Consider the following 138,636-nt stretch of genomic DNA (forward strand, 5'->3'; position numbering starts at 1 on the left):
AGAATGTTAGTCTTTGCTCCAGTCGCCGGTACTTTGCTAATTCCGAAAATGAGCGTTCTGCAGTATTTGAGTATGCCGTGTTAAAATATAGGTCTTTAAGGTTATTAGTAGTTTATAAAAGCCCAACATATTCTCTGCAAAAGTTTAAAACAGAGTTTGAGGATTTATATTATTATCATTTTTAGATAATTTATTAGGAGGAGATTTTAATATTTGCCTACGGTCTCTGTCAGGGTGCAGTAGGAGCATATTTGATTTTTTAGGTAGTCATAGTTTTCGATTTTTGTTAGATTTGAACACGTCTACGACCAATAGTGATACACATATTGATTGGGCGTGTTCAAATATTTCAGTTCGCAGTTTATAGCCATCATAGTGGAATTTTAGTTAGTTTACAGGAGAATTAGGATTTTGTATAATTTCATTATTTATTACTTATTTATTTATTTATATTTATTTATTTTTATTAATTTTTTAATTTATTAAGTATTTATTAATAACATACTTTTATTTTTAGTTTTGGGGAACATAGGAGTTGTATTTGCACAACGCAAGTCGACTCGTAGGTCTGCAAAAAATTAGTTTTTGCTAAAGGACCCCATTGCGTAGGTAATGGCCTCCCCGTGGTGTTCCCTGGGTACCGATTAAATTCATTAATCGGGAGCCAATTCGAGCGGCGACACTAACATAAACATATATTTATACAAATTAATATAATGTACTAGCCTATGAAAAATTATGCCTCTGTTAACAATATTTATACACATATGTACAGAGTATTTCAAAGTCGGGGCGTCCGACTTTAGCTTTTCTACTTGTTGTAAAAATACCCGTGCGATGCAGGGACAGGACGCTAGTAATAATATATATTTATTAGGATTGTTTGATTAGTTTTATACTTAATCTATTTTGCCTACTCAACTAAGTGTGTGTTTAATATTATAAGTTTTGGTAACGTTAATTTAGTTAATGTTTTGCAAGTGTGCTTGAATCTTTATTCTAAAGTGCGTTTCGCTGCTGATTGTTTTCAGGTTATGCGGTAGCTCATTCCACAGACGAACAGCGGAGATAAAGAAGTGCTTTTCCGAGCTTGTTAATTTATATCCTGTGCAAACTATGTTATTCGTTCTTCTTGATGTGGTGAAAGCAATTTTGTCGTGTAAATAATTCATTTCCTTACGTGTAATAATTTTATGCAAGAAGATTAGGGTTCTAAGTTTAATCCATGATCCGAGGGTCAGATTGTATATTTTGTTGACGTACGTCGTTATTGAATCTCTTCTTTGAATGTTGAAAATACACCGTGCTATGCTATTAAAGGCTACTATTATTTTGTTTTGGCTTACAGAATCGCAGTTTCCGAAAATTTCAATTCCATAAAATAGCAAGGGTGTCAGGCATGTCTTGGAAATAAGCAGCTTTAGTTTTACAGCGAGAAAGTTCGGAATTAAAAATAGACGTCTTAGTGCGCTATATAGACATGGTCACACACAGATAATGATTGATTGATAGTTATTCCCAGGTTTATTGCCTGCTCTACGTACTCAATGGGTTCGTTGTTAAGGCGTACTTGCTCAAGATTGAGTATGTTAATTTTTTTTATATATTACTAAGCATTTTGATTTTTTAGGGTTAACCTCCAATCCGTTAATACTTGCCCATTTGATGATTTTGAAGAGATCATCATTGCAGACACGAATACATTCATCTGTTCTACATAACGGACGACTAACGTACATCTGAACATCATCGGCATACATGTGTAGGTCGGAATTATAAATAAACACGTTTTATAAATAAACAAGTAAAAAAGCTGAAGTCCTGGTGTCCCGACTTTGAAATACTCTGTACATATGTTTAGAATAATTATAGAAATTCAAAAAATTAAGAAAACTTAAAACAAATTTTTATCGATTTCACTATATACAAAGCAATTGCGCCTATTGGTGTCTGTGTGAGCATGTTTGCAGACAACCAAAGCACCAACATCTGCGGGCACTTGGGCAGCAAATATATTTATGACTATAACTTCCTGTTAAATTGGCATATCATAATAAAACTTGGCATATGGACTCATAATCACCAACTGGAAGTACTTGCCAAAATTCCAAGAATTACGGGAGTTATGGAAAATCACTAATTGCGTATTCACATAAGGCATCTTGGACTAAAATTTGGTGTCCCTAGGTCTTACAGTCTCTGAGATATAGGCGATTATAGAAATCGGGAAAACACCCATAGGGGGAAAGTGGGGGGAAAATCAAAATAAATAAAACAAACTTGCACAGCGTAAGGCACAATTTTGTGTCTCTAGCTCTTATAGTCTCTGAGATCCAGGTGTTCATACGGACAGACAGACAGACATAGATCGACTCGTCTTGTCATGCTGATCAAGAATATATATATTTTGTGGGGTCTGCCACGCCTCCTTCTGCCATTTACATTTTTCAGCTCGCGCAAACCTAATATACTCTTGTACATTTCATGTACAGAAGTACATGTGTGCATCTGCATTTATTTGCGACAATTTGCTAACAGAATGAATTTCCGGCCGACTCAGGCTGCCAAATACATAAGGGAGCCAATTAGTGACTGAAATCTTTTAATATTCGCCTGGACACAATTGTCATTTTCGCATCGCGCTTGGAACCCTGGGTCTAGCGGCATGCTAACTGGACAGCTCCTTCTCATGCCATACGTCTCCAGTAGGCCTTGAATGAACGTTTTCTGGCACATCTTAATAGATCCTCTCTCACCGAATTTAATCTTGACGACTTCAAATGTTGGGAGCTCATCGCGAGTTTTGATCGCGACTACAAAATTTGTCCATGTATCAGGCAAACTGCACAACAACATTATGACCTTCAACTCATCGTTGATCTTAATGTTTACTTCTGCCAACTTTTCAATTGTCTCCACAAATGAGTTTACATAGGTACCTACATTGCCATCATGCTGCATATTGAAACGTAATAGTTTCTGGTACAGTTGGACTTTCTTTATAGGCCCCACAGGCATGTGCAGTTCCTTTAACTTTTTCTCTGCTGCTGTGGACGTTGTGCACGACCTCATGTGCATCAACTGGGATGGCTTTACGTTTAAAACCATGTACGCCAGTGCCTTTTGGTCCGTTGTATCCCATTTTTCAGCTTCCGATTCATTCTCTGAATCTTTCACATATTTTCAACACACTACTTTCCACAAATCTGCAGTTACTAACAGACTTTTCACGGCCATGTGCCATACCTCGTAGTTGTCGTCACTAAGTTTTTCGATTTGTTGCGACATGTTCATTTTTGCTAATTTGCCCTTGTAATTTAATTTAATTAGCCGACACATACTCCTGGGCTCATAACCTTTTGGGAAGGCATATCAGAATAATATACGAGTGCGTAGTGTTTCGGTCGAACGTTTATTAGGAACTGAATACGAATGAGTAATTATAAAATAAGGAAGAAGCATCGCCTGATGCTTGATTTAATGCTGCCAGATTATATGGATTCTTATTTCTAATGTTAACAACTGTTACATTTCCAATAGGGCGAATGTACTATCGGAAAAAATAAACGAATAATAAGAAAGAAATGCTAGAGTCGAACGGGCGCAACTCTTAAATACTCTGTACTAGAGATGGGCATGGGCTGGCTACACGGCTCGACACGAATGTAAAAACGAAAAATATATCCATATTAACCCATATAAATCCAACACTTTATAACCGAAAATCACCGAGTGTTTTGTTTTATTGAAAATTAGCGTTTCCAGCTTGCATTACTGCGCCACTGAATTATAGTGCTTTTTAATCTTTCTGACGTCACATCTTTCCTTCGCTTTTTATGGCTTCGATTGAGTACCCACTGTCGTCCACCTTTTGTCATCTGTACAAAGGATGTCCACCGCCCCCGTTGGTGTTTCTTGGATCAGATGTGATGCCCTTTCCCGCATTTGCCATAGCCGCAACTTCCATTCTTGTTTCGTTCCTATGGCCCTCGACGTAGATGCCCTTTCGCAAAGATCTTGCAAACGTTATTTGCATTCATCGGCATTTTGAGCTGCATTTTATACCCTGTACCTAAAGGATTAAAGGGTATACCAGTTTTGTGCAAATGTATGTAACAGGATCGCAAGTCAGGATGACAAGTCGAGTCGATATAGCCATGTCCGTCCCTCTGTCTGTATGAACGCAAGGATTTTAGAAAGTATAAGAGCAGGAGGGGGGGAGGGGGCCGTTGCCCCCCCCTAGAAAAAATTTTTCAATATAAAGTCGACCACACGTTCATTATTATGACGCACTATTTCGCCTTAAGATAGATCTGCGTTGGATTTGTTAAAGTTTTTTCATCGATCATCATTTTTTAAATGCATCGGGCATTAATTAATCAACATTTTAATTTTTTGCCCCCCCCCCCCCCCCCCCCCCCCCCCCTTTGGTAAAAGCTGGCTACGCCTTTGTATAAGAGAATAACCAAACTTGGTATTCAGATTCTCCAAAGTCCGAGAAAATACGAGTTTGAGTTTTTTTCGATGCACCCCATAACTGCAGTAATTTTTGGAATTTTGAACTCATATATGGTTATTACATCCAGTTAGTAATTAAATGTCCGTATGTTAAGTTTCATCATGATTGGTCAATTCTGAAGAAAGCCATAAATAAAATCGCTGCCCATGCTCTGCCCGCAGCGCTGCCCGCAGCTGTTGTTGTTGCTGCTTTGGTTCAACTTTGTGCTGCATACAGAGACACGATTCTGATGTTAATTTATTCTATTGAAATTGTACATAAACACTTATGTATATACTTGTATGCATGTGTTGAATATTTTATATTAAATTAAATTAATTAAATTTTTTTAAATAATATTTTTGAATTCGATTTTACAATTTTATTTATTTACTAGCGCCCTGCCCCTGCTTCGCACGGGTATTTTAACAAAAATTTTAAAAATTATACCATTTATAACACACACACACTGAACACACATACACCCTTCTTTTTGCTATGAGTTAGTAATAAGTGAACTTTATTTTGGATATTATTTTAATGATTTTTTGTTCGTTTTTAGATTTTTTTTGTTATTCCTTATTAGGTCAGATGTTCTCTGTACAAGATATTTGATGTTTTACTTTGTGGTAGCAAAATAAATGGATTTTCAGGAGCTCCGACCCGTGATAGGTCAACATACAGTAAAACATTGCTTTCGAATGTCGATCCCTACTAATTCGAAGGCTTGAGCTTGGGGCTACCGGAAATTGAAACCATATAAATGATCAAATGGGATCATCGGTATCCTCGTTATATGGGCTAGTTGACCAGTTGCTGGGCCGTTGATAATAGTTGCTACACTTAAATTGTCCTGCAATTCCTTTATAAGCAGCCTCGTCCCATTGCACATGCTTGGAAGGCTTTAATTTCTGAAAAGCATGATTGCAATTCCGAATTTTACCGTCGGCAGTCCAGATGGGTTTAGTGAATTTGAATGTCTTCAATATTAATCACGGTGTCGATCGATTTGTAATATTTTATTTGGCTGGGGGCTTTTGAATAAGATTGCCTTAATATTTAAAGTGGCAATGCTTCGACGATGATTATGAACTGACAGCATGCTATTCAGGAGATTTTTAAGGTAATTTTTTACACCTTTGGTTACATTATTGGCGTTTTAATAAGGATTACATTCTTTTTTTCAAATATAATATAGCCCATGTTCACCGTCCATAGTGTAGATTATTAGATAGTGGAGATTAATACTCCGACATCAGAAGTGGGATCTGGATCTCTACCTACAACATCAGATGGCCCATGGCGTATTATTATGGAACAACAAAATACAATTTTGATCGAGCTGTTGCGCGCTTTTCAATCACGGGCATCTGAAACAGGACATAGCAAATTAGTGACCGACACTAATTCCAAATTCACAAATTCGCAGATCTAGCTGGCGCCGACGCGTCGGCGTGGTGCTCTACGGTAGACATAATTCTTGACGAAAATACAATTAAAGGCAGGCTTTAAGTACAGCAATGGAACGAAGTGCGAAGTGCAGTGTTTATCACAAATCTGTTACCTTAACATAACTTGGGCCTAATTTAAGGAACTTTTCGCTCAACGTTATGCCAGTGCAGAAACACCAGCAATGCTAGCAAATCGTCCGACCGTCGCGACGGTGAATGTCTTTCCAATTATGCAAGTCACATGGTGACGACTCTTATCATTAAATGGCGTGAGATGGACGTGGAGTAAATTGCAGATTCTGTGACCCTTGTTCACTTGGCTCATGGTGATAGCCGATTGCAGCTGACCTTAACTTATAATGCTTTTTTTATACTCTGTACATGAAATGTACAAGAGTATATTACGTTTGCGCGAGCTGAAAAATTTAACAGGCAGAAGGAGGCGTGGCATACCCCACAAAGTATATATATTCTTGATCAGCATGACAAGACGAGTCGATTTAGCCCTATCTGTCTGTCTGTCCGTCCGTCCGTCTGTCCGTCCGTATGATCACCTAGATCTCAGAGACTATAAGAGATAGAGACACCAAATTTTGCACAAAGATGCCTTTTGTGTGTATTCTATACGAGTTTGTTTTTTTTTTATTTCCCCCCCCCCCCACTTCCCCCTATGGGGATTTCCCGATTTTCCATTCGTATAATCGCCTATATCTCGGAGACTATAAGATCTAGGAACACCAAATTTTAGTCCCAGATGCCTTGTGTGAATACGCAGAAAATGTGTATTTTGGAATTTCCCTCCCTCCCCCCTCTCCCATGAAAATTGCGATTTTTTCTAACTCCCGTAATTCTTGGAATTTCGAACTAAAATTTTGCAAATACCCCCAGTTAGTTATTATGTGGCCGTATGCCAAGTTTCACTATGATAGACCGATTTAACAAGAAGTTATAGCCATAAATATATTTGCTGCTGCAGCGCTGCTCAAGCGCTGCCCGCGACTGTTGTTGATGCTGGTGCTTTGGTTGACTGCACACATGTTTACACAGACACGAATAGATGCGCATAGGCATACATACACTCACACAGACGCAATTGCTATGTAAATGTGCAATTATACACCCTTTACGTGAGTTCGAATACCGAGAAAGGTAAAATCGATCAAAATTTTTTTTTTAATTTTCTTAATTTTTTTTTATTTTTTATAATTATTGTAAACATATGTACAGAGTATTTCAAAGTCAGGACACCCGACTTGGGCTTTTTTACTTGTTTTTTTTTTAAGTTTTATTTATTTATCGAATCTTCTCTCTCGGAGACTTACCATAAGTAGTCAAATCTTAATCTAATTTAGTTATTTAATTAATTTAATGCAATTAAATATTTGAATTACGGCCCTTACTGTTATTGCTGGGTTGAGGAGGAGCCGGAGTCGTGTATGGCTAGCCTGCCAAGTTAAATTCTGCGCAAGTCTATGTGGATGGTTCCGAAGCTTAAGCTGGTACTTTGCTTTCACCTTGGCGATTGAGCTCTCTCGATTAACTCTAAATTACTAATGAAAGAATTTCCCCATAGTTCAGTGCCATATGTCCAAATTGGTTTGAGTACTGCATTGTACAAGAGTACTTTCTACTCCAGTTTTAGTGGTGAACGGACGTTTATAAGTCAATGTAGATTAATAGTTTTTAGTTTTTAGTTTATTTTTTAATTTTTTCATTTATTTATTTATAACCCTTATCCTAATCCAAGTATTGGATTACTTTTAAATTATTACGCTAGTCATTACAAATTTAATTATATTGAGCTTATTATTATTAGGTTATTTTCTTAATATTAGTTTTATTTTTAACATTCAAAATTTTTATTAATCTTTATAATTATTATATATATTTTTTGGTTTGTATTACCAGTTATATACTTAATCTATTTTGCCTACTAAACTAAGTGTGTTGTTAGTATTAAGTTTAATGTAACGTTAATGTAGATAATGTTTTCTAAGTGTGCTTGAATCTTAACCCTAAAGTGCGTTTCGCTGCTAATTGTTTTTAGTTGGTGCGGTAACTCATTCCACAGACGAACAGCGAAAATAAAGAAATGCTTTTCTGAACTTGCTAATTTGAATCTTGTGCAAACTATGTTTTTGGTTCTTCTTGATGCCGTGAAAGTAATTTTTTCGTGCAAATAACTTGGTCCCTTACTTGTAATAATTTTATGCAAGAAGATTAGGGTTCTTAGTTTAATCCAGGAATCAAGAGTCAGATTGTATATTTTATTGGCATACGTCGTTATGGAATCTCTTCTTTTAATATTGAAAATATACCGTGCTATACTATTAAATGGTACTTTTATCTTGATTTGGCTTACTGAATCACAGTTTCCGAAGATTTCTATTCCATAAAAAAGAACGGGTAACAGGCACGTCTTGGCAATGAGGAGCTTTAGTTTCAATGGAAGAAAATTCTGGGTCAAATACAGTCGCCTTAGTGCACTATAGAGCTTTCCAACTGCCTTATTGACATGATCGTACCAAGATAACGTTTGATTTATAGTTATGCCTAGGTTTATTGCCTGCTCTACATACTCAACGGACTCGTTGTTAAGGCGCACTTGCTCAAGATTGAGTGTGTTTAATTTTTTTTGTATATTACCAGGCATTTTGATTTTTTAGGGTTAACCTCCAATCCATTAATACTAGCCCATTTACTGATTTTGTAGAGATCATCATTGCAGACACGAATACATTCATCTATTCTACATAACGGACGACTAACATACATCTGAACATCATCGGAATACATGTGTAGCTCGGAATTAGACACACAACATGGAAGATCATTGACATAAATTGAGAACAATAGTGGCCCGTAGACAGGCCCCTGAGGGACTCCACGCTTTATTAATAAAAGAGACGAAATATTATGCGATGTGACAACTGCTTGGTGACGACAGGACAGATATGACTGGACAAGATTAACAGCTGAGTCAGAGAAATTATAAAGTTTTTTCAATTTCGTACAAAGAATGGAATGGTTTACGGAGTCAAAAGCTTTTGAATAGTCAAGGAGCGTTAAGAAAGTTACCATACTGTTGTCCATTTCTTTTCGAATATCGTCAGTGATTTTAATTAATGATGTAGCACAACTTCTTTTATTTCTAAAGCCCGAGTGTTTGTCGCTCAAGAGTGAATTTTCTAACATGTAATTACTAATTTGTTTCGGCATCAGGTGTTCAAGTGCTTTTGAAAGAAATGGTAGAATTGATATTGGCCTAAAGTCATTGCTTCCTTTCGGAATAGGAATAATTTTTCCTGATTTCCACTTGTACGGGAAGCACGAAGTTGTAAGCACTGAATTGAAAATGTGAGTAATATATTTTAGGACTTTAGGGAGCAGTAATTTTAAGAATTCGGGATGAATCTCATCTAGGCCAATTGCGTTGGGCTTTACTTTGAGGACTCAATCTAAGACATCACATTGACGTACACACATAAAACTAAAACTAGTATCACAGTTTAATAACGATGTTGAATTCAGGTACTCATTTACAGGGACTTCAAGTACTCCTAGTTGTACAAATGTATTGTTTAGTTCGTTAACATCTACGTCAAGATTTAAAGGAGGTCTGCTTTTCCCAATCCCTAACTTTTTAACCTCAGCCCAAACTTGTCTAGATGAAGTGACTGAAGTGAATTTCGAGGAGAAGTGGGCACGCTTCGCGTTCATAATTTTCAGCCCCACTATGCGCCTCAGTTTTTTATATTGCAACAAGTGAGCCGTCGTCTTGTACCATTTCCATTTTTTATATGCGTCGTCCCTGCTTTTTATTGCACACCCGATATCTCTATTGAACCATTCATGATTTATAGACCTGATTACTTTGTGTCGCAACGGCACAAACGTAAAAATCGTCGAAGATCATGTTATCGCAAAAATCAAACAGGAGCCTATGGTCAATGTGCCTAAAGTCCCTATAACTATATGACAGGTCAGTATGATCCAAGAATATGTCGTAAGTTATGAAAATCAAGTCATGTTTTGAAAAAGCTGGTACTGATAGCTGGTCGAATAAAATATTTTTTTCGGTGTGATTTACAAAAAATACGTCAAGAAGGGTATTAGAGGTGTTAGAGAAATGTGTAGGTACTTTAGAGTTCACTAGCTTCATGTCAAGAGACACCATATCGTCCTTTAAATGTCGTTCAATTAGCATATTGCTATTGAAATCTCCAGCCAGGACAATATTATTGTGTTTCAGGGACACCGAGGAGAAAATGCTCAAAAAATCAGTGTAGTATTTGTTAGGTCGATAAACACATCCAACTAGTAGGTTTTCCATATTTGTACTAGTCGATAATTGTATAAACAGATACTCAATATTGCTGTCTACTGGTTGTTTGGAAATCACATTAGCTTTCAAACTATTTTTGACATACAGTCTGTCAACTAATTGTTTGCAAAATGAAATTTGTCACCAAATTTCAACTTTAACATTAAATTTATAAATAATGGCATTATTTGGGAATATTTTGCTTATCAATTATTATTAAGATATGTATTAGCTATGGGTATGCCAAAGAGACGAATTTCCATGTAAAACGTAAAAGAAACGAAGAAAACAAAACAACGACATTTACGACACAATTAATTGTTTGCAAAATGCAAACACTGGTTGAAAGAAGACCATAGAAAAAAGTAATTCCTTGTAAAATTTGCTTCAGTTTGGTAACGTATCTGTCACTTTGACCATTTTTGCAAACGCACTGATAATTTGATACAGCTAGTGTTTTTCCATTATAGCAACTTTGGATGAAATACAGCCCCAAACCATAACTACAGTTTGCCGAATTTTACTGTAGGCACTATGTTTACAACATGATCTTGGTCTTGTCACAAAAAATGACGTCATTCCAATACTTCTGAGATTGGTTCGCATTAAATATTGCCAAATTCAAACGCTTTTCGCAGCAGACAGGAATTGCTTCTTCCTTGCTACATGTGATGAGTACTTGTGGCGATTGAGTACTTTTCTGATGGTTTTATGGCACAAACTGATTATAATCGGGCCAAAAGTGGTACAAACCAGTGCCTCCTCTAAACAGCCTCTTTAAAGATGAAAAAGTTCTCCCTTGTTAACTGTTCATTAATATAAATGGGAGCCGGAGAGTCAAACCCAAGCATTTGCAAGCTTAGTGGTTTTTTTCCCTCCCGATGGTAAGCTGCAACTGCCCTCAGCAACGTGCTTTTTTCGTGAATGTTTGCGCCAAGTAAGCCGTCTATTCAAATGGACACCAAGGTATGTTACTTTGGTTTTTTGTGGAATATTGATGTTGTTTAGCGACAATGGAGGACAGGTTTGTTTGTTTAGGGTAAAGGTTTGCACTTTTGCTCGTTTACATGTATGCGCCAGTTTGTTAGCCATTCTTCTATAGCCACGAGGTGAGATGATGAGAGTTCTGTAGCTCTTGTTGGGAACTTGGAGCGACTTAGGGTGGCAGTGTCATCAGCAAATGTCGAAATTGTTGTATGAATGTTTGTCGGTATATCTACTGTGTATATGATATACAGTGTCGGTCCGGCGCTTTTTATAGCCTGTATTTTTTTATTCTGATACACCCCCCGACTCCCCCGCAATTCGTGTTTTTTCCATAACTCCCGTTTTTCTTGGAATCTCGAAATTTGGTAACTACATCCCGTTAGTAATTATGTGTATGTATGCCAAGTTTCATCATGATTGTTAAATTCTGAAGAAAGTTATAGCCATAAATAAAATCGTTGCCCATGCTCTGCTTGCAGCGCTGCCCGCAGCTGTTGTTGTTGTTGCTGCTTTGGTTCAACTTTGAGCTACATACATACACGTATATAAACACGCATAGACACGTGATGTAAATGTAAAACTGTACATAAACATATCTTCTATGTATGTATTAAATAAATTTCCTTAATTAATTTAATAAATTAATTAATTTTTTTAAATATTTTTAATTTTTTTTTAAAATATATATTTTTAATTTTTCTTTTTTGTGGAGAGTACAGGCTATTTTACTTTCGGGCTTGCTCGACTGTAGCGTTCTATCTTGTTTTTAAATTTTTTCTTTTTTGTGGAGAGTACAGGCTATTTTACTGTCGGGCTTGCTCGACTGTAGCGTTCTCTCTTGTTTTAATAAATCAATTTAAAAAAAAAATTATTTTTTAATTTTTCTTTTTTGTGGAGAGTACAGGCTTGCTTACTGTCGGACTTGCTCTACTGTAGCGTTCTCTCTTGGTTTTGCTTTAAAACTTGGCCCTTTATGACACTTGTAACTTCTCCTGAATACGGAATACGATAGGTGTGCTAGCTTCAAGAAGATTGGTTAGTGGGAGCACAAAGCTATTTGTTGCAGGATGTGGTTTGAAGACTTTTTCTAAATGGGCGGCAAATAGATTTGCCTTCTCTTCGTTGCTGCGAGCCCACATACCTCTTTGTGTACGTAATGGTGATTCACTCTCGATTGGTGGACATACACCTGATTTAGCTTTCCACAATGGGAATCGGTTATTGTTTGGGGAGAGTTGCTCCATATAGTCAATTTGAGCCCGGTGTTTCGCATCTTTTAGGGCTTTGCGTAGTAGATGATTGGCTATTTTTAACCGCTCCTTTGAGTCAGGTGATCTGTGCGCTTGCCACTCTCACCGAAGTCTTCTCTTATTTCGTAGCAGCTCTACAAAAAATGTCTGGGAACACGACTGCTTTTGTGAGTTTTATAAGCTGTGATTTCTGGAGTGGAATGTTTTGCCGCCAGTGACATTACAGACACTAATGCTTCAACTGAGGTATCTATGTCATCTTGCAGTTAATGTTTGGGCAGCCTTCAATATGGTAACTTACGTACTTCCTGTATTTAATCCAGTCAGTTTTTCTAGAAGTTAAAAAGTGTGGGCGCTCCGAGTACTGTGGGTGGTCATAAAGGTGAAGATGGATTGGCGAGTGATCCGATGATATATCTGTTAAGTGCTCCACACAAATCTGAGCCTGTGGCACTCTTCTTGTAACAGAAAAATCAATCAAGTCTGGTTGCTTCTTTGAATCTGTGGGCCAGTATGTAGGCCAGCCCGGAGAAATAAAGTCAAGCTTGTTTCGTGGTGTTATTATAGCGTTATATAGTTGTCTTCCTTTTGGGTTGATGAGTCGGGTTCCCCAATGTGTGTGTCTGGCATTGTAGTCACAAATGCTATGAAGTGGTCACCTAGTAGGTCGTAGAAATGTACAAATTCTGCATCAGAAACGGAGAAGCGCGGTAGGCAGTATACTCCGGTTAGGCTTTGGGTTTCGATATGAATTGCTGTGGCCTGTAGATAAGTTATAGCAAATAATGGTACCGCATAGTGGCTGCTGCGACGCTTTATCAGGATGCCAGTACCTCCATGAGCCTTACCATCGGGATGATTGGTCGCATAGAAGTTGTAGCCATTGAGGTGAAAATAATTTTTGTTTCTTAGGTGAGACTCTGATATAAGCATGGCGTCAATGTCATGATGATTGAGGAACTGCAAGAGCTCGCATTTGTGCTGTGAAATTCCATTAGCATTCCAGAAACATATTTTTAGTGAAGCCATTTAAGTAGATTTCTGTTTGATTAGTAATTCCAGGAGGAGATTTTGATTGCGCATAATTTCCTGCATCGTTTGTTGTATTGCTACCATTGTATTTGTTAGAGTTGCCAGAATTGATTCAATCCCACTAGGCAATTGGGATGGATTTGCAGTGGTTTGTTTAGAGATTGAGACGTACGACTCGTTGGTGTAACTTGACGTCTTACGGCAAGTTTTGTCGGATGACTGGATTTCGAGCTGCGGATTTTTGTTGGCTTAGGCGACTTTTTAACTCTTTGTATACAGGGCAACCTCTATAGTTGGCAGTGTGGTTTCCCCCACAGTTGCTACATTTTTTAGCAGAGGGGTCCTCCTTATTTACAGGGCAGGCGTTATTGAGATGTACATCCCCGCAGGCAACACAGACTGCGCGTAGGGTACAATAGGTTTTTGTGTGTCCATATTCCTGGCAGTTTGTGCATTAGACAGGTCCATTTCGTTTGTGCGGTTCCAGCTTGTAAATTGGGTGAACTTCGTTTTTATTTATAGGCATAGAGTCAGGTGTCAGTTCTAGCTTAAACATTGGTTGGGGAATTTAATTTCTGTTTATAATATTCATGGCCATTTTTACTTCGAAGCCCTTATCTTTAAGTGCATCTATTACCTTGATGGTTCCTGTGGTGGCTATATTCTTTTGATAACCACTTGTAGTCCCTTGCTACTTTTAAGTTGGTAGGTATAATAACTCATTTTTTCAGCGTCGAGGTATTTGGTAACTGATCGATAGTTATTTTCGCCATTGACTTGTATTTTAGTTTCATTTATGTTACCCCTTTTTATAGACGTGACATAGAATTTGTTTTCCCCAATTTTAGTAGTGACTTTTTAACTATTCATGTACAATTTGCCTGACGCACATAAATAGGTGGTGGCTTTGGTTGCTTGGTCTATCTATTTTTTTTCAGCGCCTCAGTTGGCAAAGTGTTTTTGATGTTTTTATTATTTTGGATTCGTTGTTTCTCTTAGTCGCTTGTGGGCTTAGTTTTCGTTTAATTTGCACATCGCGATCGAGCCCGGTCTGTATTAGCGCTCTGCTTACGCTCTGCGTACTTTTCTTACTGAGTTGACAATACCGGGCGCTGAGAAACTGCCGTTGTTGTTGTTGTAGTTGTCGTTATTGAAGTCGAAAACACAGTTGTAAGCGAAGGCAATGTGCTGGTCGTTGTTGTTATCAGTAGCTTGTAGGCTGGAGGGGTTTGGGGACTGGCACTGGGTACTCCATGACTCCTTGCAATGTGCTGACTGAGCATATTCCTTATTCCATCGTCACAGCATGACTCCTTGGATTGCCTTCTTGAACTCTCTTTAGTTCAAATTAATCCAATATACAATCACCTTCATAGATATCTCAATTTGGTGTTTATTAATGATATCACTAATGTTGTTGTTTCTAGATCTTCCCCTTTAACACTGCGTGAAGATATTTATCATCCTACTCTAGAAATTTGTCTTCCCTTTTCTAGATCTAGTGCATGGTCTTCTGAGTGTAACATGCCTTGCAAATGCTTTCGCAAATGTGATTTTGTTATGCTCAACCGTTTGATATCCAATGCTAATTGGTCTTTCTTGTATAGCTCCGTTGATATAAATGTTGCTTCACAATTTTTTTATGACACTATGTATTCTGCCTTCGATGTCTGTGTTCCCAATAGCGTTGCATCATTTTCTTCTCTTAAGCCTCCATGGTTTACGCGTAGACTTTCTAATCTAAAAAACATAAAATCCAGATCTTTTAAAAAGTTCAAGCAGTCGGGCTTAGGTGTTGACTTCTCTAAATATTGTATTGCAAAATTTAATTTTCTTTTTTTAAACTCCTTTTGTAACACAAATTATCTTGAGCGTTGCAAACATGACCCTAAAAAGTTCTAAAACTTCGTAAATTCTAATCGAAAATCTTCGACTTTGCCATCGTCATTTTTCCTTGCCAATAAAAATTATTGTAATAATTCTGTGCTGAAATTTTTGCAAATTTTTTCCAGTCGACGTACTCCTCTGAGTCTTTTAACGGTAATTCTTTACCCTTCCGCATTATGCCCTCAAATTCTATGTTTGCTCCAATAATTACAGATTCTTGTATTTTATCTAATATACAATCTGTAAAAGCTTCATTCTCTCCTGCGCCTCTTCCCTCTGCAAACCGTTGCTTAAGCTTTTTAATCTGTCCCTTGAGAGCGGAATCTTTCCTGCTTCTTGGAAAGAATCGTTAATTATACCACTCCACATTTCCAACTATAGAGGAAGTGCTAAACTTTATGCCATTCCTAAATTATTTGAAAAAACAAATAAAAAAGCTAAAGTCGGGTGTCCCGACTTTGAAATACTCTGTAGAATAATTTTAGAAATTAAAAAAAGTAAGAGATTTACAAAAAAAAAATTTGGATCGATTTTACCTTTCTCGGTATTCGAACTCACGGAAAGGGTGCATAATTGCACATATACAAAGCAATTGCGTCTATGTGAGAGTATGTATGTATATGCTCGTATATTCGTGTCTGTGTAAACATGTTAGCAGCCAACCAAACAGCAACATCAACAACAGCCGCGGGCAGCGCTTGAGCAGCGCTGCAGCAGCAAATATATTTATGGCTAAAACTTCTTGTTAAATCGGTCTATCATAGTGAAACTTGGCATACGGACACAATAACTAACTGAAGGCATTTGCAAAATTTGCGTTCGTAATTCCAAGAATTACGGGAGTTAGAGAATATCGCAATTTGCGGAGGAGAGGGGGGAGGGAGGGAAATTCCGTATTGCGTATTCACATAAGGCATCTGGGACTAAAATTTGGTGTCCGTAGGTCTTATAGTTTTCGAGATATAGGCGATTATACGAATGGAAAATCGGGAAAATTCCCATAGGGTGGTGAGTGGGGGGGGGGGAATCAAAAAAATAAAACAAACTTGCACAGCGTACACATATAACGCATCTTTGTGCAAAGTTTGGTGTCTCTACCTCTTATAGTCTCTGAGATCCAGGTGTTCATACGGACAGACAGGGCTAGATCGACTCGTCTCGTCATGCTGATCAAGAAAATCCTTCTGCCTGTTACATTTTCAGCTCCCGCAAACCTAATATACTCTTGTACATTTTATGTACAGAGTATAATAATTATGTCCTCTTTACAGCATCATTGTAAGCCTGTAATCTCCTCTGCTCAGCATGGATTTTTTACAAATCGGTCAACAACGACTAATCTGCTTGAATTTACATCTTTGATAAATGATGCATTCCTAGCAAAGATGCAAGCTGACTTCAGCAAAGCATTTGATTCTGTGAATCACGACCTCCTCCTCTTCAAGCTAACTTGTATGGGATTTCCCTCAAACTTTTTGAAATGGATTTCCTCGTACCTAAAAAATAAGACACAGACGGTACTACTCAGGTCGAATACTTCTAACCCTGTTCTCGTAACTTCTGGTGTACCTCAAGGTAGTCATCTTGGCCCCCTATTATTCACTCTATTTATTAATGACCTTCCGTCTATCCTGCTGCACTCCCGTATACTAATGTATGCCGATGTTGTGAAGCTAATCTAAGCTGTTTTCAACGGTGGTGCTTGGTCAACCACCTGCACCTTAACTGTTCTAAATGCAAGTTTATGACTTTTCACCGGTCCAGACCATATCTAGGTACTTATGCGATTGACAATATACCATTGCAACGTATATATTTACAGTTGAATATCTTAGAGTTCTTTTTGATCCCAAATTGAATTTCAATCTTCACATCTCCACTATCGTTAACAAACCTAAGGGTGTTCTTGGTTTTATTAAACGTTGGTCCAGAGTATTTAACGACCCCTACACCACCAAGTTACTGTACAGTTCTCTAGTACGGCCAGTGCTAGAATACTGCTCATGTGTTTGGTGTCCTCAGTATAAATTGTATCAGGATCGCATTGAGTCGGTTCAGAAACAATTTCTTCATTTTGCTCTTCGTGGTCTAAACTGGGATCCTAATCTACGATTACCTTCCTACTCCAGTGGACTTCTCCTTATTAACCTCCCTTCTTTAGCTCACCGTAGAATAGTTCTTGGTGTTCTGTTCCTCCACAAATTGATTGTTGGAGATGTTGATTCCTCTATGCTCGTATCAATTTTTCGGTTCCTTCTAGGCCAACAAGGAACTTTCTGCCTATTCAACTTAACAGATGCACTAGTGATTACGCCATGCACAATCCTTTTCGAGTATTATGCGCTAATTATAATACTTTTCACTTTTTAATCTCAAGTGAGCTCTCTCTCCCCTCACTAAAATCTTTTATTTTCAGCTACCTCCGACAGAATCACTGATCACCACTGCTGTGAGTAGGGGCATAGCTTGCCGGACTGGCTAATAAATATCCCCCCAACGGGATTCTTCACCTTTAATTTTTAATTATATTTTATTATTGTAGCAGGCCGTTACTCTAATCATCGTAGAAAGTAAGGATGTATACACTTTTATACTTTGTTTAATAAGCATTAGTGTACACACTGAGAGCATTCCCGCTCTCAGAGGTACACAAGACATAAGTAATAAAAGAGAACATCACTTTTTGATCGTTCCTTGTGCAAGACAGTTGTGTGAAGTGCTTTGTGTAAATAAATACTTACATATATATATATATATTTAAAGACCTGACTTTACTACTAAAATCTCAGAACTGGAATAGTAACGCGCTATGAACGATACAATTGATGTAAACACAACCCAGATCTTAAAAAATTGGCTTAACGCCTTGGGTAAATCAACAATGGGCTCAAAAGCAGAGCTGGTCGCCCGACTCAGCAATATTGAAAAGCGTGACGTATACCCAAATGAGCCCCAAGCCCAAAATGTGGATGACAATTTTTCACCCAGAAATTCCGAACTTTATGAACAACAATGTGAAATTGCCAACGACGAATTGCGTCCCGACGCCAATAGTTCGCAACAATGTGGGCAGAGCAACAACAATTCCCACGAAAATAATGACAGGACCAACATTCTGACGCAAAACGAACAACAGCGAGCCCTCAGCAACTGCGATGGCGCCTATTACGATGCAACCAACAGAAGCGAAGCGACGTCCCATGCCGCTCCGCTGGTTTGAAGTGCATCTTGCCGGCTGTCAGTTGTTGCTGCGCTTTGTAATGTTGGCACAGCCAGCATTGGCGCACATACCTTGCGACATCACGATACAGCCCAGGCCAGTGGTAACGGTCTGTGACACGCGCTAATGTTCGACGCACTCCCATATGGCCCGCTGTGGCGTCGTCGTGGCACTCTCTCAACACCTCCTGTCGCAAGGGCGTGGCGACGCATAGCCTCCATGGTGACACCTCATCTTCTCCCAGCACGTGGGCGATGCGTCTGTATAGCCTTTCATTCTGCATGGCGTAATCGGGATATTTGCTGGGGTTCTCCAACACCGCTGTCGACAGCCGCTGTAACTATTTGCAGGTTGGCGTCGCCTCTGGCTCCACGCGTGCGTGACCTGCCACCTCGCGCGGCTGCCGGGACAGCGCGTCGGCCACCACGTTCAAGGATCCTTTTCGGTACTGGACATCGAAGGTGTACTGCTGTAGCTCCAAGGCCCAGCGTGCGATGCGGCCGGTGGGGCTCTCGATCGAGTTGAGCCAACGCAAAGTGGTCGGTCACGACGGTAAAACGATGCACCCTGGACCCGGCTGTATGCTTCCCGTCGGCGCTCTTCTATATGGGGGCCTGCTGGATACTCTTTTAGTAGATCTTGGCGGAACTCGACCCACCGTTGTGCCAAATTGCGCCTCGACCACTCCCACTCCTTTGCCTCGCCGACCAGGACTTCCGGTAATACTGTCACCAAATCGTCTAGTCGCACGTTGCTCATATCTGCCTTATCTTCCAGGTCCCGAAGGAACGTTCTTGGGTCCCCGCTGCCGTCAAATCGGACGTCCCACTGTGATACCTGTGTCTGCAACGCGGCTCGTCTGTCTGGTTCGGATGGTGTTGGCGCATGCTGCTCTGCCACCACCAGCGCATTCGTGAGTGGTGGCGCTGGAGCCGGTGCTGTTGGGTTGTCATCGTCAGGTGCACCACCAGTAGGAGCAGCAGGTGTGGTGGGAGCGTGGATCTGGCTCGACAGTTTCTGAAAACCATCCTCCATGGTCTGGGCCAATCGGTACTGCGCCAGCGCTGCCAACAAATCGGTACCGGTTTGGGTCAGGTCTGCCGTGGAGGGCCCTGGAGTCGCTGTGGGTGCCGCTGCGGTTGCCGTGGGCCTGGCTACGGTCGCTGCGGATGAGGCTGCGACCGCTACCGATATGGTCGGCACTGGCGACTGGCGACTGGAGTCGACGGCGTGGCTCGCACCGGGGCCACGGCTGGTGTCGTATTTGCCTCTATCGCGACTTGTAGACCTTCCCGTACGTCCTCTTATTTCGGGACTCACAGCTGTCCGCCAGGCACCGGGCTCAACTGGCCTGTTGCTGCGGTACGCGATGACATGTTTTCATGATACGCCGCCAGCTCTTCCAGGCGGGTTCGGTACTCTTCCTTGGCCGACTTCACGAACGTGGATAGCCGCGACCGCAACGCCTCCACGTTGCCGGTCTCTTCAATTTCGAACTCACGCAACACCGCGCTGAGCTCTTCCTTCCGCAGCGCACGTATCCAGCTCGTTCGTAGCATCGTAATCCACGCGGTTCTCTCTATACTTGGTCGGATATAACCTCAATCTTCTTTGGGGTCCCTGCTCGGGCGCCACTTGTAAGGTTGTTACTCTGCCGCGGGTATACTTGCCGGCCAGAGTTTATGCTGAAATAAATTAGGCACCCCAAAGTGCCAAGGTGTCCACCAAATAAAAGAGGGCAGTACGCCAAGTGAATATGTTCGTGGTTTTTAATTTCCTAATACAAAACAGGAGGGTGCGCTTCAGTGCGCGTTTGTCTACTTCCAAACCAGAACTAAAAACTCTTCTCTCCAATTCCAATTTGAAACTACTTATTTCTTCTAATACTTAAACTACTTCTTAAAACTACTCGCCTACTCAGGCATCGTGACGACGCACATCTGGTTGCTGCGCAACGCGTCGTTACAATGTTTGAAAACGTTTATCTTAATGCAAAACGACCGTTTGCTCCGTTATTAAAGCGTGAATTAAAAATAAGTCTTAACAATTCGAAGCCGTTTAGCTGCTCACCAAGACGCTTATCATATATGGAAAACAATTAAAAAAGCTAAAGTCGGGTGTCCCAACTTTGAAATACTCTATAAATATGTTTACAATAATTATAGAAAATATAAAAATTACGAAAATAAAAAAAAATTCAATGATCGATTTTACCTCTCTTGGTATTCGAACTCACGTAAAGGGTTTATAATTGCACATTTACATAGCAATTCCGTCTGTGTGAGTGTATGTATGCCTATGCGCATCTATTCGTGTCTGTGTAAGCATTTTCGCAGTCAACCAAACAGCAACATCAACAACAGCCGCGGGCAGCGCTTGAGCAGCGCTGCAGCAGCAAATATATTTACGGCTATAACTTCTCGTTAAATCGGTCTATCATAGTGAAACTTGGCATACGGACACATAATAACCAACTGGGGGTATTTAGTTCGAAATTCCAAGAATTACGGGAGTTAGAGAAATTTGCGATTTGCGGGGGAGAGGGGGGAGGGAGGGAAATTCCAAAATATACATTTTCTGCGTATTCATATAAGGCATCTGGGACTAAAATTTGGTGTTCCTAGGTCTTATAGTCTCCGAGATATAGGCGATTATACGAATGGAAAATCAGGAAAATCCCCATACATTTCATGTACAGAGTATAAATATAAATTACAACAGTTACTAAATGAATACTTGGAAAATGGATTTATTAGACCAAGTGATTCCGAATATGCTTCACCCATTGTATTAGTAAAAAAGAAAACAGGTGAATTGCGAATGTGTGTAGATTTTAGAAAACTAAATAAAATTACACTGAAAGATAATTATCCCTTACCACTGATAGATGACCTGTTAGACAAATTGGTAGATAAAACGGTGTTCACAAAACTTGACCTCAAAAATTGGGTTCTTCCATGTGTTTGTCAACGAAGAAACAGTCAAATACACTTCCACTTCCTTTGTCACACCATTAGGCCAGTACGAATGGTTAAGAATGGCATTTGGCCTTAAAAATGCGCCTTCTGTATTTCAACGATTTGTTAGCAAAATTTTCTACGACATGATTAAAGGAAACAAGGTCGTCGTATATATGGACGATATTTTGATAGCAAACAAAAATATTACCGGACATTTAGATACCCTCAAAGAAGTTTTTAAACGGTTAGTTGAAAACAAACTTGAGCTTCGAATAGACAAATGCGAGTTCTTGCAACCAAGTGTCAAATACTTAGGCTTCCTAATAACAAAAGACGGAGTAAAAGCCAATGATAAAGGAGTCAAGGCCATTCAAAATTTTCCAACGCCAACAAACGTTAACGCGGTACAAAGCTTTTTGGACCTTTGTTCATATTTCAGAAGGTTTATAAAAGATTTTTCTACCGTTGCTAAGCCTTCAAAAGATATTCTAAAGAAAGATAGACTTTTCCGATTTGGCCTCGATGAAATCAATTGTTTTAAATTCTTGAAAGAGAAATTGACATAAGCACCAGTTCTATCAATATACAATTACAAACACGAAACAGAACTACATTGCGATGCCAGTTCTCTTGGATTTGGCGCCGTACTAATGCAAAATAAAGAAGACAAAAAATTTCACCCAATTTTCTATTTTTCCAAAAGAACAACAGATGTCGAATCAAAATACCACAGCTTTGAGTTAGAAACGTTAGCATTTGTTTATGCTTTACGAACATTCCGAGTTTATCTACAGGGCAAAGATTTTAAAATTTTTACAGATTGACTTACACTTAATAATATTGAACTTAATCCTAGAATTGCCAGATGGGCCCTTGAGTTTCAAGATTATACTTATGAACTAGTCCATAGACCTGGTACACGTATGCAGCACGTTGATGCTCTAAGCAGGTGTACAAACAATGACAATTCAAACACATAGCTTTGAGGACAATCTAGTTATATGTCAGGCAAAAGATAGTAAACTGAAAGAAATTAGACAATTCTTAGAGAAAACAGAACTTAAATTGTATGAGATGCGCAACGGAATAATATATAAAAAGTCAAATGATAATAGATTGCTATTTTATGTTCCAACTGAAATGGAAGATCATGTTATGTTCAAGTACCATAATGAACTTGGACATGTAGGTAGAGACAAGATGATTGAAGCTATAAAGAAAAGCTATTGGCTTCCTAACCTTAAAGAAAAATGTTCTAGACATATCGAAAACTGTTTAAAATGCGTCTCATTTTCACCAAATGAACCATTTGATGAACCATTTGATGTTATACATATTGACCATTACGGTCAAGTAGATGCAGGAAGAGCTAATAAATATATATTAGTAATAAAAGATACTTTCACTAAATTCGTTAGATTATATGCAACAAAGACAACCAATACAAAAGAGGTAATTCGATCGTTACAAGACTATTTTAGAGCATACAGTCGTCCGAAATGCATTATTTCAGACAGAGGTTCTGCTTTTACTTCCGAGAATTTCAAAAACTTCCTTGAGGAATGCAATATAAAACACATTAAAATAGCTACAGGATCACCTCAAGCAAACGGGCAGGTAGAAAGAGTTAGTAGAAGCCTTGGTCCAATGATAGCAAAGTTGATAGAACCAGAATATGGTTTGCATTGGGATCTAGTTTTAGAAAAAGTCGAACATACATTAAATAGCACCCAGCATCGAAGCATAAAACAGTTACCCAGCAAAATGCTATTTGGAGTAGAACAGACAGGGAAGGTCGTAGACGAGCTAAGACAGAAGCTAGAGGAATTAGATAAAACTTATTCGAAAAGAGACTTAAAAAATATACGAGAAAAGGCTGAAAAAAACCAGAAAAGAGCACAAATGTATAACAAAACATATGTAGATAGGAAAAGAAAAAAACCTACTGAATACAATGAAGGATACTATGAATGGTTTGATTCTACCGTAGGTGTATCAAGAAAATTAATTCCAAAACATAAAGGCTAATATGTTATTGCAAAAGTTCTAAAAAATGACAGATTTCTTCTGAAAGGTGTCGAAGGATTTCAAGTCTCTCGCAATCCATATCAAGATGTCGGGGGTATACACAATATAAAATATTGGATAAAAAGAAAAACCACAAATGTACAAAAGATAAATAAATATACCATAAATAAAAATTGTATCTCAAAACAAAAAAAACATTGTTAAAGAGAAAGTACAATAGAACAAACCACCTTTGTTAATTTAAGCAAGCCTACAAAAGAAAATGTCGTAGTGTGAAATTATGTTTAAGTAATACAATTGTTAAGTTAAGAAAATCTCTACTTCATGTTAGACATAAAAGAAAAAATAATGTTCTCAATAATACCTGTACTATCAGGAGATCTAGACGTAAGGATGGCCGAGTTGTAGCAGGCCGTTACTCTAATCATCGTAGAAAGTAAGGATGTATACACTTTTATACTTAGTTTAATAAGCATTAGTGTACACACTGAGAGCATTCCCGCTCTCAGAGGTACACAAGACATAAGTAATAAAAGAGAACATCACTTTTTGATCGTTCCTTGTGCAAGACAGTTGTGTGAAGTGCTTTGTGTAAATAAATACTTACATACATATATATTTAAAGACCTGACTTTACTACTAAATTATTTAAGTATTTTAATTTGTTTTCTTCTATCTTTTATTGCTATATTTCATCTCCACATCTTCTTTGATAGGTCTAACAACGTATTTGACTACTCTCTGCTGTGAATCGGGGCATAGCTGGCCGTTTGGCAAATAAAATTCCCCCACCGTGTCGGATTCGTTATTAGATATTTTTGTCATTTTTATAGGCTTTTTTATTTCTTTAGTTTTACTTAGTTTAAGTTCTCTATTATATTGTATTGATTTTTTTTTAATGTACATCGACTGCAATGTTTGTCCATGGAAATAAATAAAATAAATAAATAAATTATTGCTGGCGAGAGAGAGAGCGTTCTCTCTCCGAGTCAGCACCCAGTGATGCAGTTGTTTCTGGTACCGTTGCCTCGGGTGAGCGTATAGTGAAGTACGCGTTGTTGTTATGAACTGCCGAAAGTTGGTCGAGCTTGTGCTCTTACCATTTGGCATTGTTTTTTTTTTTTAACAAGATTCAGCTTTTTTACAAATAAATTTATAGGGGTAACACGAGCACAGGTGCTCATGCATACCCTAAGCGTCTATTCGTGAATTAAATTGGCGTTAATTGCACTTTAATTTTGTTACACGGCGGAGCGATAAAAGAATACGTCCGACATCTACGAACGTTAACGATAACTATCTACTTCTAATGTGCGCACCAGAAGTGAGTTGCAAACCGAGCTAAAAGCATTTTCATTCAACAAAAGAAAGAATGCTCTACATGAACAAACAGTTATATAGGACATAAAGCGTCAGAAACTTTCAATAATAAAATGTAATTTTTGTGGAAAATAAGGCCACAAGATGGTCGAATGCAGAGCTAAACAGCAACAAAATGTTTCCTCGTATGCTATTGAACGTAACGGAATGATGTTTAATCAAAGCATTGAAGCCGTGCATTCAGATTAGCACCTTAACAATACATTTTTACAAATATAAAATAGCCCAACCTCGAGCACTTCCGCGCGAGGAATAATAAGTTAGTGGTGGCTTATGCTTATCTAAATATTTTGAAAAATCGTTTCAGTCTTCGCAAAGGTCTAGCAGGAAGGAGTCCTCTGGCAAGCAAACTGCGGTGACTCAGAAGCCTGTCACTGTATCTACTTGTATACCTTCCAATCTGTTCCTCCACGGTGAACAGGTTTAGGTCTCGGTGAAGGGTCGAGCCGCGCACGTACCAGGGGCAGTTGGTAGTTTGCCGCAATTCACGGTTTTGCAGGACCTGGATGCGCTTATAATTCGATTTTGCGGCGCATATGTAGCAATTAAAGCCTTCGAGGGGTCCTCCATATGTTCTACATTGGGTCTAGGTAAATCAGCAGTATATAGCGAGTAGAGCAGTGGGCCAAGCACGCTGCCTTGTGGAACACCAGCCCTCATCTGGCAGGGGGCTGAGTAGGTGCCCCTGACACAGACCTTAAACTGCCTTCCATCCAAGTATGATCTTAGGAGACCATAATAGGGCGCGGGTAGACGTTTTTAAATCTTGCACAGAAGACCGTCATGCCAGACCCTATCAAACGCTTGCTGCATATCAATAAATACTGCATTGCAGTACTCAAGCTTGTCAAAGGCCTGCAGGATGTGCAGCGCCAATCTGTGAACCTGTTCCACGATTCCATGTCCCACTCGGAAGCCAAACTGATGGTCCGGTAAGATTTCGCAGTTTCTTAGGATTTCACCAATTCGGTTGGCAACAAGCCTCTCCCATACCTTAGATAAGGAAGGCAGGAGACTTATTGGACGATAAGACTCTGGATCAGTTTCTGGTTTGCCTGGCTTATGGATCATAAGAATTGCTGCCATCTTCCACTGCTTCGGGAAGGCTTGGACTCTGAGCATAGCGTTAAAAATTAACGCTACGTAAAGAAGCGCCCTAGTTGGCAGCGCCTTTAGTGTGGCATGACAAACCTTGTCGATACCAGGCGCTTTATTTTTTGGTAAGTTCTTGATTACCTCGGATATCTCTTCAATGCGGATTGGCTTAATGGGAAGGGACATCTGCAGGGCTGTCTGTAGGCTGTCATGGGTCTCACTGACCTGCTCCATCGTAGCAAAGTCATAAGGTGTGAAGCGGGTCTCCAAATGGTGTGCGAATGCATTAGCCTGCTCTACCTCATTCGTAGCAAGGGCACCTCCAGGACAGCGAACAGGAACCTGCCTAAAGGGTTGTCTTTTGAGCGACTTAGTACATTTCCACAGGGAGTAGTTGGCTTCAATGGTGTAGTCCATGGAAGCCAGTTTTTGCTCGAAGAAATCGCTTCTGAGTTCCTTTAGCCGGTTTCGCAGCTGTTTTGCTGCCCGGTTCCACAGAATTCGGTCCCAGGGGTCTTGAGATCGAATTGCTCTTCTTCGGAGACGCCTTTTTGTTGCAAGAAGTTCTCTGGCCTCCCTTGTGAGCACGATGCCATAGTTCATGAGACATGGCCGAGGATTTGGAGGCGTTGAAGCAGCAGCAGCCCTATGTATATTATCTGTTAATATATCTACTGCCATATCAATATCTTCACTAGAGTTCAGGACTGTGTTTAAATGAACAGATCTCTCTAGATGTTGCTTAAACGCAATTAAGTCAGTGCGCTTGGTGATGAGTCGAGGACTTGGACTGGTGTTCACCCCATCTGGCCAGATGGTCGGAGTCTAGATCCCAACTCTGATTTATACTGGTTTGAAAATCCGGTATTCCATGATAAACTGCGAAGTCAATACATGTAGGCGTATGATTAAGCACATATGGATATCGTGTTGGGGATCCTGTGGCAAGAATTTTAGCCCCGCTGGCAGAAATGGCTTCTGCTAGTTCTCGTCCTCTGGGTGAGTTATATGTATCTCCCCACAGCCAGTGTCGCGCATTCCAGTCACCACCAACTATGTACCTTTGGCCGCAGGCACGGAGTACGTCAATAAAGTGTCTTTCTTCAATTATGTTTCTTGAGGTGCAGTAGATGGCGCTGCATACCAGGTCTCCTATATCTGTACCAACCTTAATTGTTGACATTTGGATAGTGCGCGTCTCAATGACTTTTTGAAGGAAATGGCGAAGAGAGCTCCTCACCAATACAGCTGCTCCCCCGCCGCTGTGATTATTGCGCGATGGCTTGTTCGCAGGATAGAAGACATATCCGTATATTTTGATTGTTTGCCCACGGTTGAGCCTGATCTCTGTTAGAAGGAGAATGTCAATGTTGTTGTTGTGCACAAAGAGTTCAACTTCTTTGGCTTTTCCTGAAATGCCGTTGACATTCCAGACTAGAATCCTTAATGAATTCATTATAGCCTGTACCCAAAGGGTGAAAGGCTATACTAGTTTTGTGCGCATGTATGTAACACACAGAAGGAGGCGTGGCAGACCCCACAAAGTATATATATTCTTGATCAGGATGAGAAGCCGAGTCGATATAGCCTTGTCCGTCCGTCCGTCTGTCTGTCCGTCTGTCTGTCCGTCTGTCCGTCTGTCCGTATGAACGCAAGGATCTCAGAAAGTATAAGAGCTAGAATAACCAAACTTGGTTTCCATATTCTCCTAAGACCGAGAAAGTACGAGTTTGAGTTTTTTTTCGATGCACCCCCCCACTCCCCCGCAATTCGTGTTTTTTCTTATAACTTCCGTAATTCTCGGAATTTTGAAATCAATTTTGGTAGGTACATCCAGTTAGTACTAATGTGTCCGTGTGCCAAATTTCATCATGATAGGTCAATTCTGAAGAAAGTTATAGCCATAAGTAAAATCGCTGCTCATGCGCTGCCTCTGTCGGCAGCGCTGCCCGCAGCTGTTGTTGTTGTTGCTGCTTTGGTTCAACTTTGTGCTGCATACATACACGCATATAAATACACATAGACACGTGATGTAAATGTATGCTGTTAAAACTAAACATAAACATATATTCTAATTTAATTTAATTAATTAATTCATTAATTTTTTTAAATAATTTAATTTTTTTTTAAATTTTTTTTTTTAATTTTTCTTTTTTGTGGAGAGTACAGGCTATTTTACTGTCGGGCTTGCTCGACTGTAGCGTTCTATCTTGTTTTGATGATGAAGCGTTGTTCTGGGCTCGGAGAATAGAACTATCCCCAGTCCATTGCTTAATTTTGCTGGCCATTTCAAATAGCATATATTCAAGTCTTTCTAAGCGTTGGCTGACTTGCTTGTGTTGCTGTTGTTTTGCTGTTGTTCCTGTTGTAGCCACAGGAGGAATTGCTGTTGCTGCTGCTGTTGAAGCTGTTGTTGCCATTGCTGAAATTGATGTTGCTGCTGCTGTAGCAAAGCATTAACATCAAGTGAGCTCTGTTGCTGCTTATTCATATTCTGTTGCTTTACTAAATATTGCGTTTGAAGATTATGAAGATTGCGCTGGGCAGGTCCACCGTGGCCTCTTGCTACATCAGCATATGTAACACCTATATTAGTTCTAGCAGTGCATGGGTTTATTTGTTGTTTCGCTGTTTGATTATTAGGCCTCCTACTATCGGCAGGCAACAAAGAAGTTGGCTGTTGCGGCCCGCTTGCGAATGTAGCTCTAAATGGATTTAAATGGCTCATCTTGTTTCTGTTTTTCACCGCCTTCGCAGGCCCAAATGATCGGCGAAGAAACTCCTGGTACCATTGGCAGCCTTTGTAGCTGGCCATGTGGCTTCCAGCACAGTGGATACAGGTAGGCGGTGCCTCTTGAGGACGTATGCTTTGTGAGGTGCTGTGATTTTGACATCTGGCGCAGTTTGGACGACGCCGACAGTATTTGGCTGTGTGGCCGTAATCCTGGCAGTGGAAACATTGAGCGATTTCGGTAGATTTTCGCATCCTTTCTATCCTTACTTTTTGGCGTCAAAGGGTATTAATTTGGTATATTTCATTAATTTTGGCGCAGGGCTCTATATTAATGAAAAATATATTAAGTTTTTCATCTCTATTTCTCCTGGACCTGGGGTTGTGTATGTGAAGAGCTTCGTATCCCAATGATTTGAAGTTAGCAGTGATCTCAGTATTTAGGGTACTGTGATGGAGACCCTTGACTACAATTATGTGTGGCTTCTCCGTCTTCATTTGATATGTATGGAATTCTATTCCAACGGTGTCCAAATGGTTAACAATATCCCTATATGTATCGATGTCTATGTGGAACATTCAACCTCCTCAATGAGCTCAAAAAGGTCATTAAGGTTGGCAACGTTTATCACAATTTGCGGTGGCTTTGGGGGTCCCTTAGGCTGGTTGCGAGCATTAGGTACACTATGCAGCTGGGAAGGCATGAGTAGGAATTTCAGTTATGCCACTGGAGTTTTCATCCTCAACATCACTGCAAACATCCATGTCAAGAATTGCAAACCTGTTGTTTGAGTTTGCATTATGACTTCTAGTCGGGGGTGGATGTGGGGTTAGGCAGCTGGTCAACCGTTTAGCCATTTTTCCTTTTAACTGCTCCCTGCTTTTGGGCATCCAGCAATCTTGTTGCAGCGGCACTGATTATTGAAGCAGAATTGTCAGATGAGTGGTGGGAATTGAGATCATCATGATCATTAGGACTTGACCAGTTAGCAACCGTGGTATATATTATAACTGGCACTAGTGAGTGGTAATGTTGTAGTGGCCGTGCTGGTGTCTAGGCTGTACTCAGCTATAATTTCGTGTGTTAATTTTCCAGCAGCAGAACGCATTTTTTTGTAATCAATCTGCTTACTTCTAAGGTAATAGTCAGAAGAAATTTTTTCACTTTTTGGCATTTTTATATACACTTATTTGCATTGCCCCTCTTGCAGGGAACGAGGGGTAAAGTTTTGCCTGATGGGCAGAGCGTGCCGTTTTATCGCTCTACTCTTTACGTTTTTATACTCTGTACATGAAATGTACAGAAGTATGTTAGGTTTGCGGGAGCTGAAATTTGTAACAGGCAGAAGGAGGCGTGGCAGACCCCACAAAGTATATATATTCTTGATCAGCATGACGAGACGAGTCGATCTAGCCCTGTCTGTCTGTCTGTCCGTCCGTATGAACACCTGGATCTCAGAGACTATAAGAGATAGAGACACCAAATTTTGCACAAAGATGCCTTATGTGTGTATTCTATACGAGTTTGTTTTATTTTTTTGATTTTCCCCCCACTTCCCCCCTATAGGGGTTTTCCCGATTTTCCATTCGTATAATCGCCTATATCTCGGAGACTATAAAACCTAGAAACACAAAATTTTAGTCCAAGATGCCTTGTGTGAATACGCAGAAAATGTATATTTTGGAATTTCCCTCCCTCCCCCTTCTCCCACGCAAATGCGATTTTCTCTAACTCCCGTAATTCTTGGAATTACTAAAATTTTGCAAATGCCCCCAGTTAGTTATTATGTGTCCATATGCCAAGTTTCACTATGATAGACCGATTTCACAAGAAGTTATAGCCATAAATATATTTGCTGCTGCAGCGCTGCTCAAGCGCTGCTGCAGCGCTGCCCGCGGCTGTTGATGCTGGTGCTTTGGTTGACTGCAAACATGTTTACACAGACACGAATAGATGCGAATAGGCATACATACACTCACACAGACGCAATTGCTATGTAAATTTTTTTTTTTTCTTAATTTTTTTTTATTTTCTATAATTATTGTAAACATATGTACAGAGTATTTCAAAGTCAGGACACCCGACTTTAGCTTTTTTACTTGTTGGTATTAATCATATGCCGAAACAGCGTCCGAAATTTGCGACGTGTGCAAATTTTGCACACAGTATTTTCGGAGCACAATAAAATCACGACTTTACACTTGAAAGATGGATAAGGTTACGCAACAGGTGAAAAAAGTAGAGCTTGTGACGTCATTGAACCCAAAGGAGAGATGGTACACCAAGGCTAGATTTTCACAACCACATTCGACTCTGGAGCGGAATGTTCATTACTCAAAGAAAAGATAAGTCGCAAACTAGTTGGTAAAAGAATTATAGTACATTGCAAATACTTAGCAACGTAAAAATTAACAACCATTGTATCGAAATATGTTTCATGTCTTGCACAACGAACATTTGAAAAATTATATCGATATTGGTCGAAAAGTACTATCTCATGGTTTCAATGTTATGTCATCAGGGAAATTTGAAATTCTTAATAAAAAAATGTAAATTACAAGGTGTGTTCCAAAGTAAACAGGACGTTTTTTAAAAAAAGAGAACAAATGGTTTTTTCGGCAAAATCAATTTATTTTATTCAAAATAGTCTCCTTCTGCTTCAATACAGCTTTTTGCACGATCCAAAAGCATGTCGAAAAAGTGTTTTATGCCGGTGCAAGCCTTTTGAATTGCCTCTACGTCTGCAGAATGCTTTCCTTTCATGGGCAAATGCATTTTTCCGAAAAGGTAGAAGTCGCACGGTGTCATATCAGGTGAATACTGCGAGTGATTAATGGTTAAAATGTGATTTTTGGTCAAATAATAGGTCACAAGCGTCGATCGATGAGACGATTCTGAGCAATTTTTGGTCGTCAGTCAATTTGTGAGGAACAAACCGTGCATACACCTTTCGTAAGCCCAAATGTTCGGTCAAAATGCGATAAATTGATGTTTTGGAGATGTTCAATTCCATTTCCATCAATTTCAATGCTGATTTCAGGTGATTTTTGATGAATTCACGCAACAGTTTCGATGGAATTTTCGGTGATCACGAATTTTGATTGGCCCACATGTTGATCGTCATTTATGTCCTCACGACCACTTTGAAAACGTTGAAACCACTCGTGCACTCTGCTACGGGATAGGCAATCATCGCCATAAACTTGTTTCATCAATTGAAATGTTTCGGTAAAAGTTTTACCAATTTTAAAACAAAATTTAATGTTGGCTCTTTGTTCAAAGTTCATTTTCGCACCGATAACACAAACATACTGACACTTAAAACGCAATAACTTCACTTCCAATCGATGAAATGTCATGAAATTCTCACTGGACAATCGATAAAGATAGCAGATTCTAACGCACCGTTCGACGTATAGATATTCAGATTCAATAAGTCTTTGGCTTTGTTAAGCCATTTAAACTCAAGTTGTAACTTAATATATTCTTTATTAATCTGGAGAGACTTTTACAATGTGTGTAAGTTTTGTATCTTCCGAGAAAGTCTCTTCTTCTTCCCTGATACCACGGTTACAACGATTGTGGCTGCACCGCTTCGCTCATCAGATATGTGTGTCCCAGGGCTGCCCCAGTACTCCCCTCCAGACAAGTCACGGATTATGAGGGTTGGTTTGATGTCTCTTTCTTTCATATGTTCTAAGTAGCGAAGTTTGGTTGTTCAGCGAAACGGTTTCCTCAATTGCCATGAATGCGGGTTTGAGCCTGTCAATCGACACGGCCGTTTCTTTATCGTTAATACGAAGAACAAACACCCGATCCGATGGCTTGGATATAATCTGGTGTGATCCCGAATAAGGTGGCTCTAACGGTGGCTTGACAACATCGTTGCGTACAAAAACATGTGAGCAACTATGAATATCCTTCAGCAGGAATAGTTTTGGCTTTATGTGATGTGATGCTGGAGTTGGTCTCACCGCCTGCATGCTGCTACGGAATTGGCTGACGAACTCACGTGGGTCCGATGGGACGTCCAGGTCATAAAAATATTCAATAGCAAGCCGAAGTGTACATCCATACAACATTTCCGAGGCAGATGACTGACGGTCCTCTTTAAAGCAGGTGCGGAGCGCAAGCATAACAGTTGGAAGTAGTTTGGTCCATGGTACCTCCGGGTGGCACATTTAAGCGGCTTTCATTGATCTGTGCCAACGTTCAATCATCCCGTTTGACTGTGGGTGGTATGGATGTGTCCGCTACCAGTCATTTTTGCAAGTAACCTGAAGAGTGCAGACTCGAATTGTGACACTTGACCGGTCGAACCGAAGCGCGATATCCAGCTTGTCCATAGAGGCTCGCAAATAGTCTCTGCTGTCATGTCTTTGATAGGTACAGCCTCCGGCCAGCGAGAAAATCTGTCAATAATAGTGAGGCAGTATCTATAGCCGTCAACCAGGGGCATGACCACAATATCAAGATGTATATGGTCAAATCTACCATCAGGAACAGTAATTTGTTTGGCAACACAGAATTGTGCCTGTGAATTTTAGCTCGCTGACATGGTAGGCAATGTTCAGGCCATGAACGCTTGCAAATACATTGAGTCGCAGCACTTGTGGAATATAGGGACGATTTGTTCCAGTAGCAACATCACAGTACAAATAAACTTGATTGTCGATTTGAACACGTTTTAATTTAAGTGTAGTGTGGCCGTTTAAGATGTCTTGCAACTCGTTGTCTGTTCACTGGGCCGCTTCGATGCTTTTTGCATCCATCATAGTTGGCATCGTGATGGCATTGATCCTAGATAAAGCGTCTGCCACTACATTTTCAGTTCCGCTCACATTCAAAATGTTTGTGGAGAACTGAGAGATGAAACCCAATTGCTCTGATGCCTTCTCCGGTTTCTGAGCGAAGGCGTGTATAAGCTTATGATCTGTCTTGATGATAAAGATTCGTGCCTCCAGCCTGTGCTTGTAATATTTAATTGCCTCATAAATTGCTAACAGCTCCCTATCGTATGTGCTGTATCTGCTTTCTGTTGCGCTCAGTTTTTTGGAAAAGAAACTAAGAGGCTCCCATATACCCCCATTGTGTTGTTCCAATACTGCGCCAATGGCTGTGTCCGAGGCATCGCAAGTCAAGCTCAGATTTGCATGTGGACTAGGATGTGCAAGAGTGGCAGCATTCGCTATACTGCTTTTGCATCTTTCAAATGCCTCGATTGTGATTGGAGTCCATTCGACCAGTCGTTTGTCATTCTTCTTCATATTGCGCGTGAAATCATTAAGCGGAACCTGTATCTCCGACGCATGAGGTATACAGCGCCGGTAATAGTTCACTATTCCTAGGAAATGGCCTAGTTCACAGATGGTTTGTGGCCGAGTGTATTGTGTGATTGCTTTTATTCGATCTTCGGGGGGCTTAATGCCTTTGCTGCTGACGATGTAGGTCAATGAACACACTTCAGACAATCCAAATTGACTCTTGTTGTTGTTGTTGGTAAGGCCATTTTCAAGATGCTGAGAACTCTATTGACATGCTGCGTATGCTCCTTAGCTGAGCTTGACATAATAAGAATGTCATCAATGTAGCAATATACATAGTCGATTCCACGAAAGAGTTGATCCATGAATGGTTAGAACGTTTGTGTAGCATTTTTGAGCCCAAACGGCATTTTCAAAAATTCAATCAATCCAAACGGTGTGCACACTGATATTTTTTCAACGTGTTCTGGTGCCATTCAAATCTGATAGTATGCTCGTTCTAGGTCGAGTGTTGTGAAAATTTGTTTGCCGTGCAGGCGGTCAGCAAAATTATGAATATGTGGTATCGGATAACGATCAGGAACTGTTACTTCGTTCAACTTGCGATAGTCCCCACATGCGCGCCAGCCGCCATCAGGTTTTGCCACCAAATGAAGCGGGCTCGCTCAGGGACTTTTGGAATAACGACAAATTTTGCCATCGATTAGTTGATGAATTTGTGATTTTGCCGCCGAGAGTTATTCGGCCATCAGCCGTCTGAGCCGATCTGCCACAGGTGCTCCAGATGTTAAAATATAGTGGCGGACTCCATGTCCAACACATGTACTCTCTAGTGCAGCCATATTTACTGCATCCACGTCGTTTCTTTGAGAACGTGTCTCATGTTGATTTACGTCACAGCTCAGGATAGCCTGCGAGTTGCCCGATGGGTTGCTGGCAGCGTTGTTTGTTTAGATGATGAGACGTTGTTGGTTAATGTCGACTAGCAGATGGAACTCTGCTTGCGTTCTGGACATCAGCGACAATAAAGGACCATTTGAATAAACAGCCCAGACCCAAGTCTAGTTCTAAGTCATGTTTGCCGTAAGTTTGTATTATAGTTTGATTGGCAGCATACAGTTGATTGGCAGCATACAGCTTTTCTTTCGTTTATGTGGGGCCATTTCACTTGGTACAAGTGACACCACAGATCCTGAATCAATGAGAAATGAAAAATGTGTATTTCGATCCTCGATGTGTAGTCGACGGTCGCGACCGATCTTCGGATGTGATAATTTGTTGCTGGTCGTTGAAATGCTACCGCGTACCAGCTGAGTTAGCGGTAGCAACTTTAGTTTAACTGTTGATAGTGTCGGCAATTTGGCTGACACTTGCGAGCGCGGTCACCAAACTTGGCATGATAGTAGCACAGCTCCTTGTTACCATCTTCCTCTCCACTTCTAGGCTTTGTTGAGCGTGGCATGTTGGGCTGCTTTGATTTGCGTAGTTCGTCCTTTAGCTTGTCGAATTTCTGTGAAAGGGCTTGCAAAGCGACAGCAACGTCTGTAAGGCTGGATTTGTTGCTACTTACTGCTTCCAGATTAGCTGGCTACTCAGCGGCGTTGCTTTGTAATGACATTATGTATGTTGATGTGCCAGGCGAAGCATGTGTGCTAAGATTTCTGACGGCTTTTTCCCAGACATATCACGGCCTTATAGAAGCCGCTTGATTTTTGAGTCCTCTGACTCGCCAAATGCCTCAAGCAGTCGTATTTTTAGCGCCGCATACTTGTTAGTAAGGGTCGGCTGTGTTATGAGATCCACGATGGCCAAAACCACATCCTCATTCAGGTGTATTGACACCAAGTCAAATTTACGATCGTCCGCTATAACATTGTGTAAATTAAACATGCGTTCCAATTGTGCAAACCATAGTTGCGGGTTGGCTTTGTTAAAATTTGGAATGTTTATTTGTGGACCATGTTGCGAACTTGGTGTGAAGGATTGTGGAGCTGATAATTGAAGTAGTTGCAGTTGCACCTTCAACTCCTGAATCTCTTCATTCAGGGTGCTTTAAGTTGTCGGCATGTTTTCTGCGTCGTAAAATTGTTCGGCGTTACTTGCAATTTGTCCGTCAGCCAATGGGTATCACAAGGGGATTCCGTGTAACCACCAAGCCAGGGGTACGCGCCGTAATTGTGATACACCACTGGTAATGCGACTATACTCTCCTCGCGAGGGCGGCTGGAAGCAGGCCCTTGGCAAGGTCGTGTCTCTGCCAAGTGGTGCTGACGAATGGTAGTCGGGCGAGAGCTGAAAACTCTATACAATTTTCCCCAATCCAAGGCGGAACAGCTTAGGCCGATGGATGCGTGGCTGAGGGGCTGCTCAGTCTCTACTATGCGAACTCTGGATACCTGCCGAAGTGGAGGTGGCTGGCAAACCCGTAGAGCCAGGCACTTCGGCGATGATGCCACCAAAAATCAAAACAAAGTTTCAAGACAAGAAACGCGCAGCAGCCATACTGCAGAAGCACCATACCACTCCGGAGACGTCGCCAGATGGTCGAAGGATGGTAGAGTGGGCCAAAGGAATTTTACCGGAATTCAAGCCAGCAATTCCGATAAAACGACATAGAAATGCCCCGAAAAGGGAGAAGTCGGCAGAAGAGACGCCGCCACAGCCAGCCAAACGAACGCGACCACAGCTCATGCATCGAACCTTCGCAGAAAAGGCGAAGGATAAGATCCTCATTGGTGTCCTAGACATGGGCAACAAGGAGGGTCTGATCCTAAGGCACAGATGGCCAGGGGTTGAAAATGAGCTGCAAGGCCTCTTTTTGATGGACTTGGCCTCAAACGGTGGACCCTCACCGATCTGCGATGATGCAGGCTGGCATCAAGGCAGGATAAAGGCCATCGCTTGTTACGATAAACGGTCGGCTGAAGCTTACAAAAAGTCAATTGCTGCACTTGGTGAGGTGTACCCAGGTGCCAAGCTAGTTGCAGTGGATTGGTTCGACGTACCCAATAGACCGCGAGCCAGGGTCAGGGTGTCGGCTAAACCTGAAAAACCGGAGGAAATCCTGAAGGTTTTTCAGATATGCAATCCACAGTTAAAAACGGGCGACTGGAGTGTGGCCAAGGTAGAGGAGGCAGAAGGAACCACACGCCAGGTCGTCCTCACAATAAACCAGGAATCTGCTGATGAACTGACAAGGATCGGTGGGCTGGTCAGGTATGGCTATAAGTCCGTAGCCATACGGGTCTACCGGTCCGACGCAGCAAGTGGCAAGACAACCACGCAAGAAGCTGAGCTTAGCGATGCGGAACCAGTCGTTTCAGAGACGGAAACGATGACTGACGAAGAGGATATCCTTGAGGGGTATTCCTCCGAGACATCAGAGCTTGTACGAGGGCTCGTCACGCTCGGCCAAGAGGATGAAGATTCCATCCTTGACGATGACGACGCCGACAAGACAGTGGTGGAGATAGATGTAGATGCCTCTGAGGTTTCTACAAATTAATCTCCACCACTGCAAAGCAGCATCTGCTGCTCTAGAACTTCGTCTAAGCCAGGACGACGTCGATGTAGTCCTCATCCAGGAACCTTGGATATTCTTAACAGGAAATATCCCAGAAACGTTGCTTAGATCAAAAGTGGTCTTCATACCCAAAGCGGGTAAAGCCTCGCATATCAACCCGAAGGACTTCCGACCTATTAGTCTCTCGTCCTTTCTACGAAAAACGTTTGAGAGACTATTAGGTCTCTATTTAAGAAGCAAAATCCCGCTCTCTGAGCTCTCACGCTCTCAACATGCCTATTGCAAAGGCAGATCGACAGAAACGGCGCTTCACGCTGTTACTTCGAGTATTGAGAAATCTCTCAGTACCAAACACTACACCCTCACCGCCTTCCTAGACATAGAAGGCGCTTTCAACAATGTGTCCCCTGACGCTATTACCAACTCACTTATGGACCTGGGAGTGGACAGCTCCATCGTTGAACTGATAAGACAGCTTCTAATCAAGCGGTCCATCAAGGCAACGCTGGGGTCGTCCACGATTTCCAGATTCGTACGCTGCGGAACACCTCAGGGCGGCGTTCTTTCACCCTTCCTATGGAACGTAGCGGTAAACACACTTCTACGATCCTTGGAGGGAATAGGGGGATGCCGAGCTGTGGCCTACGCAGATGATGTGACTATCTCCTTCTCGGGTAATTTCCCCCAAACTCTGTGCGAACGCATGACAGATGCCTTAAGCACATTATCAACTTGGGCCATTTCAAGTGGCCTGAGTGCAAGCCCCAGCAAAACAGAGCTGGTGCTATTCACGCGGAAATATGAAATTCCGCCTCTTCGTCCCCCATTACTTAATGGGGTACCGTTATCCTCCAGCAGCTCAGCCAAATATCTAGGTCTGATACTGGATAGGAAGCTGGACTGGAACCTGAACATTGAGGATAGGGTGAGGAAAGCCACAATCGCACTCTATACCTGCAGGAAATCCATTGGACTGAAATGGGGCATGGTCCCCTACGTGGTCCACTGGCTATATACTCCAATAATCAGACCCATACTCTTATATTGGGTCTCTATATGGTGGCCATCACTAACAAAAACTCATCTCTTCAGAGACTAAAGAAAGTTCAACGACAGGCTGAACTAACGATTTCGGGTGCACTACGCACCACTCAAACGATTCTGGGAATACTCCCAATCCATCTCATGGGAAAAATGAACGCTACGTTGGCGGCGCTTCGCATGAGAGAAACCAACCAGTGGTCAGAAGAATGTTTTGGTCATGCCAAAATCCTGAGAGGAAACGACACCATCCCCTCAGTCACTGACTACTGCACCCCCAAGGAGTATCTCCACACTCCCTTTCATACCATCATTCCCTCTAGGGAAGAATGGAATTCCGGCCCTCCAGGCCCCACAAACTCAATCAGAATATATACAGACGGTTCTAAGCTAGACAACCGCGTAGGCGGAGGCGTCTTTTGCGAAGAACTTGGTATCAAAAAGGCCTTCAGGCTCCCGGACCACTGCAGTGTGTTCCAGGCAGAAATCATAGCTATTCAATAAGCTCTCCTTATGCTGCCATGTTCAGCCATAGGCATCAGAGAAATCTGCATATACACGGATAGCCAGGCGGCAATAAAATCCCTAAATGCCATTACATCGAACTCGATGTCAGTGCAGAACCGTCGCAAATCTCTTCACGAGATGGCAGTACAGTTCTCTATTTACCTCATCTGGGTCCCAGGCCATAGGGACATTGAGGGAAATTGTATAGCAGACGAGCTGGCACGACACGGTACCACTACCTCTCTCCTTCTAGACCAGGAAAGTGTCAGTATACCGATGGCCAGCTGCAAACTCTCAGTTAGTAACCACTTTGAATTGATAGCAAATCAAATGTGGACCAACGAAACAGATTCCCAAAAAATTACGCGTTTGACGTGGAACTCTGCAAACTCAGCAGAAATCAATGCTCAACCGTAATAAGAGCCATCACTGGGCACTGGTTGGTTGGCACCCATGCCGCCAGACTAGGGCTCCACCATAACGACTTCTGCAGAAGTTGCAAAGACGTAGAAGAGGAGGAAACTGTAACCCACCTCTTCTGCGACTGCCCAGCCCTATTAAGGACAAGATATCGCTTTCTAGGGGCATGTTTCCTCCCAAACTTATCGGCACTATCCATAAGGAAGCCGAGGGACATTTTTAAATTCATCCAGGCATCTGGATGGAGTTAGCACATGCGAAGACCTGCAGATTACCACGGGAAATGGGAAGTGGAACAGTCCACGCGGTGCCACAATGGGCCAACTTCTAAGGCCTAAGTGAGCCAGGGTTCTTCACCCTGGCTGCCGCATCTACCTACCTACCTACCTACTTGCAAGTTGCTCGTTAGTTGTGGAGCGCAAGAAGTAGCGATTGTTTGGCATGAACAGTTGATTCTTAAAGTCGGGGTGTCCACTTTGGCTTTGTTAAGCAATTTAAGCTCAAGTTGTAACTTAATATATTCTTTATTAATCTGGAGAGACTTTTACAATGTGTGTAAGTTTTGTATCTTCCGAGAAAGTCTCTTCTTCTTCCCTGATGCCACAGTTACAACGATTTCGGCTGCACCGGTTCGCTCATCAGCTATGTGTCCCAGGGCTGCCACAAGTCCTGTTTACTTTGGAACACATCTTGTATTGTTTAAATGATGAGAAATTCAATGAGTTGAACACAGATTTTATTGGTGAAGATGAAGATAAATTGAGTAGCTTATTAGAAACAAATTCAAAATATTTTTTAAAGAAGATTCTTCATTCTAGAGTTAGTGCGGGTGAAATGAAAATTAAATGAATAGACCCAAGAAAGATTGTTCAAAGACGGCCATATAGACTTAGCCCAATGGAAAGAGAATTGGTACGAGACAAGATAAGTAAATGTGCGTGAGTTCGAATACCGAGAGAGGTAAAACCGATCAAAAAAATTTTTCGTTTAATTTTTTTATTTTCTATAATTATTGTAAACATATGTACAGAATATTTCAAAGTCGGGACACCCGACTTTAGCTTTTTTACTTGTTTAATTTGAATTTGAAAGTACCTGCCAATTATTTGTTTATGAAACTCTGTACTTATCGGTCATTACTTTAGAATTATCGCGTCAGAAGGGATTGGTATGTAGCAAAAAGTTATTATTTGTAAAACTAAGTTACTTTATAGATAACTAGCAGGTATTTCCCGTCTTAACCCTGGTCAATATAATGCTTCAAATTGTATTTATTTTGTGTGTGCATGACCTACCCATATATTTTCACCTTATTAATTACCAGTAGGAAGGCATTTAAGGTACTTGTATTTCAAAATGTATAGGCTGGGTGCTGTTACGTAAGGTACCAGCTACCTTAGAACTCTACTGTTTGAGGGGAGTCGGTCGATTGATAGGTAATTGCAACCATTATCTGCACACTCCTCGCTGCTAAAGTATATTTTGAACTTCGGGGACTCGCGCATAGCACCAATGCGTCAACATAAAAGGCAACTCAGATAATCTCAGACAAAATCTTAGCAGTGGGAGCTAGCTGGGCCATAGCGGGGGCTCTTGACTGTTGTTTGATCAGGAAACCGAGACCGTGTATGTTTATATATGTACTCGTACTTAGGAAGATGTAGGCGCATGAAGTGCAATCAAGTTGATTGCGTCAATCGGCGCACAATTAGGAAGGAGTACTAAATTTATTTATGTGATTAAATGTTTTAAATTTTCCGAATGTATTATATGTGTTAAGTTTTGGCTACTTGGTAGCAAACACGAAGGCTGCGATTTAACTGGCCTTGGCGAGGTCCAGTATCTAGTGTTCTACTAACAGATTGTGTGTGCAAACATGGCCCATGCATCAGCGTCGCATCGTTATTGTCGTCGTCCTTGCCTTTCAATGGCTTCTGTTTCCTTTCTTCGTGTGCCGATAGCCTTCCGCTTTGTTTTCGCCGTCAATGCCAACTGCCTTCGTGTGTGCGTACATACTACATATATTGATATATAGGAATCTTTATCTTCTTCAGCGATTTTTATGCTCTGCCCATAAAGGGTTTACTAATAAGTTCAGTGCTGATCTGGAATGGATCAGTTTGGTATATAGTATGCACCTGTTCTCTTAAGTTCAATGAAGGGACAATTATATGTGATTACTAGCAGCTATTGCGCGTCTTAACCCGGCTCAATATAATGTTTCAAATTGTATTTATTGCATGACCTATCCATATATTTTCACCTTATTAATTACCAGTAGGAAGGTATTTAAATTAACATTTTCTGTTCTTGACAAAAAATTGTTCAGTAGTCCGTTACATGTTGGTTCTTGCCAAAATATTTCGTTAAACGTGCACACACATGACCACTATAACTAATATTTTTTAAGCTCGTTTTCCCCACTTTGGAGCTCGAATTTTCCAAACGCCTTTCTTAGTGCGCACTTACACTGTGATGGATACTGTAAAAGGATACTTGAGTCCAAATTTCAGCTTCCTTGCTGATCAGTCAGTCAGGACCAACTGTTTGATATATGTATATAGAGATAACGCAACGTTTTAAGATCGACTATGTGCAGAAAAGTGGGATAATTATAAGAGTATATCCTAATGTTAAATTTAAATTTGTGTCTTATCGTACCTTATTGAGTCAATACGATCATGCACGAACTCGGAATATGAAACACGGCACTCGTTTCAATGCGTGTCAGCAATGCGAAGCTCCGTTATTCGGTTATTGCTTTACTATCACTTACTCAGTCGTAGCGTAGCGACGGTAAATTTTCGGAATTTAGCGTTTGCAATTACAAAGCGTAGATGATCAAAAAATGTGAACGAAAGAATAAGAGCGTGCCAATGTACATACATGTATGTACATACATATGTTCATATGCATCCATGGGTTTTGTTTTGTTTCTCTTTACTGTTTTAACCGTACGTAAAACAGTAAAAAGTATGTATGCCTGTGTATGTACATATATAGCATGTATGTACATTCGTATGTATGTATGTATGTATACATTGGACAATCGAGCACTGTTGTTTGATGGTAATAAATTGTTCGCGTAAGAGGAGTGCGTACTGTCCGTCGGTCGTCGGCTGCCGACTTTGAATTCACCACACCGGCGACCGCCTAGCAGAGGCTTAGAATAAGTTTAGATTAGGCTTAGTTTTTAGTATTCGCATTGTATCGCAAGTGTGAAGTCAGCGCATGCGCGCCCCCAAATCGATTTAAGTTAATCTGTGAAGTTTTAATTGGAACAATAAACGACACCAACACCACATCAACTCGTCCTCTGCATTTGGTACCACACAGCGTCCACCCCACTACATTTTCATTGGTCCTTCGAGCCGGATATTGTCTGCTGCACCTCCAACCTTCATCCTCGTCTTGTGCTGCTTTGAAGTCCTCCCAGCTAGCATCGGTGGATTCAAGTGTTAAGTACCATCTGTAAATTATCCATTTACTATTGCTAAACCGCACTGTCCAAGTGCGTTCCGAAAAAAAAAGCAATTTACAAGTGCAAGTGCCAGTGCAATCAAAAGAAAGGAAAAATTGTAGCGGCTTATATGTAGCTTATGTACATATCTTACATCAAGTATACATATGTACATATAGATATATAAGTCGCCATACTGTTTTTCCCGCCTTTGAGAGAGAGACTCCTGCGAACTTCGAATTTCCAATTCAAACTCGGCCGTGTTGTAAGGTCCAAAGGTCTTAAGTGTCAAACGTGTATAAGCGAACATATTGTGTTGTGCCTCAAACCCAACTGTGCCAACATATGAGTGTTAATAAGTGCACAATTCACATAGGCATTTATTAATATTCAATTCCACACATAATTGGCCTATACACGCTTAAGTTAAGACACTACACACGGAGCGCCCATTATTATTTATATTTCTCTCTTTCATTTATCCAACCCGCGCACTGCACTTGTACAATTTCCGCCAAATAAACCAACTTATTTATTTACCTCCGCATTATTATATTGCATATAAGTTTTTTCCCAAATCTTTAGCAACATTATTATTCACATCAGCAACATACATACATACATATATGTACATACATATTTTTTGGGCTTTTGTCGTTTGTCTTGTTTGCTAAACTTTCCAGCGCTTAAGATAAGCCGGCTCCTCGGCTCATCAATATTTTCACCACGCCTTCGCTCTTCGGCCGTTATTAGCGCTCTCTGGCGCTCACACCCACACACATACCCACACAAAAACGTCTCGCTGCAGCAGTGCATTGGCAGCGTCAGTTTGAGCGCAGCTGAAACAATAAGCGTGTAGACTGACCGCCAGCTGTTCCTCTCCGCAGCGTTTATGCATGCGCATACCCTATACGGACCGGGTGTTGCGATTTTTATGTATGCTCCTGCCCTTGCAATTTTTTTGAAAAAAATATTTTTTCGTTTTTGTGAATTCCTCATCTAATTGCGTTCTGTGGCCCACATATACATATATTTGGACATCATCGTTGGATTTCTTCGGCACTTGGGCAAAATTTATATTTTATTAAATTTAATTTTTCCTCCAAATTAATTGGTCGTGTGCAAATTATCCATAATTTGTACAAGCGTTTATTTTGGGTCCAATACCAACCGCGGCGTTGATTGAAATATATTTTCCTCGTTTTTTTTGCCCGCGCAAAATATTTACATATTTTTTTTGTCCTTTCGCAATCCGAAATATTGGAGCCGTATAAATATTTTTTTTTTTTTTATTTTTTAAAAAAAATTTACGAAAGCAATCCGAGGCTTTCCGTTCGTAGCGCCGCCCAACATAGTCAGTCCAAGTCCGTTTTTCAACGTTTACTATGCCAGCAGGGGATCAGGCTAAGGCTTCAGAGCAAAAGAACATAGCCGATACACCTTCCACGCCAGCGCTAGCTACTTTAAGCGTTCCATCCGCCTCAACATCAAGGGCCAGTCCCACTCAGCCGCTCGCATCAAGCGCGAATTCCAAGGCTTCTGTTTCCGAAGCCAAGACTGCTCCTACTGAGAAAAAAAGGACAAGGTCCGTGTCTCAGGAGTCTAGATCGACCAGCCAAATGTCGCTCAACACCTTCCTCCTCGTGAGCGACAGATTAAGCGCTTTCGAGGCTACGATGTCCGCCGCCTCAATATGCGAGTCATCCCTGTATATCCTCAATACTCGCCGAGACCAAGTCAAGTCGTTATGGGCACAAGTAGAACAGGAGTGTGATCAATGCACAAGATCACTAAGTGCGTTGGCCACTGAAGAGAGCAGGCATGATCTTGCAGTAGTCCTGAAGAAGTACGAGCACTGCTATCTGATATATGAAAGGTGTACCGCCAAGCTCAGCGAGAGCATTGACAGCCTTTCTGCCGCCAGTAAGCCACCTAGCCAGCCCTTGCTGTCACCTCATCTTGCGACCAGCAACAGAGGCTGCTCACTCCCTCCGGTCGACATTGAAGTTTTCAGTGGCGATCCTTTACGGTGGCCTACTTTCCGTGATTTGTTCACTGCGGTTTTTATTAGTAATCCGAGGCTCACTCCCATTGAGAAACTCTTCCATCTCAATGCCAAAACTGCTGGAGAAGCAAAATCCATTGTTGCTAAGTCCCCGCTCACACATGACGGCTTTGAGTCCGCTTGGGAGAATTTAAAAGAGCATTTTGAGAATAAAAGATTGTTGGTTAATAGCCAGCTCAACCTTTTGTTCGGCCTTTCCACAATCGGCCAAGAGTCTGGAGCAGCTGTCAAAGCCCTTCAAAGCACCATTCAAGGGTGTCTTACTGCTCTGGAACATTCCAAGGTAAAAACCGAAAACTGGGACCCTATTTTGTGTTTTTTCTGCGAGCGCAAGCTTCCCAAGGTCACCCGAGGCCTGTGGGAGCAATCCTTAAAAAGTAAAACGGAAATTCCAAAATGGGCGGATCTCAACACGTTTTTGGTTGAACGCTACCGTACCCTTGAGGCAATGGACGACGAGAGGTCGGCGTCTAGTTTTCAGGACCAAAGCCATTCCAAGCCTCAGAGAAGGGACGGGCCGCCTAAGAAACTCAATTCATTCGAGGCAAAGATTAGCGTGAAACCACCTCCATCCACCAAGGCCAAGCCACAGGCATGCAACATATGTTCCAAGGAGAACCATGCCATCCGAATGTGCCCTCGTTTTCTGGCAATGTCCATCACAGACCGGATTGCCTGCATCAAGCAGAACAAACTGTGTCTAAATTGTTTTGCGAGAGGACATCAACTACGAGAGTGTAGTAGTGCGCACACCTGTTTTACGTGTAAGGGACGGCATCACACTCTACTTCATCGTGCCTCCCCTTCGTCTGTTGTGGCATCCAGTGTTCCTCCGGCTGCTCAGTCCTCCACGCCACAAATACAGTCCACATCCGATAGCGAAGCAAGGGTTCATACTTATTTTGTTGCCAGTTCCCAAAATGTCCTGCTGGGCACCGCCTTAGTTGACATTGGTCATTTGGGTACAAATTATACAGCGCGAGCCCTGATCGATTCCGGATCAGAGGCCACATTTATTTCCGAGCGACTTTTTAATCGTCTACAGCTTCCATTCCAATCGGTGCAAGCCCAAGTTTCGGGCCTTAACCAAGCTGTATCCGCCCAAGCGCACAAGCTCTGCCATTTTACGCTCGCATCGCCAACTAAACCAAGGTTGCACGTCGAGACCTCAGCCTTCGTAATTCCGCAATTGGCAGGAAATCTTCCCTCGTACACCATTCCTCAAGATCGCTTGAGGGACCTGCCAAATGTTCAGCTGGCTGACCCCATGTTCCACAGAAGCTCGCAGATTGACGTGCTGATTGGCGCTGATATCCTCCCATCGATTCTTTTAGGCGGCTTCCAGAAGAATATTTGTGGCACTCTCCTTGGGCAAGAATCGATTTTCGGCTGGATCCTAAGTGGTCCAGTGACCCAGAGCCCCGTGCAGTCTCTCGCTTCGTTTTCCACTCACGTGGCGGTGAGCCATGACGGCATGTTAGAAAATCTTCTCACCAAATTTTGGGAGGTGGAGGATCTTCCAGGCAGAGTGATGAAGGAATCTGATGCCGTATGCGAACAAAATTTTGTCCGTACTACACGAAGAGAAGAGAGCGGCAGGTATGTGGTCACCTTACCATTCAAGGATCCTGATCACATTGATCTGGGGCACTCCCGATCCATTGCTCTGGCTCAATTCCTGAAAAACGAGTTTCGGTTGAAGAAGAACGTCTCTCAGAAAGAGCAGTATGACTCAGTGGTACAAGAATACCTTGATCTGGGTCATATGCGACAAGTCGCTCCCGATACCGCATCCGCCAATTTCTATCTGCCTCACCATGCCGTGCTCAAGCCTGACAGTACTACTACCAAGGTTCGGGTAGTTTTCAACGGCTCAAACCCTTCTTCTAACGGCAAGAGCCTAAATGATGTCCTCCATTCAGGTCCGGTTTTACAATCCGATCTCACCATGCAAATTTTGAAATGGCGTTTTTTCAAGTATGTGTTTAGCTCCGACATCACGAAGATGTATCGCCAGATTCTTGTAGATCCCAAACACACGCCGTTTCAAAGGATTCTTTTCCGCAACCAAGATGGTGATCTTTGTGACTACGAATTGAGCACAGTCACCTTTGGTATAAATTGCGCCCCTTTTTTGGCCATTCGAGTCTTACAGCAACTTGCCAAAGACATCCACACACAATATCCGCTAGCGAGCCAAGTGATCTCCAACTTTATGTACGTGGATGACGTACTAGCGGGGGCACATACAATCCGCAGCGCGGTGGCGACCATTAATGAGCTGCGGGAAGCTCTGGGCACCGCTGGCTTTCCTTTAAGAAAGTGGACGTCCAACAATCGGGAGTTGCTACGAGATGTGCCTCGTGAGCACATGCTGTGCGTTGATTTTCTGGATCTCGAAGATGCCAGCACAGCAAAAACCTTAGGAGTCCGTTGGAAAGCCACAACAGATGAATTCTTCTTTGTAGTTCCCAAGGTTGAACTACAATCCTCCTATACAAAGCGCGAGGTCCTTTCTCATGTCGCTAAGCTATTCGATCCAGCGGGCTGGCTGGCTCCCTTTATCCTGCGCTCGAAGATGTTCATGCAAGAGCTTTGGCTGAGCGAGATCGGGTGGGATGACCCGTTGCCTCCTCAGTTGCATCGTCAATGGAACGAGCTCCTGCAGGAGTACCCCCAAATTAACCACATCCGCGTACCGAGATGGCTTAATTATGAACCCCAAGTATCCTTCCAGTTCCATGGTTTCTGTGACGCCTCCCAACGCGCGTATGGAGCCGCGCTTTACGTCCGGGTTCAATTCGGCAACGATGTGCGAGTGCATCTCCTCACAGCCAAGACGAGAGTGGCTCCGGTTAAGACCGTGTCCTTGCCACGGCTGGAACTGTGCGGTGCTGTCCTTTTGGCTGATATGGCTGCTGCCGTCCTGCCGAATCTCCCCCTTAGCAGCTACGACACTTTCTTTTGGACGGATTCGACGATTGTGCTGGCCTGGCTCAGCAAGCCAGCTTGCACTTGGACGACCTTCGTCGCCAATCGAATTGCAAGGATTGCTTCCGCCGCAGAGAAGTGGTCACACGTGCGATCCGAGCACAATCCGGCGGATTTTGCAAGCCGCGGTACGTCTCCGCAGGACTTGTGGTCAAATACCTTATGGTGGCATGGCCCTGATTGGCTCAAGTACCCTCATGCAGAATGGCCCCGTTTGGGTCTCCCGATGCTTGACACCGACATGGAGAAGCGCACCATTAGAAGCCATTTTGCGCAAGTGCCACCAGCTGCAGACTTCCTCGAACGTTTTTCTGACTTCGGCAGAGCTCTTCGGGTCACAGCGTACGTTCTTCGTTTGAGCCCACGATGCCGGAAGGCACGTCCCCAACGGCCCAGCGAGCTTAGCAGCACTGAGCTGGTCGAAGCTCAACGGGCCCTCATCATATGCACTCAGCGAAGGGAGTATCCGAAAGAGTTCCAATCCTTGGAGAAAAGGCAACCGGTGTCCTCGTCAAGCTCAGTCCATAATTTGAATCCCTTCTTGGATGAACACGGGATCATGAGATCGTGTGGTCGATTGGTGGCCTCTCGGACATTGAGCTATGATGAACGCCACCCTATTGTGCTCCCCTACAGTTGTTGCTTTTCTCGTCTCCTGGTCTTGTTCACTCATCGGCTTTCTCTACATGGAGGAAACCAACTCACAATTAACCTCGTCCGATCTAGGTATTGGATCCCGAGGCTGCGGGTCCTGGTCAAGTCTATTATCAACTCGTGCAAGGTGTGCCTTATCCACAAAAAGAAGCTCCAGACACAGTTGATGGGAGAGCTACCAGTACCACGGAGCACTTTCTCTCCGCCATTCACCCACACTGGTATTGATTATGCCGGCCCCTTCGAAATTAAAAACTACACTGGCCGTGCCTGCCTCATAACGAAGGGATACGTCTGCGTATTCGTTTGCTTCAGCACAAAAGCAATCCATTTAGAGGCGACTTCCGATTTGACGACCGAAAGGTTCCTGGCAGCCTTTGCACGTTTCGCGGCTCGACGGCGATGTCCAACGCAAATCCAGTCTGACAACGGCACGACCTTTGTCGGAGCGGCAAAAGCGTTGGATCGTGATTTCCTTGAGGCGACACGAGCTTGCATAACTGCATCCTATCCTCAACAGATCCTCTCCTGGCATTTCATTCCGCCCGGTGCTCCCCATATGGGTGGTTTGTGGGAGGCCGGTGTCAAGAGTTTCAAAGCTCTGTTCTACAAACACACTTCCGGTGTTAAATACACATTCGAGGAGATGTCCACGCTGCTCTGCAAGATTGAGGCGTGCCTTAATTCACGCCCAATCTCTCCGATGTCCGAGAACTCCAGTGACCTGCTGGCTCTTACTCCAGGTCATTTCCTGACCGGTGGCCCCCTTCTCTCCTTGGCAGAGCCAGAAATCCAAGAAGACGCAGTCTCCATTGTCAACCGTTGGCGTCGTCTCAAGGCCTTAAACCAACAGTTTTGTTTTCGTTGGAAAGACGAGTACCTGAAGGAGCTCCATAAGCGCAGCAAGTGGCAACAGCCCGCGCGGAATCTCCAATCAGGTGACATGGTGGTCATAAAGGAAGATAACATTCCTCCCAATGAATGGCGCCTGGGCCGTGTTCAAGACACATTTCCTGGCTCGGATGGCAGAGTCCGTGTAGTCGAAGTTCGGACTGCACGAGGCACCATCAAAAGGCCCATCGTTAAATTAGTCTTCCTTCCGTTCGAGGACAGCTCCACTGTCCAATGACTAACATTCCCAACGTCCGTTTCCATGCATAATTTTTTAATGTTTTTCCTCGCTTTTTCGTGCAGCTCTTTTCCCACAACCATGGCACCTCACAAGAACCGGTCGCACGGGAGCAAGCGTCGCATGGGAGTGGATTCGTTCCGCTGCAGAGTCTGTCGGGGAGTCCATCCCCTCCGCAAGTGTCAGCGGTTCCTGCGGCTTAATGCGGAAAAGCGGCTTAGGGCAGTGCTCATTAATCAGTACTGCCCCAACTGTCTGGCCCACGAGCACTCTGGAGCTGACTGTCGGAGCGGTGACCGGTGTCGGATCTGCGAAAAGGACCACCACACTTTGCTCCACATGCGGGAGCACGCACATCGTGGGACAACACGCGATCGTGCAGGCACCCCTCCCAGGCGGTCCGCCAGAGCGCCGGTCGTGGTCGAGCGCTTGCCGCGCCAACACGGACGAGGCCGTGCAGGCACGCCTCCAAGGCGGTCCGCCAAAGCGCCGTCCTCGTTGCCTGTCCCACAGGCTCCTACGCTCTCCTCACTCCTCCAACACGGGAAAACTCTGGTCATGCCCACGGCTGTCGTCCAAGTCGGTTCAGGGCGGAAATGGTTTGACGTCCGCGTCCTCCTGGATCCCTGCAGCCCTGTAAGCCGCATCAGCGAATCCTTCGCCAAAGGCCTGAAGCTGGCCAGTGTCCCGATCGGTGCCGAAAAAGCCTGCTCAGCCTTGGTGCGCTCCAAGCACAGCCCTTCCACCGAACTGGAGGTGATCCTGAAGGTGGAGGCCAAGGTCCAGCACCGGACCCCCTCGGCTGCAGTGGGCGAGTCGGTTCGGCGCCACTTCGCGCATCTGTCACTGGCGGACCCCAATTTTGACCGGCCTTCCACGGTCTTCCTGGTCTTCGGCGCTGATGTGTACCCAAAAATCATACAGCAAGGGCTGTTGCCGGGTCAAGCCGAAATCCCCGTCGCTCAGAACACCCTCTTCGGCTGGATCTTGTCCGGCTTCTGCAGCGGCTAAGCGCTTCCCAAGCCGTCCCCACGTTGTTTTGCAATGTATTGCAAGGGGGGCGGAGTGTTCGCGTAAGAGGAGTGCGTACTGTCCGTCGGTCGTCGGCTGCCGACTTTGAATTCACCACACCGGCGACCGCCTAGCAGAGGCTTAGAATAAGTTTAGATTAGGCTTAGTTTTTAGTATTCGCATTGTATCGCAAGTGTGAAGTCAGCGCATGCGCGCCCCCAAATCGATTTAAGTTAATCTGTGAAGTTTTAATTGGAACAATAAACGACACCAACACCACATCAACTCGTCCTCTGCATTTGGTACCACACAGCGTCCACCCCACTACATTTTCATAAATAATGTTCTATGGTTTTAAATCAAATTTTTACAACGAAAAACAACAACAACTGCACGTCATTGGCTCGAGCTTCTTCTTTCGTTTTGATCATTTACGCTTGTTAATTTCAAAGGCAAAATGCCAAAAGTTTACAGTTACCGTCGCTAGGCAACGACTGCGTAAACGATAGTAAAGCAGAAACCGAAAGCGGGCCTACGCATATTCTGCTTCGCGTTGGGGGCAGATGTACATATGTATGTTTGTATATGATTAGTTCTAATTGATCTCAATAAATTATAAGATGTTATTATTTAAATATTCTGTTAATTGCATTTAAACTTCGATGGAATTATTGATTGTAACGTCGGGTTCAACTATCGATAGTTTTGATGCTCTAGCCATGCGATTTACAAAAGCAGAAAACACCTTTTACATTCACAACAATCATTTTTGGAATTGAAGACACAAATTAGTATTGAATTAGAATATTTAATACATACTTATACATGTATGTATGTATGTATATAGACGGATAACTTGACCGTGCGTAAAAAGCGTGCTGAGGAAGCACACAGTTAAGTCAGGACTGGCAGTCCGCCCGGTGCGTAACGAAGATATGTACATATGTATGTATGTACGTATAAACATACATAGTACTTATTGTACTATATTTGCTATATGGAAAATTAACTCTTTAAAAAACTTAAGAGAGCGTCGAAAGAAGAATATCATATAATAAATAAACTTATAATTATAAGCACATTTTACTTAGCCCAGCAAAGACGGGCAAGACCTGCTAGTTATTTAATATTTCTTGACATGTGTACATACATTCACACATTAGTGTCTCACATTTTGCTGTGGTTATTATAATCGTTTGCACGTAACTACATGAACAGCTGCTTGTATGTGTGTGTGTATGTATACAAAGTTGTCCCCAACTGCGTGATATGCATTTTATGTTGCTTGTTCTGCCTGCATTTGTAAAGCGAAACCCGTATTTCTATAATTAAAAAATCCTTGAATGCCAGGTTGCAGATTTAGTTACGTAGATTACATTACCCAAATTTGAAGTCGATCGGACAAAATTTATAACACAAACTTTTCACTTGAAAAAGTTAATAAATATTAAAACCCCAATAATTCAAGCTCCAACACAAATTTCGAAAAACCGAGTATGCAGTTTTTTTGCATTCTTTTATAGATTAATAAAACCAAATTTGAGGTTAATTGGTAGAAAAATGCGGATTTTTCAAACAAACTTTGGATGTCATTTTCCCCACTTAGAGCTCGAATTTACAAAAAGCCCTTCCACCTACACTACGATGGGATACTTGAGCTCAAATTTCAGCTTCCTAGCTCTTACCATTTGGGCTGTGGGGTGTTGATTGTGTTTCAATTTTTCCAGGGGAAATGGTGAAAGTCCAAGTATGCAGTGTTTTTTAAATTCTTTTATTACACAAACCCAGTTTAAAGCCAATTAAACGAAAATTGCAGATTTGTCATACAATCTTTGGAGCCCGTTTTCCCCCCTCTGGTATTCCAATTTTCCAAAATCTTCTTAGTGCTCACCTACACCATAAAAGACAACTTATGTTCAAATTTCAGCTTCCTAGCTCTTACCAGTTGGGCTGTGCGTTGATTGCACATAGCTTTTCGTGTCCTGATTTTTCCACGGGAAAATCCCTATAATTCTGGACCCAGGAAAAGTAGCGAAAAACTAAATATACAGTTTTTCTTGTATTCTTTATGAGAGTATACTAAGTTTGAAGTTAATCGGATGTAGATTGTAGATTTTTCATGAAAACGTTGGAGCCCGTTTTCCACCACTTGGAGCTCGAATTTTCCAAAATCCCTTCTTAGTGTTCACTTTCACTGTGAGAGAGATCTTGTGTCCGAATTTCAGCTTTCTGGCTCTTACCGTTTGGGCTGTGCGTTGATTGCCAATCAGTCAGTCAGTCAGGACAAACTGTTTTATATATATACAATGTGCGTTCCAAAGTAAACAGGACTTTTTCAATCTAGCGCCCCCTAGTGGCGCTATCTATATATCGACTGGTGCGTTAGAATCTGCTATCTTTATCGATTGTCCAGTGAGAATTTCATGATATTTTATCGATTGGAAGTGAAGTTATTGCGTTTTAAGTGTCAGTATGTTTGTGTTATCGGTGCGAAAATGAGCTTCGAACAAAGAGCCAACATTAAATTTTGTTTTAAAATTGATAAAACTTTTACCGAAACGTTTCAATTGATGCAACAAGTTTATGGCAATGATTGCCTATCCCGTAGCAGAGTGCACGAGTGGTTTCAACGTTTTCAAAGTGGTCGTAAGGACATAAATGACGATCAACATGTGGGCTTGTTTGCTTCCATCAATACCAAAACTCGCAGACTGTGGTGAATACACATTTCAGCAGGATGGAGCGTCATCTCACATTGCCAAACGAACGAGAAATTGGCTGCAGTATAATGAAATTGAGGTCCTAGATTGGCCATCAAATAGCCCAATCGAAAATATATGTGGAATAATGAAAAGAAACCAGAAAAATGAGCCTCAAAGAACCAAAGACGATGTTACCCAATATTAATATTAAAGAAAATTTATATTTTTTATCAAATATTAAATATTTTACGCAGCGTACGAAGTAATAGTGGTCACACTTTTCTTATCAGTAACGCAAAGCACTTAACTAAATAAATATTATTGTTGTTGTTGTTGGAAGTACAACAAAAGTTTTTTTTCTAAAGTTAAGATAATAAAATGATCTTTCAGAAAAAATATGTTTGCATGTGTTATCTTCATTAGTGCATATAGGTAAAAAAGCATGCCGTACGAATTAATAGTGGTCGGGGCTCGTATTAGCCGCCAACTTGACAGCATTTTTAGAAAATTGTAATGCTAAGCCGCCCTTAAGTAATCCAACTCTCATTGACGAGTTGGTAAGTAAACTGCCTATGTACAAGAGTGTCCAAAATATAAATAATATATGTCAGAAAAAGAATTAATATACCCAACAGTAAGGGATTTCTCAGATTGGCTTCAAAAAATTGCGAAATACTTAACAATCGTATTAAACAAACGTATACAACAGTAACAAGTAAAAAAGCTAAAGTCGGGTGTCCCGACTTTGAAATACTCTGTACATATGTTTACAATAATTATAGAAAATAAAAAAAAATTAAGAAAATTAAAAAAAAAAAATTTTGATCGATTTTACCTTTCTCGGTATTTGAACTCACGTAAATGGTGTATAATTGCACATTTACATAGCAATTGCATCTGTGTGAGTGTATGTATGCCTATGCGCATCTATTCGTGTCTGTGTAAGCATTTTCGCAGTCAACCAAACAGCAACATCAACAACAGCCGCGGGCAGCAGCAGCAGCAAATATATTTATGGCTATAACTTCTTGGTAAATCGGTCTATCATAGTGAAACTTGGCATACGGACACATAATAACTAACTGGATGTGTTTGCAAAATTTTAGTTCGAAATTCCAAGAATTAAGGGAGTTACGATTTGCGGGGTAGAGGGGGGAGGGAGGGAAATTCCAAAATATACATTTTCTGCGTATTCACATAAGGCATCTGGGACTAAAATTTGGTGTTCCTAGGTCTTATAGTCTCCGAGATATAGGCGATTATACGAATGGAACATCGGGAAAACCCCCATAGGGGGGAAGTGGGGGGGGAAATCAAAAAAATAAAACAAACTCGTATAGAATACACACATAACGCATCTTTGTGCAAAATTTGGTGTCTCTATCTCTTATAGTCTCTGAGATCCAGGTGTTCATACGGACGGACAGACGGACAGACGGATAGACTGACAGACGGACAGACAGACAGACAGGGCTAGATCGACTCGTCTCGTCATGCTGATCAAGAATATATATACTTTGTGGGGTCTGCCACGCCTCCTTCTGCCTGTTACATTTTTCAGCTCCCGCAAACCTAATATACTTCTGTACATTTCATGTACAGAGTATAAAAATTCAAACGAATGCGAGATAAAAGACCTGAACCAAAGCAAACATTTACTTTATACGAAAATAACACGAAGTCCCAAAAGTGTCTCCTATGTAACGACGAACATCAACTTTATAAATGTAATGTCTTTCACCGAAAAGAATTGGCCGATCGATGGGAATTTGTCAAAAAGAACCGATTGTGTTTAATATTGAAATGCCAAACAACTATGAGATGGCATTGAAGCGCCTAGAAGCTATGGAAAAGAAAATGAATAATGACGTTGCGCATAAGATGTGGTACACAGAAAAGATATCGGACTACTTGAAAAAGGGATATGTACGCACGCTTTTATCAGAAGAAGAAAGACAAAAAGGACACAGAACATGGTTTCTGCGACATTTTGCCGTCTGCAACGCAAATAAAAACAACAAGCTGCGACTTGTCTTTGACGCCGCTGCTATGATGAATGGAGTGTCTCTTAATACGAACTTAATGAAAGAACCTGACGCTTACCAGCCCGTACTGTTACCAACAATTTTAATGAAATTTCGTGAAGGAAGCACTGGCATATGAGGAGACATCAAGGAGATGTTTCATCAGGTTGCCATTGGAAAAGATTCGCAAAGATTTTTATGGAGAGATAGCAGTTTACCTGGGTACAGGGTATTACACTGTCGGGCTTGCTCGAGTGTAGCGTTCTCTCTTGTTGCTTCTGCTATGGGCGCATGTACCTCAGTGTCGGAAGTTTACCTGGGTACAGGGTATTTCACTGTCGGGCTTGCTCGACTGTGACGTTCTCTCTTCTTAAATTTATTAAAATACCCGAATCAGTCGCTGAAATAAAATCATATCTCCCAAAAAGACAAGTACTGTCAATTGTCATGTCTATTTTTGACCCATTTGGATTTATCGCACACTATGTTATAAAAAGAAAATTGCTTATACAAGAGCTGTGTCGCTCTAAAACGGATTGGGACCAGGTTATACCCGATCAACTAAAGAATGTATGGAATTATTCCATATACAATGCAGTAAACTCAATACGAATACCCAGATGTTATCATTCGAAATTTTTGGAAAATAATTGCATTATACAATTGCATTGTGACGAAGTATTAGTTGCCTTCGTTTTACGTAAGGCTTCCTGTAGCCCTTTAAAACCGTTATCTATTCCTCGATTAGAACTACAGGCAGTCGTACTGGGAGTTCGCATTAAAGATGTGTGTAAAATTTGGTGTCTCTAGCTCTTATAGCCTCTGAGATCCAAGTGTTCATACGGACAGACAGACAGGCAGACGGACGGACAGACAGACAGGGCTAAATCGACTTGTTTTGTCATGCTGATCAAGAATAAATATACTTTGTTGGGTCTGCCACGCTTCTTTCTGCCTGTTACATTTTACAGCTCCTGCAAACCAAATATACTCTTGTTCATTTCATGTACAGAGTATAAAAATTATTTTTAAAAATTTAATTAATTTAATTAATTAATTAAAGTAAATATAAAATATTCAACATATGCATACATACTTGTACATAAGTGTTTATGTACAATTTCAATAGAATAAATTTACATCAGAATCGTGTCTCTGCGTGTTTATATGCGTGAATATATGCAACACACAGTTGAACCAAAGCAGCAACAACAACAACTGTGGGCAGCGCTGCAGGCAGAGCATTGGCGGGGATTTTATTTATGGCTATAACTTTCTGCAGAATTCACCAATCATGATGAAACTTAACATACGGACACATAATCACTAACTGGATGTAATAACCAAATTTGAATTTAAATAATTCAAAGAAGACAGGAGTGCTAAAGTCGAGCGAGTTCAACTCTTAAATACCCTGTACCTCCCACCAAAAAGGAAACAAGAGAGAACGCTACAGTCGAGCAAGCCCGACAGTAAAATAGCCTGTACTCTCCACAAAAAAGGAAAATTAAAAAAAAAAAATTGAATTATCAAAAAAAAATGAATTAATTAATTAAGTAATTAAAGTAAATTAGAAGACATGTTTTTGTTCAGTTTTAGCAGCATATATTTACATCACGTGCCTATTCGTGTTTATATGCGTGTATGTATGCAGCACAAAGTTGAACCAAGCAGCAACAACAACAACAGCTGCGGGCAGAGGAACAAGCAGAGCATGGGCAGCGATTTTGTGTATGGCTATAACTTTCTTCAGAATTGACCAATCATGATGAAATTAAATAAACTACCAAAATTGATTTCAAAATTCCAAGAATTACGGAATTTATGAAAAAAAACACGAATTGCGGTGGAGGGGGGGTGGGGGGGGTGTATCAAAATAAAAAAACAACCTTGACCTGCCTAGGGCTCAGGGGAACCTGGATACCAAGTTTGGTCATTCTAGCTCTTGTACCTTCTGAAATCCTTACGCTCATACAGACGGACATGGCTATATCGACTCGGCTTGTCACCCTGATCAAGAATATATATACTTTGTGGGGTCTGCCACGCCTCCATTTGCCTGTTACATACATTCGCACAAAACTAGTATAGCCTTTCACCCTTTGGGTACGGGCTATAAAAATTACGGGAGTTATGGAAAAACACGATTTACGGGGAAGTGCATCGAAAAAAACTCAAACTCGTACTTTCTCTGACTTAGGAAAATTTGGATACCAAGTTTGGTTATTATAGATCTTATACTTTCTGAAATCCTTGCGTTAATACAGCCAGACAGACGGACATGGCTATATCGACTCTACTTGTCATCCTGACCAAGAATATATATACTTTACTAGCAGGTATTGCCCGTCTTAACCCGGCTCAATATGTTTCCAATTGTATTTATTTTGTGTGTGCATAACCTACCCATATGTTTTCACCTTAAAGGTTACCAGTAGGAAGGCATTTAAGGTATTTAAATGAACATTTTCTGTTCTTGACAAAAATTAAGTATATAGGCCAAACACGTCCCCGGGAAGCCAATCGAACTGTTATGTATCTGAAAACCTAAATTCTACATTTTAAAATAAGTAGTTTTATTTATATGCTGTATTCGTACATTTTACAGAGTTGTTTTGTTGTTTTTAATGAATATATTTTCGTTTCATATTTGCGTTACGTTAATACATGTAAATTTTGTTAAAATTGCTTACATTTTTACATGGAATGCAGTTAAGCTGTTTGCTTTCACAGTGCAACGGTATCCACTGTATGCGCTACTTATCCCAAAGTACAAACATTACATGTACTTAGATGTTGCAATTTGAATCAATTTGCTAAGACAAATCGTAAAAATTAACAATAATCAAACAAAAACTGAACGGGTAATTAATTCGTGCTAAGTATATTGTAACTTTCCCCGGTTTTACCTGCTTTTCTCGAATCTGAATTAACATTTCGGTACACAATGCATTCAACTTATGATCTATGTTCACATACTATTATATATTTTAAAATGCACTAACCATAGCTTAGCAAAAAATTACAGTATAAATGAATACAAATAATTTGTAAAGTTTCTTAGTTTAACAATTTGCTGTTAATTACTTCCTGTGCATTTTTGAATTGATATTGATGGGAACGAATTCGTTGAAATTGTTGTTATGGATCTAATAAAGGAAAACATTGAAGGATCATATCGAATGTGTCGACCTCTTAACTAAATACATACATATGTGAATTAAAGTTTGTTTTATTATAGAAATTATGCTAAATTGGGCTATACATTTTCGTAAAGTTCGCAGGCCAAATTCGCTTACTAACCGAATCCCTGTTTGTTCTCCGAATTTGTTTTCGTTTATCTACTTTGTTAAAACATAAATGTAGGTTGCTAATAAGTAATTAATGCACTAAAGTAAGTTGGGTAAAATTAGTAAAGCATTTCAAACCTGCTAAAGCACTTTCAACAACATAAAAAGTAAAGTAGCCATTCTTTTATAAATTAGCTCTTGAGCTATACAGTTCTTTTTAAAAAGAAGCAGTCATCAATAGTACAACACAAGGGCTCCAGCTAAATAAGTTCTTACAAAGGTATTTACAAATTAAACATAGACTTAGAGTAAAAGTAGCATTTTTATTTTTGTGGGCATACATATATACAAATATATATATATATATATATATATATATATATATATATATATATATATATATATATATATATATATATATATATATATATATATATATATATATATATATATATATATATATGTTATTGTTTTATTTAGTACATGTGCATACATCAGACCACACAATGGAGCCTCGACGTTGCACAAAACGAGACTAATATTGTAAAAAATCACTTGTTTGAAACTATTGCAAATATATATAAGGGTCTTAGTGTGTTTGTTGGTTTTCATTATTGTATACGCTTAAGAAATAATTTATGATTAACTTATATCTAACCGCTTTTCGAATACTGCTTAGAGAAAGGGGTTCATTATACTGGAAGGTCAACGTAATAGCTAAAATAGAAGACTTTCAAATTAGAATTTGACTTTCCTTACTCGTAAGTATCAACGCCAACTACTGTTAATTCAAATTAACAATTTGAGCTTAAAAATTTTGAAAGTGTCCCACATTTACATATCGTATAGTATAAAATTGCTTTACAATGGTTTATTAAAGAGGGTATTCAAAAGAAGAGCCGATAGTACGTCATTCGTCCAGTATAATAAACCCGAACGAGCAGCGGGCGCAGGAGTTATGCGTCGGCTCGTTTCTAACACGAATCAGTTGCAAACAAGAAGCATCGTCATTGATGTTGATTGATCGATTGCGACGGCGGAAGAGGGAAAGATGGCGGGATCATGGTTGTAATGGCCATGGTGCTTAGCAGTAGAACAAGTTGCAACCCACAAACTGCGCTTTGTACCCGAGCTTGGTAACAAGTTCGGGCTTGCACTCAGGCTCCAAGAGCTCATCTAATCCGTTGAGCTGATGGAGCGTGGGTGTCCAAGTTGCAGTCTGGGCCTGTGCTCGTTTCTTTTGCTGCTGCGTCCTCTTGATAACCTGAGATCAGAACTCTTGCGGATATTTAATACACTCGGAATTGGTGGAGGCCACTGCCGCGGCGGAGGCAAACAGCGAGTTAGGACCATTTCCGGAGAGACCAGTGCTGCTGCCTCCGCTGCTGCCTGGACCACCTCCGCCCAATACAGCTGCGGAAGCATCCTGAGTACTCTGAGACTGGTAGCCGCCGGCCACGCTAGCCGCTGTCGCCGCCTGATATGGTTCTTGATACAACTGATTGAGTCTCTAACCACTACCCGAAAAGTGCCACGCGTCCTATGCGCTCAGATGTGCGAACTGTGACGGATGGATATCGAACTGGTGGTAGGGATGACCGTAGGGGCCCATATGGTAGGGCACGATGTTCATGGAAGCCATCTTGTGCTCCTTTTTCCACTTCATGCGCCGGTTCTGAAACCAAATCTTGATCTGGCGCTCCGTCAAGCAAAGCGCGTGTGCGATTTCGATGCGTCGCCGGCGCGTCAGGTATCGATTGAAATGGAATTCTTTCTCTAGTTCTAAAGTTTGATAGCGGGTGTATGAGGTCCGTTGTCGCTTCGTTTCGCCATTGGCATTAACAGTACCTGCAATAGAAAAATGATATTTGAACGATTTGTATTAAACTCACTGCAAATTATGAAATATAAATAAAAATAATCTTAAATCTGTATTAATTTCCATTGATTATACTCTGTACATGAAATGTACAAGAGTATATTAGGTTTGCGGGAGGTGAAAAATGTAACAGGCAGAAGGAGGCGTGGCAGACCCCACAAAATATAGATATTCTTGATCAGCAAGACAAGACGAGTCGATCTATGTCTGTCTATCCATCTGTCCGTTCGTATGAACACCTGGATCTCAGAGACTATAAGAAATAGAGACACCAAATTTTGCACAAAGATGCCTTATGTGTGTACGCTATACGAGTTTTTTTTATTTTTTATACCCTGTACCCGTAGGGTAAAAAGGGTATATTAGGTTTGTGCAAAGTATGTAACATGCAGAAGGAAGCATCTCCGACCCCATAAAGTATATATATTCTGAATCAGCATGACGAGAGAAATCGATCTAGATTCCGTCCGTCCGTCTGTCTGGATGAACGCAAGGATCTCAGAAACTATAAAAGCTGGAACAACCAAAGTTGGTATCCAGATTCTCCTAGGTCAGAGAAAGGGCGAGTTTTTTCTTTTAATTTTCCCCCCTTCCCCCGCTACAGAATTTCGTCAATAGCGTCCACATTTCAAAAGCTACCTAAACCATAATTTACACATAATTTATTTATAATTATCTACTGTTGTTTTAAATTTAATTCGGTCAATTCTAAGAAAAATTATTAGCGAAACAACTTCTTGCCAGTACAACCCCCCCAAACTGCAGCAACAAGTTCTCTCTTCTTCTTCCTCTTTTTGCTTCAGCTTGCTCGACTGTAGCGTTCTCTCTTGTTTTTATACTATAAACTGTAAAAAGGGTATATTAGGTTTGTGCATGTAACAGGCAGAAGGAAGCATCTCTGATCTCATAAAGTATATATATTCTTAATTAGCACTACGAGAAAACCCGATATAGACATGACCGTCTGTCTGTCTGGATGAACGCCTGGATTTGGGAAATGGCGGGGCGCACAATAACCAAACTTAGTATGTAGACGCTTCTAGTCTTTTTATTTTTATTTTCCTTCCCATCTCTCCCACTACAGTTTTGTCAATACTGTGCACACTTAAAAAGCAACATTAACCAAACAACCAATCTATATACAATTGTATACTTTTGTTTTAAATTTAATCCAAATCGGTCGATGTTAAGAAAAGTTATTAGCGAAAAAACTTCACTTCAGTACAGCAGCATCAATTTCGCTTTTCTTCTTTTTGCTAGAGGCACATATGTATAATTCAGTGTTGGAAGTTTGTCTAGGTACAGGGTATTTTACTGTCGGGCTTGCTCGACTGTAGAATTCTCACTTGTTTAAATTAATATTTAATTTTTATACTCTGTACATGAAATGTACAAGACTATATTAGGTTTGCGTGGCAGACCCCATAAAGTATATATATTCTTGATCAGCGAACAAGATCAGTCTGTCGGTATGAACACCAAATTTTGCATAAAGATGCCTTATGTGTGTACGCTGTGCAAGTTTGTTTTTTTTTTTTGATTTTCCTACGCTCCCCCGATAGTGGAGATTTTCCGTAACGCTGTTCGTATAATCACCAATATCTCGGAGACCTACGGACACCAAATTTTATTCCAAGATGCATTATGTGAATACGCAGAAAATGTGTATTTTGGAAATTCCTTCCCTCCCTCCTCCGCCCGTAATTCGCGATTTTCCATAACTGTCGTAATTCGTGGAATTTCGAATTCAAATTTGGCAGATACCTCCAGATACTGAGAGCGTATGTTAAGTTTCATTCTGATAGTCCGGTTTTAAAGGAAGTTATATCCATAAATATAATCTCTGCCCAAGCGCTGCCCGCAGATTAGGTTCAACTTTATACTGAATACATGGTCGCACACAGAAACGCATAGATATGCATAGATTCACATAGACACAATTCCACTTAAATGATCTTCATTTTTTTTAATTATCTAGATTTTTTAAATTTTCTTTAATTATTCTACATATATGTACAGGGTATTTCAAAGACGAGACACCCGACTTTAGCTTATCCTCTTGATTTTAAACTCAAAACTAGTGAACAGCTAAAGCTGGAAACTTGCCGGTATGGCAAAGCAAAGGTCCAAGTTCCAAGTCGTTTACTTACAAAAATGGCAGACTGCTTTTGGCTCGCACTGAATTTAAGCGAAATGGTACAAAAGCGAACTGCACAGTCTGATCTCTGTTTTCTAAGTAAGTTTATTACCTAAGTTGACTGCTTATGCTTACTCCCATGCGCATGTGGATCGCATTGAAAGAGAGCACAGGAGAGCAAGCATGGAACTAACAGCTGTTAGCAAACGTGGCATGTAAATTACAATGTACGTGTATATATGTACATATATTCAACTCAACAATTCAATTACTTAAACTAAACTTCAATATTTCTTAGTGACTAATTAAATGTAGTTTTTTATGCATACCATACAACTAGCTATAATATTAGTGAAGTGTATAGTAGAGCTACCTTCTGGTGGTTTAGTCCCCTACATGGACTGTTGTCCATGGTAATTGCAAAAAGCTATAACATAATTTTATTCGGTGGGTGGTGTTTTAAATATTGAAAGCTTCAAGCCATTACAGTTAAAAAATAATGAACAAAATTTAAATTACCATAAATATATATAAGAAAAGAAAACGCCCCCTTCTGTTTTAGATTTGTTTTTTTCCATTCCAATGTCAGGCGGGCGATTCAACTGAATTATATAAGAAGTAGAGAAGCTAAGGTCGGGTGTCCCGACCTTGAAATACTCTGTGCATATGTGTTAAATATTTATAGAAACTAAAAAAATTAGGATTTTACCTTCCTTCGTATTTGAACTCACGTTAAGCGTGTATAATTGCATACTTATGTATGCATATTATGAATGCATATAAATTCTAAAATTCCCATTTTCTGCGTATTCACATAAGACATCTAAAATTTTGTGTCCCTAGACCTTTTAGGCTCTGAGAGTGGGGGGAAAATCAAAACATAAAACAAACTTGCACACGTACACATATAAGGCAAAATATGGAGTCTCTAGCTTTTATAGTCTCTGAGATCCACGTGTTCATACGGACAGGCAGACAGACAGACGGACGGACGGACAGACAGACATAGATCGACTCGTCTTGTCATGCTGATCAATAATGTATATACTTTGTGGGGTCTGCCACACCTCCTTCTGCCTGTTACATTTTTCTGCTCCCGCAAACGTAGTATACTCTTGTACATTTCATGCACAGAGTATAAACACACCACGTTTTATGACTTTTCAAAAGTCTTTTTTGCTACAGAAGTACCATTGCAGAGGGTAAACCACTCAGATACTTTTTGGCAAGTGGCAGCAAACAATACAAGAAAAGTAGTATGGAGGGTGACAACTTCTCCTCTGACATTTCTTTTCTAATAGCAATAACTTCGATTTCTTTGCCTAAACTGCAGTTAGGCACGTCATTTTTATGAAATGCGCAACCGCCAAGAAAACACATTATGAATGAGAAAATTACCTTCACCCCAAGTTTGCAGTTAGACGTCGTACTGTCCACTTAAGCGTGCTCGATTGCTTAGAAACGCCTAGAATCGTCGGAGGGAAAGGTGTTTTATGAGTGTGGGCTTAAGCATTTAAAGGGACACGAAGACTCTGGCTTAACTAAGTGCTAATAGGACAATATATTAATGACATTATAGTAAATGAATATTACAGTTTATAGACAGCCCCTATCGAGATGGTTAACATGTAAATAGATACGTAATTTCAGAATTTGCATGAAGATTTTAAAGATGATGTCCATACCGCCATTTATCGCGGGGTATTTGAATTTTAACCGCACAGTTTTTTATTTTCCATTTGATTTTACTTCCAATAAGTTAGTGGCTATTTTCAGGGGGTCCGTAAGATATTTTATTCTTTTCTATTTGTAATTTCCAAAAACTGTTTAATTTTCTGTGTATTATTGGATGAAATGAAAAATCGTAATCAATTTCTAATTCGATCGGATCGATGAAATTTGGTATGTACTACAGAAAAGTGGAACATACACAAGTAACTATTTATACCCTGTACATGAAATGTACAAGACTACTATATATTAGGTTTGCGGTAGCTGAAGGAGCCATGGCAGACCCCACAAAGTATATGTATTCCTTATCAGCATGACAAGACGAGTCGATCTATGTCTGTCTGTCCGTCTGACCGTCCGTCCGTCCGTATAACCGTCTCAGAGACTATAAAAGATAGAGACACCAAATTTTGTACAAAGATGCCTTATGTGTGTACGCTATACGAGATTGTTTTTTTTTTTCCCCCCACTTCCCCCTTATCAGGGATTTTCGGAAACGCCGTTCGTATAATCACCTATATCTCGGACACTATAAGACCTAGGAGAACCAAATTTTAGTCCAAGATGCCTTTTGTGAATACGCAGAAAATGTGAATTTTGGTATTTCCTTCCACCCCCCTCTCCTCCGCAAATTGCGATTTTCTCTAACTCCCATAATTCATGGAATTTCGAACTAAAATTTTGCACTATAATATACCGATTTAACAAGAAGTTTTAGCCATAAATATATTTGCTGCTGCAGCGCTGCTCAAGCGCTGCCCGCGGCTGTTGTTGATGTTGCTGTTTAGTTGACTGCTAACATGTTTACACAGACACGAATAGATGCGCATAGGCATACATACACTCACACAGACGCAATTGCTATGTAAATGTGCAATTATACACCATTTACGTGAGTTCGAATACCGAGAAAGGTAAAATCGATCAAAATTTTTTTTTTTTAATTTTCTTAATTTTTTTATTTTCTATAATTATTGTAAACATATGTACAGAGTATTTCAAAGTCGGGACACCCTTTAGCTTTTTTACTTGTTTTTTTTTTTAATTTTCTTTATTTTGTTTAATTTCTATAATTATTCTAAACATATGTACAGAGTATTTCAAAGTCGGGACACCCAACTTTAGCTTTTTTACTTGTTTTAACATTTGTTAGAAGTAAATTTAGGGGCTTCTATAATATATTTCCGTAGCAGCAGTGGAATGCAACCAGACTACGTTAGAGAGTTCATATATAATTGTAGTATATGACATACTACATTCATATTAACATAAAATAAAACAAGAGAGAACGCTACAGTCGAGCAAGCTCGATAGTGTAATACCCTGTACCCAGGTAAACTTCCGTCACTGAGTGATATGCGCCCATAGCAGCAGCAAAAAGAGGAAGAAGAAGAGAGAACTTGTTGCTGCAGTTTGGTGGGGTTGTACTGGCGAGAAATTGTTTTGCTAATAACTTTTCTTAGAATTGACCGAATTGAATAAAATTTTGAACAACAGTAGACAATTATATATAAATTATATATATTATATAAATGATATGTGCAAAGTTTGGTTTAGGTAGCATTTGAAATGTGGACGCTATTGACGAAATTCTGTAGCGGGGGAAGGGGGGGGAAAATTAAAAAAAAAATAAAATAAACTCGTCATTTCTCGGACCTAGGAGAATCTGGACAGACGGACGGACAGACGGACGGACAGACGGGCGGACTGACGGACGGACAGACGGACGGACGGACATGTCTAGATCGATTTCTCGCGTCATGTTGATTCAGAATATATATACTTTATGGGGTCGGAGATGCTTCCTTCTGCATGTTACATACTTTGCACAAACCTAATATACCCATTTTACCCTACGGGTACAGGGTATAAAAATATTTAAAGCTGTAATTTTTAATTTAGTTGTAATTATTTGGAATCGCTTAATATAGGAGAGTATCTTTAAACACAGCTGGAAAATGTTTGTGTCCAACTGTAATATCAAATCACATAGTTTAAAGAACAGCTATATACAGTATCATCTGGTTGACATTGCCATATTCCGTCCCGCCGTGGAGATCTATGTATAACAAAACAATCTTTCACTTTCTATTAAAAGTCATCATAATCAAATTTTGACAGAATTATGAGAGCAGGATTTGTATGCTTTCCAAACCTCATATCAGAAGGCCTACGAGACTTGCTTTAGATTGCGAGTATATGTTGAAAGCTGCGGTCGTAGTCAGTTGATTCAAAATAAGTAGCTTTTGTAAACATGTTTTGTTATTGAAAAGGGAATAGAGAACATTATTTTTCTGGTATTATCTGTAACAGAGACAGCAGAAAAGATGTCATCACATCAATCAGTAGAAAATCTAAATGGAATTTCTGATTAAACTTGAAATTAATTACCACACATTTAATTAATGAGAATTTGAATGTGGCAACCGCGCGGATCGAAGCACAAGCCGCCAACAAAATACCAGCACAGACAAAAAGCACACATGTTCTGTGAGTGTGATGCGCTGGTATCAAAAGCACTTTTGCGCCTCAAAAGGGAGCTGTATGGCCGTCCTCGGCTCGAACTGCTTAAAACTAATGACCGACTAAACAGCAAGCAGACAGTAACCAGACAACAACGGAGTCCACTAACACAGCTCCATCAGTCATGCGGATCGAGAACGAGAGTGAGAGTGAGAAAGAGGAAATGAGAAAGGACACGGAATGTAGGTATTACGTCATGGATTTAATATTTGGATTTTGCTCTTTCTGTACCGTTTTGGATATTTGTATGTTTTTTGCGTAGCTATCCGTCGACTCAGTATTCCAATATATTTCATGCTTAATAGTTAGTACTCGAATTAAATTAAAATGCGAACGTTTTTTGAGTCATTAATATTATAGATAGTCTCCATCAGACAGTAATAGGATAAAGTAGTTAACCTGTTTCAATCCTTAATCCGAGCTATCAAATTTGATTGTGCAACTAATATTTCGAGCATTCTATTAATGCCTCCTGCACTTCCCATACAATTCTCTAAACTTTGCAGACATGACCGTGACAACCATAACCACAACAATAGTCATGCAATATTCAGCTGATATGACGAAGATGCGGATGATACATGATGTGCAGACACCGTGGATATTGGCCTGGACCGCTGTCTGGCTGAATGCGTTCGTATTCGCTTTATCCTGACCTTGCCCACAAAATTGAAGCGACATACGCTCATACAACAGTCAATGGACGTTGCTTTTAAGATACAAGTATAAAGCGACGCTTGCCAAATCCAAAGAGTACAGCGAAGGGCAGACAAAGACAAAGGGAGACATGTGCAACAAACAGCAGAAACAACATTTGCACTGAGTATTGCCAACGATTTACAATTGTCAAATGTTCCTGTCATATCTTGTAATTTGTTTGCAACATTTGCAGAACATTATTTGTGAGTGTGAATATCTAAGGTATGTATAACGATGAATGAAGACTTGTGGGATAGCCTGAATGTACGAGTATATAAACACATCTAATTAAAAGGATAAAACGCACCAGCGTATATGACAAGAAAAACTATAGTATAATTCAGACAATCCGAAAGGGACATATTTTCAAATACAACATTTATCCTGTACATTTCAATCAGTTTCATTATTAGATCAATTCAATGCATTCTTCTAGACAAGAACCCGATCGGCGACAACCCAGTTGGATGTCAGCACTTTTGCTTCTGCTAAATACAAGTACGTACGCTGTTCTCGCTTTTGCCTTTTCTCCCGTCATGGACAGGGCAAAGCCACGACTAGGCAGGCACCTGGCATGTCATATCACATGCCCCCTTCTCCGCGCCAGTCTTCACTGCCGCAGATTGGGGCACGCACATGCTCGGTATTTGACAGCCACATTGCCTATTTGACAGCGCCAATGAGCGAGCATTTGAAGCGTTTTACAACTTTGTGCCTATTTCTTCGTCATCGTCATCGCCGTCGCCGTCTTTTTATGTCAACATGTTGGCAGTCTTTATGAAATACTATACAGACATATTGGTATTTGCATATAGGCACAAATGTATATATAAATGTATAAAATCCATCAGATAGTCGGGTTTTATACACAACTATTAAAAAAAAAAAAAAAAAAAAAAAAAACGAACAAACAAGCTATATACCCTTCACTGTGTCCTACAACAAAACAATATTCCCCATGGTAATGGTATACCCTACTGTATCTATACAATCTAATATTTCATCAGAAGAAGGCAGAAGACACTTTCTACTTTTGTATTGAATTGAATTGTCGCCATTCGCGACTCTCGAGTGATGCAAAATAACATTCTCAATATTGAATTTTGTTCCCATATCTTTAGAAACAAACTAGATTTTGATACTAAAACCATCAATCATTTTGGTGTCGACAATAGTACTTGAAGAATTATGTTTTCATCACGATAGTTATAAAACTTTGGGGTTGAGTACTGATAGGTACAGACCGAGGAACATTTTGCGCTCTGGGTGTTACAAACCAACTATAATAATGTACCCTTCCTTATTTATATATATATTTTTTTATAACGCATTTTTTCTTGATGCCTGTTATACCTGTGTTAATCTTAGTCAACAACCCTTATAAGAACAAATTCATTAGAATATCTCTATAAGTTACAATATTTTACAAGTATATCATCGTTTCTATGATAACTCTGTATATACTTGTAGTGGTCTGGTTTGTGATCGTCTACAATAGCCTTTCACAATAACAACTAATAAGAACCTGCAGTTTTGTAGTTCAGTTTTAATTTCGTCGTGGCGATAGTTCATGTAATAAACTTTATTACAATAGTTCCCGCATATGGAGGAAAGGGTATAAAAGAGATAACTCTTGGTCGTTTTGTTTTGGTTTAGTTTATCTTTTGTTTCATATCAAAACACAGATGACCGTGGCCTAATATATCAGCGGAAATTTGGTTCATAGCGGCATCCCTGGGAAGGCATGCAAAAAGCGCAGAATTGATTAAGTATCACAGAGATTATTGACGAAATCCTCGTACAACAACAGTAGTAAGCTGTCGAACATCTTCTTCCATTCACTGGTTGCCCGATTCTGACCTGGCCGATTGTATTTCAGATTCCAGCTCGGTGTCGTTTTCATTTCTGCAATTCAAATTGCCATTGTCTGAACCTGTGCGTCTTTGCATTTGACTACACTTCTGGTGTCTCTACATGTTTTCTGTTCATGGAATCTGTTCATCTGCATCTGATCATGTGGGATTGACACGCAATTAGCATACTGGCATACCGGCTGCGATTGCGAGGAACTTGCCAGCTTGAATGAAGCGTGAAACCTTAGGTACAGGTCACTACAATCTTGAACCCTGGGTGGGACTATTAACCATGCAAAGCTTAATTGATTTTGTATATGAAATAAAATCATTTGCGGCTTGTCGCAAACACTTGCGGTCATTTGTCAAGACCGGGGCCTACAAGTGATCACAAAAATTTAAGCATTGTCATTGTAAACAGCTCCGTAAACGTGAGAAGTTCAAGCTCTGACAAATTGTTTTAGTTGTTGTACAAACTTTACAGCTGAGTACGAAATTAGAGAATCTTTAATTGCAAATCAGTGAATTTTCTATTACCTGGTTATGCAAAGTGTGTCTGACTCACTTATAAATTAATAAGTAATTTTCCATAATTTCCAACTTAAATTTGGCAACTACCTCCAAGTACCTCCAAATACCTAATTATGTGTCCGTGTGCCAAAAATTAATTAATTATATTAAGCCGATTTTGAACGAAGTTATAGCCATAAAGGGAATCTCTGCTCAAGTTCTGCCTGCAGCTGTTGTTGCTGCTTTGGTTCAGCGCTGTATTCTGGATATATGTACAGAGTATTACAAAGTCGGGATCTCCGACTTTAGCTTCTCCACTAGGAAAAAAGTTTCTGAACAAAAAGTCACCATATAAATCTGCAGAAGAAATTTCGAGATAATTTTTAATTCTCTTTTCTATATAAAGCTGAAACGTTAGCAGGCAACGAGTTAACAACAAATAAGCAAAATAAAAACAAGTAAAAGAGCTGAAGTCCTGGTGTCCCGACTTCGAAATACTCTGTAGATATGTTTAGAATAATATAATTATAGAATTAAGAGTATTAGAAAAACAAATTTTGATCGATTTTACCTGTTTTGGTATTCGAACTCACGTAAAGGGTGTTTAACTGCACATTTACATAGCAGGTGTTCATACGGACAGACGGACAGACAGACAGGGCTAGATCGACCCGCCTCGTCATGGTGATCAAGAATATATATACTTTGTGGGGTCTGCCATGCCTCCTTCTGCCTGTTACATTTTCAGCTCCCGCAAACCTAATATACACTTGTACATCGATCTAGCCCTGTCTGTCTGTCTGTCCGTCTGTCCGCTCGTATGAACACCTGGATCTCAGAGACTATAAGAGATAGAGACACCAAATTTTGCACAAATATGCCTTATATGTGTACGCTATTCGAGTTTGTTTTATTTTTTAGATTTTCCCCCCTATGGGGGTTATCCCGATTTTCCATTCGTATAATCGCCGATATCTCGGAGACTATAAGACCTAGGAACACAAAATTTTAGTCCAAGATGCATTATGTGAATACGCAGAAAATGTGTATTTTGGAATTTCCCTCCCTCCCCCCTCTCCTCCGAAAATCGTAACTTCCGTAATTCTTGGAATTTCGATCTAAAATTTTGCAAATATCCCTAGTTAGTTATTATGTGTATGCCAAGTTTCACTATGATAGACCGATTTAACAAGAAGTTATAGCCATAAATATATTTGTGCATAGGCATACAAGTACATACACTAACACAGACGCAATTGCTATGTAAATATGCAATTATATACCCTTTACGTGAGTTCGAATACCGAGAAAGGTAAAATCGATCAAATTTTTTTTTTTAATTTTCTTAATTTTTTTTATTTTCTTTAATTGTTGTAAACATATGTACAGAGTATTTCAAAGTCGGGACACCCGACTTTAGCTTTTTTTCTTGTTTTAAATTAACAGTTTCAAACGCCCAAGTGGACTTAATATTTTTGAATTGGTATCCCTAAAATAGAAGCAAGAGAGCCACATTGCTGAGAGAGCAGCGTTGCTGTGCTGGGAAGTGCTGGAGAAAATAAATCTTGAACTAAGCGCAGCGATCGGCGGGACGTGTCAAAAGAGCTCAGCTGCCTCAGTATGAGCAGCGGGTTAATTTCTTTCGGAAAAGAAAATTAATCAAGTGTGTGAGTCGCATTCCTTTGGTGATAAATGATGCTGAGGGTTTGTGCGTGCGGTAAATGATGCGACATTTGTGATAATAAAAGTGTTGCACCTTAACTGTGGCCAGTGAGCGGGCACGTGCTATTAATGGACAGTGACTGAGGAAGGGGAGCCTAGGGGAACACAACAGGTGGTTCTGTTGGGTTTCTTTTTGAAGGCTTTTCAAGTGTTAGTAAATCGTAGTTTAAACTACTGTGCGATGTTTTTGTGTTTGTTTTCTCCGTTTCTCTGTCTGTTCTGCAGTCTGTTTTTCTGCCTCCCTTTGTTGTTCAGCCACTTGACGCAACAGTACCACAATTGTGCACTAAATTGTCACGGTGGCCACAAACTGTGGAGTATAAGTTACCAATACCATTAATCAAAGCGCAAATATAGAGGCGCAGGGGGTGTTGTACAAGCAATTGGACTGAAATAGAAACCAAGCTTGGCAGCTGTTCATCTTGTTGGTCAGCTGTCGGGCGCATCAGGAAAATCAAGAAAATTGCAAAAAGTATTTCGGCACACTTTATGAACAAATATAAATATGTAGCGGGCAATTGCAGGAGGAGCTAACTTACAAAAACACATCAATATACCTTTTTTAATGTTTGTAACATCTTTGTGTGTTCGGGGTCGCATTTGGGCCAAATGACTATGTTATTGTTTTTGTTACTTTTTTATTTGTTTGTTTCAGCCGCCGCATGCGAACTGTGCGTTGCTTTCAACTTTTCTTTTCATTTTCTTGCCGGTTCGCGTAGTTCCTTTTGGTTTCGTGAAAAATGGAAATTATGTCAAGAAGTAAATTGATTATTTCACTTTAAAGCATTTTTCAATTTATATCCCGTGTTCGTTGTCAACACGAGCACACTCAGCCGGTACGTCAAGCCCGTGTGGCACGTTTTGCATTTTCGTTGCCGCAGAATGACACAATGGGTAGTTGGGGCTCTGCATGGCAATCACTGCGTAGAAATATTGATGTTGTTTCCCAATTTTTAGATGTGAGAGCCAGTCAACTGAAATGGAATTATGTGTTCCGTGCTCAAAACATGTTGCTGACACACAGCTGACCAACAAATTAAATGCCTAAAAACTTTTAAACGAACTGGATTTGCTTGCGCTGATATTTACTCGTTCGTTCTTATGGAAGCATACTAAGTATTTATACCATTATTATTAACTGCTCATATTTTTACAACCTTTTCCTGATGACCATATGTGGCCGCCCCAGAGCGAAATATAGATAGTTTTTAGACGATGTTTTTGGATATTTTATACACTATACACCATGATATACACTGATATATTTTTATACCCTTTACCCGTAAGGTAAAAAGGGTATATGTATGTATTAGGTTTATGATAAGTATGTATGTATTCTCAATGAACGCAAGGATCTCAGAAACTATGAAAGCTAGAATAACCAAAACTGGTATCCAGATTCTCCTAGGTTCAAAAAAAGAAAGAGCTTAGAATTTCGTCAATACTGTCCACATTTCAAAAGCTACCTACATAAACCAAACTTTGCACACGCAATCTATGTAAAGTTATCTACTTTAGTTAAATATTAAAATTAAATAAATTAAAATTTATCCAATTCGGTCAATTCAAAGAAAAGTTATTAGCGAATCAAATTCTCTCCAGTACAACCACACCCCCCCCCCCCCCCCCCCCCCCCCCCCCCCCAAACTGCAGCAACAAGTTCACTCTTCCTCTTCCTCTTTTTGCTGCTGCTATGGGCGCATATAACTCAGTGGCGGAAGTTTGTCTGCATACAGGGTATTTCACTGTCAGGCTTGCTCGACTCTAGCGTTCTCTCTTGTTTAATATATATTCGATCAAATCTAAACTAATAGAATGGCTAGTGCTGTAACTCAACTTGTTGCACTAGGAACTAATTACCAATAAATAAATAGTAATGGATATATACAATGTATATATTTACATATTGAAATCAATTAAGCCAGGTTTAGGTTTGATTCTCAAAGAAATTGGGACATTTCAAGGTTTTGAGACAAAGACCCCAAAGGCTCATGGCTTAAGTGCCCTCAGAAATTTAAATTTCAAGAGCAAGCGCCAAACCGGTCACACCCCCACCGCCTTGACGTGTTTGGAAACCACCCTTCGCCCTGCGCTACTACAATAATTGTTTTCGATTCGAAACAGTTACCACATCGCCCAACCACCGGCAGCATGCATAATGAGCCCGTCGAGGCAGGGCTTGTTCTCGCTCGTGGCCTGAGCTTGGTTGGAAATTGTGCGGCAGTGTTGAAAATATAATAAATGAATTATCTCTGTAATTAATGAGCTTTTAATTTTTAATGGAGAACGCAGACTTCCAGTTCCAGGCGCTGAGGGAACGACAATAAACGAACGTTGAGCAAAAGAGTAGCAGAGCAGTTTATTTTTTATTTGAATGGTCAGCCGCAAAAGAGGCGAAAGCTGGCAAGTGCTAAGGTTAACGGCTGGGATGGACAAGAACTTGAACACGCTTTTTTTATTAATCAAATGACGCGTATCTCTTAGGTAAGACTTTAATGTGGCTTCTTACAAATAATTTATGCGAGCATTTTTGCTAGATAATTATCGCTTAACTTTTATTTAAAGAGGACTTCAGAAGTGCGTTCAGATTGTTTTGCTTTTGGCTCGGCATCCCGAATTCAAGGTGTGTGCATGTTTTGTTCTCTTTTTAGTGGGAATGGATGAATTCAAAATGACTACCTCAGTTAATTATGGGGCTCCCGAGTAAGGAGCCCACAAACACGATCACACACATATACATATACATATATTGCATGTATATGTATAAGATAGGAGCGCGCATGTGCATATGAATAAGTCCCGTCAACTGAACCTGTTCCAATTGGCAGCGGCAGCCAGATTGGTCCGCCGTGTAAAAAGCGCATAAATAGTCGCCTGCCATTCCGCACCAGCGCATCAGCGCCGCTTTCCTCGCACCTTGCACTCATTTTTAATGAGTGTCCTGTCTTCTGCAGACACGCTCAGTTGAATGAACGCTACGCACCGACTTGGACAGCATTCGGCGTGTCGCTTCTGCACTTTTCGCCGCAGCGCTGCATTGAGGCAGTATTTTTTCACTTTTTGGTATTGTTGTTAAGTTTGTGCCGATGATTAAGTGAAGGGTCTTTGACTGGCGCTGATGATGACTACGTGCCACTGTGATGCGAATGGGCCCGGCCGTGTTCTGGGCCAGAGGGAAAAAACTGCCAGTGTGTAATCAATCAATGGGACGATGAAGAATTTTAAAAAGATCTCGGTGAGCTCATTGATTTTCCATCAATAATTTCCTTTGTAAATTGCATCCTGTGGCAATTGTTGTAATTGTGATGAATTCTTCTTGTATAAAAAAAAAGTGTTAGTGTGAGGTTGATTGTACGCTTAGTGCTGGGTGAATACGTTCTAAGAGCAGGAGGCTGCTACTGTCCATTCTATGCCAGTGTCACCGGCAAAGCGTTAATTCACTTATCTTCCATATTTCTCTTAGAATTCTGTTTTCCGTTTCTGCCGCGCATTATTTAGTTTAATTGGAAGCCATCAAAAACAGTTTGTACTTGTAGCGAATTTCGTTCCAACACTGTCAGTAGTAATGGTAGCTCAACGTGACTAACGAGTTAGTTTATGAGTTTTTTATTGAGCATTTAATTACAATTTAGTATCTGATTTCTTCCAAGCTTCATCAAGCAATATATTCAGATACATAAATGTAGAAATATTTACATAAAGTCAGCCAATTGAGTAAACTATGTACATCAATCAATACTGTGTACTAAATTAGAAATCATTCGACTTCGACCAGAAAACAAGTATTTTGGAAATGAGATCTATTCAGATATTAATAGAAACAAATTAAAAGATTCTCTTCGGAGGTCGATTGATATGTTACTTGATACTATAAAAAGGGCATGGGAGAATAAATAAATCCATTGCTTCACTCTGCTGCTGATTTCTCGACTTAAAGCCTATATTGAGAGACGTACCAAAATGCTTTCAGCTCGCTTTTTGAAATAGACTAATTCATATGTAGTATTAACTTAAAACAGTGAACAATATGTGGCCAACTAAATGCAATACGTACTTGTAGTTATATGCGCTGTAACCATGTTTCTATTAAGTATTAATAATTATTATAATAATAAAAAACAAAATGCAATCTAGCTATACATACAAAAATGTGCTTAAATTAGCTTCATGCTCAGAATCTTCATTTAAAATTATGCGGTATCCGGCTTTGGGAGCATTGTTAGATCATGCGGGCTTACACTTACTTCTCTGCGCATTCAAAGACAACAACTTGAACATTTTTAGAAAACAAAAGTATTCAATATGGCTGCCAGCAACATGTCAGTCGACAGCAGACTAAAAAAAAGCAAGCCCAGCGAAGACAAAGTCTGAAGCTGTGCTGTTTCTTTTCAGGCAATGCCGCTGCGATGAAGATGGCGAAGCTAAAATTGAGAAAGAAACGAGTTTTAAACTTGCTATAAAGGTGCCTTTAAAAATCTTTTAATTTAGACTTGGCTCTGCTTCGTTTGGTTGCTTGTTGTTGCCATCAACTCAACTGTGCAAGAAGAACATTGTGCATCCGCCCGCGTTTACTGGTAATGAAGCGCGAAGTGCAGCAGATGTGGCAGGACAAAATTGTAAAAATACTGCATACATAGCCCACTGTTGAATAAGCATCCAGCCCTGATCGCAGCCTCTCTGGTTGGACTTGGACCCTGATACGGTGTGGGCGCCCAAAGGCACGTAGACATGGTGAAAACAAATTACAAATTGCTGCCATTGTATGTATTTCACTGTTATTGGAGAGACAGCAGTCCGGCTGCAGACTCTGGCATGGTGTCTCTTCCGAAATGGCATCGCTGAACGAACTTGGGCTCCAGGTCTTGTCACTTCAGCTGAGACAAAAAATGTTCGTTTGTTTTTATTTAAAGAAACCGTTAAGGAATTGCAAGGGAAAGGGATGCTCCGTAAAAGCATCAGATTTTCAAATCGAATTGGCTAAAGGGCACTCCAAGCGGACACACGGCCGCTTGATCTAATCTGGGAAATGGTCGCGGGTATTCCACGTACTCATACTTGGATCAACAAGACACATATATGCAGCCACTTTTAGCTGTCGGCTTGAGCAGGGGTAGCAGCATCCAACTCGCATCCGACACATTCACACTCACATTCACACTCACATTCACACACACATTCACACTCACATTCACGCATTGCGTTTGGGGCTTGGGGCCGTGCGTGTGACTCAATTTCCAATGCAGGACAGGACGCTGAGGGGAAGATGTTCGAGAAGATGCTTTGGCCTTGCATACTCAGTACATGTGAAATAGTTTGCGCAATCGTATTAATAATTCAAATTTTCATCCGGAATTGTATGCGATTTGAGATGGTTTTCGTTTAAGTTGGTCTGCTGACTGACTTCAGCCTCGGCTTGGGCCATGACGAGTCCGGGGCCAGGCCAATCCTGCCTCACTTGTTATGCCTTTTCCATTATTGTGTGTTCGAGTTACCCAAAATGGTACAGTGCCCGCACAGTGGCACACAATATATTTTTTAAACTATAGAAGCGCGATTGAGACATTGTAAAAAATTAAGAGTGCTCTCAAAAGACCTTGTAATTTCATTTGGCTTATTATTGTCTGAGGAGCTTATAAATACTGATGCTTATCTGAACATATTTAGCCGCCGGTTGCGTTAGGTAATTTTTGAGCACAAGTTTGGGTTTTTGTGATACTGTACTTCTTCCTATTGCCGGTACGTTTAATTTTAGTTAATGCGCCAAGAGATTAATATTCCATATGCATCTCTGTGGTAGCAGTGTAATCTGCGGATGTCCGCCAATTCGCGCCTGAATTTGATTAATTCGTATGAAGCTCTCCCGTGACACTCAGTTAAATTTATGGTGCGCTTTTTTTACCATTAAAATCGCAATTTTTTTTTGCATATATGTAGTTTAGTTTTCTAAAATTTTACATACACGCTGTTGCAACGTTTTTCACACCTGCGCCGCTGGAGATGTTTGCTTTCTAAACAGGGGCTTCGTCAACGCGAACTTCAAATGCTTTCGGCTGAATCGGAAATAATAAACAAATCTGAAAGGCATGCCTTTCGAAGTAAAGTGCTGTTTTGCATTGGAAAGTAGTGTATCTGTAGGCGAGTATCTTTCTGGCACAATGCGGCGTTGGATTCGCATCTATCAGCGGTTGCACATCATCAGTCATTAGTGGCGCCATTACTGGGCTGCCCTATTTTAGGCTAACGCTACGTCTTTCCCTGTTACCTGATGTCTATGTTTGGTGCTTTTTATGTGATTTTATTAACTATGGCCAAAATGGAGCCACTTGAAGACATCATCAACATTTTTTATATACCAGCACGCGTGTATACAATACGATCTGTTTCGTGAATTTGTTCTTAATTTAGAAAGCGGTCCAGGTGAAGTGGCCCTTTTTCATCGCTTATATGGAGTATATGGCGAGTGATATTCAAGAGCATTTGTTTCATATTTAATTATTTATAAAACCAGAATGAAACAAGCGCGCTAAACACTCACGTTTTCTGCCGTTTCTCCTTCACTGTCATCAGTAGAATGTTGTCTGTATTACAAAATCTTTTTTCAATTGAGGTTTCGAATCAATGTTAATTATGATGCGAAAAAGAAAAAGCCTACCTATATTTAATATACATAGATCCAATATCTTAATAAACAGATTAATTTTACAAGATGTCGTTCACTGTATAAAAAAATGTTCTTCAGTCAGTCTTTGTACGAGTATGTCATGTCATGCCTCATATTGGCGGTAATTTTTTGTAATTTCAATACATTTGTACATACATAAGTGGAGACATATGTTTATGTTTCAACAGCATACATTAACATCAGAATCCGTATATACGCGTGTATGTATGGAGCACAAAGTTGAAACAAAGACGCAACAATAACAACAGTTGCGGGCAGAGCTTGGGCAGAGATTATATGTAAAGCTATAACTTTCATAATAATTGACCTATTATGATGAAACTTGGCATACGGACGCATAATCTCTAACAGAATGTAGTTATCAAATTAGATTCAAAATTCCAAGAGTTATGGGAGTTATGAAAAAAAACACGAATTGCGGGGGAGTGGGGGACTTATTGGATTTTGGAGAATCTGGATACCTAGTTTTAAAACAGACTCGTATAGCGTATAGACATAAGGTATATTTGTGCGAAATTTAGTGTCTCTAGCTCTAGCTTGTAGTCTCTGAGATCTAGGTGATCATACGGACGGACAGACGGACAGACAGACAGGGCTAGATTGACTCGTCTTGCCATGCTGATCAAGAATATATATACTTTGTGAGGTTTGCCACGCTCCTTCTGCCTGTTACATTTGTCAGCTCGGGCAAACCTAATATATCTACTATTGTACATTTCATGTACAGAGTATAAAAAGAAAATTTGGCAAAAAATAATCTTGATAATGAAATGAAGAAGCATTATCGAAAAATATGGCTTTTTTATTGAAAATGCGGCAAGTTACACAACTGAAGAAGGCTGTATTAGAAAAAATAAAATTTGTCCACCAAATGCAACCTTTAGACCAAGGCATTGTTCACTCATTTAAATAAAAAAATAGACGCATGTTGATGAAACTACAACTGGTCGCTGTAAATCTTTTGCTTTGGACGACAAATTGCAGGCTGTTTCTAGAAAATTTGATGCATGTTAAAAGATGTAATCTCAATTTTATTACTGAAACCGCATAGAAAATGAATTATGTGCATATAATAATAATATAATAACATATTTTCAACAAACCGCAAGAGATATAAATTTTACTGAAAAAATAAAGTTTTTCTGCAAACGATATTATAATGCCTCAAAATTGGCCTGGGAAGCTTCATATTCGTTTAAACAGATCATTATTCCACACAGTATGGATCAGGCAGATGTCATTTGAATGGTCAGGAGCCTTATTGAATAAACGGGACATTGGCATCGGTCGTAATTTTCGTGTTCGTGTTTTGAATTCCGACATCGTCTGTCGCCGTCGGCATCGTGTTGCCAGGAAAGCAAAAGAGCACCCCGATATTTACGGAAATTAGCCGAACAGAGAGGGCTTTAAATTGGGAAAACTGTTATAATTGCACGACAAAATATGCTCTGATAAAGAAGATAACGCCAAAGAAGATAAGGACTGTTCTTTCAAATGTTCAGATATATAATTCAAATCATGAAAGCTGTCCGTTAATTTTTGGATGGATTAGCTTGACCAATCTCGCCGCACGTGCTTATGTACGCTTTTAAAAGCCCGTTTCTCATCCATACCCCTTCCAAGTGAGAATGACTGTACTTGGACGAAATATTTTAATTGTATTTGACAAGTTGAACAAAAATTTGATAGCTCAAATGGATGCAATAAATGTACATATGTACCCAAACATATATGTATGTATGTTTTGAATACAAAATTCAGAGATTCCATTCTGTGTCAATCGCCAATTGCCACCATAGGTGACAAAAGTACCAGTCATTGACAAATTGACAATTAAGTGACAGAAGGATCAGATTATGCGAAAATGTTCCTTTATAGATATGTATATAGATATAGATATTTGAGACAATTCACGGCCATTTGTAGTGGACAATATTACATTTTAATCTTTTTGACCACTGAATAAAAAACATGAACTAGTATTCTATAGTTTTTCCCACCGATTGTGTTGACTTTGCATGTCCGAACGTGCATAATAATAATGATTCGAGGCACGAAGCTCGAAAAGTGCTGAACAGCAAGTTGAAACATACATACATATGTACATATGTGTAAGTATGTGCATACATACTATGTATATGTTTTATGCGTACATACATATGTCAGTATCTACGTATGGGTGTGGTGGGGAACAGAAAGAGAAGATGGAAGAAACGAAAATCAGCACTAAAATAATAATAATCATTATGATTAAACGTAGCCATTTGAAAAGTCGTGTTCCAAGTTAATGAAAATGTAATCGCGCAACAAATTCTGGGCGCGAGTACACACTTCAGGCAGGTACCTGTGCAGGAGTTCGGTGTTTGAGCATGGCCATAGACTCGAACCAGCATTGTGGACCGCGACTAAGAACCATGCCATCGAGAGCACAGGCAGCCATTGCAAAAAAGAGTGGCGCTGCGCAACGGAGCAATCGACAGCAGAAGTCGCAAAAACCTGCTGCAAGTATTTTTTGCTGTTGCTGTAAATGTGGCTGTTGGATTGGCGTTGTAGCCGCCGTATCTTGCATCTGTTGTTCAACTCGCTTGCAAACTATTAATTTTCTGTAACATCCTGCACCGGCGTGGCCTTGGGGTTGTACACCACAAAAAATTGAACTTCGTTTGCTATATAGACAGAATTATAGTATGTATGGCTAAAGGAATAGAGCCCATATGAAAGAAAATATTTTAACAAATTAAAGAACTTTCAATACAAGCCATTAAATTGTTTTAAATTATAAAACAATTCGGAACAGTTCGATTTTGACGTTCCATATACGTGTAATGTTGCACGCGGAATAAAACAGGGATTCTACAAATTAAGTCGATGTCGATTATAGGAGGACATTTATTAGATTCCTTAATGCATTTAATGCGTCATCAACAATTGTAAAGAACTGACAATTGTACATACTTACTGTATACATGTAAACTAAAACTAAAACACTAAAACTTAAAACTAAAATTGATCAAATTCATTAAACGCATTGTTTTTTATTGCATTGTTTGTTAAAGCAAATAGACAAACCCAATTTACATTTTGTTCCTTTTAAGTCCAGGGAATAAAAAAGGAGCAGTTTTGGGGCGTAGTATTGTCTCACTTGTCTTTTGATTAACCGATATAACCCACTAATTGCATCTGGATCATTAGAGGCATAGGGATGACGTGCCAACTGCGGCACGCTTGAAAAATTTTTAAATTGAAAATAAATATCTCGAAAATAGACCGAAAACTGCGCTGCCTATAAAAAGAATTTGACATTTCTGTAAGGTGGGTACGAACTGAGTATTTGTTTAGTGCTATGGTGTGGGCGGATAATAATGATGTGAATGACGAAAACATGCCAAGACCTTTGATGATCTGCTTAGAAAATAGTTTGGAACAGCGCCAGATTCAATTTTGTCAATTAGTAAACGTCTGTAGGTGCAACTTCATAAGGTTGCATACATACACGCATATAAACACGCAGAGACACGATTCTGATGTAAATGTATGCTGTTGAAACTGTACATGAACATGTCACCACTTTTGTATATATGTATTAAATAATTTGTATTTAATTTAATTAATATAATTTTTTAAAATTAGTTAAAATTTATTTTTTTAAGTTTTTCTTTTTCGTGGGAGGTACAGGGTATTTAAGAGTTGAGCTCGACTTTAGCATTCCTTTCTTGTTTTATACTCTGTAAATGAAATGTACAGGATATTGTATTGTATTGTATTGATATTAGGTTTGCGGGAGCTGAAAAATGTAACAGGCAGAAGGAGGCGTGGCAGACCTCACAAAGTATATATATTCTTGATCACCATGACAAGACGAGTCGATCTAGCCCTGCCTGTCTGTCAGTCTGTCCGTCTGTCCGTCCGTATGAACACCTGGATCTCAGAGACTATAAGAGATAGACACACCAAATTTTGCACAAATATGCCTTATGTGTGTACGCTTTCCCCCTACGGGTGTTTTGCCGATTTTCCATTCGTATAATCGCCTATATGTCGGAGACTATAAGACCTAGGGACACCAAATTTTAGTCCAAGATGCCTTATGTGAATACGCAGAAAATTTGTATTTTGGAATTTCCCTCCCGTAATTCTTGGAATTTCGAACTCAAATTTTGCAAATACCCCCAGTTAGTGCTTATATGTCCGAATGTCCGTTTCACTATGATAGACCGATTTAACAAGAAGTTATAGCCATAAATATATTTTCTGCCCAAGCGCTGCCCGCAGCTGTTGTTAATGCTAGTGCTTTGGTTGACTGCAAACATGTTCACACAGGCACGAATAGACGCGCATAGCCATTCATAGACACTCACATAGACGAAATTGCATATGTACAGAGTATTTCAAAGTCGGAACACCCGGCTTTAGCTTTTTTACTTGTTTTATAGTTGTTAATTAAATATATGTTTAATGGAAAACAAAACAGACTTCCTGAAAATGGCAAGATATGGTCGAATAGTTTTGCTTAAGTTATTCGACTGGAATAAGAACAACAATAACAGCTCGCAAACGCAACACAAGGATAATCACAAAGGGGCCGAAAATAAAAAAAAGACTTACAAATAAATGCGACATCGTATGTTAAAGTAATTGCATTTTTAACCACAAGAGCCTTCGATCGAATCGAAAACAACAAATACGCAAAACTCAGCAGATATTGATTAACAGCAACAAGCGTTGCGCGATTTTCTGGTAACGTTTTTCCGATTTCCCTATCGTGAGCGCGCAACGTAACTTGTTTCGTGCCAGCCAATCAATGGAGCATAATGTTAATATTATTTATGTATAGTATGTACCTACCTACATACTTGTAACTCATGGAAGCAAGCGAGCATTAACAACTAAAACAAAAGCAACTTGAATCAACGGGGTGCAGAAGTGGGGAACAAGTGTTTGTGCAGCGGTCGGCCAGTGCAAAAAATTATAATTGCATTTGGAGTAAGGAAAATTGCCTTGTTGCTTGGTCTAAAGCAAGAAACATGAATGAAGAAGGTACATACATACATACATACATTGCGAGTATTAAGTCGCACTAAGTTGGCTTGAGAGTAGGCGGCACTATGTTCTCGTATAGTGTATACAAATATTTGCATTGGCACTAGACGATGCAGATAAAAAGGCGGGCGACGAACGATGGGGACCATAATTAAAAATCCCTCGATGTTAGTGCCATGACAGAAAACACATTTGCATGAAATCTGAGCTATATCTCTGCATTATCTCTAGCTTCTGTTGCTGCCATTCTCATTTTGTTTTTATGAATGGATGCGGTTTCATTAGTCTCTAAAAATATAAGAAGCGGTAGGGTAGGGAAATGCAGTAAGAAATAAATTGCTGTTGATTTGAAAATCACAATTTGTTCGGTTGTAGCCTTCACGTGTGTACCCTGTGCCTAGGGTTAAACGATATACTAGCTTAGTCCGAATCTTTGCTGCACACATAAGGAGGCGTGGCTGACCCCACAAAGCAATACATATACTCTGGATAAGTGTGTGAAGACGAAGCGTTATAGTCGGGTCCGTCCGCCACTGTCTGTGTTAACGCAAGGATTTTGGAAAGTATAAGAGCTAGACCTTTGTATTACTATTTGCTGAGCAGATAAAGTTTGTGACTTTTCCTGGAGGAGGTCTGATGCCTCCTAGCTAATGATTTGTCTACTTCTATAATTATTGGAACTGTGGAAATTTGACAATGGTCTGATGATTCAATTGGTTATAAGGTTTTAGCCTTTAGCGTAATGTTCGATAACTTTTCGTCGTAATTCCCAAATTTCAAATTTTCGACCTAAGAGGTTGAAAAGACAAAAAAGGGTTAGAGCTGTAGTGAATTAAATGATTTAATTATGATTAGCCGTTGCCTAAAAAATTTACCGCTAACTTGCTCATTATTATAAGTTAGTCTGTCAACGACGAATGGCGGAGGTGGAAGATGCGGAACAGTACGAAGTAAAAGAAAAATTGGTGTGCGCGTATTGACACGAAGAAAAATCATTCAACATTTTTTCTACAATTCCCGCACAGCATACATTTGGGCCTATGCTTCGGCATAGAAACTTTTTCCATGAAATTCGAAAAATGTAAATATAAATCGGTCGGGTTTGCCGAGGTGCGAGATTTGAATTCAGCCACAGCCTAACTGCATTTGTATTTGTATTATGAGTTATTGTGGGAGTCTATCGGCAGACTCTACGGGTGCCGGGCTGTTCCACATTTGTTTACAACTGGGCATGGTTGAGTTTTCATGCAGCGCCCGAGACAAATGGGAAAGTGTTAGTGCGAAAGAAATGTTTTTGTTTATATATTTTGACAAGACTCGCTGTTGGAAAAGTACGTACCGTTTGCAAGGCATTTGGTCTACTGGAACTTGTAAGCATTAAGTACTCACTTCGTAGGAGAGTATATCCGAGAGTAAAACATTGTATTTGTAAAATATCCATACTCGTATCTAATTCAGTTAGCATAGTTAGCACATACATATCAAAAAATGGAAATATTGATTAAATAATGCACGATGCGTTAAAATTAAATTTTTTGCATATGATCAACAGAAAAACTTCAAAAAATCCAATCTTTTGTACGCCCCTGGCTACTTGCCACATTTATGGCTATAACTTCCTTTAGAATTCCCCAATCATGATGAATTTAGAATCTTTAAAACAGCATGTAATTGCACACAATTCCAGGAATTCTGGATAATGACTAACACCGGGGATTGGTGGTGTGCTTATAAAATTTACAAACTTGTACTTTCTTGGACTTAAGAGAACTCGGATTCCAAGAATTTCGGAAAGTATAAGACCTAGACCCATAATTCCTAAACATTGTATTTATATTTTCAAAGGCCCTCAGCAAGGGAATTTTGTGTTATCCTTTTGCTATACCCCCACCTTTCCATACACCACGGTTATACTTAAATATTCCAAAGCCCATCTACTTATAGGAATATTAGATTCGATTAGTGAGGTAGTTCAATTCTAAAGAAATTAATAGAAGTATATAGTTATAAATGAAATTTCTGGCACCAGCTGTTAGTGTTGCTGCTGCATTGATTCAACACAGTGAGGCAAAAAAACATGACCACAAACCCGAAACTAATTTATACAATTGAATGTGTATCAATAAATGTATATATGCGTGTGTTTAATATTAACTGTTAGATTACTTCCAATTAATTAAATACATTTTTGTTGAAGAGGGTACAGAGTTTTTAAGACATGAGTGGGCACAACCCCTGCATTTCCACCTTCTTTTGGTCGTGTATGGATATATTGAAAGATTCGTTAATATTTCCAAATTTTATTAACCAGAAGTTTTGAATTAAAATTGGGACAAAATGAGGTTGAAACTTGTTAGTTACAGGACAAGATATCTAGCCGTCCATTATTTGGCTATGTACTACTATGGGGTGTTTTTTATTCGTCTCCGTAGCGCATATTTAGCATGAAACGGTATACTGGTAGAGCGAAATATAAAGCATAAAATCATCACTTTCGCGGAAGTCAACATCAACTCATCCCACCACCCCCAACAAATACTTTGAAGATTATACTCACTCTGTCCTAGATGTACTCGTTTCATCCATGGATAGATCTGAGGTGGATTCTTTTTGCCATTGCCACTGTTCTGGCTGCTTCCCGCTTCATTGCCGCTGTCGCTCTCCGAATCTGAGTCGCCACCTGGACTATGCAAGGGTACATTCACATTGACGCCACCCCCGCTACCACCAGCATTGTGGTTGCTATTACTGAGCGTAGCGGCAGCCGCGGCCGCTGCTAAGCTGCCGCCCAAGACTCCTTTGTTCAGAGATCGTGCCACACTCTCAACGACCGAGCTGGGTGATAGTTTTGGCGAGATGTCCCGAGTTGAAAGGTCCTGCGGACTAGCCAGCGACTGATTGTTGTTGTTACTGTTAGCACTATTATTATTGTTATTGCTGCCTGGCGTCGACGGATCGTTTGCGTATTTACAACTTATGCTTGCCTGTTGCTGTTGCTGCTGTTGTTGCTGCTGCTGTTGCGGGTGTTGTTGCTGCTGGGCCAGCTGTTGTTGTTGTTGGGCGACAGCGGACGCCGCTGCGTGCTGCGCTGTCGCATGGGCGTGCTGGTGTTGTTGTTGCTGCAGCAGCAGTCGCTGCGGCTGCAGCTGTGTATAGTCAACCATATCGGGATTGGCCTGGCTTCCACTGGTCGCACCAGAGCCCAGGCCATAAGTCGCCTGGTTTGCGTAGTGCGCCTGCGGGGTATTTGGGTACAGGTTTGGAGTGTATGCGGCCGCTGCCGGGAAATAGTCGTTTGCACTCGGTGTGACCGCTCCGGAGGTACCCTGTCCTCCGCTTGTGACCACCGTCCCCGCTCCCCCGTTGCTGTTGCCAGTGTTGGAGCTTGTGCCTGAGTGGCCTTGTTGTGGGTTCATTTGCTGTGGGTAGCATGAGGCTAGTGAGTTAACGAACTGGTATGACGACATGGCGAAGCAATCTGGATCCATTTTGATGCAACCACACTCGGTGTTTTTGATCTCTTTGTTTCTACAACGAGCAAATGGAGGAGCATTAGTTAGCTTGTGCGCACAGTAAAGCAACGATGGTTGCATAGACAGATAAAAAAGATCCCTAGCCCCACCAAAAGATTTAATCTGAGATAAGTATGCATGCATGCTGCGTCCTGAGCGCATTTGTATATTTTCAATTTTATTTACTTTACTTATACTTATATGTATGCAGATTATCGGCTTAAAATTTGCATAAAGTAAATGCTGTTGTTGCCTTTTTCAAATTTTAATGTGTATCTTTAAGTTAAAGGATTTTCTGATTGCAAAGGTAAAATGAAAACGAATAGAACTTTGTACCCAGTTCTAGCGACGCCTGCGACTCGCTGATAGCAGACAGATAATCTCATTCCACTGAGCTCTCTACTAAGCTGAGTTTAAGGGCCTTGACGCTTACAACCAATGAAACCACTGTTCTTATGTACCCATTTGCACAGCTGCTTTATTTTTCCCTTCATATACTATTGTTATAATTTGTTATCATTACGTTAAAACCCGTCAAAGCATCTATTTCCCTGGTTGCATCTTAGATCCAGCCAAACTATTGGAATTTGGATGTGTCTAAGCTTTGGCATTAGGTGCATGTAATTTTGGTACGGCATGGCCAGGAATGTCTGACCCGCCCACTGTTGCTGCTGTACCCTTGTGGAAATTTCGGGCTGCACTTTCCGACTCTGCCATTATAAATATTGCAGACCCCGGCTCGAGTTTGTTTAATAGACGAGTGCTCGGATATTTAAACGAGAAAGCAGACTTTATGCTTAAATGTTGTGCGATTGTAAATAAATAAAAACAAACAGCACGTTTGGTGAAAACGACTGAAGCCCAAAAAGTGAAAAATATGTTGCCAGGAAAGCCAAAGCGAGCCAGCCATATCCACAAACGAAAACACTGCCCAAAAAGCAAATCAATGACCTTTTCCTGGGCTAAATACTATTTAGCTTGCTATACATGCCTATATACTGTATTTGTATGTACTCGTATACACGTATGTATGTATACCGCAATTTTTTAAGTCGAGTGAGCAAGCGAGCGAGAGAGCGAGGTACCAGCACCGTTCCCCACCAGTCCATGAAACCAATAATTTAGATTCAGTGGGCAATTTTACCCTTTAGCATGGTGTTCAAAGAAAGGAGTTGGAAGCTTAAATTAAAACGGCATACGGGTCCAAGCATGAGGCCACGGTTGGTTGGCTTGTGAGCGCTTTCAGGTTCTCAGATAAAAATTTAAAAAAAATAAAAAAAAATCAAAAAGCACACGAAAGCATAGAAGGCAACTAGGAAGCACTCAGCGAGGCGGACGGCATTTAGAGATTTATTTTATGAGGTACGCTATTGAACTGTAGTAAGTTCGATTGTAGCCGAAGGTCTTGCGCATTATCCGATTATAGAGTTTATAGTAATTGTAACGGTGTTCTAGCTGTGACCAATGAAAACAAACAATATGCTATTTTCCATAAATTGCGTTCCTGACTGTAAGTGAGGGGAGTGTGATACTTTTATATTTAACATATTCTTGTATATAACCATCAAAGGCTAAGCCTTGTCGAAAATTGATTTTGTACTCTTACAACTCAATCTCAGGTTAAGTAATTCAGCAGCAGATTCTACAAAAAATTGACAAAACACAACTTGATTTTAAACGTTTTAGTTGCCTGTTTTAAAATTATTTGTTAAAGTCCGTACTTAAAGCATCTATTAATACCAATATATGTGCCAGAAATTGAGCGAAAACTTATTTGCATATAAAAGGACAGTGCGGTGCATTGTGGAGGACAGCATTACAGGTTACACCATGTGGAACGTAGATTCCAGCGTATATACCAGGATATATTTCGATGACTTTCCACTGCTCCTTGATTACCTGATTAAGATATTAATATAAATATAAAATCTGTTTTTCTAAAAGTTTCCCAAAATGCATTTTGAAAATGAAGATCATTTGCAGAGCTTGTTCAATAATGTTTTATAATTACATGGCAAGACGAGCTATTCTAAATAGTTACCGGTATATACGTACATATGTATAGTAATTGATATTATTATACCCTGTACCCAAAGGGTAAATGGGTTTATTCGTTTTGTGCGAATGTATGTAACACACAGAAGGGGGCGTGGCAGACCCCAAAAAGTATTTATATTTTGATCAGGGGTACAATCCGAGTCGCCCGAATAGCCATGTCCGTCTGTCCGTCTCAGAAAGTATAAGGGCTACAATAACCCAAATTGTTTTTCAGATTTTCTTTAGACCGAGAAAGTACGAGCTTTTTTTGTTTTCTAATGCATCCCCCACTCACCAGATATTCACGATTCTCCATAACTCCTGTAATTGTTGGAATTTTGAAAACTGATATTTGGCAAGTACATCTCAATAGTGATTATGTGTCCGTACGTTAAGTTCTATAAAGATAAATGCTATCTCTGCCCGCAGCAGTTGTTGATGCTTTGACTTTTTTCTGTATTGGACATATACGCATATAAACACTCATAGACACGATTCTGATGTAAATGCATGTTGTTGAAACATAAACATACGTCTCCACTTATGTATGTATGTATTGAATATTTTTTATTTTATTTAATTATAGATTAATTTTATTTTTTTTAATTTTTTTTTACTATTTAAATGTTTTTTTCTTTTTTGTGGGAGTGATACAGGGTGTTTCATTGTCGGAAATGTTATGTATGCATTAAGAAATGTTAAACTAAAAAATATTTAAATACATATTAGATTAAGAGAATTTCTGAGCTGGGTACAGAGTACATAAGGGTAGCACGAATGCGGTTCTAGCATTTGACTGATAGACATCGAAAGACTTTGAAAAAGTTGAATGAACGATCAATATTATGTAGAGGCCTGATTTCTATTCGAAATATTGAAAAATCCGATAACTCCTAAAACAAATTTCTTGGTAGCTATATGAACCTTTCTAAGCCATTTATCTCCAGACTAGTTATTAAGGCCGAAGTTACATGTTGCTAATATTTTGTTGAAGTTGCCGACAAATCGGTATTTTTTTCCTATAATTAAATAACACATCTGTATTACTCTTCATCATATACTGGTATGTGAAAACGGTGGAGGAAAGTACATAGCTGCGGGCTATTCAAATTCAAAGATCAATTACTTTGCCACATTTGGCCCAACTTGAAGCCGCTATTTATTTGTCGATCACTTAACGGCACATTTAAAATTCAAATGAAGTTCATAAATTATACTGCTCCTAGAATTGTTTCCAAATAGTTTGGGAGGTCAGGCGACAAGCGGTCCAATTGGTGTTAATTAAGTCCATGAATAATGAAAAAGCAATGCGAATTTTCGTCGCTCCCCAATTTTTGAAGATCCCACAGAAGGGGATGCGAAAAACTTAGGGCATCAATGCTGCAGCCCTGTCCCGAGTGTTCGATTGCCATCTTATGTAAGAGTCATAAATTATTACAATTCCTTCTTCCCGACATCTTGGGTAAACGGGGGAGAAGACAACAAGAAAAAACACCGGTGACTGAGCAGAGCGCGAGTGTTTTTGTGCAGGGCTGTCTATTCATTTCGTTCTCTTTGTATAAATAGTTGTATATGCCCTAAAATGGGAGTGGAATTTCGACGGACTCTTAAACCGCAGAACGAATTTGGTTTCGAATTAGTGTGCAGTAGGACAGGTAAAATAAACTATACAGGCTTTACTGCAATTGAGTTGCACATGCGCATCGTTCCCGACGGCCTCCATAAATCAACAATAGTCGTATGTGACATCTGAAAAGGGTTCTGGGAAAGCAAATGACATTTTCTTGACAAAAAAATGTGTATTTGAATAGTGTAGTAAAGATGATTAAGTTTGTTGTAGCCACTATTTAGGATATCTTCCTAACAAACCGAATCCAATATATAAGTTCCTTATTCGCATTGCACGCATATGAACAGCTGATAAGTTCTAATTAAACTGTAACATCGAACTTTTAAACTATGACTATGCCTGCTACAATACCCATCAATGTGTTTTATAACAAATCTTTATTCCATGGCTATTGATAGCGAACTGTATTCGCTGATGTGCTGGTACCATTACATGGTGGTGTAGGCTTAGGTTGTTATACTTGTACGTATACATATGTCATTTGGCTTATTATTTGAAAAATACAAACTTGTTTACTTGTAATTTTTCCCCATTTTCACTTTCTGAGATCGCAGTTTTCAACAACTCGCAAATGAATCTCTAACACACAGATGAATTGAAAATTCCGTCTGTTTTTATACCCTGTACCCGTAGGGTAAAAAGGGTCCGAGAAAGGTCGAGTTTATTTTATTGTTGATACCCTGTACCCAAAGGGTACAAGTTATATTAGTTTTGTGCGAGTGTACATGTAACACACAGAAGGAGGCATGGCAGACCCCACAAAGTATATATATTCTTGATCAGCATGACAAGCCGAGTCGATATAGCCATGTCCGCCTGTCTGTCCGTCTGTCTGTCCGTCTGTCTGTCCGTCTGTCTGTATGAACGCAAGGAGCCCGAGAAAGGAGTTTGTTCATTTTTCCCGATGCACCCCCCCACTCCCCCCTATTAACGATTTTCTATAACTCCCGTAATTCTTGGAATTTTGAACTAAAATTTGGGTGACACATCCAGTTAGTGATTATATAGTATATCCGTACACCAAGTTTCATTATGATAAGTTGATTAGAAAATTATATCTGGGCCATTTATCGGATCTCCCACTGCACAGATGCTTCTGAGGTCGACAGGAAGTTAGTTTACTGTAAATGCTAAGATCCCTATGTGATATATCGGTTTAATTATGTTTCTTGTACTGAAAAACTGCTCGATAAAGATACATTATAATATATGAAGCAGATTCCCACATTCGTACTGCAGTCAGCTGTCAATCTAGCTGTGGAAGAAAGTATATTTGAAAGTGTTGCGAAGGCCATTGCTGACACTTTCAGAGCTGAGTTTGTCTTACTATATATCTGATTGGTATCGAATCTTATTCAGTTTTTTGGCCTCATAAAAATGCCATTATTTGTTGTCATACCCTTGCAAATGGGAGCTTAACTTTCCTCTGATGTTTGTAACGCCCGGAAGCCTGCGCAGAAGACTTCCTTCTATAGATACATACATTATCTGTCTGATTTTTTTTTTCAAGCAGATCAATTGTCTAAGCTTCGAAGTTGGATGGGATCATTATATCCGTTGATTGGCATTGAGTTTTAGACAAACATTTCTGTGCAATGGATTTGACTATTAGCCAAAACCTTCCGATTGAAATACCCCAAAACAGCTCACATGCAATCGCAATTAATGGCTGCTAGCTCTTAATCATCGAAAAAACGCGAAAACGTTATTGTAGCGCACCATCTTAATTATCAAATGAACCAATGTCCCCTCACTAGCAGAGAACAGTGTTCCAGTCAAGTGTCGAGTGGCTCACTCGGTCTGTAGCCGGGCCATAAATCATAATTTTTAATATTTGTTGTCAACTTGGGCGTAGCTCGTGTATGTAAACACGATGCTTCTAAAACCCACCATAAGCCTGTAAGCAGGCCGTGGCCGGGGACGGGCCGGGCCGGGCGCACGAGGTCTCATACAATTCTAAAAGGTATTTGCGCACGCGCAGTCACATTCATTGGCACGTCTCACTCTTCCCCTCTACCTCTCCCACTCCTTTTGCGTCTGTCCCTGTCGCACTTCTGCCCACTGCAGGTTCCATAGGGCGTGCGACAGAGAGGAACAACGCATAACGACAAACGCACAAGAATGCGAGCATAGACCCATTAAAAAGTCATAAAAATTTGTAAGCACCTCATAAAAATAGTCATAAATATTATTTTTTCTCTGTTTTGTTTTCACAGCGTCTTGTTGCTCTTGTTATTGCCATTGTTGTTATTGCTGTTGTTGTTGTTGCTTTTCCCTTATCTTACCCCTCGATGATGTTTGTGTTGTGGCTTGCGGTGGTTGGCTCTCATAATTTTTATGAGTTTTTGAATGGCTTTTCGATTTGGTGCCATTGTTTACACTGATCTCATCCGCACCGCAAGAGGCCATTGTTGGCATTATCACACATCCTCGATAATTGAGGTTTGTAAGCCTGTTTGTTGTACTCTTCCGAGCTCTATATTTCATATTTGCATGCACAATTGTTCATATTTGTAAGCACAAAGATTATTTCAACAAGAACAACTCAATTAAGGTTGGTCATATGTATTTTTATAAAATGTCTAACAGCTATGGAATCGAGGGCTCACGCCTTCACAAGAGGGGGTAATGCACGGTAGGATCGATTATATACATATGTATACATTCATAAATACATTTATATGTATGTACATAACTCCCGCAGTAGTGTTTGAGTATTAATTGTAGGTTATGTAGATTTTAAATAAGTTTAAAAAACAAAAAATAACATAAATAATATTGAGGCAAATCAAATAGCAAAAGTCTTTTCGAGAAATATTAAATCCATATTGTAAAGAATGTTCCAAAAATATTATACACTTTATAAAGTTTCTGTAGTTTGCATGAAATACAATTTTACCTTACAGTATATTTTTCCTGATATAAGGAAATACTTTTCTAGTTCACCTAAGCAACACTTGTACTCAGAAAGAACTTTGTTAAAAGTAGGCCTATTTGCCTGTAATTGCATTTTAAACTTGGAGGCGACTTTTGGCTTTTATATTCTGAGTTATATAAAAAGGTAAGGTGCGAAATTAGAGATAAAGCATTGACATTAACTTAGGTGAGCACTGCATAATAATACAATAATACATTTTTCTGAGCATGCCTTATAAAACTTATAAAGTTTTAGAAATGTTATAGTACATATATAGAAATATATAGAAATTAAGAGATAAGAGATATAAACTTCTGGTGGTAAGTCGAAGGCGGAGTGTATGTCTATAGAAGCTAGCTTTTTATCAAGGAGCGGAATTTCGGAGCTTATAAATTCGTAAGCTGAAATGCAGGAGGCAACAAGTCCTGGCAGAACTACGTCTAGAGTCAATAAATTTAAACGATGACAAGGATCGGCCCAATAGATCAATGTGAACAAAACGTCTCCGGCACAACGAGAAAGACAGTGCCTCTGTGTGCCCTGTTCTTGAACTATTTGTTTTTGCTGTATTTATCATGAAACATGACACAGTTGCGTGCTCCATACCTTACGTTTTGGTCATGATTTGTAAACTAAAGTTTTATTATTATTAGGGGTTTTTTTTACTGTAGACTGACTCTGCGATGATGGATATTTCTTTCAGTCGCAGCCCGAATTTACGAAGGAATAAATTTAAAAGCCGACCGTTGTTGGAGGCACGAGAAGCGTCTGCAGTTAGTCGCTGTCAAAAGGAAGGAAATGAAATCTAACATGCTGTGCCCGCTGGCTGCACATGTGTTTGCCTCTCGAACCTGGCTGCGCAATTCGGTCCAATTAACCCGACGGGTTGCTGAGCTGCATTTGCACTCTGGCACTTTGGTATCACTCTGGCAACTGCGCCCCCGACGTTGCAGTATCTGTTGCGTCCCTATTATGCAATAGCAGAAAGGCGCCTTTGATCTGGTTGCCGCCGACTGCGAGGGCGCTCTCAAATGCCCACCCTTAGCGCATGCAAACGAGCCAAGTTCTTCCCATTTTTGTATAATTACGCAAACGCATTCCTCCGATATCGGACTATATAACTTTCTTTCCTATGTACGAGTATTATTACATAGGACACGTTTTTGGTTGCGAACTATCCCTATGTAGAAGTAGTTGTTGGTTCATTCGTAGATATGGCGCGTCGCTGTCGGGGCTGCTTTTGTTGTGGCGTTTGGTTGCCTTGTTAGGCATTTTTCATTCGCTGTGACATTTTGCTTTGGCTTTCTGGTTCTTAATTACTTCAAAGACGACGGCACTCGTTTTAATGAAGTGAAAATTCATGGCGCTGATATTAGGCACGCAAGCCGAGAAATTTGAATTAAACTATACAAAGCAAGGAATAAAGACTCAAACATCGTATGATTATTTTATATTTTGTTATTATACGTGTATACAAATCATTGATCCAGATATTGGTATACTCGTTTATAATATCCAACATGCGAAGGTTCTCCAATAAACATCTTAATGTTTACTAAGAATGTTTACCATATTTTTAAAAATCACAATATGCTGTGCTTTATAACATTATGGCACAAGGCATAGTAATGAAAACAGTATATCCTGTAACTAAATCATTTATGGTGATCAAAATAGATTCCTATGTAGATATGTACGTTTTCGAGTTAGGTAATGTTTTTGTAAGAAAATTATTTTCATTTAGATTTTGTTTACTTCTAAACAAAAGGATAAACATAGGTCCGATATATAATATTAATAAGATCCAAAGAATGGGAGACTTCATTACCACTGGATCAACTTTTGGTTTGTAAAAATTTAAGTTCATACCCGTAAAATTTAATTTTTGAAGACTGAACAAGAATTTGTTATTCTTTTTTCTTTCTCGATTGCAATTCATATTTTATTTTATATACTTAGTAAGTATACTTCTATTATAGCCAGTTGAGGCAAAAATGAGAGACTTTTACTATGAACATTCATAAACACATTTAAAATTTAAAAAAAAAATGGAATATTGAAAAGTATGTTATAAAAGAGCGTAAAAATAAGAAGCTTACTTTTAATTTTGTTAATTTATTTGCGGGGCGTGAGTTCACTTATAATTTTTGTGCCGACGGTCTTTTTAACAACGCTTTATATTTTTTTGCACTTTTATTGGATGTTTACAAGCTTTTTGTTGCTAAATATTGTTATGTGAACTTTAGCTCAGAAAGAGATAGCACTTGGTTTGAAATGGGCCTTTTATTTGTTTTGGCAACGTATAGTATGTACGAGTAGTGCACTGGTCAATTACCGAACGGTAACTAGTAGGCTGCCTTCAAAATGTTGCACGTTTGGAAAACATTACAAGTGAAACGTGGTTAATTTGGTGCATCACTTTTCTTTCGCGAATTCTTAATCCGTTTGCATCCTGCTGGCAATTGGTTTACCTGCAGTAATCAGTTCGTGTTTGTTTGGCATTAACAGCGCACTTGATTTTCGGGATCCCGGCATCAGCGGCGGGTTGGTCCGGTTTTATTGCACTGGATTTGTCACAGTTCTAGTTGGGCGATGCCCATAAATTACATCGATGATGCTCATTAAAATCTCAACGCGAGTCAGCCAAAAATTTCACGCCACATTTATGAGTAACCATCAGCGGAAATCTTTTTCAAACGTCTTTCATGAAAGCTCTGACACTGAAGCCACAGCGTTATTTCGGACAGACAGAGTGGGACAAATCCAACTGATGCTGTTTATTTTTTAAAGTTTTTTGTTGTCCGTAGCACGAATAGCCGACCGACCGGCAGCAATTCCGAATTGTTTAACAGCTGTCCGCGAATACGTGTGCAAAGCGCCAATGTCTCACTTTGACTGCTTGGGCATAATTCAAATATCAGAGCATCAATAAAAAACTCACGCTTCGCGCACACACGCGCAGTCTCGTCTCACATACACACATGCGCGTCCAATTGTAGCTGCGAGTACGAGCAAGTAGGGCTGTGGCAAAAACAAACAAACAAACACCCAAGTGCATTCATTGAATGCGAATGCGGCACAGAAGCCACGAAAAGAGGAAATTTCGAATAGCTGCATAAGGAGTGTGTGTGTAAGCAGGCCAGCCTATTGTGTGTCTTTCTGCCCTGCTCATACACACAGTGGTTTTCGTTTGCTACCTTTGCGGCTGTTGTATCTCTTGGATGAGTTTTTTGCGTTGCCATGGGTAGCCACAATATGTGTGAGTTCGAAAGCGTCGCGGCAATTCCGAGAGAGCACCCGGGCGCAGAGTATGTTCGAATATTTTTAAATGCTCAGAAAATAGATTCTTATTGCTCTCACGTACACTGTCCCGTGTACGTGTGTCACACGCACACGTGTCCGTGTGTGATCATATGTAAGTTTCGACAGCTGTTCGAATATGTTGATGTTCGAAAGTGCTTTTAAAGATATTTTTATTATGTGCTACAAAACGTAGTGGAATGTTTACCTGTTATATTAATTGCTTTAAATGGGAGATACATTACTCTGCTAAGGTTTTATTTGAAAACTGATATTTCTATAGGAAATATTTTATTTAGCAAACTCTGGCGATGACTGCATTCCTGAAAGTAGCACAGAATCCCCAAATTGGTGATTCAGTTACTTTATCAGTGATTGAAAGGAGTGTAGGGTAATATATAAAATAAATTATTTTCAAGATTTCCATATGAATACATGCGGAGGCGTGTTCTATCTATATCTACACGTAAAAAGTATGCATTTTCAGTCGCCTTCAATTACCACTGCTTACCTATGTATTTTCTAATACAACGAAAATAAAATTTGTTAACAAATCCACTCTATGTATGTATGTATGTATATATGCATAAATTTTTACATGTATATCTAAGTATGTGTGTAAGTAATCCACATTTGAGTTGTTGATTGGGGTTTTCATTAGAAGTCACGTTTATTCACAGTGGAAGCCTAATCACAGCTTCACTGCTGATAAATCCAAAAGTTCTAAAAATATTGCAATCGCTCGCCAAGTTGTTGATTAATTTTAAATTATACATAACAGCTTAAAATACAAACACTTCAGTTTGGATTTCAGCCTCTGAATTTTAACCGAAGACTTAAGCTCACAATCAATTAAAGTTCACGGCCGAAAGAGAACTTGAAATTGGAAAAACTTTCGCGGCTTTACTAACGATACCGACCGCGTTGCTGGCGGATTGTTGTGCGCCACGTTCGAGTTATGTTTGAGCGAAGTCGGAGCTTGTGCGTTGCTTGCTGTCAGCCCACCCTGCCTTACTCTACGCCGACAACTGGTGCACGAGAGTGTTGCGCTCCTTGCTCGCCTGTGGAGGCCTGCTTTTCCTATATGTGTGAGTTTCGAAAACTGTAAATCATTTCGCCGGCCGGCTACCACAACTGGTATGAGCGGGATAGAATATCAAATGCTCTCTCTGGTTGCAGCTAGCCCCGCCCCGTTATTTGATTTATGCACTGAGGGTGTCGGACGGCAGCGGCCTATGGCGCGGTGGCTGCCGCTGCTCCTCGAATGCTGCGTTAAGTCAACAGGGAAACAGGTAGTTGAGCATTGGCAGGCTTCGGCTCCGTTTGGACTTGGGGCTCAGATGATTGCTTTTGTTTACGAGTCTGCGTGTCACTTTGAAATGTAAGCGCCAACGCCAGCGTCGCTGCTGTCGATGTTAGATTTTTTCGTTCTAGATTAGGCTAAAATATCCTAGATTAGTAAGCTTGGATGTCCCAGTAGCGGCTCTTTATTTATATTCAATCGAGGTTTCCCGTTAAATCACCATCGCATTATTATTTCACATTATTATTTTATAAACGTTTCCCTTGCCTTCGGCATCAAGAACACAATCAACACTTCCACTTACAGTTTTTTTTAAAGCTGTACAATTGTCTAAGCAAATAAAAAATGATTTTCATTTAAATTATGTTCCTTTCAGTTAATTTGTTGTAGCTTAAAATCAATTCATGATCTGCTTCAAAAATCAAATGTCTTTTAAATATGAATTTCGTATTAATTGTTGTGCTGGTACACTATGTGCTAGTAGCAATAAATTTTTTTCATGATATTTGCACAAGAAATTACAATACTTGAAAGCTCGAATCACGGTTTTATTTTACAATCCTTTTTGAAATATAAACAACCAACTGGTTACCATTATCTTCCTAGATACTTCATAAGTATTTTAGGATCCAGTTCCACAGTTTTAAATCACAGTTATAAAAGGTCTTATAGAGATATAATTAGCTCTTTACAATCATTCCTGGGATATATTAATTATTTAACTTAAACTGTTTCTCAAATATATTTTGATAGTAAAGTAACATAATCAAATAAAAGTGGTGTTTAAATATGTCACAATAATAAATACACTCCCCTTAATAGTCTTTATGGTTGCATATTTGGTGTTTAGCTGGAAATATATATTCCAATCGTTTAATTATAAATAATTATACATTACCCGATGCTCTCTTCAACCTTAGGACGTTTATGTGGTTTGTTTTTCTAAGTGACAGACGGATGTGTCTTTTTTATCTGGTCTCATCATGCTGATCACATGTCTACTTATAACTTTGGTTCTTCGTCTACGAATTACATACATTTTACACTAAGATTTGACCCTTGTACTCTTGGGGCTCGTCTCCCAGCTCGAAAATTTGTTCAATTAATACATTTGGCATCTGTCTGTTTCCGAAATCGGGGGGTTCATCCAGACGGATTCGTCTCGTCATGCTGATTAAGAATATATATACTTTGTGGGATCGGAGATGGCTCCTTCCGCCTGTTACATACTTTGCACAAATCTAATATACCTTTTTCACCCTATAGGTACAGGGTATAAATAGATGAAGAGAGCTTCGCTAATAACTCTTCTTAGAATCAACCGATTTGGATGCAGCAAATTTAGAGAATACTATACATATATTATAAATTACATATATGTAACGTGGGAAACGTTTTATTTATATAGCTATTATATAGTATTGACAAAAGTCTGTAGCGGAAGGAGGCTTAAAAACAAATGAATAAAACAAACTCGTGTTACCTGGGCATAAGGAAGTCTACATACATATGTATGTATCAAGTTTGGTAAATGTGGACCCAACCATCTCCGAAATCCAAGCGTTCATCCAGACAGACATAGATGTATCGAATGATCAGTCATCTTGTCACGTTGATTAAGAAAATCTATACTTCTATGCTTTAAAATCTGAACAAGAAAGGAATGCTAGGGTCGAGCGGACTGAGGACGGAGGGGTGCATCAGAAAAGGAAGAAACTTAATCTGCCTAGGGCTTAGCGGAACCTGAATACCAAGTTTGGTTATTCTAGGCCTTATACTTTCTGAAATTCTTGCGTTCATACAGACAGACGGAAAGACGAACATGGCTATATCGACTTGTCTTTTCATCCTGATCAAGAATATATACACTTTGTGGGGTCTGGGGTTACATACAATCGCAAAAAACTAATATAGCCTTTTACCTTTTGAGTACAGGATATACAAATAATTGGTAAACTATAAATAAAGTACATTTTAGTACATTCTTTAGGAATTTGTGCTTATCTAAAAGATACAACACGTTACATGGAAAATAACGTGACCAGCAGGGAAATTCAGAGCTTTATTAAAAAATACTAGCATACGTTTCATGTACAGGGTTTGGTATGGTTTTCTTTCCCGGTTTTGGGAGTATCAGCATAGGAAATTTTGAGGCTTTTCCTTTCATAAAAATTCAGAGACAGACAGACGTACTTATCCAGCATGTGTGTATACACTGAGTGGGACTGTTCGACTCTTAAATATAATGGCTACAGTGAATGCGAAACTCGAAAAAGCCAAACGTTAATTGATTTTAAATAAAAAGACCTGCCCATGTGCTTCTTTGGTATTAAAGCTGGAAATGCCGGTGGGCAGTTAAAAGTTCGTTAGTCGGCCCAGCGTCTACATGTGGTTGGCCAATTCTTCAGAATGTTGTTCATATTTTTCTTCTCCTGAATAACAAACAATTATCAGTTTTTCTTTCAGCATGTTTTTGTGTTATGGAGCGCATAAAAAGTAGAGGAACAGTGAAAAATGGTCCAGAAGAAAATGGGTTGACTCCCTAATCATGCCATTTTCGTTTCCAATTAGGCTCAGTGGGCAAGCAAACCTCCACGACTACTATTTGAGTTGTTCTCCCATTCTTTCTTAGCGGATGGAAGAGATAGGCGGTGGTGCCAGGTGACGAAGGATATTTAGATGTGGGAGTGGGTTTGTGTCTACCTGAGCACTTGATAAATGGTAGTCATTTGGGACAGACACAACGCCCGCAACTAGAAGCTGGTATTTGAAAATATGGAGCAGTGCAAATAGTTCAGATCAAAGAACGATGGGAGGAATCAGTAGTGTCTATTCTTTGAAAAATCAATTCAGACTCTGATTTAAATGAATTTGTAGCTGTCCTCTCGTTTTCTCCAATACTTATATACATACTGGAAAGATCTGGGAAATATATGTAATATGCAGTGGAAAAAGTTTGGAGCGACTAACAATGGGAGCTTTAGATTTGTCAATTGATTGTAAAATCATAAAAATTGTGGGTCAATTTAAATGAATATCCACCTCTGTGGTTGCCCTTTCGTTTTCTGAAATACAGATCACGGCTGTAAAAACTCCAAATGGCATGGGAAATGCCATCGAAGATATTTAATACTCGCATCAGCACGGGCCGCACCTCTTATTATGACGAACGGGACTCAGCTGTCATGCAATGAGGTACTTAGACATCGAATAGCGCGGATACGAGATGGTGGCCCAACGAAAGACCATTAGACGCATTTGTGGTTGATATTGCTGCCCAGACCGACCCGGCCCAGAGCAGCGCGGCCTGACGACAACAGCTGAGCTTAACTGAAGCGCCACTCAAGCTGCGCGCTGATGCATAAATCGATCATTAGTCGGGGCAGTGAGGCAGCAAAAGAGCGTACACATGTGCCAGGGGAGTGGAAATGAAAACGACTGCATGAAAATTGTAAACTTTAAAATCGGCCAGAACGCCATTTTGATTTTATCCTGCATTCGAATCGCACACGAGGACACACCCGAGTACACACTATAGTGAGTACTGTACATACTTGGGTATGTTTAAATGCATATCCTTGCATGTTTAGTATGCAGCACTACATGTGTGCATGGAGCTGAATATGTGATTATGTATGTGCTTATTGAAGAGATAACGAAGCTTTTCAAAGCTTTTGCGTACACTCCACAGTATAGCCCTCTCGCTTTGGCCGCAACTGTGCGTGAAAAATACTGCTGTTGCTCATAAGGAGGATAAGGAGGTGAGGCCTAACAACGGCTGCTGTTGCGCATGTCCCACACACTGCGCACTTATTCGATGATTAATTTGCGTGGGTGGGAGCTGGGTCTGGGGCTGGGTCTGGGTCTGGCGCTGGAGTTGTCGTTAGAATTGAAGCCACCGTGAACTCCACCCATTTATTCACAAGATACAAGATACATGTACATGCGATTTTGCTCATCAAGGAGAGTAGCCTTCAATACTACCGCCCAACAATGAGCGGTCGAGTTTAAAATGGCGGAGTTTGTGTTTAGTTGCAATTCCATAGCATCCACTTAGCAGCTGCTCTACCCTACCCGGTCCAGCAAATAGCGCACAACTGTTAAAGCAGCAAACAGGCAGGCAGCCTGCCTGCTGTCCTGACAGCAATCAATCAGATTCATATCGTAACAAAAGATGTGCAGCCTAATTCTATAAATGCAGCATGGCGGGCTCACTGGAGGCTGGTTACAGACTACTTTGTTTTCCGCTTGAGTGCCAAGGTCGGGTTATTGGGAAATGTCCGTTGAACAAGTCTTCATGCATTGTTGTGCACGTGCATTTGTGAGTCGCAAATGCTTGCAATTTCATGCGCTTGCGAATTTCTATTCAAATCCAGAGCAGCTCATTTGTGTCTATTATCGTGATGCGGTGCGCCGCCTCCACTTCCGAACGCAACGTTGATGTCGCTGCGCGACACTTGCCCATATTAGGCGAACTCTCGCCTTAAGTCGGTTTCGGTTGTACGGCACCCTGCTAGCTGGCTAAGAACAGATTAGTTAGCCTCCTTATCACCTTCATCAAGGCCACGTAGAAGGGAATTTCCTTATACGAGTAAATGGAGACTGTTCTTTGGGTTTGTAAATATTACTGTCAAGAGTGCAAGCAATGATATATATATATATATATATATATATATATATATATATATATATATATATATATACCAGATGCTTGGTACTACATACAAAACAAACGATCGATTAATAAAACAATCTTTAAGTTTACGGCTTAATTCTACCCAAATCAGAATGATAACCTAATCTTACATGGTAAAAGGCCTAACAACGAAATGCTCCTGCTGCCCTTGATCGTCCAGAACCTACCTACACACAGACAACATATCAGAATCGCATCAGACTAATATAGTCGCCCTTAGGAACTATTAGGCTTAAAAGACTTTATTTATTAAACTATCAGAACCAAACACAATGGTATTAGAACCTCCGAGTCGCATCGGATCATACGCTTCCCGAGAATCTATCGGCTAATTTATTAAACACAATTCAATCAATGTCTTATTGTTCGTTAAGAAATTTTTACAGAATGTGAACATCATTCAAGAACGAATGATACAAATTGATATCGAGTTCCCGACAATGCCACCTATCGTATTAAATATATCTATTTGCAAGCTTTTAAGATATTGGTGGTTTGATGCCCTTTCCTTGGACTGGAAAAAGTGTTGACCTTTGGAAATGGAAATGGCAAATGAAAAACAGTCAGAAGCAAAAAGAATAAATGCTTTCAACATACCTTAAAGTATTTGGATGTATGAAACGTTCAGAAGGAAAATAGCAGCATGCCCGCCTATTAATCTATAGTTTGGAAATCCATTGTTTTCTAATTTCCATAGGCTTCCTTTTGGGATAGTACTTAGATAATAATGTTGTTTAAATGAAAATTAACTCCAATAGCATGATTGTATTAGCCATTAGCATTTAACGAGTTCGGTGGAAGAGGCAAGGCAATTATGGGTTCAAATATACAACATAAAGACCATTAATGAGGTCAGTAGCGTTAATGATGACTATTAAGGCCCGAACCATGAGCTTTCCAAACTGTCGCAGTTTCGTAAAATGCCTGAAATCGGCCTACTTTTGAAAAATGTTCTATCAATAATATAGTGTCTTTATATGTAATATTTGCTCTAAAAGTCATTCAAGTACTATTTCATAAAATGAAAACATTTTCTGCAACGAATAAATAATTATATTTTGTTAAGAACTGGTCTTAAAACTGGGTATTTTTTCTAAAGAAGAGATTTGGAGATTTCCATGTTACTCTTTAATTTTACTGTGGTTAATTAGCTGTTAAGTAGGATTACTTTTCCTTCCGTAATTACTATTTTTTTAGTCTGTTAGGTCTATAATGTCTCTGACCGCATATGGCTGTGATTCGGGGCATACCTGGCCAAATGGCAAATAAAATTCCCCCAAAGGGGTTTTTTCTTAGGGTTTCTTATCTTTTAAGTTGTACATGATATGTACAAGAGTATACTAGGTTTGCGCGAGCTGAAAAATGTAACAGGTAGCCTTGTCTGTCTGTCTGTCCGTCCGTATGAATAACTGGATCTCAGAGACTATAAGAGCTAGAGACACAAAATTTCGCACAAAGATGCCTTATGTGTGTACGCTGTGGAAGTTTGTTTTTTTTTTGTTTTTATTTTTATTTTTTTTGCGAACATGCTTACACAGATACGAATATACGAGCATAAAAATACATATATACATAGACGCTTTGTACTTGTATATGTGCAATTATACACCCTTTACCTGAGTTCGAATGCCAAAAGAGGTAAAATCGATAACAAAATTTTTTTAACTTCTCTTCCTTTTTTTAATTTCTATAATTATTCTAAACATATGTACAGAGAATTTCAAAGTCGGGACATCCGACTTTAGCTTTTTTACTTGTTCATATTAGGAAAGTATTTCTTAATACATACTAGACAATTTGTCCAACGGCGCTTTCAGTTTTATATAAATTTGTAGACAATACATAATTTGTTTCGTTGTATATCTTACTATCTTATACTAAAATAGATAGTATATGAATTGAAAAAAAGTTGCATAGGACAGATGAATATTTTCATATTAAATTTAACGTTCTACTTTTTCATATTCACATCAAATATAAACATCGTAAATTTGACTAAAAACAGATTTAATTAGTGATTTTATTATAGCCTGTACCCAAAGGGTGAAAGGCTATACTAGTTTTGTGCGCATGTATGTAACACACAGAAGGAGGCGTGGCAGACCCCACAAAGTATATATATTCTTGATCAGGATGAGAAGACGAGTCGATATAGCCATGTCCGTCTGTCCGTCTGACCGTCTGTCCGTCTGTCTGTATGAGCGCAAGGATCTCAGTAAGTACAAGAGCTAGGATAACCAAAATTGGTATCAAGGTTCCTATAAGCCCTAGGCAGAACGAGTTTGTTTATTTTTTCTGATACACCCCCCCACTCCCCCGCAATTCGTATTTTTTCTTATAACTTCCGTAATTCTCGGAATTTTAAAATCAATTTTGGTAGGTACATCCAGTTAGTACTAATGTGTCCGTGTGCCAAATTTCATCATGATAGGTCAATTCTGAAGAAAGTTATAGCCATAAGTAAAATCGCTGCTCATGCGCTGCCTGCAGCTCTGTCGGCAGCGCTGCCCGCAGCTGTTGTTGTTGTTGCTGCTTTTGTTCAACTTTGTGCTGCATACATACACGCATATGAACACGCATAGGTACGTGATGTAAATGTATGCTGTTTAAACTGAACATAAACATGTATTCTAATTTAATTTAATTAATTATTTTAATTAATTAATTCATTCATTTTTTTTAATAATTTAATTTTTTTAAAATTTTTTTTTTTTTTAATTTTTCCTTTTTGTGGAGAGTACAGGCTATTTTACTGTCGGGCTTGCTCGACTGTAGCGTTCTATCTTGTTTTAATATGAATAATATTCAAAACAAAGTGGAAAACTTCGTTATTAAAGTGTGTCATATTCAATTTAATGTTGAACCATATTAAATAAAACTAAATAGTTAAATTTACTATATTCCATAGTAAATTATAATATTTTTTTCAACTTTAATTTGAAGTTTTAAATATACTAGAAATATATTAAACTTTAAATGACTGGAATTCTCAAGACGGTTTTCAGCGGTTGTGTGGAATAAATACAAAGCTTAACCGCTTGACATACATATATGGTCGTTAGGTATGTATGTGTCAAGTGTTATTCAATCAGCTGCTCTTTCACTTTTAATATTAATATTGATCCAAACTATTTCGATACTAAAAGGCATAAAAAACATCAAGTTAATTAATTGAGGAAAAAATATTTTATAATTATAAAAAATAAACCTTTGGCGTGAATCAAACCCACGTTTCCACATCATCACTTGTGATTTAATATCGTCGCACTTTAAATTTAATATTTTAATATTAAATTTAAAATTTAAGTGTGCACACTTTATATTTACAAAAATACACGATATTGCTAAATCGATGGTAAAAATAGTTAAATCTGCGTATAAATATTGAAATTTTCGTGTTTTTTGCTATCAGTGTACTATAGTATTGTCGTATATACAATCACATTTCATTGCCCGAAAAAAGAAACCCAAACTTGTCCTGCTAGCAGGGCACTATGTATCTAAACATCTAGACAGCTCGCAACATTTGCTGCGGTGATTGCTCCAGCATTGCACCAAATGATGCAACCATGAAACTGCAGCAAGCAGTGCGCTTGCATCGCACCCTTATCCATTGTGTGATGGGTTTGCGTCTAGATAACCACCACCAGTCCAATTCGATGTCAGTCATATTGGAATCCAAGGTAATAAACTCCCACAAATTAAATGTCTGCCAATTTATTTCATTCTCAACTACATATTTGAAATACCATTAAATTGATTTAGTTATACCTTGTTCTCCAAGGTAGGGGGCTAAACGCTTTTCTGTTTATTCCTAAATCGTACTCAAATATTGTATTTATGAGTTTGGTTCGGTGACTCATCACAACCATCATAATTTAATGGGATAACTATTTCGTATACACACTTGTTATCTTAGGGTTTCTTGGTACAACAACGTTTATTTAAGATGAATGGCTGAAGCGGGAAAAGGCGTGGCCCTATTCACTAAAAATTGGAAGCTGCTGATAAGATATCTTTAATATCTTTTTATAATTTGTGAAAAACCACAAAATACAAACGTTATAATAAAGCCTAATCAAATTACATGAACATCTAATTAAAGCGAATCAGCGAATTCTATGTGCCATCTGGCCAGCTAAGCCTCGATTCTCAGGCATTAATAGACCTACTTGTAAATAAAAATTTAACTATCCTACGCCGGTGGGGGTAGTGGAAACTGACCTAATCCGAACCGGATGCGTTTTATACTGCGGATACTCCATCCATTAGCCACAGGCATTATTCATACCTTATCGGTATGGGGATTATTAAATTCTTTGGACCAATATTATATAAAATTATACACATACCATATAACTCAATAAATATAGCACAAACAAAATTGCGCAACTATGGGTCTTGCCAGACAATAATTTGGCACAACAAATGGCAGCTGGAATTTCGGCGTTGCTGCCTGCAACAATCTATGTACATAGTATGTTTTGTATTACATATTTGCATTATTTTTATTTATTTTTATACATATTTGTATTAACATTACTTATTTACTACTAGCGTTCTGCTCCTGCTTCGCACGGGTATTTTTACAAAAATTTTAATAATTATACCTTTTATAACACATATACACCCTTCTTTTTGCTATGAGTTACTAAGATGGAGTGGAATTTATTTTGGATATTATTATTTTAATGATTTTTTGTTCGTTTTTAGATTTTATAGCCTGTACCCAAAGGGTAAAAGGGTACATTAGTTTTGTGCGAGTGTACATGGAACACACAGAAGGAGGCATGGCAGACCCTACAAAGTATATATATTCTTGATCAGGACGACAGGACTAAATCGGAGCACATAAGGTGATCAACTTTTATTCAGAAATATTTAAAGACTTAAAGGAGTTGTTGCTATCCTTGTTATAAAGAATCCACTTCTGACCCCACTAAGTATATATATTCATTTACTATATAAATACGTATTGAAGATCAGCATTAGCAGGTGGTTCGATTAAGTCATATTCGTCAATCTTACTAAGATATCAGAAGTTTTAAGAGATTACTTATATTATGGGTAAACAGTATAAATGTATTTAAAAATGTTCTTCACTCCTCGCGCTTTGGCTGACACGCACAGACACGCACACATACCCGTGCATAGACACGCATAGACGAAAACGTTATGTACATTTATGACAATGAATTTGTACAAAGTAAGTGTCCACCTACGTGGTATTTTTATTTTTATTTTCTTATTATAAATCTGACGCGGTATCGACATTAGAAGTTATCTTTGTCATCTTTTTTACTCATGGACTCAATTAATGAGTCAATACTATCTTATCTTTTATTGGAAAGCAATTTCTACCTGTTTTGTATTTGGTTATCCATTTGAGTCCCATGATTGATGAAACAGCATCAGATATCAGAAAAATTGTTATGTTGATTTCAATATCTGTTTTACAAACAAATATTCCTTTTCATTAAAATGGTTTTATGAAAAACTGAAATTAAGTATGAATTGAGAACAGAAAGTACGTTTAATGTACAAACTCCTAACCATTTTAAAAAGTTTTCAAATGCGTGGATACTCAATTTTTGTTTTCGCCTTGCACAAGAATGTACATGCCAGACTTTAACGTTTATGGAAAACTTAAATTCAAGCAACACATTTAGGAAAAGCCTCCATTTCCATTTTCAGCGAGCTGTCAAACACAACATCGACCTTGGCCATTAATCGTCTTCTTCGTGTCAAATTTGTACAATTCAAATGTCAATTGTGTCGAGGTCGAGACGAGAAAGTTTTGTAGAGCCAGAAAATCAATAATTTTAAAAGCGTGGGATTCCATTAACAATTTGTTAGACGTGGCAGCGGCTCTCGAACTTATATGCCACTCAGAACGTGAGGAGCCTGGAACCATTTGCTAAAAAATAAATTAGAAAATTCCACCACACTTCGACACATGTGCAGCGGCGGCACGTAACCGTGCCAGTCAGCTGTCCATCGGGGTCGTTTCTGAGAGGGGGACGGTGGCTTCGCCCAATTTGAATGTGCACCAGGAAGGGTGCAGAGATGTGAGCGTGGGCTAGGGTGTGGTGTGGGCTGTCTGGATATTAAAAACGTTGGTTTGGGCGCTGTTCAGACGTTGGCTTCGTTGACTGAATGACACATATTTGAGCTCATGATCAAAATTAATGACTCGGCACACATAAGATACAATAACATACATACATAGCTGCACACACACACAACTACAGATACGCATACTAACACATGTGCACAAGAGCCAAATAGGATTTAAAGCAATGGCACGGTACGGAAAGTTCGAAAAATTAGCGAAAATAAATGCAAGAACAAGCAACGAACGCTTTTTATTTACTCTGTTTCTATATCCTATACCCAAATAGTGCTATGGTATACTAGAAGGTCTAAACTCCAAATAAAACTAACTGGCAAAGCGGGAGACTCAGTGTGGCCAGACGAATCGATGCTGCGATAGTGTCATGTCCGTCCGTCTGCCCGAACCATATTATTTATTTAATATTGTATTTAATTAGTATGAGTAGTAGTAGTTAGTGTGATTGGTTTTTTTTTTTGCACTGGGATGGGCCAAAGGATCATAGAAATGGGACGAAAATGCATTGCTGTATTTTAAAGTTGATGACATACTAATGGTATTTAAAGAATTGCCCACCGGTGTATGAAATAAATACCTATTTTAACCTGCTTTCTTTTTAAGGCCATAACTTAAATAATTTTCGCAAAACTTTTATTATTCCTATTTAAAAGTGGAGTGGGGGGAAAGTTTTTCAACTTTCTGATGGCGGTGGAGATAAGTGCTCGTTTTTGGGGTCGTTTTGAGCCGGCTGACAGCTTCGAGTCGTCAAATGTTGCTGCAATTAAAAATTGTTACGCCTCATGCTAATCAGCGAAACCAGTGCAGGTCCCTAGCCCTTTGGCAGCCAGATAGCAGGGCCAATCAGCGTTACGAGGCACGCCAGACTGCACAGAAAGAATTCATTTCTTCGGTTTTAATTGCTTTTCTCGTACTTTCGAAATTTTACCGCCAGCCGGTCCGTGAGTGCCTATCCATGAGTCGGACTCCCTCTTCTGCAGTGGTCGGCTTTGCATGTTCCAGCCACATCTTTCGTAACAAACAGCTGTATACAAGAAATTTAATTATGATTTTTAATAACCGTCATCGCGGGTTAAACACTTATTTCAAGCAATGCGCGTTTTGCATATGACGCAAAAAATATGAAAGCGAAAATTGCTTAAATTTCCGTTCCATCAAGGGCATGAGTACTAGCAGGACACCTTCATTCTTGCTCTTTGTGCTGTATTTTGGTGTGATTTCGGCTACTTTTATGATTTCTGGGCTGGCCAGATCTCAATCTGAGTGAGCTCGTAGTTCTAATTATATTTTGTCACAGTATTGAATATTTGCTTGGGAATGGAAAATATAAAATATTTATGGAAATATTTACACGCTATTCGAATACAATCAGCTTAACAATAAATTAACGATAAATTCGTGGTCAGTGAGTTCGGCTAAATTAGTCAAGCCGACACACCATAAAGCATTTTCTGAACTCATAAATCTCCCCAGACAGTGGCGGTAACTCCGCCACATGTGTGCATTAACATATTAATGTCGGCGTAGTCTCTAGCCCTAACGCACTGATCTGGCCGCCGTAGACTGGCGCTGATTCGATCTTGCTTAGTCAGGATTCCTCGGAATCTGACTGCTGTGTCGGTGGCATCTACAATTTCGGGCTGTTACTGAAAATTTATGCACGCCAATAAGCCTTTTAAGCGATGCTTAACCACGGCCACCATAACTTATGTCGTAGCCAACTGGATCGCCAACATGGGCTTAGGGTGCATTGCCGTTCTGTTGGTACTTTGCTGATCCAATATATAATTAGGCGCCCGCGTGTTACCCACATTTTGGAAGCTATGTATTTGTTTCATAATTAATTGCTGTACGATCCGAATTAAAATAGGCCCAACTGAGGCGATCAAAACAAAGCGAGATAAACTCTTATGTAACCGTACACAAAAATTTGAACATTCTTGCGTCCTCATAAAACGTGACGATGTTTTTTGGTTTTACAAGCTTTTCATTTTATACTTTGTGTTGTTTTTCTTTGCTTAAATGATGCAAGCGGCAGATAACCTCCTAATCATTCTAGTCATCAAATAATAAATACGAAAATGTTTGCTAAATGGATATTATTTGACAATACTACTTGTATGTAACCCCAGACCAGTTCACCCTATATTTAATATTTTAAATTATTATTCGAACCTGAGCTTTCTAGAAACCAGTATTATACATTCTCAAATGTTACAAAATTGAACATTTTAATTCAGTGGTTGTGTATATACAAGCACAAGTATAATAGTAAGTGTAAGCTTTTGGCTGTCTATATGCTGGACTACTATAGTGTTTGTGTCAAAAAAGTGGATGTGCATTTGATAATAACATGAAAGGAATGTAAGGGTTGAGAGGGCTCAACTCTTAAATACCCTGTATCCACTAAAAAACAAAAATTATCTATTTTTTCAAAATTAGTTATAAAAAAAATTAAAATAATTAAAAAAGTTAATTTAATTTTAAAAAAATATTCATACATACATTTTTAATTTTTGTAAATTTTTAGTTTTTTAAAATATTATATCAACAAATAGTGATGTCAATACAGTTTACTAATATTAAGTTATAATTTAAACTTAAACAAGAGACAACGATACAGTCGAGCAAGGCCGACAGTAAAATATCCTGTACTCTGCACAAAAAATTAAAATTATAATTTTGTATCAGAATAAAAAAACAAACTCGTCCTTTCTCGGACTTAGGAGAATGTGGATACCAAGTTATTCTAGCTCTTGTACTTTCTGAGATCCTTGCTTTCATACAGTCGGACGGACGTACAGACGGACATGGCTATATCGACTCGTCTTGTCATCTTAATCAAGAATATACTTGTATATGTATAGTTTGTGGGGTCTGCCACGCTCCCTTCTCTGTGTTACATACATTCGCACAAAACTAGTAAGGCTTTTTACACTTTGGGTACAGGCTATAAATAAGAAAGGGATGCTAAAGTCGAGCGAGCTCAACTCTCCCTTCATAAATTTAAAAAAATTATATTATATTTAACAGGAAGCTATAACCATATATGTATGTATATATGACCAAGCAGTGCTCGCAGCTGTTGTTGTTGTTACTGCTTTTCACAGACACACAAACACGCACATACACGCATAATTATTGTAAACATATGTACAGAGAATTAAAAAGTCGGGACACCCGACTCTAGCTTCTCTACTTGTTTTTTATACCCTGTACCCAAAGAGTGAAAGGAGTTGTATGTAAAACTCAGAAGAAAGCGTGGGGGTTATGAGGTCCATAAAACAAGTTAATATAGCCATGATCTCAGAAAGTTCAAGTGCTAGAATATCAAAACCTGATACCCTCTTCTCATACGTCGGAGAAAGATCAAGTTTCTTTTTTGCCGAGATACCCTCCCACTCTCGCACCATCAATGATTTTCCATAACCCCCGTAATCCTTTGATCTGTTTAGTCAAATTTGAAGATTGCTTTCGGTTAGCGCTTGTGTCCTTATTTATGTTATGGCTTTGCAATTGACATATCACTTTACATAAGGAAATACATGCATTAGACTAGAGTTTTGTACGGGCCGTGTTTTCGGCCGTGGGCTCGCGTGTTCGTGTTGCAAATTCTGATTTCGTGCACGACCATAGCTCGAACAACTAAAGTATAAGTAATCGCAATATATCGAAAACTGGATTGCTTTAAAAGTTTGTCCAGTTCACTTGTTTATTTGTTTATTTAAAGGGAATAAGGTCTTAAATAGCGATTTAATATTTGAACCTGAAAGCCAGTCAATACGACTTTTCTTAATTTATGGACACTAATAATTCAAATTAATTTTTCTGGGCAGGTCAAAAATAGATATTGAAATATTGACTATGTACTATAAGTAGTGCTGTTGGTTCAGGAATTTGGGTGTTAACGTTCTGGAAAAAATCCAAAAATTATTAGTTGCTCAGGCAAATATCAAGAGATATACTCAATATCCCCTGTCAAACACGTGCACGAGTTTTTCCAGTTCTGGACAAATTTTAAATGAGCGGCGAGCTCGGCCTTTTAGTTCACATATACTAGATAAGTAAATATTTCTTAATATAAATTTGAAGTGCTTAAAATGGATATATTTTTCGTTTTTACATTTAATGGTTATAACAGGTTCGTGTTGTGCAGTGTTTAGAAAAATACATAAAATGTACAAGAGTATACTTGTATTAGGTTTGCGGGAGCTGAAAATGTAACAGGCAGAAGGAGGCGTGGCAGACCCCACAAAGTATATATATTCTTGATCAGCATGACGAGACGAGTCGATCTAGCCCTGTCTGTCCGTCTGTTCGTCTGTCCGTCCGTATGAACACCTGGATCTCAGAGACTATAAGAGATAGAGACACCAAATTTTGCACAAAGATGCCTTATATGTGTACGCTATACGAGTTTGTTTTATTTTTTTGATTTTCCCCCCCACTTCCCCCCTATAGGCGTTTTCCCGATTTTCTATTTGTATTATCACCTATATCTCGGAGACTATAAGACCTAGGGACACTAAATTTAGTCCCAGATGCCTTATATGAATACGCAGAAAATGTGTATTTTGGAATTTCCCTCTCTCCCCCCTCTCCCACGCAAATCGTAACTCCCGTAATTCTTGGAATTTCGAACTCAAACTTGACAAATACCTCCATTTAGGTATTATAAGTCCAAATGCCATGATAGGCCGATTTATCAGGAAGTTATAGCCATATATGTACATAAGACCAAGTAGTGCCCGCAGCTGTTGTTGTTGTTACTGCTTTGGTCAGGCACACGAGACATACCAAGACACACATAAATACACTCATAATTATTCTACACATATGTACAGAGTATTTCAAAGTCGGGATACCCGACTTTAGCTTCTCTACTTGTTTTAAAAAGTTATTTAGGGACTCATTTTATTATTACTATTATTATGTTACTACTATTTTTTTATATAGGTAATAGATATTAATAATTAAGAAACCATAAATATATTTAATTTATGATTTATTTGATCAATAATAAATTAAACAAACAAATTTTTCATAGAAAGTTGATATTTATGCAAATGAAAAGAAATTCAAATTTTAATTACTATTTGCATTTTGAAATAAATTTACTTATGTAGGATATAGTATTTCCCTATGGCAATTTGACCAATTGCAACCATCAGGATATGTATTAATCAACTTTTGAAGGACGATTTAATCAAGTTTTGGCTATTCCTAGACAAAAAATTTGGTAAAGGATTAAATTGTTTTAAACACCTATAAACTTTGCCAGATAGGATGCCCTAGAGGTCCTCAATTGGATTTAAATCCGGACCTTTTGCAGGACACTGCATTAAGGGAATATTTCTTGTCTCGAAAAACGTCATGCCAAAGGAGCTAAAAGCTGAGTGGGCCTCCACCATGAAACATATGGTCAAATCTGTCGGGAATTGCTAGGGTCGCGCGCCAATAATTTTGGTTTCTATCTTGGCCATCTAAATTAAACATTTTTCCTTGCTGAAGTTGACCGTTTTGAATTCCCTGTCCCAAATATTGTATTTTTGTCAAATGCAAAACGGACCATTTTATGTCGGTGCAATAGCTTTGGTTTCTGCAGATTTGTCGCAACTGTAGCCCAGTTATTGGCATCTTTAATTCTCCTGAATTAGGCGCAGCTCATCACTTTGGTGGTTACCAAAGCTCGAATATGCCTTTCCGATGCATGTTAGTGCTTTAACAATAACACCGACTTTAATGTTACAATCAGCCATAGTTCTGATTTGTATTTCATTTTCTGTGTTTAACTCGTTTCCGCGGGGCATTTTAAGTTATTATTAATTTAATTTAATTTAATTTTAAGAAGCCTCCAAATAATCTGCTTGACAATTCAATTTTTTTTTCTGGGCATAATATATGGGCATACACTTAAAATGTAAAAGGATAAATTGCACAATTTTCTATGAAATTCGTGACTTGGTATTCTTCTTAATTTTAACGGTACTAGAGATTAAGAGCTGATAAAAAACAAATGTATGACAAAACATCACAAAGCATAAGGGATAAAATTCGTATACACAAAACATATATATCTCTATTAAAATATCGGTAATATCAAAAACAAATTTTGCACAAATATCAATTTTATTGAGGTACGACGGGTGATACTTGCTTAGGTCATACAAGTACCAGTATGTCGACGGATGGAAATTTTAACTTCTTGAAGATTGCGATATTCATACAAAACAATGCACATGATTTTTGAAAGAGAGAATCAAGCATATATGGCAGGTGCACCAACAGGCAAACAAATGGGAATGTAATTCTCATCTTATCAATCTGATCAAGAAAATATAAACTTATCTACTGCTCCTCCTTCTGGGTATTTCATAAATATAGTCTTTTTATTGTATTCTTTCTACAAGTATATAGATTAGTGCGCTGCTAGAGCCACTAAACTGGCTGGTCTTTACGAACAAAGAAATGTATGCTATGTATGTATGGGAGATGACTATTATGCAATAAGTACTCAAAGGCTCTTGGCTCAGATCTGTTCAGCTCAGATGATACAGTATAAAACCTTCAAGTGGAATCAGAATATAGTTGATGGATGTAAGCTTTGCTTTCAAAGAGCTTCTCTACACTTAAGATGTGGTACTCACATTCTCATTGGGTTGAACAATTTAGTTTGTTGTTGTAAGTAATTTGCGAAAATCGGTTTGTCGTTGAAATGAATGTAAACATGTCGCCTGGGTTAAAGAGTGCGACCGGGGCCAAGAAAGGATAATTCAAAAGCCAATATGGTGGCTCGGACAAAGGTGTTTTGTTTTCATGACTATGTTACTCCTTCGGCATTCATCCGGACCACTCGTACTCGTGCTAGCGAAAGGATAATTTTACGATCGTTACGCCCGTCATCTGAGGCAGGTACCGCGCAAACTAAGTGGGCACAATAAAACGCCCTTTTCGCAAGCATTGCAAATTCGTCGATGTCCGGTAATGGAAAAAGGAGTGGTCACTTTCCGGCTGTTTGGTATGGAATTATTTGACTAAGGCGGGCTTTATTTTGGCTATTTAAAGGATTACGCTAAAGGATTGACTTTAAGACCTTCATGTCTTTCCACGAAGGATGCATAACGAGTTAGTTGTACATAGATTTATGGTGGTGTGCACAGAAATTTGTGAGTAGGTTTCAAATGAAGCAAACCGGTTTCCCAGAAGGGCACCGAAGAGTTATTGCAACTCTTTTATAGCTTGTTTTTTAGATTCATTCCATTTAGAAGCAAGCTTTCAACAACATTTCAAAGCTTTTACTTGCCACCCATTTATGCAAATGCTTGTCTATAAGTATTTTAGTTTTGTGCGAGTGTACATGGAACACACAGAAGGAGGAGTGGCAGACACCACAAAGTATATATATTCTTGACCAGCATGACAAGCCGAGTCGATATAGCCATGTCCGTCTGTCTGTCTGTCCGTCTGTCCGCCTGTCTGTATGAACGCAAGGATCTCAGAAAGTATAAGAGATAGAATAGCTAAACTTGGTATCTATATTCTCCTGAACCCGAGAAAGGACGAGTTTGTTCATTTTTCCAGATGCACCCCCCACTCCCCCCCTATTCGTGATTTTCTATAGCTCCCGTAATTCTTGGAATTTTGAACTAAAATTTGGGTGACACATCCAGTTAGGGATTATATATCCGTATACCAAGTTTCATTATGATAAGTTGATTAGAAAGTTATAGCCATATAACCAGGCCCAATGCACACTTACATACATATGTACAAGTACCCAAACACACATAGGCACGATTCTGATGTGTAAATGTATGTATGCATGTATGGAATATTTTATATTTAATTTAGTAAATTATTTAAATTAATTTAATTAAATGAATTAATTAATTTAATGAAATGAATGAATTAATTAAATTAAATTAATTAATTTTTTTGTGGGGTGTTTAAGAGTTGAGCCTGCTCGACTTTAGCATTCCTTTCTTGTTTTTAAAATTATATTGTAACTAATTGAAACATTTCTTTATAATTTTAAAAATGAGTCGATCCTTCCTTGTTGTGATTGGTCCCATAGATCTAATTTGGAAGCAATTCCTACAACTTTTCAATATAACTTAAAGAAATGGCTGACCAAGCACTTTTAATGCCTTCAATTAATTCCTTTTTGGTAGAATACTGTCTGCCAGATTCGTAAACTTTGCGAACCAGCCATCCCCGCACGTTTTCTATTATATTGGTGTCCAGTGAGTAAGGCGCCGCTTCAATAAATCGACGTTTTGTGCTTGATTACCTAGCAAATTTTTGAAATGGGGAAAAACAGCTTTCGGTACGTTTTTATAAGTGTTTGCATTCATATTTGTGTTAAAAAATAGCAAATCGGCATGATGCTCCTCCTTCCAAGGATCATGGAAATAATAGGTTTCTCCATTTGGTCCCTCCAAATAACATTTGTTTTTATCCGAAAATAAAAGCTCTAATCAACATTTTATAAGAATTGGGTTTAATCGTATTTCCTTTCCTTAAGTGGTGATTTTTTCTCTATTTTCAACCTTTTCAAATGTGGAGCATTTCTTATCACTCTTTGAACAGTAGATAAGCTGGCTTCAAAACCAACATTTACCCTGATCTTGCTTCTTTGAAAATTGCTCTTTTATCAGCATCGGAAATCACTTTATTATTACCACATTTATAATTTATACCATACCCAGACTTGTTATACCCTGTACCCAAAGGGTACAACGGTATATTAGTTTTGTGCGAGTGTACATGGAACACACAGAAGGAGGCGTGGTAGACCCCACAAAGTATATATATTCTTGATCAGCATGACAAGCCGAGTCGATATAGACATGTCCACCTGATTAAAAAAGAATGGAATCCTTACTAAAACGCCAATAATGTAACCAATGGTTTAAAAAAATTTCCTTAAGAAACTCCTAAATAGCATGCTGTTAGTTCATAATCATCATCGAAACATTGTCACTTTAAATAATAAGGCAATATTATTCAAAAGCCCCCAGCCAAATAAAAAATTACAAATCGATCGACACCGTGATTAATATTGAAGACATTTAAATTCACGAAACCCTTCTGGACTGCCGCCACATAAATTGAAGGGAAAATTCGGAATTACTTTTGAGAAATCAAATCCTTCCAAGCATGTACGATGGGACGAGACTGCTTATTAAGGAATTGCAGGAAAATGTAAGTGTAGCAACTATTATCAACGGGCCACCAACTGGTCAACTAGCTCATATAACGAGGATACCGATGATCCCATTTGATCATTTATATGGCTTCAATTTCCGGTAGTCCCAAGGCCAAGCCTTCGAATTAGTAGGGATCGACATACGAAAGCAATGTTTTACGGTATGTTGAGTTATCACGGGTCGGAGCTTCAGAAAATCAACTCATAGCAAAAAGAAGGGTGTATGTGTGTTAAGTGTGTGCATGTTATAAAATGTATAATTTTTAAAATTTTTGTGAGAATAACCGTGGGCACAAAAACGCTCCTAATCAGTGGTCCCTTTCAGTGAAGGATATATGTATTTGTTGGGCTTGTATAGATATATAGTATACATATATATTAAAATTCCAATATATATATGCTGATCAATATAGCGTAGCCATACAATGGATGTATTTTTTCGTGATTTTTGTACAATGCGGCACAAATTCAAATTTGTCTGCAAAATTTTTGTTCCGTTCAGAATCTAGACTTCTAGAAGAAGAAGAGTGAGTGTGGAGGTAAATGCTTGTCTCTATTATTAGGCTTCAATAAATATCTGAATGTTCAGCTTTGTTTCCTTTGCTTTTGTTTGCATTATAATGCTACCATAGAACTGATCTGACAGTAGTTCGAAACAATGTTAAAAAAATTATTTGTGCCGTAATATTTGATCATATACATACTATATGTATTTGCGAAACAAACGCGCTAGCATTGTAGCTTAATGATAACCGAAAACGTACAAGCCATAGTTTGATAAAACGGCAAATTAAGGATGTGACCGACATTCTTACCCATACGCGAGTACATACGAGTACACACGTACCGAGAACTGTCAGAAAAGGGAATGAAAAATGACTAACCAGTGTCTCTCCTCCAAACCTGAACAAACATTAGAGAGCGGTGGTGGTAGTGGAGCGACCGGACACACAAATGCCTAATGCTTGCTCTATCGAAAAGAGGGATTTTTATGGAAAATGTGACAATCCGGGGATACAAAAGCAACAATATCGAATTGGCAGCTGTTCGAAATTGAATACTACTATATGTATACTTGTACTATATGAAGTTGAAATTGAACCATCGGTTATGGGTGGTTGAACCGTACAGTTCCTTAGTTTGAAGGTGGACAGTTAAATTTTTAGTTTATACATTTAATAAGTTATTGAATACTTAATTATATTATAATACAAATAGCTATTACTATATATTATTTAACAAATTCCTTAATGCAGCATTAGATAAACGATGCCTCACCGCACTGGCAGCCCGTAATTGTAAAACCTGTGCATCCCGACAACCCATGGCCAGCCACTGAGTTGTTTATTCAATCGCCGTTGTTATTGCAGAAAGCAGCATTATTTATGGGCACCTCACAGTTTTTGGCCGCTGTCAGCGGTGCCGCCGTACACGCAATGCGATCTCGTCTCTGCTCACGATGAGGGTAGAGCTCTGTAGGGAGTACGTGTGTGTGTTTATTGCTGGTACAGCGTGGCTCGCCTCGGTATTGGCACATCTTCTCGTTTGCCATTTGCGTGTCACCGGCAAATGGGCGAAAGTGCGCTCAGATCGCGGCGAGCTTGAATTAGTTCCGGTGTGTGGTTCCCGTGGACTCTCCTTGCCTAAGGTACATACACATCCTGATTGGATGGTACAGCTGGTAGTGCCTGCTGATGCTCTTGCGGGTGCTGCAGCTGCTGTTGTTGTTGGTAGCTGCACTGCTGTGTCTGTTGATGATACTGCGGTGCGGTTGTCGGCACGTAGTGAGTTTCGAACTGTTGGCCAAAATGCGGTGGCGGCTGGTGTTGGTGTTGATAATCACTGAGTGGTGAGTAGCTCTGTGTGCTTTGGAAATACGTGGGGTATGTCGAGTACGGTATTGGCATGGCAGGCTCTGACTTTTGGGAATGTGACGGCGCAGACATAGCGACAGCGGGATCCAGTGGTGGCATGATAGCATACGCATTGCTGTAGTGCTCTGGAGAACCCTCGAGCGTACGATCTTTCTTCGACTTCATACGTCGGTTTTGGAACCAGATCTTTATTTGCCGCTCACTCAGGCTTAATGCATTCGCAATATCAATACGACGACGGCGTGTGATGTAACGATTAAAGTGAAACTCCTTCTCCAGCTCTAGCGTCTGATAGCGTGTGTACGTCTGACGAGTGCGTTTTGAGTCCTTACATTCTACAACAGAAAATGATACATCTTTAGTAATCAGCTTTTTTAACATTGAAATTGTACTATTTTTTCTGCTAGATAATAAAGCAGGCAATAAAGCGAGAAGATTTAGGAATGGCGGTGCCTACCTGATGCTAATCTCTTCTCGATGTTCGACCAATTGTGTTCAGCGGCTGTCAAAATGTGATGATTGATTTCATTTTTCTGCTCCGACTGCTTGTGCTGATTGACGGCTGGCGACAAGGGTGGTGTGCTTATGCCATTGACTAGCAGGTCAGGCGTGGTGATCGTTGTTGTTACTGATGCCACTGGTGGTGGAGTGGGATAGTCATGGTGTTGATAGGCTGTGGTGCGCGGGGGTGCTTTGGCAGACTGCGGCGAGTAGACGTCCAGATAATCAACATCGCTGCGTTGAGGTGACATGTGCATTTGTTGAGTCAAAGGCGTTGGCGCTCCAAAGTCCTGCTCGTAGCTGGGCGGCGTTTGAGGCGACTGTTCACTTACATTGGTACCACTTTTTTTGCTACCAAGTGCTACTTTCACATGCTCGAAGGTCGTGTAAAAGTAGTCTGGGGTATACTTTAGCTTTTTTACGGGATTTGTCAGTAGTGCTCTTAACGTGCTGGGACGCTCCTCAATTGCTTCCTCAGATTTTTCCTCGGCCTTGCGCTTTTCCGGCTTTACAGGTGACTGTATGTGAGCATTTTGGGGACAATGCTGGAGCCCCCGTTCTTGCGTTTGCTCCGTGAAGCCGTAGAAGTTTTCGTTGTAGACGTTCAGATCTTGGCCATGATGTGGGTAGCTTGAAGCATAAACGCCATTGGGCTGCCAGCTCGGTGCCTGTTGATGGTAGTAGTTATTCCCACTCTCGTAGTAGGTGGGGATACCGGCGTACATATTATGTGTGGTAGAAGTTGAGTTAAAGGAACAGCTGAAGTCGGTGTAATAATAACTGTGTGTGTTAATGGCTGCCATTTCGTGTCCTGCGTTGTCCTGCGATGTGAACGCGACGAGTCTAAGTTTGCGAATGAGCCACTCTGTACTACGCTGCCATCTAAAATACCCAAAATGCGTTCGCTGATTTTAGGCACACGACCTCGCTGCGCTGTTTCGCTCGTCATAGCGCATAAATATCCCTGCGCATGGCACTTTGACACATGCTGCGAACCAGGGTCACTCGCAGCGACTTCCCCTCCCTCAAAGAGAGTAAATGCAAGTTCAGGTCAAATTTATGACTCGCAGAGAGACCACATCACACTAAGGGAGAGCGCAATAGCAAACTTCACATTTTATCCGAGCCAAGTTATCCGGGAAATTGACCTGCGACAACGATCTACTACTGCTATCGCGCCCAGTACCAACGTGAGCAAGAAGTCGTTTTGACAGTTATCAGCTTCCCCTACTCCTCGACTTAGATTTTCTTCTTGTCGTGTAAGACCTTGAGACAGAGAGTGTCGCGCGCAGTCCTTGTTACCTCCCACGACCCGTAATTAAGTCGCAATGTGCGAGGGCACCAGCGCAAGTGCGAGCGGAGTACGCGATGGTTGTGCACTCTTCTAATTGCAATAATCATAAAGACATAAAAAGACTGTAAACTGCGCTGAGATTGGTGAACAAATGGCTTTTCTAGCTATTTTATTGTAGTTGTTATTGTAGAAGAAAATTTGTAAAAATTTCTCTGGATTTTTTTCTTGCCTGTCTCGTAACGCTTGCCTGTGCATAATTAAATAATTTTGGTTCGAAACACGGCAGTAGTTAATGCAGTGCTTTCCTGGAAGTACAACTACATTTTTGGATCGGGACTGCCAAGATGAAAGCCATCAAGACTAGACATTCGGTTGCGCGTGCGTCGCTCTGGCGCGTGCGCCCCTTTTTTTTTTTACTCATTCGTAGGCATCTCTGGTTAATGAAAATCCAACTTCTCATATCACTGCACTTTCGTAGTTTTTGTTGTATGTTTAGTCGATACTGCCGATGCCGTCAGGAAACCTAACAGATTCATTGGAACAAACATGACTTTGTGATCCCTCGAGCGAGCACAGTTGCTTGATATGTTGACACCCACCCCAAGTTACCCTTACGACCGACGTAGTCCTGGCATATGGACATTTTGTACATGTGTGCATTTTGCCAGTTTTGTCGTTTAACGCCACACACTATTTCGGCTGCTATCCTCCATATTATTGTTGTTGTGGGGCGCATCTTCGGTGACGGGCGAGCAGAATTTTTAGCACTTTTCAGTTTGACAAAACGTTACAGCTGACCAGTCGACGACTGACACAGGAGCGTGGATATATGTCGTATGTATGTGAACTCTAATGTGAACGATTCGGAGTAGAGAGGTATTTTTGTATTGTCGGTTTTCTTATATATTCGTATTTACGAGTATTTAGCGAATATACATATACAAATATTTTTAGTTTTTTTCTCTCAGCAAGTCAAGGCAACTTTAATTGAGTTGTAAGACCCACATGCGAGTGTACGACTGCAGCACACCCCATCTGTTAATTCACTTTTATTGCCGAATTAATAAATTACCTTGTCACTGAATCGGGACCATCCCATTTCTGCCATGTATTCCGGGTGCCTGGAGACGACTGTGTCCGTTGTCCCTTTTCGCGTGCTTTCCCGTACTTTTGCGCTACTGTCATGAACCCTCCACAAGCGTTGGTACTGCAATTCGCACATTGCTCACAGAGAGCCGTCAATGCGATCGGAGAAAGATCCGACACGTGTCTATCAGCTGCTACAGGGGGTGTACTTACGTACTCGTCTATACTATCTGGACATACACGTATAGTACATTAGGTACTGTGCAAATCAAGAGGTTTATTTGAAATGTACATTTACAAATATTTTACATACACACGTATTTAAGTAAATGGATTCTGAAAATGTAACAGTCTAAGTTATTGAATCAATTTCATTTTAATCTATATGTATCTGGACCAATGGGATCCCGCTATGGTTTTAATGGTTTGGTATTCTGCACCACTTTTGCTAAAAACGACAATATTCCATTAAAACTTACATACAAATATACGTAAATTGTTCATGCAGGTTTTCAAAACCTTAAATTACCATCAGTTAATATTTGTAATGGTTTTTGTCAAATTTGATTATAAATTCCAAGTCTGCCAATTCATTCATTCATTGTATTATATACATTGGTACCGAGCTACGAAGCATAACTCTCCATCGACTCGGCATTTTTCCCAGTACAAATATTATTATAGTTCAACTGTATAACACACCATTTTGGTAAAGTTTAAAAACCAGATACCAGGACTTACTCATATTGTAAATGTGCTGCAGTGCTCCCGATTAAATTTGGTGCCCAGCGCTGTCTTAAACTATAAAACGAGTACAAGTAGAAATGTGGTTTCACAATTCTAGCTCATTTGAAAACTTGAAAAAAATGTAATGTTGTAATGTAATGTAGCTGATAATGCAAGAGTTGATTTCATTGCAAGTCTTATCACATATTTACATATTTACATCGATTAATCGCGTCATGCTTATTATTCTGCTGAATTTGAATCAAATCAGTTCCCAACACCAAATTATAAATTTGCTAAAAATACTCTACTTTCAATTTAAAGTAAGTATATTTCAGGAGGGTGCAAAAGTTAAAAGATCGCAAGGCTATTTTGTTCACAGATTCTTTTTCTAAAGCTGTGTAAGCCACACATCGTACAGCACATAAATTGATATTTTCCAATATTGTGAGGGTTTTTACGAAGGATGATTATGTCTTTAGATCTGACTTGCAAATAATGTTCGAATCTGGAACCATGGGCATAGCCAGGATTTAATCTAGAAGGACCAGATTTGTTTAAGCAAATTTTTATACTCTGTTCATGAAATGCACAATGTTTGCGGGAGCTGCAAAATATAACAAGCAGAAGGAGGTGTGGCAGACCTCATAAAGTATATATATTCTGTCTGTCTGTCCGTCTGTCCGTATGAACACCTGGATCTCAGAGACTAAAAGAGCTAGAAACACAAAATTTTGTCCGTATGCCAAGTTTCATAATGATAGGCCGATTTAACAAAAAGCCATATATATAGTATAATGTCAGGCCAAGCACTGCCGCAGCTGTTGTTGTTGCTGTTTTGCATGGGCACACGAGACATACATATACACATACAAACACGCATAGACACGCATATTTATTCAACACATACATATGTACAGAGTATTTCAAAGTCGGGACACCCGACTTTAGCAACATGCAAAATAATGAAAATGTGTTCATATACTTGTAGTACAAACGTATTTTATTCTCAAAGATAATAGAAACTATATAGTAAACTTAGATTATAATTTGAGAACTTCAAGTTATAAAGTAAAGTCTTCAACATTAAGCTTAAGCATGGAGCAAAAATAAAGCAAACGCAGCATTTTATTCTTCGTAGAATACATTTTTTTAAAGCTGTGTAAAGCGAGTTAACATACAGGATATAAATGGAACTTTTACAATATTCTGAATAGTGCAACTAATCTTCTTGTTGTCATATCTTCCCCAATTTAGGGTGCAGCAATTAATAAATTTCCTTATTTGTTTTATATCTACTTATATATATTTTTCCTGTTATTGTTCTTACAAGTATATGCTCCGAACACTACATTAAGTCCAATCTTGTTGATTGGTACACATTTGCAACCGGCGCTATCAAAGATGAAAATGCAGCTTTAATTAAGACGCATATTATTAAAACCGACTTCATTGCAGTGGAATGAAGTCGAAACTCATATGATTATAGCGGATGAAACGATTTTCACAAAAGATCCCAAAACACTTTTATAGTTTTGCAGAAAATATCAACATTGCAAACATAGAGCACCTTTAACTTTTTTTGACAACGAGTACAAATTTTATTTGTTGAGTTACTGCATATATTATAACAAAATTTGTCCGGGTTTTTTACATAATCGGAGAAAGACTAATCTATTTGCCGAAATCATATGAATGATGAATCGTCGAAACTTAGCTGTCTTGATTTCGCGCCACATTTTACTGCCTCTAATTTTATTTTATATTTTTGAATTTTACCATTTTCCTGTGTCTATCAATAACGTGTCTAATAATAATGTAATGTATATATGTATATAATGTGCTTATACCGATGAACGTTTTTTATACCGTAGGGTAAAAAGGGTATATTCGGTTTGTGCAAAGTATGTAACATGCAGAAGGAAGCATCTCCGACCCCATAAAGTATATATATTCTGAATCAGCATGACGAAAGAAATCGATCTAGACATGTCCGTCCGTCTGTCCGTCCGTCTGGATGAACGCAAGGATCTCAGAAACTATAAAAGCTAGAATAACCAAAGTTGGAATCCAGATTCTCCTAGGTCCGAGAAAGGACGAGTTTATTTTATTTTTTGGAAGTTTCCCCCCCTTTCCCCGCTACAGAATTTCGTCAATAGCGTCCACATTTCAAATGCTACCTAAACCAAACAAACTAAACCAAACTGCACACATAATTTATACATATTTATCTACTGTTGTTTAAAATTTTATATAATTCATTCAATGCTAAGAAAAGTTATTAGCGAAACAAATTCTGGCCAGTACAACCCCCCAAACTGCAGCAACAAGTTCGCTCTTCTTCTTCCTCTTTTTGCTGCTGCTTTGGGCGCATATAACTCAGTGACGGAAGTTTACCTGGGTACAGGGTATTACACTGTCGGGCTTGCTCGACTGTAGCGTTCTCTCTTGTTTTTTATACTTTACAACTTTAACTCAATTTTAAACTTTTATGTTCACTGCAACTCAGCTGATCAATAAGGCGGAACAATTTTTATTTATCAGCAAAATTGTAGGACATTTAAGAATCGGAAAAAACATTTTCTAAATCATGTACCCATAGGTCACAGACCCCATGATTACAAGCCGCATCGACATCGATATCTCCGCCTGTCCGTCCTTAGAAATCTGTTGGTATTTGTGACCTTATAATTTGTTAGCAATTCATGTTCTGTCTTTAAATTGTCTTACTATACTTGTATTTCAAAATGTATAGACTGGGGGCTGTTACGTAAGGTACCAGCTACCTTAGTACTCTACTGTTTGAGTGGAGTCGGTCGATTGATAGGTAATTGCAACCATTATCTGCACACTCCTCGCTGCTCTAGATGCCTTTGATGTAGATTTTTTACAGAATCATTTTTTATGTTCACGTTCGTCGATTGCTCATTGTCTCTGCATGCCTTCGGTAATTGCGCAGAAACTAGCCCAGAGTCAGGCTGATGGTCGCACGCTGGGAGAACCCGAGAAAAATGATCAACAAACGCAAATAAGTTGAACTACTAAAAAGTATATTTTGAACTTCGGGGACTCGCGCATAGCACCAATGCGTCAACATAAAAGGCACCTCAGATAATCTCAGACAAAATCTCAGCAGTGGGAGCTAGCTGGGCCATAGCGGGGGCTCTTGACTGTTGTTTGATCGGGAAACCGAGACCGTGTATGTTTATATACTCGTACTAATGAAGATGTAGGCGCATGAAGTGCAATCAAGTTGATTGCGTCAATCGGCGCACAATTAGGAAGGAATACTAAATTTATTTTAGTGATTAAATGTTTTAAATTTTCCGAATGTATTGTATGTGTTAGAAAACTACTTAGTGTTAAGTTTTGGCTACTTGGTAGCAAACACGAAGGCTGCGATTTCACTGGCCTTGGCGAGGTCCAGTATCTAGTGTTCTACTAACAGATTGTGTGTGCAAACATGGCCCATGCGTCACGCGTCGCATTGTTATTGTCGTCGTCCTTGCCTTACAATGGCTTCTGTTCCCTTTCTTCGTCTGCCGATAGCCCTCCGCTTTGTTTTCGCCGTCAATGCCAACTGCCTTCGTGTGTGCGTACATACTACATATATTGATATATCCTTGGCGCATCGCATCAGGCATTAATTGCTTGTGTCACACTTATTTCCATTGTCTTACACCTCCCATAATGCTGAGCTCGTAAAGTCGAAGGAATTAACCGTTTGTCACAATTTCTGCCCGTTTACGGACACAAATCTGAATTTTCATTGTTGGATAATCGGTGAATCTATTAACACCCTGTAGGACCTTGTAGCCATTTACTCGCAAGTAGATACATTACATGTTCGTGCATAGATTGTATTTTTTAAGAGTATGTTCATATTTTGCTGTTAGCTAAGCATTATTCACCCTGTGTTTGAAACATGATCTTTTTATTGCAACTATATTGAATTTAAGCCAGATCTCCTTATAAGGAATCTTCATGCTCTTCTTCAGCGATTTTTATGCTCTGTCCATGGAATATTTTTTATTTAATTTAGTTAATTAATTAAATTTATTTAATGAAATTAATGAAATTAATTTAATTTCTTTTTTGTGGGGTGGTACAGTGTATTTAAGAGTTGAGCCTGCTCCATACATGCATACATTTACATCAGAATTGTGTCTATGCGTGTTTGTGTACTTGTACATATATATGTATGTGTGCATGGAATAATTTAGTTAATTAATTAAATTAATTTAATGAAATTAATTAAATTATTTAAGAGATGAGCCTGCTCGACTTTAGCATTCCTTTCTTGTTTTAAGCTCGTTTTCCCCCCTTTGGAGCTCCAATTTTCCAAAGGCCTTTCTTAGCGCGCACTTACACTGTGCTGGATACTAAGAAAGAATACTTGAGTCCAAATTTCAGCTTCCTTGCTGATCAATCAGTCAGGACCAACTATTTGATATATGTATATAGAGATAACGCAACGTTTTAAGATAGACTATGTGCAGAAAAGGGCAATCATTATAAGAGTATATCCTAATTTTAAATTAACATTTGTGTTTTTTCGTGCCTTATTGAATCAATACAATCACGGACCAACTCGGAATATGAAACGCGGCACTCGTGTCAATGCCGTGCAGCGATGAGCTACGATCAAAAAGCACTGACAATCCCCATCTCAATTTTCTAGAGTAAAACTTTCGATAGCTGAATCCACCGATACTATCGATATCGATACATCGAAGTTTGAATGCAATAAATAGAATATCTAAATAATAACATCTTATAATTTATTGAGATCATTTAGAACAAATCATATACATATGTATGTACATACATACATACATATGTACATCTGTCCGCAATGCGAAGCAGAATATGCGTAGCTCCGTTATTCGGTTTCTGCTTTACTATCGCTTACTCACTGGTTGCCTAGCGACGGTAACTGTAAATTTTTGGCATTTTGCCTGTGCAATAAAAAGGCGTAGATGATGAAAAAATATGAACGAATGAATAAGAGCGTGCCAATGTACATACATGTATGTACATATGCATCCATGGGTTTTGTTTTGTTTCCCGTTACTGTTTTGACCGTACGTAGAGAACCGTGTATGTGTAGTCCGCCTACGGCGTACGCAGGTTTTCCAAAGGGGGTCAAAAAAATTATAATTTTGATTAAACAATGCAAGATACGTTTAAATAATAAATAAATAATGCCAAATGTACTAAACAAAAACAAGTAGAGAAGCTAAAGTCGGGTATCCCGACTTTGAAATACTCTGTACATATGTGTAGAATAATTATGCGTGTATGTGTGTGTCTGTGTATGTCTTGGCTGCGGGCACTACTTGGTCTTATGTACATATATGGCTATAACTTCCTGTTAAATCGGCCTATCATTATGAAACCTGGCATTTGGACTCATAACTAAATAGAGGTATTTGCCAAGTTTGGTTTCGAAATTCCAAGAATTACGAGAGTTACGATTTGCCGGAGAGAGGGGGGAAAGAGGGAAATTCCAAAATACACATTTTCTGCGTATTCACATAAGGCATCTGGGACTAAAATTTGGTGTCCCTAGGTCTTATAGTCTCCGAGATATAAGCGATAATACGAATGGAAAATCGGGAAAACGCCCATAGGGGTGAAGTGGGGGGGGGGGGGGGATTAAAAAAATAAAACAAACTCGTATAGAATACACACATAAGGCATCTTTATGCAAAATGTACCCCAGTTAGTTATTATATGTCCGTATGCCACTATGATAGACCGATTTAACAAGAAGTTATAGCCATAAATATATTTACTGCTGCAGCGCTGTCCGCGGATGTTGTTGATGTTGCTGTTTGGTTGACTGCTAACATGTTTACACAGACACGAATGATGCGCATAGGCACTCATACACTCACACAGTCGCAATTGCTATGTAAATGTGCAAATATACACCCTTTTTTCGAATACCGAAAGAGGTCAAATCGATCCACATTTTTTTTAAATTTTCTTAACTTTTATACCCTGTACCCGTAGGGTAAAAAGGGTATATTAGGTTTATGCAAAGTATGTAACATACAGAAGGAAGCATCTCCGACCCCATAAAGTATATATATTCTTGATCAGCATGACGAGAGAAATTGATCTAGACATGTCCGTCCGTCTGTCCGTCTGTCTGTCCGTCTGGATGAACGCGAGGATCTCAGAAACTATAAAAGCTAGAATAACCAAAATTGGCATCCAGATTCTCCTAGGTCCGAGTAAGGACGAGTTTATTTATTTTTTTTTAATTTTCCCCCCTTCCCCCGCTGCAGAATTTCGTTAATAGCGTCCACATTTCAAATGCTACCTAAACCAAACTTTGCACACATAATTTATATATAATTGTCTACTGTGTTCAAAATTTTATTCAATTCGGTCAATTCTAAGAAAAGTTATTAGCAAAACAAATTCAATATGGGCGCATATAACTCAGTGACGGAAGTTTACCTGGGTACAGGGTATTAAACTGTCGGGCTTGGTCGACTGTAGCGTTCTCTCTTGTTTTTGTCTATAATTATTTTAAACATATGTACAGAGTATTTCAAAGTCGGGACACCCGACTTTAGCATTTTTACTTGTTTAAATTCTTTTATAGATTACACAAACCCAATTTGAAGCCAATTAAATGAAAATTGTAGATTTTACATACAAAGGTTGGAGCCCGTTTTCCACCACTTGGAGCTCGAATCTTCCAAAATCCCTTCTTAGTGCCCACTTTCACTGTGAGAGGGATCTTGTGTCCAAATTTCAGCTTCCTATCTCTTACCGTTTGGGCTGTGCGTTGATTGCCAATCAGTCAGTCAGTCAGTCAGGACAAACTGTTTTATATACAAGTACATCCGTTATAGGATCAAAAGCTATTCATGCCAAGGAAAAACAAGAGAGCAGTCGAGCAAGTCTGACAGTGAAATACCCTGTACCCAGGTAAACTTCCGACATTGAGGTATATAAGCCTTTGGCAGAAGCAAAAGGAAGAAGAAGAGCGAACTTGATGCTGCAGCTTGTGGCCGTAGTACCGAGTGAAATTGCTTCGCTAATAACTTTTCTTAGAATTTACAGATTCAGGTGAAATTTGAAACGAAAGTAGATAATTATATATTAATTAAGTTTCGTTAATGTATCTTTTGAAATGTGGACGGTATTGCCGAAAGTCTGTAGCGGGAGAAGGGGGCAAAATTCAAAAAAGTAAAATAAACTCGTATAGATTAGGGATTAGGAGCGTCTGCATACCAAGTTTGGTTTAAGTACACTTAGCCGTTTCCGAAATCCAGGCGTTCATCCAGACAGACAGACAGACGGACGGACGGACATGTCTAGATCGATTTCTTTCGTCATGATGATTCAGAATATATCTACTTTAAGTTCCATACTTTGCACAAGCCTAATATGTATACACTTTTAACCCTACGGTTACAGAGTACAACAATCCTTTAAAAATCTACTCGTACAAGGTGCAATTCAAAAGTTCCAGGACTTTTATTAATGGCCAAATGTAGTTTTCTGAAAAGGTAGAAGTCGCACGGTGCCATATCAGGTGAATACGGCGAGTGGTTAATGGTTAAAATGTGATTTTTGGTCAAATAATCGGTCGGATTCTCAGCAATTTTTTGTCATCAGTCAATTTGGGCGGAACAAACCGTGCACACACCTTTCGTAAGCCCAAATGTTCAGTCAAAATGCGATAAATCGATGTTTTGGAGATGTTCAATTCCATTTCCATCAATTTCAATGATGATTTCGGCTGATTTTTGATGAATTCACGCACTGTTTTGATGGCATTTTTGGTGATCACGAATTTTGATTGGCCCACATGTTGATCGTCATTTATGTCCTCACGACCACTTTGAAAACGTTGAAACCACTCGTGCACTCTGCTACGGGATAGGCAATCATCGCCATAAACTTGTTTCATCAATTTCGGTAAAAGTTTTACCAATTTTATAACACAAACATACTGACACTTAAAACGCAATAACTTCACTTCCAATCGATGAAATGTCATAAAATTCTCACTGGACAATCGATAAAGATAGCAGATTCTAACGCACCATATAGATAGCGCCACCAGGGGGCGCTAGCTTCAAAAAGTCCTGGAACTTTCGAATTGCACCTTGTATATGTATATTCGAGTAGCACATACCCATTGAGTTGAATTGATTAAAGTCGATTATAAATCGTTAGAAGTTTGGAAGCTACGCCCAGGAGTTTCGTACAGTAAGCATATAGCGAAAGAGAAGGATTCGTTAGAAAGACTGCACAGAGTACTGGGTCCGCTAATGGATTAGGAGGCATTTGTTACTCGTGTTTAGTAAACAACAATTGAGAACCGTACGCAGGGTCGTGTGCTGTGAATTCAGTGAATTGGCTTATAGTGATCGCAAGTTTTCGAAGTAGCAAAGGACTATGTGCCGCGTCGTGCCTCCTGTGGACAGTTTTATACTTTTACGACGTGGCAATAATATTTCCGCCTGGGAAACCAAGTGCGCGGACCTAGTGAAGGATATGTAGGCAATTAAGACATTTAAGGACCATGACACGGTGTATTTACATTCCATAAACTGTCGATACGAGTCGCGCGAATTGTGACCTTGGAATTCTGTCAACAAGACATCATTTTAATGCGAGACACACGCACACGGCCAGGTAAAAATATATCCTCAGCCAAATAAAGAAAGAAAGCACGGTGTTTCTCAAATAGACATTTCGCTCCTCATGCCTCTCATGAAAAAGTACTCCCTACAATTCAAAACAGTGAACAATTGCATTTGGGTATTGAACGATAGATCGAATTTATTTAACTTACGTTGAGTACTTCAGTTAAAAATGTATGAAAGAGGCAGAAGGAGGCAAGGAAGACGCTAAGTAATGAGGAAACGTCTCAGTACAACCATGTTCGTGAATTTCAAAACCTTTTGCAACATTGAATAAACATTGGAAAAATAAATAGTGCAAAAATCGCTCAAAGGATCACACTTTATATATTTAATTCAAAGTTTATTTTTAAAATGGCTGCATTTTATAATATAGTTGACTGTTTTTTAAACCAGTATATGTATTTTTATATTTCGTACTCAAAAAATAAGGAATCTTGGAAAGTATAGGCTCAGTTTCGACAAAACCCGCACATCGAACAAATATGAAAACCCCAAAATTCTGTTACAGCTAATTATTCTTTTGTAAAGTTTTAAAGCACATCAATAGATATATGCTTATATATACAATTGTTTAAGCTAAGCATAGTTAGATAAGAAAAATAAAAATACAAGTACATTCATACTTGAATATACTCAGCCAGTCGAAAGCAAAATACATACATACTAGTAGTAACTCAATCGTATGGTGCTTGGTAGCTTAATAGATATATTGGATGGTAAAATACATAATTTCTGTCAGGAGGTTAAGATGGCGATCTAATTTAGAAATCCACAACATTAAATCTAACCAAAAATATAAAAACTAAAATTTGGCTCTTCGTAATGTTCTTTTCCTTGCATTAACAAAAACTACATGAAAAGTTTTTGTGTTGTAAATGCTGCCTATAAAGACCCGTTTACATAAACCTGATAATGTTGACATACAAGTACAATTACCCCTTGTATATAACAAGAGAGAACGCTAAAGTCGAGCAAGCCCGACAGTGAAGTACCCTGTAACCAGACAAACCTCCGGCACTGAGTTATATGCACCAATAGCGAAAGCACAAAGAAGAAGGGCTAACTTGATGCTAAAGTTTGTAAATAAGTAGAAATACAGGATATTTAAGAGGTGGGCGGGACTGAGGTTTTTCTTAATTTGTTATATCGAACATGATGTTGACCTACCAAGGAGGGACGGCCACAACTTTTGCGTTTTCCATGGATTTTGGGATTTTCCAAAAGCTCTTTATACTATTTTTACTTCTGCCCAATTTTTCAGAATTGCTCATTAAATAATGTCTATTAAAATTACATACATGCCTTTAACCAAGGAACTAATTTTTCCCAGTTATTTATTTCGCTTCAGCACACCAAGCTCCAATTGTATTTTTAGTCATGCCGGTGATAAATATATCAGTACTTTTTGAAGTGTTGTTGCTTTAGCACGACAAATGTTGTACAAATATTCTACTTATATACGTATAAGATTATGGTGAGCATATTTCTGCACGTCTACTGCTACTATTAATATTACAAAATTTGAAAATTGATTGCGAGAAAAAACCATCAGCTATTGAAGCATTGGTGTGTGCATTGGAAATAAAACTTGACTTTGTGTAATCTTGGACTTGAGCGCATATTTAGAAATATTTTCCAAGAGGCCTACGATTTATTGAGTCGGGTCGGGAGTGCTGATGACTCAACATTACATATCAGGGCACCTCACACTGTAGCTTACAACAAGTCCCTTATTATGTACTCGTATGCCCGAGCAACAATATCTTTCTGTATTCATTGCTTGCATAATAGTTCGCGACCTTGGACTTTTGCGAACCTGGTTTTGTATTCAAAACTCGCAAAATTGCTCCTAATATAGTTCAGTGCTACCAAACAAGGTTTACGACCCGAAACTCGAGCAGGATAGGGATGCCTCAGCAGCCCAATAAAACTTTATTGGGACAGCGTCATAAAACGATAAACTCATAAACTCATAAAAATGTTTGTGCGCTTCGAATTTTAAATGGAAGTGAGTGCACAAATATTCGGATGGCCGTAAAAAAATTGAGTCGCTGCAAAAAATATTTATTTAACAATAGTTAAAAGACACTGCATGTGCAAATGAATTCTTTTTAAAGAGTGTTTTCCACATTTGATTTTCATGCATTCTAAAAAAAACTAGAGCTGACCATTTTTTTGTGCTATTGTCGCAAATGTAGTGTATATTTTTACGGTGATTTCAGTTCAAGCCAAGACATTACGGCCGTCAAGGGCAACTTTGCTTTTATCTTTTCAACTGCAGGCTCATATCTTTAAAATATTGCAGGCGCGGCTGTTCCACTGGGTACTTTTGGTGCATGTGTTAAATAAATTTAAATTAAAAACAGAATTAGGTGTACTATATATATTGTGCTCTGTCAGACCTAGGAAAACCTGGGTGAAAGTGGTTGCTATTTTAGATCCTATATTTCTCGCGATCTATACTAACGGGCATAGCTTAATCGTCTGGCATCCTCATACTGATTAAATTTATGGGTTCACACATGCTTTCTTTTGTCTGTTACATACAAAGGCATATACAGGGAACACAAATATGTTTAATAAAAAATGTCTTTAGTTCTTAATTTCAGCGCCAAGGGCATAAAACGCTAAACATTTTTGCAGTTTGGGGAAATGGAACCTAAGATGTGTTTAGCCTCAACATAAAATGTTATGTGGTATATTTCGGAAAGAATCAAAAATCGTGGCAGGAATAAAGCTAAATATGCTTGAAATAGGAGTTGTAAGCACTTAAGGCACATACAAGTATGTCCGCTGCGAGGCCTTTTTATTGAGTAAGCATAAAGCAGATGCTGTCCATATATGCACCCCTAGATGACACAAGAGAGAAATTATAGAGTGAAGCCTTAACTAGCCTTGATAGCCTGCCTGACAAAACAACAACAACAACAACAATATTGATTGTACTTTCTCGGCTATTAGAACTCACATAAAGGGTGCCCAACTGCACATTTATATACTATGTGTGTACATAATCACACGTGTGACTAGATGTTCGTGTATGTGTGCAGCAACCAAGGCAATGACAACAACTGCTGCGGGCAGACCGTGGTCAGAGATTACAATTGCAACTATCACAATGAAACTAATAGACTAGACTAAATAGAGCTCACATAAATAAGCAGTATTTTTGTTTTCTCTAAGTTTAAGTTATTTAAGTTGTTGTAAATAATAACAGTATAATTTAAGTTTTACATTTTAAAAAATTATACTATAAGTACTAAAGAGATGCAATTGATAATTTGAGTAAAAAATTCCAAGAACTATGGGAGTAATAGAGCGGAGAAGTGGGGATGAATCAGAAAAACGGGATACCGAGTTTGGTTATTCTAGCTCATACACTTTCTGAGATCCATGCGGACAATCGACTCGACTTGAGAGAGAGATTTGTTTTTGAATTTAAAAATTTGAAAAATCACGCTACCATAAACACTATTAACAGAACATAAAATAAATACATGAAAAGAATTATTAATTTTTATTAATTTTCTGGCATGCCTTGTTTAAGTGATCTTTTACTCTTCGGCACCCGGAGAAAGAAAGTCTCTGGTATTATTGGTGTGAATCTGAATTGGCGGGCTATTTTTCAAGTTCCTCTCGAACTTATGTATATATCTGCTTATTCACATAGCATGCAACATTTTGTTCTTTTAAAAATGGGTCTGACATGCAAAAATATATGGTCGGTTTGTTTTAAATGTGCCGTGAATGATAATTTTAATTTTTAATCAAACACATACATATGTTGGTATGTGTGTACAAAAAATCACTACAGCATAAAATGACTTAAGGGCATTGCCAAAGCACCGACACCGCTGCTGCTGGCAGGCTGGTCGTAGTGCAGATTTTGCCAAAGAGGTCGTCAACGATGAAAGACGGGGCTCTCGACGTAGCGCTTTCGGCTCTCATCTTTTTGATCAAATTTCACGGCCACACTTTGGCGTTTTGAAACCAACTGTGCAACTGGTGGCAACAATTTGTATTCCTGAGAACACTTATGGGCTTGGCGGAGGAGAGATAGGTGGACTACTGCCTGTCTACACATTAATTTCAATTTTCATCTCATCTCATATACTACATATATTTATGGAAGCAGAATTTTGCTTGTATGAATATTGGTGCATATTCATTTGCAATATAGTATAAGCACACGAATTGAGACCAAATACTATTTATGCATATGTGTACACTGCCACCGTTCTTTAAGAGCTTTGGCAATGCTGAAGCTCTCTTTAGTTAGAGAGGCCTAATTGAATTACTAGTTAATTACTAGTTAATTTGTTGCTTGCAAAGAAAGTTGTGGCTTGATTGTGGATTGTTCTGCTTGAGTACAAGTAGAACGGAACCCCTGTTCCCACTTCAAAAATTTGGTAGCGTACGTACAGGGACTCTCAGAGGCAGTGAGAAACTCAGGAATAAAGATTATAGAGAAAAGATAATAGATACTATATAAAAGAGCGCAAAACTTAGCAATAACAAGTGCAGAAGTGCTTAGGCAAAGATGACATACATATATGGCTATAACTTCCTGTTAAATCGGCCTATCAATATGAAACTTTGCATGGAAACATGATCACTAACTGGAGGTACTTGCCAGATTCGGAAATTCTAAGAATTACGGGAGTTATAGAAATTCGCTAAATTCGGTGGAGTGGGGGTAGGGAGGGGAATTACAAAATGCTCATTTTCTGCGTATTCATATAATGCATCTTGGACTAACATTTGGTGCCCCCAAGATCTCCTAGTCTCCGAGATATAGGCGTGGGGGTAGGAAATTAAAACAATAAAACTAGTATAGTGTACACACATAAGAGCAAACCTAATATACTCCTGTACATTTCATGTACAGAGTATAAATATAAAGTAGTTTTTTGTACCTTGTGAATCAGTGTTAAATAAACAATTAAATAAACAAGAAAGGAATGCTACAGTCAAGTGGGCTTAACTCTTAAATACCCTGCACCCATTTCCATTCAAACTAAAATTATTTGTTTATTTATACGTAGCACCCAATGGTAAAGGGGTATACTAGTTTTATGCGATGGTAAGTAACACACAGAAGGAAGTGTGGCAGCCTCTAGAAGTTATATAGATATTCTTGATCAGTCTGACAAGAGGAGTCGATATCGAAATGTCCGCATGACCGCAAGGATTTGTAGCTCTATAAGAGCTGGAATAACCAAACTTGATATCCAGAAACTCTTAAAAAAAAATCCTGGACACTTTTTGATCCCGAGCTGAGTTTTAGGCTTGAAGCCTCATCTATCGTAAGGCTCGCTTGAACTTCAAGTTCATTTTAGAAATTAACGCTTTATTTAACGCTTTATTTAACAGATACCCAACTGATTATCCATTCCGTTTGCTCAAATTATATCTCAGTTTCTATCCTACACTTACTCTCTTTTTTGATGCACTTCCCCACTCTCCCGCTATTAGTGATTTTCCTCAACACCCTTAATTTTTTGACTTTTTAACTCAATATTGGTAATTAAATTTAGGTAGTGCTTATGTGTCCCCGTGTTTATTCATGATAGGTCAACTTTAAAGGAAGTTATAGCCATACATGTCATATCAGCCCAAGCTCTGCCCGCAGCTTTTGTTTCTGCTTTGACTTAATTCTGTACTGCACACATACACGCACATATGATGTAAATTGTGCTGTTGAAACTGTGACATCATTTTTTTTTAAATTATTTTTAAAGTGGTAATAAGGTATTTAAAAGATGAGCACTCTCGACTCTAGCATTCCTATCTTGTTTTTTTTTTTTTACTTTATTATGTGCAATTTTTTTATTAATAAAGACATTCAAGAGGTACAAAATATTTAATCTACATGCTTTTAAAATATATAGTCTGGTTCTTGTTTCGAGTAGCTACAGTATTTTATGGCAAAATCTAACATTCATCTTAGTTCTTAATACTACAATAATTATCTTGCTAGTTGCACATTTTAGTTCGCACAGAATCCTAAACAGTTTATTAAGGTCGTTCACTATTTTACACA

The 138,636-nt window shown here is 39.4% G+C and overlaps 2 protein-coding genes across 2 annotated transcripts; both read right to left on the bottom strand.

Moving 5' to 3' along the window:
* Window positions 1-60,277: 60,277 nt before the first annotated feature.
* LOC115629463 (homeotic protein Sex combs reduced) lies at window positions 60,278-97,652 on the bottom strand. The gene is made up of 3 exons (XM_030525931.1): window positions 97,609-97,652; window positions 86,259-87,229; window positions 60,278-60,773 (listed from the first exon to the last, which is right to left on the bottom strand). The coding sequence occupies exons 2-3, from the start codon at window positions 87,187-87,189 to the stop codon at window positions 60,466-60,468; spliced, it is 1,239 nt and encodes a 412-aa protein (XP_030381791.1). The 5' UTR covers window positions 87,190-87,229; window positions 97,609-97,652; the 3' UTR covers window positions 60,278-60,465.
* Window positions 97,653-119,782: 22,130 nt separating this feature from the next.
* LOC115629450 (segmentation protein fushi tarazu) lies at window positions 119,783-121,534 on the bottom strand. The gene is made up of 3 exons (XM_030525914.1): window positions 120,766-121,534; window positions 120,278-120,643; window positions 119,783-119,907 (listed from the first exon to the last, which is right to left on the bottom strand). The coding sequence occupies exons 1-3, from the start codon at window positions 121,532-121,534 to the stop codon at window positions 119,783-119,785; spliced, it is 1,260 nt and encodes a 419-aa protein (XP_030381774.1).
* Between the last annotated feature and the right edge of the window lie 17,102 nt (window positions 121,535-138,636).

This window comes from Scaptodrosophila lebanonensis, unplaced genomic scaffold (assembly GCF_003285725.1).
Source record: "Scaptodrosophila lebanonensis strain 11010-0011.00,11010-0021.00 unplaced genomic scaffold, SlebRS2 tig00000150-arrow-arrow-pilon, whole genome shotgun sequence".
Taxonomy (NCBI): domain Eukaryota; kingdom Metazoa; phylum Arthropoda; class Insecta; order Diptera; family Drosophilidae; genus Scaptodrosophila; species Scaptodrosophila lebanonensis.

Coding starts and splice junctions, on each gene's coding strand:
- LOC115629463 (XM_030525931.1), bottom strand. CDS start 87,189: ATGGATCCAGATTGCTTCGCCATGTCGTCATACCAGTTCGTTAACTCA. Junction 60,774..86,258: donor ACGAGTACATCTAGGACAGA/GTGAGTATAATC, acceptor TTTCTATTGCAG/GTACTGTTAATGCCAATGGC.
- LOC115629450 (XM_030525914.1), bottom strand. CDS start 121,534: ATGTACGCCGGTATCCCCACCTACTACGAGAGTGGGAATAACTACTAC. Junction 120,644..120,765: donor CGAGAAGAGATTAGCATCAG/GTAGGCACCGCC, acceptor TTTCTGTTGTAG/AATGTAAGGACTCAAAACGC. Junction 119,908..120,277: donor ACAGAGCTACTCACCACTCA/GTGATTATCAAC, acceptor TACTCCCTACAG/AGCTCTACCCTCATCGTGAG.